This window comes from Cyrtonyx montezumae, unplaced genomic scaffold (assembly GCF_038088225.1).
Source record: "Cyrtonyx montezumae isolate F1298 unplaced genomic scaffold, pur_monq_1.0 scaffold_37, whole genome shotgun sequence".
NCBI lineage: Eukaryota > Metazoa > Chordata > Aves > Galliformes > Odontophoridae > Cyrtonyx > Cyrtonyx montezumae.
In genome coordinates, this window is record NW_027072042.1 from 1,607,896 (window position 1) to 1,743,834 (window position 135,939).

Consider the following 135,939-nt stretch of genomic DNA (forward strand, 5'->3'; position numbering starts at 1 on the left):
CAGTCGGGGGGGGGGGGGGGAAGAGTCCGGGCGCGCTCCCCGCATCCCCGGTACCCGGCGGTCGCCACGGCAACGGTATCCCATCCGAGCATCGCTGCGGAGGGGGGGTTGGGGCTGCCGGAGAGTTCGCGTGGGGCGCGGAGCTCCGACCCGACCGCCCTCGCCCCCATCGCTGTGTGTCGCACCCCACGCCGCTCCCGCTCACCTTCGCGGGGCCATACGGGCGCGGGGAACCCGGACCGGACCGGGAGCGACGGGAAAAGGTCCTACGGAGCCCCTGGGAGCCGCCGCACCGCGGCCCCGGCCCGGAGCTGCCCGCGGCGGAACCGGACGGGCAACATTCCCCGCGCCGTCATCGGCACCGGCACTGCCCCACCGCCACCACGAGGGGACACGAGCGCGGAGAGCCGGGCACGAACCTGCGGGGAACGGAGAGCCGGGGTACCCTGAACGAGGATCGGGGCACCGTGTCCCGCAGCCCTCGCACCCAATGCGGGATGTTACGGCTCAGGGACGGACAGCTGGGTGAGCAGCAATGGGGGGAGGGGGGTGGGCTGGGGACGGCGGCTCAGAGCTGTGCACTGCATGGAGGTGAGTGGCAGCGGAGCACCACGGGGCTCTGCCGTGGGCCCTCTGCTGCTGAGCGTGTGCTCTGTGCGCTCAGGGCACTGCCAGGAGCGAGGGACGGGATCCGAACCCCGTCCGGACACCGCTGCTGCTTTGGGGAAACACAAGCACGGGAAAAACCTCGGCACGCCGTCCCAGGTTCAGGGAGGGCCCTGGGGACGGAGTTCAGGAGCCAGAGCTACCTGAGCACCAGGAAGCACTGCTGCTCCGTGAGGTCAGAGCACGTCCGCGTGCCGCCCAGAGCCTGCAGAGTTTCCCTCCGTGGAGATCTCCCAAAGCTGCCAGGACACGGTGCTGGGCACCCTGCTCTGGGGGTCCCTGCTGGAGCAGCGTTGGGCCCGAAGCCCGGACAGATCCCTGCACCATCTGGGACCCTGGGAGCAGTTGCCCCGTGAGGAGGGAGCTGCAGAGGGACCGGGGCTTGCTCAGCTTTCAGGAGAGCTCTGACCCAGCAGCAACCCACCGGCTCCATGGGGAGGCGACGCAGCCAGAGCCGGGCTCTGCACGGGGGAACCCACAGGCAGAGGTGGAGGGGCGGGGTTCAGGCCCCCTCCAGGGAAAGGCTTTCCCCCACGAACACCGTCTGATCCCACAGCAGGCTGCCCAGAGGCGGAGCAGTCTGCATCTGTACAGGTGTGTTCAAGGAAAATTGGGATGACTGCTGGATAAAGCCTCGCGCAGCCTGGGCTGAGCCCACAGCCGTCCCCACTGTGCATCTCTCGGGTTCCCCGACCCCCCCACATCCCACCCAGGCCCCCCACGCGGCCCCTCCCGTCCCGCTCCCTTCACCTCCGGTGTGGGAGGGAGCAGGGCGACCCCCACAGCCCCCACTCAGTGCACCTTTGTAGGGGCAGAGGGGCGCGGGGGGGTCCGTCCCGTCCCTGCGCGGGGACAACAAAGGGCGCAGTGATGGGTGCACAGCTGTGCTGGGGTGGGGGAGGGGGGGAGAGGGACGCGGAGGGGTTGGGGGGGTCACGGAGCGGCTGCGGGCGGTGTATTTGGGTGGGTCGGGGATGCTGAGAGCGCTGCACATTCCCGCGTCCCGCACGCCTCACCCCGCAGCCTTTGCACCGCAGCCCGCACTGTGCAGCCCACAGCCCGGACAAAGGTCCAAAGCGTTTATTACTGTCACACAGAAACACACGGGAGGATAAAACCCCGCAGCCGCCGGCTCTCAGCTCGGGGGGGCCCCGCGCCCCCCCCCGCCCGTCAGCCGCCGCAGGAAACCGAGCAGCGCGGGGCCGCCCGACGGCGCGGGGTGAGCCCGGCGGGACCCCCACCCCGAGAACAGCGCGGCGAAGCGGGACGGGGTCGCGGGGCCGGGGGGAGCCGGGGCCGAGGGGACCCTGTCTGGCAGCGGGGATCCGGGGTCGCTCCGCACCTCGGGCAGCGCGGGCAGCGCCGGGGCCGTGTTCCGTCGGAGCAGCGCCGGAGCGGCGTCGAGGGGTCGGGCGGATCCGCGGGGCTCCGCGTCCCGCAACGAGCACGTGGCGACGGAGCGGCGTTTGTGCCGCTGCTGCTCGAGCTGCCGCCGCCGGCGCTGCGTCTGCTCCCGGGCGCGGTTCTCCTGCGCGGCGACGGCGTCAGAGCGGAGCGGGGCGGGGCGGGGCGGGGCGGGGCAGGGCGGGGCGGGGCGGGGCGGGGCGGGGCGGGGCGGGGCGGGGCGGGGCGGGGCGGGGCGGGGCGGGCGGTACCTGCACGGCGCTGGCGAAGCGCCCCGCGAAGCCGTGCAGCGCCGCACACAGCTCCCGCAGCGCTCCCGGAGCCGCGTCCTCGCAGTAAAAGTCGAGAGCGGCGGCCGCTGCCCCGCACATCCGCTCCCGCTCCGCCCGCGCCGCGCTCAGCTCCTCCTCCGCCGCCCGCAGGAACGGCCGCAGCCCCGCGCCCGACGCCGCGCCCACGCCACGCGCCTCCGCCACGCGCGCCGACAGCCGCCGCAGCTCCGCCTCCACCTCCGCCTCCTCGATCCTGCGGGACCGCCGCGCTCAGCCCCGGACGGCCCCGCCGGGCCCACGCGTGACCGCGGCGTCACCCTCACCGCGAGGCCAGGCCCACGTGCGGCAGCTTGCTCGGGAAGTCCAGCAGCCGCCGGTCCGTCCGCGCCGCCTCCTGCGGGGAGCGACAGGAGCGCGATAGGAGCGCGATAGGAGCGCGATAGGAGCGCGATAGGGGCACGACGGGAATGACAGCGGGGCAGGACAGGAGTAAGGATGCTGCAGGAACGTGACACGGACGTGCCGGGTTGCCGACGAAGGGGTGTAGCCGGGGGGAGGGAGCCGTGCTCCGTGCGGGGGCTGCGGCGTGGGAGCGACCTTGGGCCGGGCCGGGGGAGGAGCGGCATCCCACGGACGGGCAGCCGGCACAGAGCGTAAGGACGGAGCCGCGGGGGAGCGCTGCGGGGCGCGAGGTCGGCTAGGGGGAGCTGCGGGATCCCCCTTCGCAGCCGGCCCGGAGCGGCCCCGCACGACACACCCCCCCCCCCCCCGCCCCGACGCGTTCCCGCGGGCGCTCACCATGGCCACGAAGTGCAGGAGGTCCACGCCCGGCTCGTTGGCCCTGGTGTCGGGCAATCTCCGCAGCGAGGCCAGGCGAAACCCGGCGGCGCTGCCCGCGTAGCCGCCCTGGGGCAGAACGCGGGGTCACGGCGGCCCGTGGGGCCGCGGGGTGGGGGTCCGGGGCCGCTCACCGCGTTCAGGTGGTTCCCCGCGCTCAGGATGAGATGCAGCACCGCGTGCAGCTCCTCGCACCGCACCACCTCTGCGGGGGGCGGGCGGTGAGCGCGGTCGGGACGCGCCCCTCCTCCCCTCCCGCAGCCGCTCCCGCACCCTCGGCGGCGTCGGTCAGGATGCGGATGGAGGCGCGGAGCGCGCCGAGCCGCGGGGAGAACTCCTCCTGCAGCACCATCAGCTCCAGGCGCTGAGCGTAGCTGCGGGAGACGGGGGGGGTGGGAGTGGTGAGCGGGGCGGCCAACCCCGACCCGACGCGCAGCCCCCCCGGCTCCCACCTGGGCATCTCCGTCAGCAGCAGCATGAAGAGCTCGGGCTCGGGCAGCTGCTGGGGGCAGCCAGAGAAAGCGCGCAGCCGGGACACCTGCGGGAGGGGCGGGGAAGCGGGGAATCAGAGGGGCCCTCCGGGGGCTCCCCCACGCGGGGCTCACCTCCACGGCGCCGGGCAGCATCCGGGACAGCTCGAGCAGCAGTTCCGCGCCGTACGGCGCCCCGACGCCCTCCTCGATGTCCCGCACGATTTGTCGCACCGGGCTGGGACAGCGTGTCAGCACCTCCCGACGGGCACGGAACCCCCCCCCCTCCCCGGGAGCAGGGCCTCCCCTCCAAGGGGTGGGACCCCCGAGGAGCACGGACACTCGCGAAAGGACGGAGCCCCCCCGCCCACGTTCTCGGGCACGGCCCCGTTCCGCGCTCCCGGGGGACGCCGCTGCCCGTCGGGTTCCGGCTGCGTCCGCTGCCCGGGGGGGTCCCGCTCACCGCTTGAGCTGCTTCAGGAGGACGCCGAGGGCGATGCTCCGCTTGGGCTCCAGCAGCGCTGCCTGCGGGTGCGGCGCGGTCAGGGTGCGGGGCGCGGCGGGGGGACACGCGGGGGTCCGTCCGCATCTCACCGCGGGCGGCGGACGCTGCCCCGGGGACGCCCCGCGGGGCTCCCGGAACAGCAGCCGCAGGCGGGGGAGGTCCAGGGGCGGCGGGGGGGCTCGCGGAGCCCACACCGAGCGGCGGCCCCGCACCCGCGCCGCGGGCAGCGGCTCCCAGTGCAGAGCCCGCAACCGCTCGCCCCGCGCGGCCGTCGGGGGGGACGGCAGCGCCGGGGGGGGGGGCGGCGGCGGCGGCGGTGCGGGGCTGCGCTGGGAGTCCATCGCTGCGGGGAAGGGGGGGGGGGGGAAGGGGGAAGGGGGTTAAGGAAGGGGGGATGGGGTGAGCACGGCCGCCCCGCTGCTCTTACGGCCCCGAACGGCCCCGCCTCACCTCGGCTCCGCCCCGGGACGGTCCGCGAACTCCCGCAGGCGTTGGCCCCGGTCCCGGCGGGGCTGGGAGGCTCCGGGGCTCCTCCTCCGTTCTCCCCTCGCGTCGGATGAGAGCAGCAGCGGACCGGGGCGAGAGGGCCGATCCCCGGCAGCGCTCCTGACTGGGCCCACGAAGGACTTCAGCGCAAACGAGACGCCCCGCGCCCTGTCCCGGTCGCAGCCGTCCCATCGTGCCCTCCCGGCCCACGATGTTTCCCCCCTCGCGCTCCTCCCGTCCAGCCTCAGCCGCGCTGGTCGCGTTAGAGCCGCTGCCAGCGCGTTCCTGGCTCTGTGCTGGAGACGGGCAGCACAAACATTTGCTTCCCTGACTTCTGGTCCCCCTTATCCAGTGCTCAGCAGTGAGGCTGGAGGGGGTGGCACTCCCCAGTGCTCACGGGGCTCCATCACAGTACCCGCGGCTGAGGCTGCAAGCCTGGGGGGGGCTGGGGGTGATGGGGAGCCCCGACGCTGTGCCCCACAAACCTCTCGAGTCCCACAGAGGGTGCAGGACTGCAGCAGAACCGCCCACAGCCTTTGGGGACCCCTACACCCCGGCGTGGCTGCGCCGCGCACAGAGGGATCCACACCACAGTATTCTGATCCACACTATTTTATTCTGATCGGTACTGTTTTATACTGATCCATATGGTTTTATTCCGGAGTCTTACAGAAGTGGGGAGGGAAGAGGGGGGTCAGACCTTCACCGGGAAAGGGGGAGGTGTCAGATCCAGACATTAAATTACCAGGAATTAAATTATCAAGAAAAACAAACTTGTCTCAGGAGAAAGTGCCCAAGTGCTGCATGAGGCCAGGGCTAGAAGCAGCACTCAGCTGGAGCAGGATGAGCTCTCCCCACCCCGGGACACCAGCCAGAGCCCCAGCACTGCTGCACGCAGAGGAGCAGCCGCACCGCACGCGGACACACACACTGTCCCCGGGATGCAGCCACCCTTTGGTCCTCGGTTTGAGTCCCCACCACCCCCAAGGGGACCCGTGGGTGCTCGGGGAGCGGGGCTGCCCAGCTGCCTCCACGCAGTGTGGGTTGGGAGCACGGCCCCCTGGGAAAGCAGTCCTCAGCCCAAGGGCCGCGGCCAACCTCTCCTGCATCCGCCCGTGGGAGCTGAACAGCCCCGGCCAGGGGACGGCTGCTGGGCCTGGGAGAGCCAGGCACAACTGGCCTGCAACTAAGGGGAGTGTAGTGTGGGGCTGGGGGAGTGCAAGAGCAGCTGCCTGGGAGCACCAGGGATCAGCCAGAGGGGACAGGGCAGGCCTGGGGCTAGGTGCAGGCAGGAGCCCTGGCCACCAGCTGCAGCAGGGCTGGGACCCCGTCCTCCCCCATCAGGGTCCAGGAGGGAACCCGGGAGTCCCAGTGCTGCTCCTCTGCAGCTTTGTCTTCATTTCAAAATAAACATTTTTGCCAGAGGGTGGTGGCATGTCCTGCCTGGCCCTGCAAAGCCTGGCTCAGGGAAGCAGGGAAAGCAGCTGGGACACGTGGAGCCACGTACCCTCCTGCCCCGTGGGGAGACAGTGGGAGGCTGTGGCACATCCCACCCTATCCCACAAAGGTGCGTGGTGGGGTCTGAGCGTCCCAGCCTGGGGAGGGAGGGGTCTGGCCCTGCAGGGTCCTGGGACGGCATCCACCATCCCACCAAGGGGTCTGCACAGGGGAGGGAGAACAGGGCCGAGCAGGATGGGACTCTGCCCCAGGGGGAGGCGAAGGCTGAGGGAGCCCCGGCCTCCCCAGGCAGGGGGAGTGACCCACTCAGAGCTCCAGCTGCCCCTAACCAGGTCCCTGCCCCATCGGCGTCCCCGGCTGCAGCAGGGCCAAGGCTGCATCCCCAGCTCACCACTCGTGATTGTGGTCTGGCCCTGCGCCGGCGGTCAGAGGTCCGAGTTATGGTCCATGTCTTCCCCGGCTAGAGCACAAGGTGGGGCAGGCTGGGGGGCTCACTGCTCCTCCAGCCAGGAGGGCTTCTCAGCACCGGGGGTCTTCAGCTTGATGTTGAACTGCTTGAGAGTCTGCTCCAACTGCTGCTGGTTCCCAGCGAAGTAGGCAGAGATGGCGTTGTGAAAGAGCAGGAGCTGTTTGTGCATCACCTTGATCTGGGGAGAGCAGGAGTCAGCGCACAGCCACCCCGCCCCACTGCCCAGCACCTAGGGATGGCAGGGATGAGCCAGGACACGGCCTGCCCAGCACAGAGCTGCAGCAGCCAGCTGGGAGCTGGGCACCCGCTGCGGGTGGAAGGCGGGAGGATGGTTGGACTAGATGATCTTGTAGGTCCTTTCCAACCTATGAACCTATGAACCCCGCACAGCTCCCTGAAAACACAGCTTGAACACAGAGCAGCAAGGCTGCACAGCCTGCGAGGCAGGGCCAAGGGAAACGCATGCACAGCAGGGCCCCGTCCCGAGCCCTTCCCCACCTTGTTCTCCTCCAAGAACTTGAGCTTGATGGCCACATCAGCGCGCAGCTTTTCGTACTTGTCCTTGTGGCTCTGGAACTGGCTCTGGGCTGCATCCAGCCTGCACAGGGTGCTGGCATCCCGGGGGCCCATGCTCAGCTCCTCCAGGTCTGTGCGGTACGCGTCATACTCCAGCCTGCACAGGGACACCAGGGGTCAAGAGCTGCAGGGCGGCCCCTCCAGCACCTGCAGCCACCCAGCCAGGCCTGAGGCCCACCCTGCTGTCCTACCTGGCTGTCTCGTACTGCTTAACTGTCATAAGTGTGTCCTCCATAGTCTTATTTACCAGCGTGTTGATACTGGAGACGAAGAAGTTAACAGCTCCCAGGAGTGTTTCACCGTTCTTGCAAAGCAGTTTCTGCGTCTCTGCATTGTAACCAAACTCCTCCTGGGGCAGGGAGGAAGGTGGGTGAGGGTCTGTGGCAGCACAGCCTGCTATGCCCCTGCCCTCCCCCCACCGCCAGACCTCGCCTTGCCCTGGCTGTACCCAGAGAGAGCCGGCACCAAAAGCCCCTGCACCCCTCCCCAGCCCCGTGGCAATCACCAAGTGCATCTGTCCTCATCCTCTTCCTGCTTTCCCTCACGTGCCCGGGGGTGCTGACAGCAGAGTGCTGCCCAGGCTGTACTGCAGACCCCAAAGTCAATCTGCATCTCCTTCCCAGGCACAGCAGGAACAAGGCACACATCAGAGCCCCACCGGTGTACCTGCAGCTCAGGAGACTTCTGGCTGAGGTCTGCAAAGGCATCCCCCAGGGCGTGCTGTGTCTGCACCAGGCTGTAGAAGTGGTTGGTGAGTGCCCTTGCCAGCTGCAGCACGCACTCGTATTTGCGCTTGGTCTCCCGGAGCAGTTCAATCTGTGTCTCCAGCTCCAGGTCCACCGTGCGGGAGCCCCGGCCAAACCTCTCCGAGATCAGCTGCTTGGTACACTGCAGGCAGAGCAGAGGGAGGGGGTGCCAGGGCCCCAGTCCCTGCCCATGCCTGTAGGGCTGCTGCAGAGATGCCCAGAAGCACTGCCCATCCATCACTGCTCTCTCCTGCCCAGCCCAGCCATGCCCACACAGCCAGGGATGCAGCGTACCTTGTACGTGTTGATGCCCCATTTCTTGACAATGTCAAACTTCTCCACAGCAATACCACGGACAACCTCCTCCCCTCCGACCGGTGGGCTGGGATGGGGCTGGTGGAGCCCGGAGCCTGGAGCACAGCACACCACTGAGACTCAGCACAGGGCCTGGACGCAGGCCAGGCTGCCCACCCCCCAGCACAGTGCCCTCAGGGCTGGGGCTGCTCCCCGGGCCACACTGCTGCCTCACAAGCTGCAAGCAAAGCAGGCTCCCGGTGCAGGCACATCCACCCTGGGCAGCCCCGTGTTTTGCAGCTCTCCCCTGCCAGTCAGGCGCTGCTACCAGGCTCAGCAGAGCTCGCAGTGCCGTGTGATTTGTGATGTGCCTACAGGCAGCAGAGTTTGGTCCCCAAAACCCTTCTAGAGATTGATAACCAAGGCCCTGGTGCCGACAGCACTGGCTGCTGCCCACATGGGAGGTGCTGTCCCCCCACCTGCTTACAGAGCTGCTGGCAGGGACTGCCCTGGACAACAGTGGTCCTGGTGCTCCTGTACTGGGCAGCACTCCTTGTGCTCCTGAGCACGGAATGGGTGGAGGAGAGGCCAGGCAGGGACACAGTGCATCCCACAGCCAGGCACAGCTCAGCCTCATTGCCTGGTGCAGCGTGGTTTGGAAGTGCCATGTGTGCCCACAGCACAAGGATTGAGAGAGGACACAGCTGCTGAGGGAGGCATGCGTTGGGTTGTCCTCCACCACGGCAGGGCAAGAAGCTGGCCCTGAGAAACACAGCACACAGCGGCTGCCTAGAGCCTGCAGCAGGAGGACTCCAAGGCTGTGGGGCACCACGGGGTGCTGGGGTGGCTGCAGTACCTGCTGAAGCACCAGCCTGGCTGGCCATCCTGCTGGCAGCAGATGCACTGGGGCAGATGGATGGTCCTCGGGGTGAGTGAGGTTGGACAAGACAGCCTGGAAATGGAGGGGCTAGGCAGGAGGTGAGCAGAGAGGGAAGAGGTGGGGTGGGGTGAAGGACATGAGGGTGGGAACAACCGGGACATGGGATGAGCGTGCAGGAAGGATGGCAGCAGGGGAGCAGATGAAAGAGTGATGTGAAATCAACAGACACAGATGGCCACTGGACAGACAGCATCACACCTGAGGCACCCAGGCTCCTCTCCAGCTTCCTCCCCATCCCCAGCTGGTGTCAACATGCCACCAGGCTGAGAGCTGGGACAGGCCAGGGCTGACAGACACAGGGAAACACTGCACCACGTTCCCCCCGCCACAGCAGGCTGTCAGCAAAAGCCCATCTCCCCTCTGCCTATGCTAATTCACCTGTTCACCTGGCACAGCACAGAAGGGCCCATGGTGAAAACAGCTCTTTGCAGCAGATGGGTCGAACTGGCCAAGAGCTGGGACACAGAGACTTGTGTGAAACAGGAACGGGGTGAGAGTGATGGAAGGGGCAGAGCTGCTCTGGCTGTGCTCACTGTGGCTCCAGGCATGCAGCACCAGCAGCAGCAGCACCCCTCCAGCACTGAGTGCTCTCAGCCAGGTTCAAAAGTGCCTGTGGCTCCCAGGCTGGCAGCAACAGCGAACACGGGACATTAATGCAGAGCCTGGGGCTCAGTACCCCTCCGCTCTGTCCCCCACTGCCTGCAAGGCATCTTTCAGGCACAGCCACCATAGCTGTGCCAATGTTGTGTGCCTCCAGGGCTCTTCCCCGGCACCAGAAGAATGCCCAAAAGCTGAGCCCATGCATCACAGACCAGTGCCACAGGAGGGCAGAGCAGCTCCCACAGCAGGAGCACTGCACCTACAAGAGAGCTGGGCATCTCCACAGCTGCCTGTGAGTGTAGGGCATGTGCAGGGCACAAGTGCAACTGGTTGGAAGTCATGGCCCTGGGATGGGCCCCATACCAGCAGCTGATTGGCAGCTGTGCTGTGCACTGGGCCTGTGAGGAGGCTGTGCTCTGCAGGGCTGTGTGGCTGTGACTCAGAACAGCCTCTGCTGGGGGCAGAGCTGCTGGGAGCAGGGACAGTGAGACTGGTCCTGTCCCAGGGTGCAGCAGGGTGGTCTGTGGAGTGCTCTGCTCCTCACCCCCAGCGCTGTGCCTTTCCCTTTAGACCTTCCATCAGGCCACCCAGCCTCCCAGCTCTGAGGGCCCTGTCCCTGTGGAGGCTGCTGTACCTTTGATGGCGCTGGTGGGGATGATGCCCTCAGCGGTGCCTCCGTAGCCGCCAGACACAATGCTGGTTTCATTGAGGTTGGGCCCTGACACCATCACTTGCTGCAGGTCCTGGGGGAACAGAGCAAAGAGCTGAGGCATGAGGACAGGCACCCACCCCCTGGGAATGACGTGAGCCCCCCCGCCCAGTCCCAGACCTGCTCCAGGCCGTCGTCCTCAGGCAGGCTGCCTGCATCCCCGTTGCTGTTGATGGGGATCTCCATGGTGGCGGCTTTGCTCATGATCCCATCCGACATTGTCAGGGCCTGCAAGGATGCAGAGGCTGTGCACGGGGCCGGGCAGCACCGCGCCTCCTTGTCCCGCCCCGAGGGACTGGCAGCGCACCCTACAGCTGTTGGCGTGGGGCCTGGGGTCGGAGCCAGGAGCCACGTCCGCAGTGCGTGGCAGGGCCGCTGCCGGACCGGTCGGGCCGCATTCCAAGCACCAGCGCACGCCCCGGGCCGGCCCCGAACGCCGTTACCTCGAGCCGGGCCGGCACCCCGGGGCGGGCAAGGGGAAGCTCTGGGCTCCCTCCCGGGGCTCACACCCGCCGCTCGGACCCGAACCGCGCCGCGGCCCCGGGCAGGAGAAACAGGCGGCGGTCGGCGACGACCCGAGCATCCGCGGCTCCCAGCGACCCCACGCCAAGACAGCACCGGAACGGGGCACGGAGCCGCCCCGGGGCCGGGTCTCTCACAGCGCGTCCTCGGCCGGGCCGGCCCCGTTCGGCGGCCCCGGGGCTCCCCCGAGCCGGCGCCTCCCGAGGCCCAGCGACGCCCTCCCGCAGCTCCGGCTCTCACCCCGCCCCTCCCGGCCCGGCCTCGCCCACCTGCACCGCCCCGGCCCCGCTGGGCCCCCCCCGCCCCGGCGGCCCCGATCCGCCTCGGCCCGGACGCACCGGAAACGGCGTCACGCGCCACGCGGGGGGCGCCGGGAGTGCGAACGGGAAGTGACGTCAAATGCGGCGCCCGGGACATGGAACCGGAAGTGACGTCTATGCGGCGCCTCGGGCGGAAGCGCGGCGCGGGGCAGCATGGAGCCGGCGGAGCAGCAGCGGCAGCAGCTCCGCAGCGTGAGCGGGGCGGGGCGGGGCGGGGCGGGCTCCTCGGCTCGGCCCGGCCCGGAGCTGTGGGCGTGCCCTGACCGTGCCGGCCGCTGTCTTGCAGCTGCGGGACTTCCTGCTCGTGTACAACCGCATGACCGAGCTCTGCTTCCGCCGCTGCGTCTCCGACCTCGGCTACCGCCTGCTGTCGCGGCACGAGGTGAGCGGGGCCCGGGCTGGGGGTGGACCGGCGTGCCGGGTTGCTACGCGCTGAGCCGCTGCCGCCCGCAGGAGCAGTGCCTGGACGGCTGCGCCGGGAAATTGGTCCGTGCCAACCACCGCCTGATGGGCGCCTACGTGGCCCTCATGCCCACCATCGTGCAGCGCCGCAACGCCCGCCCCGAGGACGGCGCAGAGCACTCAGCACCGCAGGGCCCGGCGGTGCCCACGGCCGCTGACACATCTCCTGCGGGCACATAGCAGAGCTGGGGGCACGGTGCACCTCCATGGCTGCGAGGACGCTGCAGGACAGCCCGGGCCCATCACGGCTGCTGGCAGCGTGGCAAGGCCCCGCCTGTGGCAGCGCTGTGGAGCAGCAGGTCTGCTCAGCACCGCGGCCGGGACTCGCAGCGCCATGTTCTGCTCTGTGTCTGTGCTGCCAGCGGGGTCTGCCCACCCTGGGGGCATCAGCCACGGGCAGCACTGCAGATACAAAGAAGGGAATCTGTAGCAGCTGCTGTTCTGGCCAGGAGCTCCCAGCTGGACTCTCCATTGCCACAGCTCTAGTGCTGGGCTCTACAGAACCGAGTCTCTTGTATTTGTAGGAGACCATTTCATGGGGCTAATAAAACACTTCTTGAGTGTCACGTTGTTAGGGTGTCGTGGAGGTATGTAGACATTGCTCCGCAAGTACCCCTCTGCGTGTTGCGTCCTGCTGGGCCAAGAGCACCTTCCTCTGAGCAAAGGGTTCACGTTGCTGCACTGCTCCTTCTGGGCACCCTTCCTTAGTCTGTGTCCAGGCTGCAGGCTATATGAGGTTGTGCCTCTGGAGCAGGGGCTGCCCACTGCAGCACAGCGGGGCCCAACCCATGGCCATGGATTGGCATTAGGGGTGGCAGAGCCCTCAGAGCTGCAGAGCAGCACTGGCTCCTGTGCCCCACATGTTGCTGTGAGGCTGAGCATGCACAGTTTGTAACGGGCGCTGCAGATCAGTGCTGCTGCCCATGCAGTGCGTACAGCACGGTGCAGACCTGAGTGGCACAGTCCTCCTGCTCCTGTGTGGCCTATGGGGCTGGTGCAGCACACGCAGGGAGCAGGGCTCTCCTGATGCTGGCCTCATTTCAGTGCTCTGCAGCAGCTGTGTTCCTGCAAGCACGTGCAGGGCTGGGACTCACAGGGTCCCAGGATGGCTGAGGCAGGAAGTTCATCTGTCCCTGTAGGTGTTATAGGTGCTAAGAGAAAGGCACACAGCGATCATTGCCAACAGTGAGGAATGTACTGAGCAAGCAATAAATGAGCAGAACAGCGCTGGGTGCCACGAGTCTCTGCTCCACCAGAGGTGCACAGCGGGGGCCTCCCGTCCCCTCTTTATTCTCTCTTATCTCTGCATTCATGTCTTATCTTCTTCTCTTCCTGGGCTGCGCCGGCTGTTGCCAGGGGGTCGTTCTCTGCCTCCTGGTGGTCGAGGTGATGAAGGCCGTAGTCTTCCTCAGCTCTGATCATGTGCACTCAAGAGGAGATCTCCACATATTTCTCACATTTTCTCAGAAGGTCACTGTTATCTGTTGTCCATTGTACAGGATGTGAGAACTAAGCACTGTGGCTCCAACTTGCACAAACTACAATAGTTTCCAGACAAAACATCCATCCGTGTGTTTCAGGACTTGTACAGAGTTCCCAGAAAAACACTGACATATCTATTTCGAGTCGGTTTGATTAACAAGTACAAAATTAACTTTTACCACACAGGGGTGCTCCTGTAGGGATGCTGGGAGCAGGGATTGCTCCTTCCAAGAACTGCTTTCTGTCCTCCATCGTGGCTCTGTGGCTGCAGCCCGGCCTTTCCCTGTGCTGTTGTTCTCAGCTGTGCAGAGTGCAGCTTCCCCCCACACCAACAACGTGGGGCTGCTGAGTTCACATGGCCCCTGGGTGCAGTGCAGCTGTGTAACTCCTCGCTGTGGAATCAACCCAGTAGGTGCAGAAAGAAGCAAGCAGGGGTCACAATAGAAAAACAGCCCTCCACAGGAGGAGAGAGGAGCAGCTTTATTCAGGTCCCCCGTAGTCCCACAGCTTCTGCCACCACTGCCTCTGTGCAGCTGCTGTTTGTGCACAGCTCCTGCCCTCCTCCTCACAGCGTTGGAGTCTGTGCAAAGCACGTGAGGAGCATGAGGACTTAAACACGCGTGGAGCTGAAATGCGTGCGTGTATTCAGCTGAAACCTACCCTGGGAGGCAACTGCATTCATGGAGAGCACTTACTGCATGTGCCAGGGTGCAAGAGCACAGCAGAGGTGAGCGGGGCAGTCTGATGCTGCTGTCATGGTGATCCTGTCCCTCTGCTCTGCGCTGTGAGACCTGACCTGCAGTACTGCACCCAGGCATGGAGTCCTCAGTACCAGAGAGATGTGGAGCTGCTGGGGAGCATCCAGAGGAGGCCACAAAAGTACTCCCAGGGATGGAACAGCTCCCTGCGAGGACAGGCTGAGAGCTGGGGCTGAGAGCTGGGAGAAGGGAAGGCTGCAAAGAGCTGAGAGCATCCTTCGGTACATAAAGGGCCATGGGAAAGGAGGGGACACACAGGGTCTGTGTGACAGGACAAGGGGTGATGATTTCAAGCTAAAAGAAGAGATTCAGACTGCATATAAGGAAGCAGCTTTTTACAGGAAGGGCGGTGAGACACTGGCACAGGTTGTCCAGAATGGTGGTGGTGCCCCATCCCTGCAGACAGCCAAGGTCAGGGTCGGGGCTGTGAGCACTGATGGAGCTGTGGGTGTCCCTGTGCACTGCAGGAGGGTTGGCTAAATTGCATATGCTCTCCAGCAAGTACAGGGGCAGTGCCGAGCAGGTGGGCTCCTGCTGCACCGCCGTCCTCTCACAGCACAGCCCAACTTCGGGATGTTTCTCCTCTCACAGGAGGTGGCCTCAGTCTGCAGGGAGCCAGGGCCACGCAGCGGGCTGTGTGCTGATAGCAGCCGTGTGGGAGGGCTGGGAGCAGCGTGTGAGCAGTGCCCGTGCTGCGGGCGCTCTGTGCACCCACGGCACCGCAGGTGTCCGGTGCTCATGGGTGGAGAGCTGACAAAACCAAGTTGGGAGCCATAGGCAGGCATGGATGTGAAGGAGCTGGGCTGCGCCAGCTCCACAGGATGGCGGTGCTCTGCTGCCCTCCAGGGGCCCTGGGTGTGCAGGCAGGGATGCTGACCAGCGGTGAGTTGGGGTCGTGGTGTCTGCTGGGGGCAGTGTTACTGTGCTCAGCCCCAGCTATGTGTGACCCTCCACGCGGTGAAAACTCTCAGCCCCAGCTATAGTGTGTGACCCTCCACACGGTGAAAACTTCTCCTTTGGGTCTAGCAGCAATTTCCCGTGTTCAGAGCAGCGAGTGATGGACAGGCACGCCCTGTGTGTGTCAGTGGAGAGCTGTGCCCTCCCACCCTGGCACATGGCACAGTGAAGCCTGACGTGGCACAGCACAGCACTGCACTGGCCGGGCCCCACCCGCAGGGCTGCTTCCTGGTGCTGGCTGAGGCCGCTGTGTCCCGGTGCCCACTCCTCAGGGTCTCTGCTGTCTGTGACTGCCAGCCCCCAGCCCGGCCCACGTCCCAGGGGCGGTCCATATCCAGCCCATACAGCACCAGTTCAGCTGACAGACACTGGGACTGGAAAAAGCATTGCCAGAATGCAGCTGTGTGCCATCTGCTGCGCTCAGTGCTGCTCTGCATCCCTCCCCCTGGACATGATGCAGTGCACTTCAGGCAGGCACAGTGCCTTTGTGTTCAATGGACTCTGCTGCTCTCTTTGCTCATTCATATTCACTTACGGATCTGATTTCTGAACCAGCACCAACTTTCAGTGCTGTACCTGCAGTGAGGTCCCACCCATATCTGCACCCAGCACGAAATCTGTTCTGCCCTCAGCCCGTGGTGATGAGCTCTACCTGCAGCCTTCAGTCCTCGTGCTGAGAGAACAGATATGGGACTCTTCCCCACCCTGTGGCTCTCGGGACCTCTTTGCTCCCCTCCCCCCGCTCAGATGTATCGATGCCGTGTGCCTCTGCCATCTCTGTTCCACTCCTCCACGGAGACCCTACTCCCTTTCCTGGGACGTACCCCGAGCTCTGCTCCTCCCCACGTCTGTGCCGGAGCCGCCGGCGTTACCGCTGGCGGGGTTGAGCTCAGAGCTGTCCCGTAAGCACCGACTGAAAGCCACAGCCCTCAGCTCTGCGTGCTGCCCTCCCCCCGCCGCTGTGCCGGGAGGTGCGCGGTGCGGTGCAGGAGCGGCGCGGGTGGGGGCAGCAGTGGGGTTTGTATGGCCCGCGTGGTTTGCCATGCGTGGAGCTGTGCCTGCAGCGTTGGGAGCACTGAACTGCAGCGTTTTGGTGTCTCTCATTATCGGTGCTCGGGTACAATTCACTGCTGCGCCGCTGCGGGTCTGTGTGCTTTCATTGATCCGTGCTCCGGTCGTGGTTATTCAAAGTGGATTCAAATTGGCTTCAGCTGTTTGCAGAGCATAACTACAGCTGCAACGTGAGCTGCAGTGAAACACAGACACCACCGGTAATGCACACCCTAACTGCAAAACACAGCTCTGCACCTTCTGCTGGGAGGGAAACCACAGCCCAAAGCAGCACCCCTACTGTGTGCCATCATCAGCCCACGTCTGCACGGATCCCAAGTACCCCCCGGGATGGAGGCAGCCTGACCCCATCCGTCCCCGTGCCCAACCACCTCCTCCACCAAGAAACTCCTCCTCGTGGTCGACCGAAGCACCCCCGGCACAGCCTGGGGCTGAGCACCACACGTGGAGATGGGCAGAGTACGTGTGGATGGGGGAATCAAAGCTCTGCTCTTTGTGGAGACTTCAGACAGGTGATGGGTTTCATGGTCTCCCCTGAACCTGAGCTGTGCCCTCTGTGTGCACTGACACAGCACTGCTCGAGGGGCTCATACCTCCTGGAGCTGCTGGGTGCTGTGCTGCAGTGGGTGCAGCGCAGTTTGGTCACGTCCCCTCCTCGTGCACCCGCAGAGCAGCGCTCGCTCCTGCGCTGGTGCTGCGGGAACGCGCTGAGCGCGCTCTGAGGACGGGGCTGAGGTTCCCCGACGGCCGCGCGCTGTGGGAGCCGCTCCGGGGCGGTGCAGCGCTCGGAGCCGGAGAGCACCCGCGGCTCTGAAGGGGAAACCCGCGCTGAGAACGCTCAGCACCGCGGGATGCGCGGTGCGGGTGGGGGGGGCGGGGGGGGGGCGCTTAAATGGGACCCAAATGGGAGCGCTCTGCGAGGGGCCTCACAAAGAGCGCACTGTGCAGCGATGGCTGTGCTGGGAGACCTCGTGGGGGAGCAGGCGCGGCACGGCGCGGCACGGCGCGGCACGGCGCGGCACGGCGCGGCACGGCACGGCACGGCACGGCACGGCACGGCGTGGCACGGCACGGCACGGCGCGGCACGGCACGGCACAGCCCACCAGGACACCTGTGTGGATGGGGGCTGACATAAAACAAATGTGTTTTTTCCTACTGCAGCAAACGTTTGGATGCTGCGGGTGGAGGGTGGAAGCAGTTGAGAAGGAAAACATAAAAATGAAGGAATGTAAACTCTCAGCATTTGACGTCAGCCTCCAGTTCTGGAGAGGACACAGCCAAGTTGGACGTGTTTGTTGATCGCAGTGATGGAGAGTTGGTTTAACTCATTCAGTGCTGCACAGAGTGCACCCCGGCTCTGTGCTGACCCCACCGAGCTGCAGCAGCAGCACTGGTAAAGGGATGTGGTCCTTGTGTTTGTCTGAGATTTAAGGAGCCATAAACACTGCAAGCAGCATTCTGGGCACGGCTTTTGGCTCCAGCACCACTCGCCTCTGTGTTTACTGATACTGCAGACTAATGCAGTAACAAAATATGGACTTAACAGACAGCTCTTCGACAAAGGACAGCACAGGGCCGTGTACTGCCCGCTGCCCTGCGGGTATATGAGCACCGGTGGCTTTCAACACCAGTGAGGAAAGAGGAAGCCCTGAACAGGAACCTGGGAGGGCGTAGACCTGGGGTAGCAATGGAAACTGAACCTGCTCCACCCCACGGGGGCACGGGAGAGCGTGGCAGTGTCTGTCACAGTGAGGTTATGTGGTGCTGTGAGCTAAAAAGCAAGGGGAGGTCAGAAACAAGAAACTGAAGGAGAATAGAGCAGCAGTTGCATTCCTCGGCCTGGGCAGAGGGCATGGCAGGACCATGCAGAGCAGCACTGTGCTGGGCTCCAGCAGCAGGAGCACTCCGGGCAGCACTGTGTTGCCAGGAGAGCAGCACAGGTCCATGCTGGCTCCAGCAGCAGGGCTGTGCTGCCAGGTGGCACTGCACACCGCTGTCCCTTTGGGCTCAGATGTCTCTTGGACCCATCCCCTTCTGCTCCCCAGGGTTAGGGACCGAGTTGAGCCACAGCAGAGGGTTTTCCCACCCCAGGAAGGGAGAGCACCGCAGTGCTGTACTTCCTCTTCAGCACAGGGTTGCCTGGGGTTTACCATCCATCGCAGCCCATGGACTGAGCTCTTACAGACACCAGAAACCATCCCTAGCGGAGCCGCACCGCGGCACAGCATCCCCCGCTCTGCCGCTGCAGCCCTCCCCGCACCGCTCCGCCTCCGGCAGAAATCGGCCACGGGTTGGGGCTGAGCACAGGGCTGGGGACACCGCCTGGGGGAGGTACGCGCAGCACAGCCCCTGCGCGGCACCGCTGCGACTCTGTGCTCTGCAGCACACAGCTCCGAGCACGGAGCATTTCAGCCTGAGCCGCATAGACTGGTTTCCATGTCCCCGCTCCAGGGCTCCCATGAGGTCCAACAAAACCATTTTCTCTCTTTTCCCCTTCCTACCAACACCTCCCGCTCCCCCCCAGTGCCGCTGCCCGCAGATCCCAGCAGCACACAGCGTGGAGGAAGCACACGGCCATTCCTCCCCTCCGGAATGGGGCCGAGAGGAGCGGTGGGGCAGCGGCCCAGAGCGGAGCCCAGCAGGATCCCACTGGCACAGCACGGGACACCGCGTTTCCTCGGCAGCTGCCCCACTGCAAGGCACGCCAGGGAACTCGGCGAGGGAGGGATGTCGGCTTTCTGCTGCTCAGAAAACAGAGCGGGTGCGAGGAGATAAAAGCAGGGGAGAGCACTGCTGCTGCTGCCCCCGCTGAGAGCAGCGCACCCCTCAATCCCACACTGCCCGCAGCTGCAGGGGCAGCACGCACTGCTGCTCCATCTCTGAGCACAGCTCCAACTGAGCCGCGTTGTGCAATGCAAGACACTGAGTTCAAAGAAGAGTCGGATCCTTAACAGCCCTCTGCAGCTCTTCCTCACTTGCCAAGAATCTGAAGTTTCACAATCGTAAAAGCTGAAAAAAAATCTCCCAAGTTTCTTCAGCCTGGAAACGCTCTCCTGTTACATTGACAGCTCCTGCAGCACTGTGCTGCTGCCGAGCCCCGGGCTGCAGCCCAAGGAGGGAGCCCAGAGCCAGCACCACCTGGAAATCAAACCACATTATTGAGGACGATGCCAGCACCCCCGGCTGAGCCCTGCCCTTACAAGCAGCTCTCCTCCTCCACGCGGCAGGAAATGCACTCTCCCTGGCAGAGCCATCATCCAAACCTACCATCCAAATCCAACCATCCAAACCTTTAGGGATCTGATTTAGTAGTTGGGTAGGGATAGTGATAGGAGGATGGTTGGACTAGATGATCTTGTAGGTCCTTTCCAACCTTATGAACCTATGAACCATCAACTCCAGCGGGTGCAGCATCACCACCTGCAGAGCTCCGGGGTGGGCAGTGCACAGAGCTTCCCACACGTGGATAATCAGGGTCTGCAGAAGAGCACTCCTAACCTCTTTCATTTTAAACAAAAAGGATTTGGAGCCACTGCAGAGGTCTATGACAAACTGTAAACCCCAGCGATGAGATGGGTTTTGCCCATACTGCCACCCTGGAGGAGCCCTGCTCCCGACTCAGCTCACGTTCAGGGAGCACAGATTCTTCTCTTGAACTCTGCTCCTTCAGCACTGACCCTCTGCAGCGGTCTCTGAACAGTTTGGATGGCAGCAGTGGTGATTTATGTTATTTGGGCAAAATCATTTACTCCCAAGGGTGAGCAGGGAGCTTTGTTCAGCTGTCACTGCCAAATCACCTTTGGCAATGAGCTGTACGAGGGCAGCGTGTGGCAGTGGCACAGCTCGTGCTCAGCAGCTCGCTCAGGGCTGCAGACCTTCTCAGCCAACTGCTCAGAGCAGCCGGAGCTCAGCAGCAGACACGCACTGCACTCTGGTGCTGATTGCTCAGGTCACTGAACCCGTGATCTGCCCTGTGGTTCCACATCTCACCCCATGCACGGCCCCGCTGCTTTCTTGTCTTTCTGCTGCTCCTTTCTGTCCTCCAGATCACTGATCTCACTCACCCAAGGTTTATAGCTCGATCCCTGCAGCAGGAGCTGCTCACCCCTCTTGCTCTGGATCTCACCACGAGGTCGCTTCCCACACCCGCAGTCTGCAAGGCTCCCAGCACAGAGAGCTCACTCCAGGGGATGCCAGCCACCACCGGAACAGCTCTTCCTGCCTGAGAGCACAAAAAAACCCCACACCGTGTGTGTGGAGCTGAGTGGAAGCCCACCGAGCACAGCATCACCTGCTGCTGGGGCTGCCCATGCCCACAGTGCCAGGCTGTAGCACTGCCATCATTCACAGAGCACTGCTGGAGGACCATGACCTTCCTTGGGTGCATTTTTAAGGCCACTTGCACCACAGACACTTCTGAATGAAGCATTTTGCCTGTGCCCTCACCATGCATTCCCAGGCAGTGCTACTGCTGATGTTAGCAGCAGGCTCTGCAGCCTGCAGGATGCTCCAGCCCCACTCTGCACCATCCACACAGCACTGCTGCACGAGGACCTGCTGACAGCCCACACCCTACAGGGCCCACGTGTCCCTGCTGGATGCGGTGGTGCTGCACCTTCAGCTGGGCTGTCCCTGCCCTTCTGCTCACGAGGTTAACTCCTACCAGAGGTCACATCACGGATGGAGACACAGCAGCACAGAGCCCGGCTCAGCCACGCCTGGACACCACGCTCCAGCTCCAGCCCGATTCCCAGCACCTCCCTGCCCCCTGCACGGCCATCTCCTCAGAACATGCACCCACGTGGAGAAGTCAGGAGATGTGTATTTGGGGAAAGGCCAGGCAAGGAAACAGGCACCTGCCTCACACGGACAGACCTTTGCAGCAGAGAGAGCAAACTCTTTGTCCACTGGAGGAGAGCAGGAGGTGGGGCCATTCTGGCACTACATCACCAGGTGTGCCCAAGGATGGGGTGACACTGGAGGTCCAGGTGTGTATGCAGCAGCCCCCAGCCCCGCTGCCCTCCTCCTGCAGGGCTCGCAGGATGTGCTGCTGGCAGCCATGAGCCACGCTGTGCACCCCCCTCTCCTGTGCTGCCATCACCCCTGGACTCCCACCATCCACGCTCACAGCGAGGGGCCAGCACTGGGACTGGGGCTGCAACAGAGGAGCAGACAGGAGACAGCTCCCACAAAGGACAACACAGGGACCCTACAGTCAGCTCGTGCTCCCTGGCTCTGTGCACCAAGCAGAGGACCCAGCTGCATGCAGCACTGCTCGGAGCAGAGGCAGCCATCTGCCCCAGCCCACCATCCCACTGCAAGGCTGCCTGCCTTGGTCACAGCTGTGCTGCAGCAGCAAGGTCCAAGGAAGCAGCTGGAAACGTGGCAGTCACCGTGCTGCTGCACGCAGCGTGGGAGCTGCAGCAAGACCTCCTGCACCACATCTGCCCTCTGCCTCCCAGCAACCCGCCCCGTGCAGGCCTGCTGTCAGCAGAGCTGGGTCAGCCCCAGCCCAGAGCTCCAGCACGTCTGTTCACACAGCAGCAGTCCCTCTCTGCAGCAGGGACCCATCCTGCCCGCTTCCTTCCTCCGGTCCAGAGCAGTGCTCAAAGAAAGCACCTCATCTGCTCCCAGCACTGCTCTGCCCTGTGCTAAGGCCACATCCCCCAGGACACAGCGAGGTGAGCAGCACACTGTGCAACGCAGCACTGCACAACCTCCCCAGCGCAGTCAGCCACAGAAGGTGAAGTCCACAGACTCTGTGCAGGGGGTGCTCCCCTGGCCAGGAGCACACGCCAGAGGAGAGGCAGCTCACCCCCCACCCCCCATCCTTGAACCCATGGTGGAGAGAGGAGCTCCTGGGAGGGCCCACGGAACAGCAGAGGGGAGAAGCAGGCTCCAGGTACAGAAATAAATTGATATATTAGTGTGTATAAAACATGCTGCTTCCTCTGTACAGTGCCCCAGCTGGGCGCAGCTCCCCACGGGGAGTTCACACATATATAAATAAGGCCCAGACAGCTGCAGACAGTATTTACAGACCGCGGGGAGCTAGCGCCTGCTCCGGGGCCAGCCCCACCAAGACCAGCTGCTACACCCAGCCCGCGGGATCCTCCCCCGGCCTGCATCGGCCGGCTTCACTTCAGGTCCACGTCAAAGTCCAGCACCAGCAGCTTGGTCTCCTCCGTCCCGTTGCGGCTGCCCACCGCACACACCAGCTTGGTGTTGGAGGCACGGATGCGCCACACCACACCCCCACTGCCCCCGCTCTCCAGTGCCACCAGGTTGCGCACGAACTCGCCCGTCTTGAGGTCCCAGAGCTTGACAGTACCATCATCCGAGCTGGTCACCACGAACTTGGAGCTGAACTGCAGGCAGGTCACAGCACTCTGGTGCTTGCTGGGCCCTAGGGGCAGAAGGGACCCGTGAGTCCTCCCGTGCTCCCACCCGAGCCCCAGGATCCCCCGCTGCTGGGCCCCGCTGCCTGGGCAGCCCTGCCCCCGCCGTGCCCGGTGCCCAGGAACGCCACCACCCCGCTCCAGCATCGCTCCCACCCACACTCACCCTGCAGTGTCTGCAGGCACTGGCCCGTCTTGATGTCCCAGATCTTAACTGTGGAGTCAGCGTTGCCGGACACAAGGATGTTGTCACGTAGCTCCATGCCACTCGTGAGGGACTGGTGCCCCATGAGGGTGTGTAAGCAGTTCCCGCTTTCTACATCCCACACTCGAATGGATGTGTCCAGAGAGCCACTCACGATGTGTGTCCCATCGAACTGTCAGAGAGACACGGGTCAGCAGGGCTGCAACAGGAGGTGCTTCCTCACAGAGCACACAATATCCTGAATTGAAGGGACCCACACAGTCATCACGGCAGTCTGCAGTGTGCTCCGGGGCACCCATGGCCCAGCAGGGTGCCTCAGCAGCACCTCGCCTCCAAGAAGCAGGCGTGGGTTGTGCGTCCCTTCAGTACACACGAGAAGGATTCAAGATGGAAGGGCAGAAAGCATCTTACACAGAACACAGGCTGAGGCTGCGTGCCCCTGCAGCACATGCATGCAGCACAGAGACGGCCTCTAAGGGTCTGAACAGGGAAGCTGGTGCCCCTGCAGTGGGCAGGGGAGGGGGCCGGGCTCTCACCTGCAGTGAGTAGACACGGTTCGTGTGTCCCTGCAGCGTGTGAGTGCAGCTCTCACTCTCAGGGTCCCACACTTTCACCGTGTAGTCGTACGCTCCGCTCACCACCTTGTGCCCGTCGTACTGCACGCAGCGCACCGCGGCCACGTGCCCCATCAGCACGTGCAGGCACTGCCCAGTCTCGATGTCCCAGAGGCGCAGAGTGGCATCCCGTGAGCCACTCACAACCCTGGCAGCAAAGCACTCTGTGTCAGCTCCAGACCTCCCCCAGCTCCGCTACACCCAGGCACGCCAGCTCCCCCAGGGGCAGCCCCAGCTCACCCCCCCCCCCCCCCCCCCCCCCAGGCTGCCTCTTTCCACACAGCACCCAGCCCAGGCCCAGAACACCTCTGCACTTTCACCTACCCCAGGTCCCACCCCACAGACTGGCACGGCCCCCACAGCTCCTCACCCCCACCTACCCCACATCCCATGCCCCAAGTACCTTCCACTCCCATACCTGTTCCCATGTAGGTGCATGCAGCGCACTGTGGACGTGTGCCCATACAACGTGTGCACGCATTCGCCTGTGTCCGCGTTCCACACTTTGAGTGTACGGTCCGTAGAGCCACTGATGACAATGCTGTCCCTCATCTGGGAGGACCACACACCCCCTGTGTGGCCAACTAGAGTCTGCACACACTGCAAAGAACAACGAGAGATGAGATTTTCATACAGGAAAGGGTGAACAACATTGCAAGAGGAGACAGCAAAGCACAGGACCTCCCCCAGGCAGAGGGCTGCTAAGGCTCTTCAGGTCAGAGAGCCATCTCCCTACAAACCCCAGTTCCCACCAGAGTTCACCCAGAATGACTGTCTGCTGCAGTAAAACCAGTTTGGGTATCTTGCCCTCATCAGGTCTTCAAAAGAGCAGAACACATTTGCTGACCACCAGTGAAAAAAAAAAATCACACAGCCAGCTCTTGCTCATTTTCACTGCACCAACACTGCCTGCCAGAGGAAGGCAGCTCTGCCCACGGCTCTGCCCACGGCTCCTGCAGTCACGGGATCTGTCAAAACCTCTCCCCGGCTGCACCTTGCCAGACAGGACAAACCCACCCAACCACTGAGATGCCTCTCCCGCCTCCACCCACCCCGCAGCAGGTCGGAGGAGCAGAGCAGCCCCGAGCTCAGGACAGCTGCTCACCTCCCCAGTGACTGCTGACCACACTTTGAGTGTGTTGTCATCTGAGCCGCTGACGATCCGGTTGCCGCAGAACTGCAGGCAGGTGATGACGTGGTCATCGTGTCCCTTCAGCACCTGAACAGAGAAGTGAGCAGGAGGGCGTGCAGTAAGAACAGACGGGTCCTTGAGATGATGGCCATCTCCCTGCAGCACAGCAGCTACAGAGGAGCCAAAGGAGACTCGTGGGGGCTGCTGCCGCGGGATGACGGGCTACGAGGGAATCCCAACACAAGGATCAATCCCTGTGACCATTAGGGGCACAAGCTTTGAACTCACAGCTGATGCTCCGTCCTAGACCTAAAATCAGTGGCCATGAGACTGAGCACATGTAAGACCGCAAGCCTCACCTTTCCTGGTGGGAGACAGTGCACCAACATCTCTGCATCCACTCCCACCTTCCTGAGCAGCAGTGTAGCTGCAGGCAGAGGAAGCAAGCAGTGACTGAGCCCCTCGCAGAGCAGGGCCCCATGCAGCACAAGGCAGAGCTGGCTGAGCACAGTGGGGACGGCTCAGCATGATGGCCACTGTCCCTTGGTGAGGGGACAGTGTAGGACAGGTGTTTTGCTGGCAGGACCCCACACAGCTCTGCTCACAGCAGGCACAGCATTGGGGTGCTAGGAGCTCAGCAAGGGCTGCCTGGTATGTCACTGCAGTACATACAGCTCTGTTGCTTCCTGGGTGCTGTGGGGGCACAGGAAAGGGCCTGGAACACTGGGGGTCCATAGAAAGTCCAGGGAGGGAAAGCAGAGAGGTGGGACTAGCCACAGGGTGACCGAGATCTTGCCCTCCTTGCTTTGGGGATGGAGGCTAGGGGCAGGAAGGGACTTCAGAGAAAGAGGTACAACCAACAGCAAAGTGTTATACAACACTATGGGAAGTACTGGAGACAAGGTCTGGCTGAGCCTCAGAAGGTTTGTATCACTCCCTGGATGCCAAGATTAGCTACAGCCTTGCAGCACACACTCAGAGAAGGGATGAAGAGATGAAAAACTCCTCTGGAATTAAGGGTAACCCTTTTTCCACTGGCAGAGCTGCAGCTCTGCACCATGCATTGCAGTGATCCCTGACACCAGCTGTGCTGTGGGTCTGCTCTCTGCAGACAGGGACAGGATTTGCATGAAGCTACAGAGGAAGTATTTAGATTTAAATACTTACAGGTGAATCCCTCTGACTTATGCCTCCTGAAGGGAAGCCAGACACCTAAATCTTATCCCAAAGCATTTTTCAAATGCTCAGTGCCGATCTCATCCTATTGGTCATGGGTATTTTTCTGCTGCTTCCTTCCTGGTACCAGCTTCCTACCCTCCAGGATCTGCTTAGCAAGCACTGCTGAAGGCACCCACCTTGGGGGCTTTAAGCTCGCCGCTGCGCCAGTTCATATCAATTCTGTGCTGCCGCATGAAGGCAAATTTCCAGGGGCTGTACATGAAGCCGGGGCTCAGCAGGCGCCGCTTACGCAGGTTCAAGGGCTCCTCAATGCCTGTGGGAAGAACAGCAGCCTGATGCAGGCCCCCCTGAAGCACACAGGGGGTTCACATCCCCACCCCAGGAGGAGCAAAGATGATGCGCAGCAGCGGCAGCTGTGAGCTACACCACTGCAGATGGCAGCCGCGGTGTGCCGCGTGATGGAGAGAGAGACCTTTACCTTCTTCACGGCATTTCTCTCTCCAAAGCAGGTTATCTTCAGCTAAGACCCTCCAGTAGCGGCAGGTCTGGGCAGCTCGGAGCAGGTCCCGAGGCTCCAGGAACGAGAGCACATAGAGTGCCAGCTGCAGGACCAGGGGCCGGGTCACAGAGGTCAGCAGGCTCCCACGGCTGGTGAGCAGCACACAGCAGAGGGGCCGGCCTGGCTCCTGCCTTGACTCACCTCCTTGGGCAGCAGTGAAATGAAGTCTCTCTGAAACTGGGGTTCAATGACTTGCATCATGTACTTGATTTGGGAGGGCTCGCAGCGATCGATGAGCTCATCCAGAGCCAGCAGCTTCTCTGGGCCGCTCCACCGCTGAGGACAGGGACATCAGTCACACTGCCTGCGTGCACGGCAGGCCCTCGCAGGCTCCCTGCAGCTGAGCAGTGCCTCCACCCAGCCCAGAGCCAGCTGTGGTACCAGCCAGCATGGCAGCATCTGGGCTGCAGGGGAGCACGGCTTCTGGAGCTGGCCAGGGCCCTGGCACAGAGAGGAGCGCTGAGATGGGGCTGGGAGCTCCACCAGTCACTACAGTCAGCCACGGGTGCTGTGTGGTGATGGGCAAAGCAACGCCACCTCGGGCAAAAGGCACAGTGCCCAGCAGGGAAAGAGATGGACCGTTTCTGTACTCCTTGAGCCAAGGGCCAAAACCTGCTGAAACTCCACCGCAGGACACGGGACCCCTCCCTGTAGCACATCTCACTAGACAGACTCCCCAGGCCTTGGGCCCCCTGCCCTGCAGACCCACAGCTCCTCGGCGCCCTCTGAGGACAGGATCCTACCTGGAAGGTGCGCAGCCAGTCCTGCAGCTCAGGCGGAGGAGCGACGGAGGGGATGCGGCGGCGCCGGGCCTGGGCAGCTTTAGCATTGCGCAGCTCCCCAAAGGTGGTGGTGGGGCTGGGCATGCAAGGACCCAGAGTCCTGGACCACACCCAGAGAGAGACCAAAGCGGGGGTGAGACGGCACAGCACTACTCAACCACACCACACAAACAGCTCCCAGAACACAAGTGCCCACATGACGTAACTCACGAGCCCCCCGCAGGGTAACCCCTTCTCCTCATCACTTCCACATGGACTACAGCCACACACGGCCCCTTTACACCGACCTGCTCCGTGTAATAACAGAACTGCAGACAGGCTGAGACTGGAGACACCTCCAGAGGTCACCTGGTCCACTCCTGCCACTCAGAGCTACCCACCCAGGACCACATCTAGGCAGCTTTTGGAGACCCCCAGGTGGGAGACCCCACCAACTCAGGAGGACTCCTGAATGAAGCCCAGCAGCTGTATGGGACTAGTGAAAGGAGGTCAGCTTGCCACGCAGAGCACTCGTCTTACCTGCTGTACTCGGAGCCCTTGCACAGCTTTTTACCAGGGGACAGTGCTCTGCCATCCAGGCCATTCTCTGACTTCCGCTTCATCTGCAAGACAACAGCAAGGTGAAACAGGGTGGGGCACAGCTGTGTGTGCACGTTCTGGGTCACAGACTTTCCTACCAAGAGCATCAGAAGAACAGACTCAGCCTAGCTTGTCTTCCAAGACCATGCTCGTGCTGAGGACCCGCAGGGGAAGCTGAAGGCCACCTGAACTCTGGGGCAGGCAGAGGAGTTAACCTCTGAGGGTGTTAACAGAACTGGGTCTTTCTTGAGGGGAATATCAGGCTTGTTACAGCAGACAAGGCACACGGGGACAAAAGCAGCAGCTGAAAAAATGCCTGCTGCACCTTCAGGCACAGCCCAGCAGAGCACAGGCAGTGCTGCAGCCAGGCCTGTAGCTCAGCACTCCGTGTTGTGCCTGTCAGCTGCAAGGAAAGCCGTGCAGGGACGTGCAGCAGGCCACACTCCATGGTTACATCACTGGGAATCAGCACTCTTCTAACGCCACACAAGTGGCACAGAATTAACAGTAAGCTACTGAGCATGGGCTACTCAGTGCAACGGACACAAGAAAGCAAGCAAGGGCTACTCCACCCCAGGCAGAAGCAGAGCTCCTTCCCCTCAGCACCTAGTGCAGGCACCATCCACAGCCCTGTGTGCAGGCTGGCCTCCGCCTGGCCCCACAGAACCCTGTCCCCCGAGGACAGCTCTGGCACCACCACAAAGGGATCCAGCACAGAGCAGGGCATGGCAGGGGGGTGCCCGGCAGTGCTTGGATACGCTGGGGCAGTGCCCCTAAAAGGCTGACGGTGTGCCCAGTCCAGCTGCCAGACCCAAGCTGCTCTGCAGCCCCATATTACACCCCAGAGGCTCCCAGGGCAGTGCCAGCCAATCACACCCATACCTGCAGTAGGACCTCAGCACACTGCTGCAGCTTGCAGGCCACTGGTACCAGAGCTGTAGCAAGCAGCAGGATTCAGAGCCACCAGCTGCAGTTAAACCACACGCAGTGCACTCGTGCCAGCTCCTGGGTGACAGCCCTCCCCCACGCAAACCTCTTTTCCCCATCACTTCCACAGGGACCACAGTCACACGCACAGTCCCTTCACCCCAGCCCACAGCACTGTTACCTTGGGACGCACGTGGCGGAGGAAGTTGCTGTCCTCTGTCCGCTGCAGATAGTCAATCCAGCGCTCGCCAATGGTGTAGTAGAAGTAGATGTTGCTGCCATCTTCCCCTTCCTCACTGCAGCAGCTCCCTTCCTCCTCTTCTGTCTCCTCCTCCTCCTCCTCTGGCTCCCTGCAGGCCGTGGAGTTGACTGGCTCCTGCTCCTCCTGCCCCTGGGAGCCATCTGCCTCCAGCCCTGACCCCAGGTTCCTCTTCCCAGCACACTCCAGCTCCCAGGATGCTGACACATCTTCCTCCTCAGCCACCACCTACAGGGCAAGGAGGTGCAGGGTCAGGTCTGCCAGCTGCAGGTGGTCCCTGGGGTCTCAGCAGCAGCACACGGGTCAAGGGGCAGCTGACTAGAACAGGGGCTCGAGAAGGGAGTGGTGAGCAGGGCAGAGATGAAGATATGAAGAGGGGAGCAGATGGCAAAACCAAGGTGCTCTCCGAGGTCACAGGCAACCACAGCCCAGCAAGGCGTGGACACAGGATGCTTCCCAGCCCAAAAGGAGGGCACAGCCACCACGCGACCCGATGACGTGGCCGAGCAGCACACGCAAAAACTGCAGGAGCAGCAAGGCACCAAACACCACTGAAGCCACCTGCACCAGCTCCAACGAGCACAGCCAGCCCCCTCCCACTGCAGCTGGGAGCAGCGTTCTGCATGACGGAGCACAGGGCAGAGCTGCTGCACACCAGGAGCGCCCTGCCCAGCTGGGAAGTCAGGCTGCACTGTCATCAGCCTTCACTGCAGCACGAGCACCACACCAAGGTCGTGGCCTTCCACAAACCCAACCCAGGGCTGAATCTCTGGAAGGATGTGCACTGCATCCCCCGTTACCACCTGCACCTCTTCTGCCCCCAAAAAGAAGCACCAAGATAAACATCACGCACAAAAAGGAAAAGCACAAGCATTCAGTAATCATTTAGAAGATTCAGAACAACATCCTTGTGTCATGGGAGGAGGAAGAACTGCCTTCTGATGCACCAAGAACAGACCTCAGTCAGCAAACCAGGGCTGCCTGCACCAGTCTTAGTCTCAACAGACAGCACAAGCAGATCACTGGGCCACAATGACCATTTTTAAATGAAGCTTAGGATATAGGAGGAATTGCAAAGGTGAGGAGAGAGTGCAAATCGTGACAAAAGTGAAGAAAGCAGAAGACTGAGGCTGTACAGAGCTGGAGGTCTGGCAATAGAGGGGCTGATCCCATTGGTGAAAGATGACAGGGACATGCTTTGCACCAGCTGACCAGGCTTCGAAAACACCATTTCAAATAACATTGATTTTACTCCTTGGAGTGTTACACTGGATTAATAAAAGCAATAGCATAAATTGCGTGGATGAGACGTACCCACAGAGGAGCAGGGAACAGCCTTCTGACCCAGAGCTGGCACAACAGCCTCAGAAGGGCTGTGCAGGGAGATGGGTCGGACCAGGTCTCAGAAGGTACCTGTCACTGGGAAACCTCACTGCCCACTGACAGGCCTCGTGCAGGCCCATGGTGGGGGGAGAACCACAACTCAGTATCTGTTTTACTCATAATAGGGAAGTAAACAATGCTTTTCTGATGATACTTTGAGACTGTCATCTCAGCAGGAAGCAAGGACACTCATCCAGGGATCTGAGTCACTCAGTATGCCAGGCTCCCTCAGACAGAACACCTTCCAGCACTCCCAGAGGCAACATTCCCCATCTGAAGACGAGGAGAGCTGGACCAACAAGGCACCAGGGGCTGCACATCCCAAAAGCAGTGACAAGAACCGAGGGAGACACCCAGCACAAGACAGAGGCTCAAAAATCCAAGCAGCTAAGCGGTGCAAGCAGGAAGGCAACACTACCTCTAAGCTGCTCTACACACCCGAGTTATGCAACATTCAATCCACGTTTTAAAAGAGAATGCTTCAAGCATTAAGGTATTGGTCAACCTTCTCCCAGAAATGGTTTGAAGGTGAAGTAAATACCTCATAGGAAGAGGAGAAAAGGAATGAGATGATGGATTGGTTACAGCACAGAAACATACCTGTGGAAGGAAAACCCCTGGTGCTTTAATAGGCACTGCAGCACTTCGTGCAATTAAGGACTGAGCTCATTCACATAAGGAAACACGGCCCTGGCTCCCCACACCACAGGCAGGTTGCCTACCACCCACAGATGGTGCCCAGAGCAGGCAGAGCCCACCCCAGCCCCACCTGGGTCCACCTCTCCAGGCCACGCTGAGCCCGGGTTTCTCAAGCACTTCCTGCAGTATTCAGAGCTGGAGCTCAGCGTGGGGTGTGGAGACTGCTGCTCGGACAGCATCAGGGTGTCCCAGGCCATCTTCCAGGAGACAAACACCTCCCAGCAGCCCCCCTGCCTCCAGGCAGCATGCCTGAGGGCTCGGCTGGGCGCAGCCTTCCTGCCTCCTGGGAGCTTCCTCAGCCCGCAGGGATCAGCGGCACACAATGTGCTTCCTGAAGTGCCCAGCACCAGGCAGGCAGCACACTGCCCACCCTTACACAGACAAGAACAAGAGGGCAAAGACCTTGGCAAGGGATGGACTCCAGCCTCTGCAGCTGCCAGCCTGGAGGAAGAACTTCTGTCCACACCCAGTTCTGGCCTCTTCCGATGAACAATTAGTGGAACTCAACAACTGTCTGCACGAGGCTGCCAACAGAGAGCTGCTCTGGGGCAGGGGAGGCAGTCATAAGCTACACATCCCCTGGAGTCAGAGCACCACTCCACAGAATCACAAAATCACCAAGGCTGGAAAAGACCTGTAAGGTCATCCAGTCCAACCATTCACCCATCACCAATAGCTCTCACTAAACCACGTCCCTCAACACAACGTCCAAATGTACCTTGAACACCTCCAGGGTTGGTGACTCCACCACCTCCCTGGGCAGCCTGACCACTCTTTCAGAGTAGCAGTATTTCCTAACATCCAGCCTGAATCTCCCCTGGTGCAGCTTGGAGCCATTCCCTCTAGTGCCATCACTAGCCACACGAGAAGAGGTCAACCTACGGGGACCACGGTGCAGATGCACCCAGCAGAGCAGCTCCAGCAAGGTGTGTGCTCAGGGACCACTGTGCACTCCACCAGGACACCAAAGAAGGGGACACAAAGTCCCTGCTGCTGGGACACTCCGCCGCTGCCTCAAAGGGCACTACAGACAGACCACTTGGCAGCTCAGCAGGGAGAAGCCCCCTTGTCACAGCAGCCAAAGCAGCTGGGTCCCCTGACCAGTGAATCCCCGTGTCTGTACCAGCCCCTTTCCAGCTCCTGCACTGCTGCAGGCAGGATCCCCTCCCCCTCACACAGGAAGGTCACTTTCTCTTCCTACCTGAGGCACAGGAGCTTTGCTGTCCCCCAGCAGAGCAGGGCTCACCCTGACAGCTTCCTCACTGCTTGGCCGCCTCCTGCAGGTCATCCGCTGGCTGTTGAGCTCCAAGATGCGGGTGGTGATGCCTTTGACGTGGAGAAGGTCATCGAGAGAGTTGAAGCCCTTCAGTTCCTGCAAGAGAAGTGAGACTGAACTCAGAGCTCAGACACCAGGGATCAGCTCCTAGCCAGAACCAGGCTTGCTGGCACCTTTGTCCTGCCACCTCCTGGCAGGTGATCCCAGACCTTTCTGTTTCACTCAGAGCCACAGCTCCCCTTCTACTTTGGGGCACAGGGGAAGGAGCAGGGATGCTACAATAGAGCAGTACCTCCGTATTTCACGTGCTTACTATCGCATCTGTTAGACGGACAAAATATCTTCTGCCCAAAGATGCTTCTCTCAGTGCTGCTGTTTCCACAAACTCTCCCTGTCCTGAGCAGCAGTGACAATATCACACGGACTCACAAGGAAAGGTAACAACTGTAGAGTTACAGAACTACTAAAGTTGGAAAAGATGCTAAGATCATCTAGTCCAACCATCACCCATCAGCACATCCCCCACTGCCTGGAAAGGACTAACAGAAAGTGCCTTCAGACCTCCCGGGGTGCACTTGGCACGTCACACAGTGGCACTGCCAGGCAGAGGAGGCTATGAGGGAAAGCACTGCATCTTGTCTCCGGGATGGCCCAGCTCCTGACAAACCAGGGCACCTTTCCAGCAACAAAAAGTCTCAACACAAACTTACTTTCCACGTGTGACTGTGAGCTCACTCACTGTGACCTCAGGCTGCTGCAGCACAGCTCTTTGTAGCAGGTGGAAACACAGCCCAAAAGCAAACGACAGCGGCTCAGAATGGGCAATCACATCCTGCAGCTCACTGGTCCATGACCAAAGTGCATTCACTGGCCAATCTCCAACAGCTGGGAACAGCCCCGACCTTCTGCCAGGTGCACACACAGCACCCAGCACCCTGCAGAAGTACTGCCCAGCCCTGCAGCACCACGGCTTCCAGGGATCACCACTGCAGCCTTCACTTCTGTCACACACCAAAGCTGAAGGCTCTAAAACTACCAGGGACAGGAGCAGGACCACAGCAGCTAATGCAGACATCAGGGCCAGGGCAAAGCCCCTGCTGTGCTGTTGTGTGTCATGTGTTCTGACACTGCTTTTCCTCTCTATCCCCAAAAAACAGCATTACCCCAAACTGCCATTCCAACGACAACTGTTGTTTCTACGAATGTGCCTTTGCCTATTCCCGTGCCCGCAGCTCTTCAGTTTGAAGGGCTGTTTCTCTTCCATCCCCGCGCTGTTTACACTCCCGCTGTATTTATAGCTGGTGATCCTGCATTCTCAGCTCTGCTCCAGGCCAAAAAAAGCCAGGCTCCTGCCTCCTCACCCCGTCTCTGCCTCCTCTGCTCGGACAGTCCCCGCAGCGATGCTGCGTTTCGCTGTGACCCCGCGGGCGCTGTCTGCACAACCACCACTCACGTTCCTGTGCCGAGCCCCGCGCTGACGCAGCCCGCGATCGCCGTCCGTTTCCCGCGGCCGTCACGCACACGGCCCACTCACTCCGTGCGTGACTGCCGCTCCCGCTCCGTCATTTCCCAGCGGCGGTCCCGCTTCCACCCCAGAGGCAGCGCCGCGGATTCCCAGCGCTCCGTCCCGGCCCTCCCCACCTCCCGGCCCCGAGCTCAGCCCCGACAGCTCAGCCCGGACCCGGGGCCGCCCCGACGGGAAGGGCCGAGGCGGAGCGCGGCGGAACCGTTCCCCGGAAGGGAGACCCGAGGTCCCCGCGCGCAGCGCAGCGGAACCGGGCCCGGCCCAGGACGGACTCCGAGGGTCCTTCTCCCCCCCCGCCCCGAGCCCTCCCGGCCTCAGGCAGCCCCGGGGCGGCCCCTCCAGGCGCGGCCGAGCCCGGGCCGCGTGGCGGACACCGCGTCCGGCCGAAGGCAGCGGCCGTGCCCGGCACCGGCGCCCCCTCCCCGGCCGCGGCCGCCGCCCCGCCCCGCTCCGCACCTCTCTCTTGCGCACGATGCCGCGGGCGCGGCGCCGCCCGATGCCGCTGAGCGCGCCCTCCAGCTCGGCCACACCGGCGCGGTTGATGTCGAGCTTCCCCCCGCCGGGACCCGGCCCCGGGCCCGGCCCCGACATCCCGGCAGCCGCCGCCGCCGCACAGGCCCGCTCCGACTGCGCAGGCGCGGCCCCGCCCGCCCCGCCCATGCGCGCCACCGACGCGGTGCGAGTGTACGGAAACGGCCGCTTTATTGCCAACTGCGCGTGCGCACGGAGAGCTCCGCGGCGCCGACCCCGCGCCCCGGCTCCGCCCCCCGCGCGGGAGCCCCGCCCCCTTCACCTCCCTCCCCGCCCCCCCCCTCCCCCCCGCTTCACCTTCCCCCCCCCCGCGTGGGTCGCGCCGGAGGTTCCCCCGTGGGCTCCGGCCCTCAGCGCCGCTTGTACAAGCACGGCAGCAGCCGCAGTCCCGCGCACGGCCGGCGTCGCGGCGGCCCCGCCTTGGTGAACTCCAGGAGGTAGAAGAAGGTGCTGGACAGGTCCTGAGGGCCGCGGCGTCAGCACAGCCCACCCCGCGCGTCCCGGCCCCGCGTCCCCCGCGCTCTCCCACCCCTCACCCCGGCCGCCCCCGCCCCATCCCGGCCCCGCAGCCCCGCCCTGCGGCATTCCGCACGCCCCAATCCTATAACCGCGGCCCCGGCTTCCCCAGGCCCGCATCCCGGCGGTGCTCCGCGTGTCCCGGTGCCATGGGTGCCCCCCTGCCCCGTGCCAGCCTCCCATCCCCTGCCCGCTCCGCCTTCCCCCCGGTGCCCCCAGGCCAATGCTGGATTTCCCATGGCATCGCTCTCCCGGATATGCCCTCAAAGACCGACAAAGACTCACCCTGTTAACGCTCTTGAAGCCCAGCTGAGCCATGGCATTCATAAAGACTCGGAGGTCCTCAAAGCGGCTGGCGACCTCAGCCACCATCAGGGTACCGCTGCGGGACAGCGCAGCGTTGAGGGGTGACCCCGTGGGCACCGCCCGGGGCTCCATCACTGCCTGCACCACCAGAGTTCACCCCTCCATCCCACACCATCAGCCCCCACGCAGCCCTGCCTACCCCTGCTTCAGCACGCGGTTGGCTTCCTCGAGGATCTCCTGCAGGTTGGTGCCCATCAGTGCCAAGCAGAAAACTGCAATGTCCACGGACTCGTCTGCCAATGGCACCTGCAGAGCACCAGCAGAGACCAAATGGGGCCGCCCCTCCTCTGGCACTCCCTCCACTCTCAGATTGAGCTGAGCACCTTTCTCAGAGAAGGGGCTGCAAACAGCAGCGCCCCACGTCCACAGCAAACAAGCATGGAATTGTCACTGATTTCCAACAGTGTTCTCCACCATCTTCTTCTGCTCCCCACTCGACACCCAGGCTGCACGCTGCTACCTGGCACGCAGACTCGAGCACGCAGCCACCCCACAGACCTTCAGGAACGACAGAGCCCCAGGGAAGCAGCAGCTGGGAGGGAGCCCTGGAGATCCTGGCAGTTCAACCCCTGCCAACGCAGGTTCTCTGGAGCTGGCTGTGCAGGGAAGCACGCGGGTGCGTTCGAACATCTCCAGAGGAGGAGACCCCAGCACCTCTCTGAGCAGCACGTGTCAGAGCAATGCTGCAATCTCAGTTCTTCCTCGCATTCACACAGAACTCCCTGGGTTACAGTTTTTTTACAGTCCCTGATCCCATTCCCGGGCACCGCTGAACACCCCATACAGGCGCACAACGTGGAGCACCGCGGTGTGGCCCACGCAGCCCTCCAAGGAGCACCCCAAGCTCCTCGGTGCACCACGGCCACAGCGCAGCCCCATACCTCGGCCATGTCGCAGACGGTGACACGCGGGGTGAGCGGCACCAGGTCGAAGCAGTGCACCTTATTCCGGACGCTGTCGGCGATCTTGCAGTCGCCGCACCCAAAATCTGCCACGATCAGCGAGGCCGACCTGCGGGGGCACACAGCTGCGGCCGCTGCCTCCCTCGCACCCCCCGGCTCCGCTGCCCGGTGCTCACCTCTGCCGCAGCCGCTGGATGATGCGGTCCACGGGGTTCTGGGGCCATCGCCCCACCTGCTGCGCGAAGCCGCGGTGGTAGATCTGGAACGCGTCGGGGTCGCTCTTGAACAGCTCTACGGCGTCGCGGCTGCTGCCCGTGTAGAGCCGCTCATTGATGTACCGGAACCGCGCGGCCAGCAGCCGCTCCTCCATGCGCGCCCGCAGCGCCGCCGACCGCCCCGCGGGGACCGCGTCCGGGGCGGAGGGCTCCGGGGCGGAGGGCTCCGGTGCCGCCGGTCCGGCGCAGCCATCTCCGCCCGCGTTCTTCTCCGCTTTCAGCTTCTGCTGCCGCCGTTTGTTCTTCTGTTTGTTCCGCCACTGCTTCCGAGTGAGACGCGGCGCCGCAGCCGACCCCGACGCCGCGGGCTCCGCGGGGACCCCCGGGGGCAGCTCAGCCTCGGTCCCCGCAAGGCGCGGAGCGGCGCCGCCGCCGCCCGGGGTCCGCTGTCCCTCTCGGGGTTCCTCCTCCTCCGCCGCCGCCGCCGTGCGGTCCCTCGCGGTCCGCGCGCGCTTCCCGGGCCGCTTCCGCTCCGGTTCTCCGTCAACCCCCGGAGCCGCCCCCGCCGCCTGCAGCCGCCGCAGAGTGGCCACGAGGCGCTGCCGCCGCTTCCGCTCCACCGCGGCGGGGACCTACGGGCAGCGGAGCGGCGTCACTCCCCCAACGAGGGCCGGCCCGCTCCGGTCCCCCCCGGTCCCCCCCTCCGTTTACCGGCGGCTGCTGGCCCTTGGCGTCGCCGCGAAGCTCCGGCACGGCCCGTGCCAGCGCGAGGCCGTCCGCGCCCTCGTTCCACTCCTCCTCCTCGAACATAACCTCGCCCGGGAGCGGGGATCGCTCCGAAGCGACCCCGCCACCGGCGCCCCCACGTGCACCGGCGGCCAGAGCGGCCGCGGCCGCGCGCGAGAAGAGCGCCCCCTGCAGAGCGGAGGGTGAACGGCACCGCTCGGCCCGCGCCGCCCGCAGCTCCTTCCGCCCCGCCCCGCCCCGCCCGGGTGGCCACGCCCCCCTCCCCGCGTTCCCGCCCGGGCACGCGCAGTTCCCGCGCGCAGCGCTCCGTCCCCCGGAGGCGCCTCAGCCTCGCGCGGAGCGGGGCGGCCGGCAGGGGGCGCTGGCGGCGGCGGCCGGGGCGGAGCCACGCACTGCCCCGCGCCCGCACAGCCACCGCCCTGCGCCGCCGGAGCCGGTAAGGGCGGCCGGGCCGGGCCGGGCCGTGCCGGGGCAGGGCCGGGCGGGCGGAGCTCCGGTCCGGGTCGGGCCGCGCAGAGCGCGGGGTGGCGGCGATGGGCGCGGAGACGAGCGGGGTCCGACGGCGGAGGAGGGGCGCGGGGTCTGCGCCGTGGGGAACGGGGACGGCGCGGCCGCGGGGTCCGTGTGCGGGGCGCGGGGGGACCCTGAGGCCGCGGCCCCTCGCTTGGGGGTCCCGCTGAGCGCAGCCCCGCGCGCTGCACTGCGGCCCTGCGACTGCGCGGCCGCTGCCGTCGGGGGCCGAGGAGCGGGACACTCGGGGCCGGGAGCGGAGGCCGAGGGGCCCTCGGAGCCGCGGGGCGGTGCGGAGTTTCCTCCGGTGCCGTTCCCCATCGCTCCCCCCGCGGGGACGCGGCTCCGAGCGCCGGGGCTGCCGATAACGCTGCGGGCGCCGGATCCGTTCCTGCGGACGGCCGCGGTCCCGGCGCTGCTGGAGGCGGTGCGGCCCCGGACCCCGCGCCCTCACGCAGCGCTCCCCGCAGCCACGGCCGCGATGGATGACATCTTCACGCAGTGCCGGGAGGGCAACGCCGTGGCCGTGCGCCTGTGGTTGGACAACACCGAGAATGACCTCAACCAGGGGTGAGCTGGGGGGGGGGGGGATGCTCGGTCCGCCCGGGGCGCGTTTCCGCTCCGTGTCCGTGGGAGGGGGTGGGATGCGGCTCCTCCCCGCCGGGAGGAAGTTACCGCATCGCTGAGGCATGAGAGCTGCACATCCTCCGTCCGCTTCCTCGGCCGCGGTGTCCGAAGGGGCTAAGCTAGGGGGGCCCCTCCCCACGGCGGCTGCGGTGCACGGTGACCTCATGTGCCCCCTGACCCGCGGGGCACCGCTGCCCGGCCCGCACCACCCCCAGCACTGCTCCCCAGCGGCTCTGAGCGCTGCCCATTGCCCCCGGGCAGAGCCGATGCCTCCTCCTGCCTACGGGGCATGAGCATGAGGCTCAGGGTGGGCACGGCTGCCTATCCCACGGCCTGAAAGTCCTCCCAACCCGCAGCAGCATCTGCTGAGTGCAGAAAAGGCTGCTCGTGGACCACATAATCCCACTCCTCCCACAGAGCTGTCCTGGGCTGGGGTGTACCTGTGGGAGTGGTATCGGTTGCTATGGGGCGTTTGGCTCCAGCCCTGTGCTCAGGACTGCGCTGTGTGCCATGGGGACTGTGCTGAGAGTGCAGGGTGGTCACCGGACGGCTGTGGTCCTGCTGGAGCTGGGGACAGTGGGGCTGCAGCGTCCCCATCCCCGCCTACTGGGCCCTAATCTCCTTTTAAGGCCTAGCTGCCGCCTCCTCCCTTACTTGGCCAGGCACGGCTGCGAGCAGACAGGGAGGGGGGGCTATGGGGCCCGGTCCTCACCAGCGTCCTACTGCTCCAGCCCTGAGGGAGGTGGGACGTGCTCAGGGCCCTCCCAGGGATGGGCAGAGCAGAGGCACCACTTGGGCTGTGTTCCTCACGTGCACCCTGCCCAGAGCAGTGTAGCCCTGGGGCTGTGTGGCTGCTGCCATAAGGGGCTGAGGAGTGGGACGTATCTCCCCACCACACTTGGGGCTGCAGTGTTCCTCAGGCCCAGCTGTGCCCTGCTCAGCCAGGCCAGGAGCGGAGGGCTGAGGGGCACACGGAGTCCCCTCCAGAGCTGTTCCCCACTGCTTCCCCTGAGACACAGCCCCGGGCACTGCCCAGCACAGCCCTCGCTGCTGTCCCCGCAGGGATGACCATGGCTTCAGCCCCCTGCACTGGGCCTGCCGCGAGGGCCGCTCCAACGTGGTGGACATGCTCATCATGCGGGGAGCACGCATCAATGTCATGAACCGCGGTGACGACACCCCGCTGCACCTGGCAGCCAGCCACGGCCACCGGGACATCGTGCAGAAGGTGCGGCCTCCCAGCCCCGGCCCTGCTGCTCCCCACCTCGTGCACTCTGCACCCACCTCTGGGTGCCCCCCCCCGGCCCCCGGCCCCTTCCCAGCAGCAGCCTCAGGGCACGGTGCAGTGGAAGGGACCCACTCTGGGTTCACCAGGACTGTCCTGCCTGCAGCTGATCCAGTTCAAAGCGGACATCAACGCGGTGAATGAGCACGGGAACACCCCTCTGCACTACGCCTGCTTCTGGGGACACGACACGGTGGCAGAGGTGAGCGCAGCACCTGCATACAAGTGAGAGCTGGGAGCACGGGAGGTGGCATGGGGCAGTGAGTGTACAGGGCGGGGCAGGCGGGAGGCTGGGTGTGTGGAAGGGGCCGAGGAAGGGGCAGCAGCTGTGGGTGCTCGCAATTCTCCCTCAGGACCTTGTGGGTAACGGGGCCTTGGTCAGCATTGCCAACAAGTACAGCGAGACACCCATCGACAAAGCCAAGACGCCGCTGCGGGAGATCCTGAAAGGTAGGGGGCTGCTGCCCACACCCAGCCCCTGCCTCTAGCTGCTGCAGCCCTGGTGCTCAGCACCACAGGCTCTGCTCTGCTGCCCAACTCCTCATCTGCCTCCAGAGCGTGCAGAGAAGCTGGGCCAGAACCTGACCAAGATCCCCTACAAGGACACCTTCTGGAAGGGCACAACCCGCACGCGGCCCCGTAAGGACAGAGGCTTCCCTGCAGAGCATGCTGCTTGCTGGGGGCACAAGTCTGTGTGGTAGGGTGGAATTTAGGGGTGAGGGTCAGCAGCTGGCATAGCACGTGGTTCGCTGGGGCGAGGGAGATTCCCCTAGTGCAGTGCCTTTGCATGCACTGTGCTGGTACTGCTCCTGCAGCCCCAGAACAGGAGGAGGGTCCCATGCAGTTCTCTCCTCTTCTTACAGGAAACGGGACCCTCAATAAACTTGCTGGAATAGACTTCAAGCAGCTGAGCTTGAGCCAAAAACTCAATGAGAACCAATCAGGAGAGGTATGGAGGCCGTTTCCTCGCTGGGACAGCAGAGCATGGCCCTCCCTCAGCCCCTGGCTGTACACAGAGCACAACGGGCACAGCTGCTCGAGGGGCATCCAAGCCCCAGCGTGGGGCCAGCTGCAGGCTCACACCTCATCGCGATCACTGCACACCACTGTGGGATCCATGGCCTCCCAGCCCTGCACAAGGGGCTGAGGGGTGCTCGGGGGCTGTGAGCCCCCCTCGCAGTGACCATATCCATCTGTCTCCCTTCAGCTGTGGAAAGGGCGCTGGCAAGGCAATGACATTGTCATCAAAATGCTGAAAATTCGGGACTGGACAACTCGGAAGAGCCGAGACTTCAACGAGGAGTACCCAAAGCTGCGGTGAGTGCCAGCATCCTCTCCCGAAGAGCCAAGGTCACTGAGGGTGGGTGTCCTCCCCGGAGTCGGGGCTGAGATAGGCAGGAGCCCACGTGGTGAGCAGAGGCCTCTGGGGGAAAGCAGCCACGAGAGGAGAGGGCAGGGAAGATGCAGGGCTGTGGGCAGCAGCTCTCTTCTCAGCACGGTCATTTCTCTTGCAGGATCTTCTCTCACCCCAATGTGCTGCCAGTGCTGGGTGCCTGCCAGTCCCCCCCAGCGCCCCACCCCATTGTCATCAGCCACTGGATGCCCTATGGCTCCCTCTACAACGTATTGCACGAGGGGACAAGTGAGTGCTAACAGAGATGACACAGCTGAGGCTGGGGCTGGTCCCAGGCTGCATCTCTGTACACCGGGGGCTGCAGCACGGAGCCCTCCAGCTGCAAGTCCAGGGCGGCCATGAGGAGCTGGGGCTGCAGCCCACGTACCCCCAGTCCGAGCACTGCCATCACTGTCCCCTTCCCACATGAGGCACTGATTCCTCAGTGACCCCCAGTGCCACCTCCCTCTGCAGACTTCGTGGTGGACCAGATGCAGGCGGTGAAATTCGCTTTTGACATTGCGCGGGGCATGGCCTTCCTGCACACGCTGGAGCCCCTCATCCCACGGCACCACCTCAACAGCCGCAGCATCATGGTGAGTACTGGTGCCCGTGCCCTGCAGCCTGGGCTCCCTGGGTGGCTGTGACCGCATCTTACTCCCCAGATTGACGAGGATATGACTGCACGGATCAGCATGGCCGACGTGAAGTTCTCCTTCCAGTGCCCTGGGAGGATGTACGCGCCTGCCTGGGTGGCACCAGAAGGTGAGGATGAGGCAGTCAGGCCCCTCCTGCTGCTTGCCCCCTTCCTCATCCCCTGCCCTTCTCAGCCCCTAAGCTGCACTGGGTTCCCTGCAGCCCTACAGAAGAAGCCAGAGGAAATTAACAGGCGCTCAGCGGACATGTGGAGCTTCGCGGTGCTGCTATGGGAGCTGGTGACCCGTGAGGTGCCATTTGCAGACCTGTCCAACATGGAGATAGGCATGAAGGTGAGGGGGGGAGGGGTCCAAACCAGGTCAGGCTGAGCACAGCTGGGCCAGTGGGGAGCACAAACAGGGCCTCGCAGAGAGCCCAGCAGCGCTCCTTCCCAAGTTCCCTCCGTAGGCAGGGCTGGGTCCGGATGGCTGACCCTGCTCTGCCCTGCCTCGCTACCAGGTGGCACTGGAAGGGCTCCGTCCAACCATCCCACCTGGCATCTCCCCACACATCTGCAAGCTGATGAAGATCTGCATGAACGAGGACCCAGCCAAGCGCCCGAAGTTTGACATGATCGTGCCCATTCTAGAGAAGATGCAGGACAAGTAGAGGGAGGTGCCTCCCCCACGTCTGACGCTGCCATGCTTCCTTCCCCACCGCCTCCAAGTGCCTTCTTTAACCCCAGAGCTATGGGGGAGCAGGGACTGCCCCTCACCCTGAGCCAGCCCATGGACACACGGTACAGATTGTGCTGCCTTCCCTGGAGCCACTCAGCAGGCCTCGGCTCTGTAGCACCGATCTATGGCAGCACCTCCACCCTCCCTGGCAGCTGTGGGCAGACTGAGCAGGACACCTGGATGCAGGCACTGAGCACGGTGGGGCTCTGCTGCCCCAAAGCCGCCTCGTGCTCCCAGGCCCGGGGCAGCTCGCCCACTTGGCGGTCTCATGTTAAGTGTCCAGTCCTGGTGCTCTTCCCTGCTAAGGACAGCAGGGCAGGGATTGCCTGTTAGTGCCCGGCACCACCCCAGCTTCGCGCTTCACTTTTTATCATTTCCATCCAGGCCTTGTGGAAAAGCCGCCAGCATCTGAAATAAATATTTGTTACGAGATCTGGCCCTCGGCCGAAGGCTGCGAACCTGCACAGGCTGTGCGAGGGGCAGTGCCAGCACGAGGCTGCCCCACAGAACACTGAGCCCTGGGGCAAGGCACGGCGGGGGGGTGGGGGGCTGGCAGCACACTGCTGAGGGTGCAGCACACAGAGCCTTCCTCTTAGGAAACAAGACATGTGCTATGGAGAAAAAAGCGAGGAGGACTGGGCACTTCTGTTTGTGTGACGCTTTCTCGTTCTCGGGGCAGGCAGACCCTCCGGGAGCAGAGCAGCAGCAGGTGCCCTGCTGAGCAGCCTCAGCCAGCGGCCATCGGCTGTGGGAGAGCACAACTCCCGTGGGCTGGCTGCAGCCGCTTCTCTGACAGCGGGCACGTGGGCAGGAGACGGGCTGTCTTTCCACCAAAAAAAAAACTACCCAGTGGTTTAATGGTGCAGAAGCAACCCTAAAAAAGTTCCCAGAAACAATCCCTCGGTCTTCACGTGAAGTAATGCGGCTTTTTCACATTGATGCCGTACTCTGCGAGCGCCGGCGTCAGGTCCTCCATGGTCAGCGTGTACTTCTTGTCCTGGGGGACGGGGGGCAGCTGGAGGCCACGGGGCACTCCCCCCGCAGCGCAGAGCCGTGTCTGCTCTCTGCCCTCAGCTGCGGGGCTCTCGGTGCTTTGGTTCCGCTGCCCCTGAACCGCGCGCAGATAACGGCTGCGGGAGCGCCCAGGAGCTGCTCCGTGTGCTTCCTCCCTTCATCTCCCTCCCTCCCAGCAGCAAAGCCCCCGCGGGTCAGCGCTGTCCTTCCCGGGGCGCAGCAGCAGGAGCCCCCGCGCGGCCCTCCCCTCACCTTGCTCTTGTTGCGGGAGCTCCCCGAGGCCGTTCCCTTCATCTTGCAGTGCTGCAGCGCATCGTTGGCGATATCGGAGATGAATTTTTGCGCGGCCAACGAGATCAGGCGGATGCTGCGGGCACAGAGGGGACGGCGTCGGCGGGGGCACCGCGCGGGGCCGGGGGATTTCGGCGGACCCCCCCCGGCCGCCCCTCCCACTCACATGCGCGGGTCGGAGGCCTCGAAGCCCGCTCTGTTCAGGTAATACCCCGTGACGGCGTCCGGGATCTGCGGGGAAGAGAGCAGCGCTCAGTGCCCGCCCGCCCGCGGCCCCCGCCCCGCGCCGCGCGTACCGTGGGGGTGTAGTCCTCCAGCTGCAGCAGGAAGTCCACGAGCGGCGTCCCCGACACCACGGGCTTCACCTCTCCGTTGGCGGCGCCGGGCGGGACGTACACTCCGTTGGACATCGCTCCTTCGGGCGGCGCCGCGGCCGAGACGGGCGCTGCGGGCAGAGACGCTCAGCGGCCCCTCCCCTCCCCATCACCTCCCCCCCCGCTCCGCCGCCCCCCCCCCCGCGCTCACCGGGTCCTCTCCCGGCGGCCGCTCCGCCCTCGGCTCCCCGCGCCGCTCCGCCCGCCGCACTCGGGGGCGCCCCGGGGACGCCGCTGCCGGCAGCGGCCGGGCTGGGCTTGTTGTCGGCGGTGGGCGCGGGGGCGGGGGCGGGCGGCGCGGGGGCGGCCGGGACCGCGGGCGCGGGGTCGGCCTCGGCGCTGCAGCTCATCGCCCACCGCCGCGCGACTCCGGACGCTTCTCCGACGCGCCTGCGCGCGGCGCGCCGCCCGATTGGCCCCGCGGCCCGGCCGGCCCCGCCTCCCGCCGCGCCCCATTGGCCGCCTCGCGGCCCCGCCCCCCTTCCCTCCCTCCCCCCGCCCCGGTCGGTATCGGCACAGTACGGCGGAGGCGCGGGGCCGCGGCCTTTATTGGCGTCACGGCGCCGTCAGCGCGCGCAGCAGCAGCGGGAAGTTGGGCGTCCCCCAGCCCGTCACCGGGTCCCACGCGGGGCCGGCGCAGAAGCCCTGGCCCTGCACCGTGCCGTCCAGGCAGGAGAGGTGGCAGCCCTGCGTCACCTGCGGGACAGCGACGGCGTGGGACCCCCGCACCCCTTGGTGCAAGGAGACCCCACCCCACCCCTCCCCCCCCGCTCACGTCGAAGAGCGCCGCGCCGTGGCCCCGCTCCCGCAGGCGGTACAGCGCGGGGTTGAGGAAGCCGAGCGGCGGCTGTCCCCGCTGCACGCGGCGGTCGTTGATGAGCGCCAGCATCCCCGCCACCACCGGCGTCGACGCCTGGGAGGGGGAAACGCCTCAGCACCGGGCGGAGCGCGGCCCCGCGCCCGAGCCCCGCGGCGCTCCGCTTACCGACGTGCCCGACACCCACGGCAGCGGGAGGCGGTTCGTCACCACCCAGTAGTTGTCCGACAGCGCGGCCACGTCGGGGTACGCGCGGCCGCTGCCGTTGTAGTAGGAGCTGGGGGGCAGCTTCGGGGCGGAGCGCAGGAAGCTCCGCACGGCGTCGGCCTGGGGACGCAGCCCGGCTCAGCCCGCGTCCCGCTCCGCACCGGGGAGCCCCGCCCGCCCCGCCCGCACCTGGTAGTCGGGCATGGGGAAGACGTTGCTGAAGCCGCCGCCGCTGATGTAATCCGTCACTTCTGCCGTCACCAGGAAAGGGTTCTTGAAGGCCGTGCCGCCGACGGTGGTCACGTAGGGGCTGAGGACGGGCAGATGCTGCAGCCCCGGGGCTCACTGCCCCTCACTGCATCCCCCCACCCCCGTTACCTGGAGGCCGGGAAGCTGGGCCGGAAGGTGTGGTTCCCCCCGGGCACCCTCCTGCACCCGGCACCGTCGTCACCTGCGGGCAGGGACGCGTGAGGCGGTACCCACGGTACCCACGCAGCACCGGACAGAGCAGCACTGCCAGCCCAGCAGCACACGCACCCGAAGCGAAGAGCACAGTGAGGCCGCGGGCAGCCGCCTTCATGAACTCCACGTTGACACGCTGCAGGTAGGCCTGGGACAGGCTGTCCTCGTCGTCCCCGTAGCTGACAGAGTGCACCCAGGGCACAGCCGACATGTTGCTGAGCAGCAGCAGCCAGGTCAGAAAGGGCTCCTGGCTCTCGTGCCGCCCTGCGGGCACAAAGGCGCCGTTTCAGGGGGGACAGGCATCGCTGTGCCCCCCAGCAGGGGAAGCCAGGGCTCTGCTTCCTGCCGCCTCTGCCTGAACAGTGCAGAGAGAGCAACTCAGATGGACACTGCCATGAGCTCCCAGCAGCAGAGCAGCATGGCACGAACGGCTCTGCCCACAGCTCTCATGGAAGGGCAGCACCCAGCACACCTCTACCTGCCAAGGCCCCTCCTGCCCCCTTCCCCGCTCTGTGCACTGTAGAGCACAGGGTCCCGGCCTCCCTGCTGCCTCTGTCCCCTTCCTGCACTGCAGGCAGCACAGAAGAGGAGGAAACCTACACACAGCTTTGTGCACCAGCAGACGTCACGCCAGGACAGAGCCAACAGCCCTGGTGCACTCGGCCTCTGTTCCTCTAACGTGGACAAACTGCATGGTTCCACAGCACCAACACATACTGGTGCAGACTGGTTTGCAGCCCGGTTCCCTCAGCTGCCCTTCATCCACCCCCTGGCATTCATGGGCAAGAGCTCAGCTCTCCACAGAGAGGCAGAGGAGTGAGGCAACACGACACAGCCAGGGCAGGGGGTGGAATGCTGCAGGGTGCTGAGGATGGTGCAAGTTCACGCATCCAAAACCAATAGATGACGTCTCCTCTAAGAGCCATCAGAGACCCACAGCAGCTCCAATGCTAGAAGCCCACATAATATGTCCCCAAAGGAGCCATAAAAGCACAGTCCCGTGGCCCCCATGAGGTGTCTGTGAGGCATCAGAGGAGGTACAGCTCGAGCTGCACACAGTCCAGCTGGTCTATCTCACACCCAGCAGAGAGCGAGTGCTTCCCCGAACTGTGGGCTGATGTCCTACTTGATCTAGCACTGACACATGTGGAAGCAGACAGGACAAAGTGGGCCCTGGCAGGGGATCAGTACCTGCATTGCTGAAGACCCACGTGGAGATGTTGGCGCCCGTGCTCATGATGTACTCCACATCCAGGCTGGCCTCCAGCCCAGCCCTGCCCTGGCGCTGGTGCCCAACCACACGGTCAACCTCGGTGCGATGGGCAAAGCTGCTGCCAAAGAGCTTCATGAACACAGCCAGGTCAGCCTGGTGGAAGTACTGCTCCAGGAACTGTGGGGACACAGAGGAACATAGAGTTCTTTCTCCCCACCTGAGAAGTTGGCTCAGTGTGCTCGTGAACAGTGGCTACAGCTCCCAGCAGCTGCTGAACCCTCCCAGAGCACCCTGTGACCATCAGAGCCGCAGTGAAGCAGTGCCCCAGCTCTGGGGTGCAAGCTGCTGTCCCCTCAGCTCCGGGAAGTACCTGGGCACAGGCCTGGCTGTTGTTGGGCAGCACTCCAATGTCTTCCTTCGTCATGTTGTATCGCTTCCGAATGACTGATGGCATCACACCCAGGTGGAAGGCTGCTTTCTGCCCATGGGACTCCGCTCCCTCCTTGGCCCAAGCCCTGCTGACCACACTCCTCTCCGCAGGGAACCGGTGCAGACCCCCCACTGCTCCACAAGCAAGGAGAAGGCCCGGAGAGGGTCCTGTGCTCTGCCAAGATGCAGTCCTCCTCCCCCTCCCCACCCTGGCTGGAAGTAGGGCACGAGGAGCACCCATAGCACACTGCACTCTGGTTCCTCATGGGCTGCCATTACCCCACTGCTGGGCAGCCATCACTGCCCAGCACACCGTGCTCTCCTTGTGCAAATGACTCTGGTGCCAGTTTCCTTATGGGAGGAGCTTTTACCCCTCAGAAGCAGTGGCACAGCCAGCACCGAGCACCCAGTGCCATCACTTGCCTCCTCGGGAGGCACGGGGCAGCAGGGACATGGCCAGAGAACCACTATGCTCTGTGCACTGTGGTAGCCCCATCCTGGCCAGGCAGTGCTCAGCCTCCCACCTGCACCTCTGAGCAGCCCCAGTGCCCCTGCACCATACCGAAGTCGATGTGCTCCGCCAGCTCCTCGGGAACGGCGTAGGGCTGCGGGGAGCGTATCACACTGCGCTGCCCCTTCACGTAGCGGTGGAACTCAGCCCCGGGCAGGAGACGCTCGGCCGTGCTGCAACACAGGGACGGCCTCACGCAGGGACAGCACGGCCCAACCCTGCCTGCAGCTGCGAGGAGCCAGGGACGAGCTTCTTCACAGAATGGCCCGGGTTGGAAGACTTAAGGGTCGTGAATCTGCAACCCCCCTGCCACAGGCAGGGCCACCAACCTCCCCATCTCATACTAGACCAGGCTGCCCAGGGCCCCATCCAATCTGGCACTGAACACATCCATGGACGGAGCATCCAGGACCCTCTCTGGGCAGCCCGTTCCAGCAGCTCACCACTTTCAAAGTAAAGAACTTCCTCCTGACATCCAACCTAAACCTTCCCTCCCTCAACTTAAAACCAGTTCCCCTTGTCCCGCAGTTATTTACGCTTTCAAAGAGTAGAGTCCCTTCCTACCTGCACAGCGTTTGCAAAGCAAAGAGTGCCCTCTATACCTGGGCTGAGCACCATGGAAGTCAACCGGAGCTCACCCCAGCCCTGCCCCAAGCCGTCCTGTGGGGACACTAGCTCCAAGAGGGCACAAGGCGGTGTGGGGCAGCCCAAGCACCTGTCTTATACATGCACCCAGCCCGATGTGCTCAGGGCCAGAGGGCCATGGCTCCCCCAGCACCGGGGCTGCACAGAGCAGCGGGCCACGGAGCTGCATCGCCCAGTGCTGGAGGCAAGCGGCTCTGGCCCTGTGGCTCTGGGCTCACCTCACCGGCATGCGGCACTCCAGGAAGTCGAGAGTGACGACGCTGCGGCAATCCTCGACGCCGTGGCCCCGCAGCCACTTGAGCACGGTCATGAGCGCGGCCGGGGAGGGCTGCACGAGGTCCCGCAGCTGCTCCAAGCTCAGGTATTTGCCTGCGGGCACACGGGGGGGGGGTGTCAGCGCACGGCCCGGAGCGCGGCGGGGCCGGCGGCGGCGGACGCGGTCGTTACCGTATTGCGGGGAGCGCGGCTCGGACACGGCGCGGACGAGGCGGGCGAGGCGAGCGGTGCCGCGCTGCCGGAGCGCCAGGGTCAGCTGCACGCCGTGCTCGGGGCTCACGCGGCCGGAGAGGGCCCAGCCGGGGGGAGGGCTGCGGGCGGACCGTGAGCGGGGGCAGCGCGGGGAGCACCGCACCGCCCGCGGCTCTCAGGACGGCACCTACCGGAACGGCTGGTCCCGCTCCAGCGCCCGACCCGCGGCGCAGCAGCTCCAGGCGGCCGCACACAGCGCCAGCACGGCGGGGAGCGCCCGGCACCTGCGGGGAACAGCGGTCAGCGGGGGGGGACACCGGGCCCCGCCGCAACAGCGCCCGACTGCCGCCCAAACACCCCCCCTCCCCCGGCCCCGTTACCCCCGCGCCATCCCGCCACAGCGCGCGGTCACGTGAGGAAGCGCATGAGTCTCGGTCACGTGAGCGGCCCCGGTCACGTGAAGCGCCCGCGGTCACGTGGCGGGTGGGCCCCGTCGCCGCTGCCCGCGTGGGTCGGTGCGCGGGGCGGGGTCCGCCCCTCCCCGGGTCGCCGCTGTTATGGCTCTGCGGGGCCCCGTGGGGCGGGCCGGCGTGGAGCTTGCCCCGCGGCGGGGCCCGGATGGGGCGGCCGAGGGATCCGTGCGAGGTTAACCCGGCGTGCACCCGGCAGGGGCGGGCAGCGTAGCGCTGCAGGGCCCCATCCAGCGGGACTGCGCCTGCCGGCACCTCGCTGCAGCGGGGGGAGCGGAAAATAAAGGCTGCCCGCGGGGTCTGCCCCTCGCTGCCCGCCCCGGCTGCAGGGCGCGTGTCCAGGCCGCTCTCCGCGGGGCCCCGGTGTCACCCCGAGCGACCGGACGGCGCCTCTGAGCACATCCAATGCTGCCCTTAGCACTGCTGCCACCGCCTGGGGCTGCCCGCGGGGACCCGGGGGGCTGCAGCGTTCTCACAGGGCCGTGGGAGGGGGCAGCAGGAGTCGTAGCCGTGCTGCCAAGCAGTTCATCTTGTCCTGTCCAGCTGGCACTGTCGCTGCAGCTGCTTGGCTCCCAGTACTGCTGAGCAGCAGCTCTCGGTTTCCTGGGCTTGTTCTCTCGGATGTTCCCACACTAGGAGCCGTCCTAATTAGTATCACAAAAGCAGGATCACGATACTTGTGGAGCTTGGGGTTGTGGAAAATTCAAGTACTTATTGCCACTGCTGAAGGAGGCTCAGGAAATGCCACCACGGAGTTTGTCACCCTGCCCGAGAGCCCTCGGGGACTTCCTCAGAGGCAGAGATGAGGTGAGGGTGCTGTGACCCCACCTGCCGCTTTGGCTTGGATCTATGAGCCCTTGTCCCAGCCACAAGTGCAGATGTGCTGCTTGCAGCCACTCCAGGAACTCCTCCTTCCTTTCCTGCTTTTGCAGAGCAGTGTCCAAGCCAGGAAGAGATGGACAATGGGAAAACCACCTGCCTGGGCCGGGCTGCCATCTCTCCCACGCCAGAGCCACAGTGTGTCTGTCCAGAGCAGCAGCTGCTGGGAAGAGGCAGAAGCACTCTCGTGCTTCAGAGCATCACGAGGCACCGCTGGAACAGTGGCTGCTAAGTCTGGGTCAGGAGGAGAGAAGGTCCGTGGCTGCAGTGGTCCCACCCTTCTGCCTCCTGCCCTCAGCCCTGCTGTGCACGCAGTGCTGTGCAGCCGAGGGTGGAGGTGCCACGCACCCACGCAGGCGATGCCTGATGCAGACCTTGGCTCTGCTCCCTTTGGGTGAAGCAAGGCAGCTAGGGGACCAAGTGGGGCTGAAGCACAGTCCTTCCTGTTCACAGAACAGCATTCAGCGTCTCACTGACACACGGAAATCCATCCGCATTCCTCAGCCCCCATTTGGCCTCCGAGGTGCTCCCCCTGCCTCCCAGAAAACCCCTCTCCTGTCCCGTAGGAATCCAATGCTTCGTACCCACTTTGTGCAGGACATCAGCACTCCTCCTTTGGGTGTTGCCCATAGCGTGAGTGTCTGTGCAGAGCCCTCGGGCATTTCTGGTGCCTGCAATTGGAAACACGTGTGGGGCCGCTCAGAGTTTCCATGCAAGCAGCACGGTGTGGTTTGCAGCAGCTGGAGCTGGTTGCCCGCTCAAAGTTGTGCTGTTGCACCCTGTGGGGGGGAAGAGCAGGGGACGGGCGGGACAGGAAGGGGCTGAGGGCGGTGGGTGCAGCTTTGAGGGGACGCGGGACCCATCACAGCGGGGAGGATCGAGGACCCCGCTGAGCCCCACCTCCCGTCCTTGTCCGTGGGAAGAGCTCTGCGCCGTGCTGCAGAAAGGCTCCTGAACCACGTGGGACCGCCGCCCACCTGGGCTGAAAGCGGCTGTCACCGCGTGGAGGGGTCTCCCGGGGGAGGTGGGTGCCCCCCGCATGCCTGGGGCACACAGGGAGGGGCAGGCAGCCCGCGATCCTCGCTCCCAGCCGTACCGCTCCTGGGTGCGCAGCATCATCCGCCCCGCACCTCCTATCCCGGTCCCGGCCCGCCCTTCCCGTCGCCCACGCGTGGCCCGGGGCTGCGCGGCCCCAGCCCACGGCTGCAGCTGCAGGGGACGGCCGATCCACGTTGGCCGAGGGCTGAGGCGCTGCCGAAGTGCTGCAGCCCACCCGGCCGCCCCCCGCGTGCAGCTCGGGGCAGGGCTGGAAGTGGGATGAGGTCTGCGGGAGATTATGGAGCTGTCTGGCCAGCAAAGATTAGGGTGTTCTGGCAGAGCTAATTACTCTAACGAGCATCTGCTCGCAGCGGACTGGGGTGGGAGAGCCCGAGCAGCCAGGGGAGCTGCCAGGATGTCCCAGGTGGGGCCGTGCCCGCCCCCAGCGTGCTGTAGGTGTTGTTCCCACGAGTGAAGCTGGTAAGGATTACCTGTGGTTGGGCAATGCTGGGGAACAGCCAGAGTCACCCACAGTGTCAGCCACAGCCCTGGCACCGCGTTCATAACGTGGGGGAGGTGGAGGTGCTGGGTTATGCGATTAAGGCAGCGCAGAGGAGCAGTGGCAGGCACGGGAACCCCCATGTCCCATACAGAGGGACGTCTGTGCCCAGCTCTGTTCAGGGCTGCGGCAGCGGGGATCGCTCCACAGCTGAAGGCACCCACCAAAACGGGTGCAGGAGTGCTGATAAACAGACAGAAGTACTGCCTAGGATGCAGGGCACACCCTGAGAGGCAGAATGTAGAGCGTTTTTGGGTCACGCAAGGCTTATTATGGGATGTCAGAAAAGAGAGGGAGCAATGCAGTCTGGAGAGGAAAAATAGCTTGAAAACAAGGGAAAGGGGATGAAAGCAGCTGTAAATGGACTGACGGTCAGCACACGTGTTTAGCTCTACCCTGCACTGGGCAGCAGCACAACCTGCCCTGTCTGCTTCTTACACCCTGCTGCAGCGTGTTTTCCTGGGGCTGTATTTTGTGCACGTGTCCGTGGAGGCTGTGTCAGCAGTTCCAGTTGGATCTCGTGTCCCAGGGCCCGTGGTGCGCACCTCTTAGCAGGGATGCAGGCTGTCAGTGCGTGTCCTTCCCGGCAGGCGCAGTGTGGGCGATGGGAGCTGAGCTGTGTGTTGCCTGGGGCTGAGCTGCAGCAGGGAGGGAGCAGGGCAGACCCAACTTGCTGCCAGGGAGCACAGGGTCTGGGGTCAGTTGAGGCCCCCTGAGGTCCCTGTGTGTGACTGTGTGGGAGAGCTGCAGATGAGAGTATTAAAACGCCATTTGGAGTGGGGCTGTGCCCCAAGGGTCTGTATGTTGGGTCCCAGCACCTGAGGGCAGCTGCTGGGCAGTGCGCTGCCTGAGTGGCTGCCAGAGAAACGCAGCTAGTGCATGAGCATCCCCTGGGACAGTTTGTTATCTAGAGGGGGCAGCCAGGTGAGTGCAGCACTGCCGGTGAGGGCTGAGCATCTGCAATGCCCTGTGTGCTCTGCTTCATGTGACTGCACACCTGTGCTGTGCTGGGGACAGGTGCAGCCTCACAGCTGCTCAGCCTGCTGAGCACGAGCACTAGAAACGGAGATAACGTTATGTGAGGTGTCAAAGGAGTCAGTGCTCGGTGCCTTTGAACAGACAGCCCAGAGCCAGGGGGCCTTGAGGAGGACATAGAACAAAATACTTTCTTACCCGGGCAGCTTGGTGAGAAAACTCAAGATCCATACACCCTCAGCTGAACGGCGTTCAATACTGCAAATCACACCCACGGGCAGAAGGCTCCAGCCCAGGTGAAGACCCCTCCCCTGAGCACATGTGATAGTGGAAGTACGGAGTCAGCATTGTTATAATTGCATGTAAATCAACGACCAACCACTCATTGCCAGGAGGATGGACTGGAAAAATTACCAACTCTGTGACTTTTGTGTATAAATAGTGCACAGATAGTTTTGTTTGGTGCGTTGGGTTTGTGGGAAACCACTGCACAGCCAGGCTTGGGCAATCCTGAAATAAACAAACAACGTCTGTTCTCACTGTATGATTACTGACCTTCTGCACACGGAGCAACAAGTCTGCTTTTGGACAACACAACCTGGGTGCACAGAGTGGTGCAGCCTCTCCTGCCCGGCCTGGCAGCCACTAAGAGGGAAAACCTGCAAGGTGCAGCCACTGAGAGGAAACGTGCACGGTGCAGCCACAAGGAGAGAGGTGCACAGTGTGGTGATGCATGCAGATGCAGGCATCTTGGAGAGGGCAGCAGCCAAGACTGCATGCGTGCAGCAATGCAGGGGCAGGTACAGCTGCAGCACACCTTGCTGGAGAAGCTGGGCATCCAGACCAGGCCCACGGTGTGTGTGCAGTGCCTCTGCATCCTCTGTTGTGCTCAAGTCTGGCATTGCTGCATGTCCTGTCTTGGTCAAGGCCAGGAGGCAGGCAGCTGGGCTGGGCAGCAGGACCCTGGAGCTGCCTGGCCCAGGACAGAAAGTGGTACTACGCATCCTTTCCCCCAGCAGTCCCAGCTCTGCCACACGAGCCCAGGGACAAGCCCACTGCAGCTGCTGGGTTCCCCAGCACTGCCTCCCATCCTCCAGCCCTGACAATGCTTCTCCCCAGCACCTGCAGGGCCGTGGTGCCAGCATGGCATGCACTCACAGCAGCGGTGGTGATGCTGATCAAGGAAACCTGACGGAGCTGTGGGTGTCCCTGATCACTGCAGGGGAGTTGGACTAGATGGCCCTTAAAGGTCCCTTCCAACTCTAAGGATTCTACGATTCTCTGATTCTGTGTGGAGTTCTGTACAAACAAGTGTGGTTTATTAAGGCATTTCTTTGAGAAGTTGGCACTTGGGTCCAGGCTGTGCTGGAGCAGCCCAGTGTGCGGGCCGACACGCAGCGCCCAATACATGCAGCTCAGCGAGACACGATACAAAAGTACAAAGTAGAAAACAGGAATCATAGTACAATGTGTAAAAATAAATAACTGGAGGCTTGGCTCCTGGCTGGGCTCAGCAGCACGTGGCTGTAACCCCCAGACCAGAGTGGGGCCGTGTGTCTGACCCTACCCTACACTGCATGCAGGAGTGACCCGTCCCAACATGCAGAGGGGAGTGTCTCAGGGCACCTCTGGGCCATCCCTGTGCCGAGCAAGGCAGAACACATCCTCCCCTCCAAAAGCCACCTCAGCACCCCATGGCCTCCCCAGTGCCGCCCTCTGTTGTGACCCAGGGCACTCCTGGGGCTGCCAGCACTGGGGACTTGTGGGCATCACAGGGACCCGGGGGCAGAGTGGTGCTGGGGTGTGAGGCTGTGCTGGGCCCTGCGGTGTGTGGAGATGGGGCTGCTGGTGCGGGTGGTTCTGAGTGGGATGCACAGAGACAGTGGGCAAAAGTGGTGCTTTGTGGCTGCTGTGATAAACACTTGGGGCTGGGGTGACCAATGAGGGTGCAGCCAATGGTGCACACAGGCTTTGCACTTGAGGCTATGGAGTGGATCTAGGAAAAGTATGATAGGAAGAAAATTCCAAAATACCAAAAGCAGCCCCAGATCCCCTTCTCAGACAGCTGGGAGTCCTCCCAGGCTGTGCATTTGGGGCTGCTGTGGCTCACGCGCCCGGCTCCTGACCCTCACTCTGCACCTGTAACTGCATGTGGGTCACAGCACCCCGAGCAGCCAGGGCTCCCAGGGCCATGCCATGTGCTGTGGGCCGAGGTGAGCGCTGCGCAGGGGCTGACACCAACTGTGAGTTGACACCAGCTGCAAGCAGTGCTGGCGTGAGGATGGGGACCAGCCCCAAGGGTGTGTGGCTCTTCCTATTCCCACAATGTGACATGAAGGAGCAGTGCAGCCAGCACAGGGGCCGGGGACTCCGGCAGCCACCCGTGTTGTGGAGGTGGCCCTGGTGTCCCAGCGCATCCTGGTGAGCACTGCAGGCTCCTGGGAAGCCCTGCTGCCCGCATCCCACACCGTATCAGGACGGCATGCTGGCTGTCACATCAGCCTCGGCCCACACGGCTCCCTGGGGTACTCCCACCCACGCTCCCCTGCAGCTGCAGGCTGGCCACCAGGCCAAGGGCACGCAGGGCGAGAGGAGGTCACAGAGCAGCCGTGCTGGGGCCTTTCCCAGGGCCTGGCCATCCTGGGGTCAGCTAATGCACCTCTGGCACTGCTGCTCCTGCCAGCTGCACTGCCAGCCTGGTACCTGGGCAGTGCCTGTGCCCGATGCCAGCCTGCAGCCCCAGAGGGCAGCCATACAGCCACACCCCAAGGCCCTCAGCCTTGGGAAGGTGAGCCCTTTCGAGGGGCAGATGCAGTGGTGGGAGGTGGAGGGGCCTGTGGGACGCCAACAGCTCTACTTTGCCCCCCACCAGCCAAGCAGATAAAGGGCACTGCTTTCTCCTCCCTGTCCAGTCAGGCCTGGCATGTTTCCTCTGACCAGCGAGCAGGGTCAGCCACCCTGCTTCCCACAGACCTGCAGGCTGCTGCAGTGCACCAGCTGAGCAGTGAGTCCCTGGCCCTGTGAGCTCCCATGGGATGGGGCCAGCGGGGACGGGCTAGCCCCTCACTGCATCTGGGCTGCCGCACGGCGAGCCCTCGGGCAGGTGGCCGGGGCAGAGCAGAGGCTGCAGGTGGCAGTGCCCTGGCCCAGCAGGGCAGGGAGCACCGCTCTGCTCCCAGCCCCTCTCAGAGCACAGAGTACCACGAAGCAGCAGCGTGCCAGGCACTGGTCTGGGACACTGTGAGCAGTACAAGGAACCATGCCTAGGGGTGCTGGCGCTGGGCTCAGCAGTCCACAGGGCATCAGAAGAAGCAGTGAATCTGCCAGACCACAGGGAGTGACAAGAGTCAGCATTCCCAAAGCACATGGGAACCCACAGCATGTGGGGCCCCGGGATGGGCAAGGTGCTGGGAAACCAAACCAGTACCGTGCCGAGCAGCCCTCGGCTTGGCCCCGCTCTTGGCCCTGTGTCCGCAGGGGAGGGCGGGGGAGTCCACGGGCCCAGGCCTAAATCCTGAGCTCGGCCTCCTCAGAGGGCTCCAGTGAGTGCTCGGCGCTGATGGCGGAGGCGGAGGGGCCCTGCGAGATGCCAAAGGGCGAGACCACAGGGGAGCGGGCGGCCAGCGGGGACAGCGAGGGGGAGAAACTGGGTGACATGGCGGAGGACGAGATGGAGCCCTCGTGGCTGATGGGCGAGCGGCGCAGCGTTGATGGGTGCGGGAAGGTCCTGCCCGCTGGCGGCTTGGGGGGCACGGACTTGGCACCCGGGTGGGCTACAGAGGTGATGAGGGGTGGGGGGTCGATGCGGGGCTTGGGCTCTGCCTTGGGCTTGGTCGGGAAGGGCTTGCGCAGGGAGCTCTCATCCTTGAGGCGGGCGATCTCCGTGAAGACGCTGGCCAGCGGCTGGAACTGGGGGCACCAGTTCAGCAGGTAATCCCAGTTGTAGCTGCCACGGAGCTCCTCGTCACTGGCCACGATGGCGGTGAGCGAGCCTTCCACAGAGGGCTTGCCATCCTCTGGGAAGGTGTAGTCCTGGGGCTGCGAGGAGACGCTGAGGCCGCAGCGCACACCGAGGAAGGCACTGCCTCCCCCATCCTCACGGTATAGCTGCGAGGTGGGCCCTGGCAGCAGCAGCCCAGAGCCCTTCTTGCTCTTGAACCACTGGGAGCTCTCCAGGGCGGCCGGCTCGCAGGAGATGTCGGAGAGCTGGTCCGCATCCTGCTGGATGCCGGAGTCGGGGCCGCGGGCTGAAATGTGCTCCTGCATGGATGCTGTGATGCTGGCCACGCGTGGGTACTCGTTGATCATCCGGATCTCGTCGTCCTCGGCCGCCTCAGCAGAGCCTCTGCCACTGGAGTGTGAGGGGTCCAGAGAGCCGCCCCGTGTGTAGGGCCCCGCGGGCTCCCCCCCGTACCCTGGCAGTGCTTGGTGGTAGATGTGTTCGCCCCCGGGGAGTGCGGGCTCCTCATGGCCCAGCTTCTGCAGAGAACTGCTCTGCACGTGGGCCAGTGGCCGGTCCCCCTCCGTCTTCTCGTGGCCTCGGCGGTGGCGGGAGCGGACCAGTGCCAGCACGATGGCCACGGCAGCCAGAACGACCACGACACCCAGCGAGGCGGCCACGGCCACCAGCAGCAGGTTGAGGTCCGGAGCCAGGCCGAAGGAGGTGTGCGTGACGTCGATGGTGACCTGTGCGGAGGCCGAACGGGATGCTGGCAGGGGGCTGCGTGCCTGCACCTCGAGGTTCATCTCACGGGGCTCCCTCTTGGTGCGCCCAGCCCCGGCCTGGGGCTGGCTGTCCACCCGCAGGTAGATGGTGCCTGTGGTTTGGTTGATGGCAAAGTACGGCGAGGGCTTGGCCAGGTTGTACAGCACAACACCGTCAGCTCCCTCGTCCTCATCTGTTGCCAGGACCCGCCCAATGCTCTGCCCTTTGTGGGCACCCTCAGGGACCTCAAAGCTGAAGGAGGGGCTCAGGAAGATGGGATCGTACTCGTCCTCCCCGGTCACCAGCACCCGCACGGTCACTGTAGCAGAGGCGTTGCCGGCATCTGTGGCCCTGACGAGGAGCTGGAAGGCTTTGGCTCGCTCATAGTCGAAGGTGAGCCGGGAACGCAGCTCCCCAGAGCTGCTGTTGATGGCGAAGGCGTCCCGGCCCTCTGCCATGCCAGGCCCCCCCACCGGCTGCTCCAGTACTGCATACTGCAGCTCCCCGAATACCCCGGTGTCTGTGTCGATGGCACGCAGGGTGGTGACAAGTGTGCCTGGAGGCAGGTTCTCCCGCATGCTGGCACTAAGCACCTCCACCGGGAAGTACGGCTTGTTGTCGTTGACGTCCTTCACCTCAATGGCTACAGGCACCAGAGCGAAGTGCCCACCCGGCACATCCATGGCCTGCACCACAAGGGCATGCAGGGCCTGGGTCTCCCGGTCCAGGGGCCGTGCCAGGCACAGGGCACCTGTGCTCTCATGGATCTGGAAGAGCCCGTGCTGGTCACCCGAGCTGATGGTGTAGTGAACGTGGCCACGGGGCCCTGAGTCGGCGTCGTGGGCAGTCACACGGAGCAGCTCTGTGCCAGGCGGTGTGCTCTCGCTCACTGCTGTGCGGTACTCAGCTCGGGTGAACACAGGTGGGTTATCGTTCACATCCTGCACAGTGATGAGCACAGGCACTGTGGTGCTGCGCTGCGGCAGGCCCCGGTCCAGGGCGGCCACGGTGAGATTGTAGGCCGGGATGGCCTCAAAATCCAAGGGCTCCACAAGCACCAATGCACCCTGTGTGCGGAGCTGTCCCCCTGCCCAGGCCACCCGGCTCTCCACCTGGAAGGCGTTGCCACCGTTGCCACTGACAATGGTGTAGTCGAAGCCAGCGTTCTCTCGGGAGAGGTCGGCATCACCTGCATCTAGTGTCAGCACAGTGGTTCCTGGTCGCAGGTCCTCAGGGACGCTGGCATTGTACTGTGGCACCTGGAAGATGGGGCTGTGGTCATTCACATCAAGCACCTGAAGCTGAACCGTGGCCCAGGAGGAGAGGCTGGGGGAGCCATGGTCACGGGCCTCCACCACCAGTTCCAGGGTGGGCTGGCTGGCATCAAATTCCACTGGTCGGATGGTGAACAGGGTCCCTGTGAGGGCACAAAGACAGAGTCAGCATGGGGGGCCAGCAGAGTGCTGGGCAGGGTGTTAGGGTTACTGGCTGGAGGGACAGGCATGCGGGATGCTGCGGTGGTGGGGTGTGATGGCCACACCCCCACGTCTGCCTCCCTGCCCACTCCAGGCCTGGTGAGGGCTGAGCACGAGGGCCCCTTCCTCTGCAGGAGCTGCTGGAGCAGCCCACAGTGTGAGCCCCCCATAGCAGCCAGCAGCAGCCAGCCCCACGCACCATTGCTGGGGTCAATTGCAATGTCAAGACTGGGCACGGCCAGGTGGAAGGTGATGTCCCCGTTGCTGCCTGAGTCCATGTCAGTGGCGCTCATGGTGAGAAGGATGCTCCCTGCAGGTGTGTGTTCCGGCAACGTCACCTGGAAGAGGAGGAAGCTCTGGTCAGCACCGGGTCTTCATGTGGGTACTGTCCCCATTCTCCTGGAGCTGGTCAGCAGGGCTGGGACAAAGCCTGGAGCTGGCTAGGGCAGCCACAGCCAGCATAACCCAGTTCACTGCCAGCTAAGGCCTTCCCCATCTCTGCTCCAAGGCCATGGGTGTCACCTGTAGGCACCTGGCCCACATGCATAGCACACAGCCTTGTCTGGGTGGCATCTGAGCTACTAAAGCACTCAGTTATTGATCTTTTTCTCTGCTGAACCCAGTGCAGCGTGCTTGGTTTCAGCCTTCTGGCCTAACTGCAGTGACAGCAGGAGGGGTGCTGGGACGTGGACGAGGCCCAGAAGGGCAGGGATCAGGAAAGGCTCAAATCCATCCTCAAGGTGATCTCTGTGCCTCATAAGGCCAAGAGAGCCAGGCAGCGCACAGCGGCAGCAGCACAGCTCGTGCAGGTCAAGTACACATGGTACACACGTGCTCATGAGTGCGGGCAGTACCTGGTAGAAGGCCTGGCTGAAGGCTGGTGCGTTGTCATTCATGTCCTCCACGATGACAGTGAGGTTGGCCTCGGTCTCGTGGCGGGTGTCAGAGGCACGCAGTGTCACGGTGTAGTGGCTGCGCTGCTCGTAGTCCAGTGGCCCCGTGAGAGCAATGCGTCCCCCGTACCGCAGCACACTGAATGTACCCACAGCATCACCATCCAGCACGAGGGAGTAGGAGAGTGCGGGGCCCGAGTCCACGTCGTTCCCTGTCAGCTGGGCTATCTGGGTGCCAAGCAGCATGTCTGTGGAGAGGCGAGGTGTGAGCCAGCATCCCCATCCCCTCAGAGGCACTGGCTCACTTGGGGGGAAACTCGAGCACTGGGGACAGCAGGAAGGTGCTGATAGGTGCAGGTCCTGAGAGTCAGGCAGGGGGACAGGGCACAAATGCACAGGGCAGAAAGCTGGCAGGGAAGGGGTGTGCAACCAGAGTCCTCCTGGTTTGGGGCTAGGGAGGACCTGAGTTCAGCTGGTTCCCTCAAGGCACACAGTTGCACAACCCCCTGGAACCAGGATGTCACAGATGGGGCAGTGCTGAAGGGCTCAGTGAAGCTCAGACACAGCACAAGCCAGCCCTTGGCAAGGGAACAGGGACAGGGCTGCTGGGGGCTTCCCTCCCACCCACAGGTGTCCAGCACAGCTCAGCTCCTGCTATTAGCAGTGCACTACCTCAGGGCTGAGAGGCACTTACTTTCTGGGACCCGCACCTCCCAGGGAAATGGAATGGTGGGGCTGTTGTCATTGATGTCCATCACCACTACTGTCAGCGTAGCAGAGCCTACAAGAGGGGGTGTCCCTCTGTCCATCGCTGTTACCACCAAACTGCAGGAAAGCACAAGGGCACAGCACCAGGTTCACATCCGCACGTCAGGAGCAGTGTGTGCACACAGCATCTGCAACACGAGGACACTGCACGTGTGCACAGGTTGGCATGTGTGCATGTAGTAAAACTGTGCACAGAACCTGGAGTGTACGGGGCAATGGATGTGTGCAGAACATCTGGAGTGGGCAATGGATGTGCACCCATCAAGAGCGTAGGATGCACATCTGGGTGTGCGTTTGGAGGGCAGTGGGTTTTTGTCCAGCACCTAGAGCATGTGAGCAGGCCGTGAGTGTGGGCACACGTGTCTGCAGCACCGGGCAGGCCGTGCACTAATGCACACACATGGCACGTACATGAGCACAGCTGGGGGCTTTTGCAAGGGGAGGGCAGTGGATGCACCCATAGTGTTTTCAGTCTGAGAAAGGGGCAGGAGTTTCGGATGTGTATGGGAGAAGATCTGAGCAGAGCAAGAGGGGGGAGCAGGGCCCAGGTGTCAGCATATCTGGGAGCTAGGGAACAGATGGAGCCTCGGTTTGAGCGGAGCAGTGATGAGTACGTGAATGCAATGAATACCTTCCATGCCTCAGAAAAGGGGATGGAGACGTGGAGCAGTGCAGCATGGATATGGAAAAGGGAATGAGGCTGGGGAAGGGTGGTAGAAATTGTTCCTTGTATCTGGGCCATGCTTGTGTATAGAGGTAGGGGAGGATGGAAACCTGTCTTACACAGTTGTGGTTAGACTGACTGGAGGAATAAAGAACCTGTGTATGTGGTGAGGGATCCAGAGGACTTGGACTGAAAGTAGGGGGGCTTAGAAGAGGGCTGAGGCCAATGCATAGCTCCTGGGGGACACGTGGTAGGGCACGAGGGTCAGTGTGTGGGCGTGGGCAGAAACTGAACTAACCTGGATTAAACAGACAGGAAAGGGAAATGGTTGCAACTACTGAAGAGTCTGCTCAGATTTGCACAGGCCAGGCTGAATGGAGCTCAGGCTCACCTCACAGCCAACTGTCATGCCCTCATTTGCTACTCAGGTTACTACTTAGTCCAGGTTCCTTCTGTTTGGCAACAGTTTGGTGTGGCACCAAATAGCCAAGTATCCTCTGCAACCCTGGGGATGCTGCTCCTATGTCCCTTTCTTATCTGTTGGTCTGGCTCTACTCACCGGGTCTGGGACCAGATCTCCCTGTCCAGGATGGCAGCAGTGGTGATCGCACCGGTCTGAGGATCGATGTGGTACAAGCCTGTCATTGGCAGGGACTGGTTGATGGCATAAGTCACCTGCCCATTCATTCCCTGATCCAGATCATCTGCTAGGACCTGCAAAGCAACGGGAGAGATTCAGCAGTGCAGTCCGGAGCCCTGTAAACAATGGCTCTCCAAAGCTAGACACACAGATCCACAGGTGCCAGCCTCAGACCCATGGCACAGCCCCACCTCTGCCTCCTGGCAGAGACAGCCAGGGGAACAGACGTCCCTGTTTTTGCCCCAGTGCTACCTGGATGACCGGGGAGTCATAGCTCTGGGACTCCCAGATGAATGCCACATAGTTCTGCAGCTGGAAGCGTGGCAAGTTGTCATTCACATCTTGCAGGTTGAGGTTTATGGCCATAAAGCTGAAGGAAGCAGTTGTCTCTGCCTGGACCACAAGGCGCAGCCGGGGGCTGGCCTCAAAATCCAGGCTGCTGGAGTCCTGAACTGAGATGGCACCTGGAGAGACAGCAGGGTGGGGGGAGAAGGGGCAAGTCAGCACCCCCAGCCCTCACCTTCTCTTTTGTTCCCTCTTGCTTAGTCCATCCCTCTGTCAATCTGTCCATTCTCGAACAGAAGAAGCACACTGAGTTTCCTTCAAACCAAAAGCCTTCCCACAAACCACAGTGCTCTGCTGACAAATTCCATGCAATGCTCAGGGCAGACACCTTACATTGACATTAAAGCATGCAATAGTCTTCCCAGCAGGGACATCCTCTGGTAGAGAATCACAGAATCCTTAGAGTTGGAAGGGACCTCTGAAGATCATGTATCCAACCCCCCCACAGTGCACAGGGACAGCACAGCTCCATCAGGCTGCCCAGGGCCTGATCCAGCCTCACCTTGAAAGTCTCCAGGGATTGGGCATCCACCACATCTCTGGGGAACCTGTTCAGCCTCACCACCCTCACTGTAGAAGATTTTTTCCTTATATCCAACCTAAATCTGCCCTCCCTGAGCTTGAAACAGCCAGTATGTTAAGTCCTTGAGGCTAAAGTCAACTATCTGCACTGTTTCTCTAGACCGAATCCATACAAAGAGACTGAAGGGCTGAGAACAGTTCCCCTGCAAGGAAGGGGCCTGAAGACACACACCCACATGAGGGTGGGCTCCGGCAATGACATATTGCTGTCCCACCCAGGAAGATCACGGGGCTCCTAAATGATCTACTGAAGTAGGCCTAGGTAATTAGTTGCTTGGGCAATCAGCAATAACGTGAAGTTCAACAAAGGACAATGACAGGTTGTGCACCTGGGATGGAGCACTGCTGGACACACAGGCAGCACAGCAGCGCTGCAGGAAGGAGCCTGGGGGTGCTGCTGACAGCAGGCTCAGTGTGAGCCAGCCGTGTGCCCGGGCAGCCAAGAGGGCAAACTGTATTCTGGGATGCATTAAGCAACGCACAGCCAGATGGTCAACAAAAGTGATTCTCTGCTATACTGGTGTGGCCTCACCTTGACTACTATGTGCAGTTCTGGACTGCACAATATAAAAGTATGCCAAGTTACATGAGGGCATCCAGATGAGGGCAACAAAGCCAATAAGTACTGGGAGGCGAAGGGAGAGGCTGAGGACACTGGTTTAAGGAGTGACCTCACTGCTCTCTGTAACTTCCCGAGGAGGGCAAGTGCACAGAGAGGTGCTGGACTCCTTCCTGCTAACACGGATGGCAGAGTGCATGGGAGCAGCACAGAGCCAGGCATGGGGAGGGTCAGGATGGGCATTAGGAACAATCTCTTTATCACGAGGCTGGTCAGACACTGAATCAGGCTTCATGCAGAGGTGGTCGATGCCACATGCCTGTCGGTGTTCAGGAGGCAGTGGATAATGCCTCAGTAATAAGCCCTAACTTTTATTTATCCCTGAGGTGGTCAGGGAGTTGGATTCAATGGTCTTTGTAGTTCCCTTCTGTTCTGTTCTGTGCTATGCTATGCTGTTCTATACTAATGACTGGCAGCATTCCCAGCGATGCATCCAAACATAACGAGGAGGAACTGGCTCATTGCTGCAGCAGAGCTTAAAGCCAAAGGCACAGTGTGCCACTGCTGGCAGTCAGCGTGGGGCTGGGGAGCCACACTGAGCTGCCCTGTGCCTGCTCCATCCTCACAGTGCTCTGGGTCCTGCATAGTCACAGCGTGCAGCCTCCTGCCCAAGGAGAAAGCAGAGATGTGTTTCCCAGACAGACAGATGAGACTTGAGGAGGGAAAAATCCCGTGTTCTGAACATTTTGCTGGAGGAAATGTTTCCTCACTGAGATGAAGTCATTCTGCCACAGTAACTGAGGCACAGCCAGGGCATGTCCAGGATGTCTGGGGAACTGCTGGCAGACATAACCCAAGCAGAGACAAGCAGGGATGTGACAGGATGGGGATCACAGGGACGCGGCAGGGGGTGTTCTGTGACACCACAGAGCTGGGACTCTTCAGCTTGGAGGAGACTGAGGGGTGACCTCATTCATATTTATAAATATGTGAAGGGGAGTGTCAGGAAGATAGAGCCAGGATGTTGTCAGTGACATCCAATGAAAGCACAAGGGGCAACGGGTGCAAGCTGGAACGTAGCAGGTTCCATATAAATGAGAACAAAACTTCTTCACAGCAAGGGTAATAGAACACTGAACAGACTGCCCAGGGAGGTTATGGGGTCTCCTCCTCTGAAGACATCCACAACCCACCTAGACGTGATCCTGTGTGACCTAATCTGTGTTCATGCACCGGCCGGAGGACTGGACGAGATGATCTCTCGAGGTCCCTTCCAATCCCTGACATTCTGTGACTGCTGGCCTATGAACCAGGACTTTCCCAAGGTGCCACACCCCCAGCCCCTCTTGCACTTCATCAACACAGCAGCACCAGTGCAGCTCCACTTCTCACTTCTGAGTGCAGCATCGGGCAGGCAGACTGCTATGGCAGCAGCCCCTGGGACCGAGCTCACACAGCGGACCAGCCCTGGGTGCAGCTGCTCTCCACAAAGACTGGTGTGAATCGGAGTGCATTTCCTGCATCTGTCTCTTTGGTTTCTGGGTTTCAAGAACTGCACAGTGCCAGCTCCCGAGCTCTGTTTGGGAGTTGGACTCAATAATCTCTAGAAGCCCCTTCCAAGCCCTGCAGTTCTGTGATCCTGTGAGCTGGGCTGACTCTAGGTGCTGGCACGCAGTGTCGCAGTCAGATTGTGCACGCAGGGAGGTGGAACCCAGCACCCTGGGCAGGCAGGGTGCAGGCAGGGTGCAGGCAGGGTGCAGGCAGGGTGCAGGCAGGCCAGGGGGCAGCTCAATGTGGTGTGGCTACAGCAGCAAGTCTGCAGCTGTAGCTCAGCTTCCTCAGGGCTGGAGTTACACACACTGATGTGACTGCTCTTATGAGGTGCTGTGACCTGGTCTGGTCTCTCACACATGCTTCCAGTGTCCAGTGGCACTTCACAGCAGCAGCACAGGGTGGTGAGCGGCTTGCAGTGACAGCAAGGTGACTATACTGTGGCTGAAGGGACACATGATGACACAGACAGTGTGGCTGGCAGTCATTAATAAGGGTGCAAATGGTCAGCATGCCATGCCATACTGCGAGTGGCTCACAGGGAGCTGGACAGTGGCCACGGGCACAAGCACTATGGCCAGAGTGGTCTGAAATCCTGTTCCAACCCCAAACATCCAGCAGGCCACAAGAAAATTGCATTTGCACAAGAAACTTCAGCCTGACCTCTGTGCTCTGTAGACTTTCTCATATGCCAGCCTCTTCTAAACTGCAGGGCAAGCAAGGTCCCCACTCACCACAGACTCAGCTAGGACTTCCCTGATGGTAGGGCAGCCCTTCAAAGGCTGCCCTTTGAAGCGTGTGGTGCAACCAACACTAGCAGGGGCACATCCAGATTATCTTTTGACAATGGTCATGGCCTCTGCTAACTCCTGAGCAGGGCTTGTGAATTTCAGAGGAAAAGTCCAATCAGCAGGAACTGTACTAGCATCCTCTGGACACTAATGGGATGGTGTCTAGACATGAATACTGACACTATTAAATTTACTAGTACAGAGGTATAAGCTGCATTCCTGTGCCTTTGGAGCACTCTGAGTGCTGCGATAGCTGAGCAGGCACTGTCAGAGCACAGCCAACCCTCCCTTGCTGCTTCCATGGGTGGTTCCGGTGCTGTACCTGAACTGGGCTGGATAAGGAAAGCATTCTTCTCGTTGCCACTGATAATGCTGTATGTGATGCGTCCAGAAGAGCCCCCCGTGTGCATAGCCTGGATGCTTGCAACAGCAGTGCCTGGAAGGAAAGGAAGCAGTGTTGAATGGGCAGGAGAGTCAGGGCACGTGGAGGGTCAGGGTGGTTTGTAGGTAACACATGCTATACTACAGGAACACAGTCCTGCCTGACACTGCTGTCAAATTATGTGAGAACCAATGATAAACTCTGGGGGCATTTCTGTGGCCCTTCTGTAGCCTTGGTGTGAACGCTGCAGACACTCCAGCAGCAGCTGGGCACCTGTGACTGCCGACAGCAATCAGAACATCTTGAGGCAAAAGCTCCCAGGATTATCACCCCCAGCACTCAGGGCACCAGTCAGGCCCTGCCATCCCTTGGGTCGACCCAAAGCACAACACAAATTCCCAGGACTCTGCAGTGCTCCCTGGTCTGGATTCCAGCCTCTGGAACGATTCCAGCTTGGCACCCACCTCCCTCCCCATCCCATCCCACTCCCTCTCAGCTGATGCCGAGCGCTCTGCCCAGCGGATACCTGGGGGAGCATTTTCTGGCAGGATCACTTCATTGGTGCTCCGGGGAAAGCGCAGCCCCCGGTAGGGCTCTTCCTGCAAATGGATCACCACTACACCGGTAGAGGAAAGCGCTGGTTGGCCCAGGTCTGTGGCCAGGATGAAGAGTGTCCGCTGGCGCTGGCTGAGCGAGCTCAGGGGCTGCAGCAGCTGGATGTCCCCTGTGTAGGAGTTGATGGAGAAGGCTGAGCTCGGGGTGGCGAGGCGATACAGAATGGAGGCGTTGGCACCTGCATCCCTGTCCTCTGCCCTCATGGTGGCCACAACTTGCTTGAGTGGTGTGTGGCGAGACAAGTTGACGGTGAGTGGGCTGTGCAGGAATGCGGGAGCGTGGTCATTGACGTCCCGCACCGTGACCGTGACACGCACAGCTGCGCTTTTGGGCTCCCATGGTGCTGAGTCCACAGCCTTGGCCACAAAGCTGTAACTTGGCTGCCGTTCCCGGTCCAGCTCCTGGGCACTTCGGATGCGTCCGCTCTGCGGCTCTACCTGGAACATGCCCAGGGACTCATTGCCCAGGTAGTAGGTGACCTGCCCATTGGTGCCCTCATCGGGGTCCTCGGCTTCCAGCTGCAGCACCAGGGATCCAACAGGCAAGTCTTCAGGCACCTCCACCACATAGCTGGCCTGAGCAAAACCAGGAGCATTGTCGTTTAAGTCCAGCACCCGCACATTCACTGACATGGTTGCACTGCGTGGTGGGCTGCCGTGGTCTTGAACCACTACTGTGAGGCTGTAGAAAGCAACTTGCTCTCGGTCAAGGGCACGTGCAGTGGAGAGGACACCAGAGACAGGGTCTAGGATAAAATCCTGCTCGGGGTCTCCATCTAGAAAAAAGGGACAATAGCAAGACAGCATGAACGTAACTTTAAGTTGGCACAGAGAGAGGCCTGGACTATGCTGCCTGGAGAGCACAGCACAGTCCATCCCAGTGCAGTCTGCCAGGGAGGGTAAGGTGAGCTGGTGTCTAAGGCCCCAGCGTGTGTGTGAGTGCATGTGTTGTGCCAGAACAGGCTCCACCAGCTCACAGGCCAGTGCCATGCTGCAATGAGACAGGGCATAACAGCAAAGACTCAGCAATCTGTAAATTCCACGGGCCAGAGCAAGCAAGAGAGGCAAGGAACTAGTCTGAACCTGGGGAAACAGAGTGTGAGTAAGGCAGCCTGTGCACATCGTGGAGTGCTCTTTACTAGAGCAGAGGAATTAGGGTTGTGAGAAGGGAGCAGCTACTCATGATCTGGGGCAGAAGAGGAATGATGTAGAACAGGAATTGCCACAGGTGATGCTTTCCAGAGCTCTTGGCAACCCACAGTGAGCAGCCATTACCCTCCTCCAAGAACAAAGCCATAGAGCTGCCCGTGTCCCCGTGCTCTCACCTGCCACACGGTACTCCAAGCGCCCGTTGTCATCTCCATCGGGGTCGGTGGCACGCAGGGTGTAGAGTGCCACACGGCTCTGGTTCTCAGGTACCTCCACAGAGCAGGACTCACTCTCCAGGTGTGGTGCGTGGTCATTTTCATCCCTGACTGTTATCCGCACAGTTGCCTTGGAGAGGTTGGGGGGCAGGCCGCCATCCCGGGCATAGACTGCAGGTACACAGCAAGAGTGCTGCAGAGGACCCTGCAGATTGGGAGCTACTACCAATGCCATCACATGCAGCTGTCTGCAGTCACAGGGCAGCCAAGAACAGGAGCACTGTCGTTTCTGTATGTTCAAGTCATCCAACAACTCTGTGTGCCCCAGGACACCCATTACTTTCCACGTCCCACCTTCCTTGCAATGCTGCTCAATCCCAGCAGTGCAGAATGTGCATCTGCCTGCGCCATGCTCTCCAGCTCCCCCTCCCCAGTGCCTGCTGCTCCCTCTCATGCACCAGCACAGCCATACCCATCAGGATGTGCTGCTCCTGCTCCTCACGGTCCAAGGGACGTGTGGTGACAATGAGACCGGTCTGTGGGTGGATGGAGAACGGCCCCCCAGAGAGACCTCCATAGGTCACCTGTCCGTTGGCACCTGCAGGAGGAGAATGTTTGAAGGTAACCCCGTAGCAACACCAAGAACCTCTCACTTGGCTCACAGCCCTGTACTCCCTTCCTCCCAGGGGTCACACTGTGCAAGGGGATGATCTCACGCCCTGGCAAGTAAAGGTTTGGGGAGAGATGTGTGGCAGAGGGAACATGTTCAGTTTGTGGAAGATAGCACAAAGAACCTCCAAAGAACGAAGGGCATGGACTTGGGAAGCAGAGGGAATTGCAGTCACTGTTCTCGTTCTGAGCTTCTCCCCGGGTCTGTCCCATCCCTCACTGCCAGGCCAGGTGACAGTCCCTCCCTCCACGGTCAAACATGTTCTCCAAACCAGGCAGGAGGGAGCGCAGCCTGTCCTGTGTGCTGTGCCTCCAGAAGGTCCCCGACTGAACCCTGCATCCTCACCCAGGTCCCGGTCTGTGGCCAGCACCTGCAGAACAGGGCTGCCAGCAGGCAGGTTCTCCGTGACATGCGCCTCGTACTCAGGCTTCTCAAAGGTGGGAGCTTCATCGTTGACATCCAGCACCAGTATGGAGAGCAGCTGTGTGGCCGAGCGGCGTGGGAAGCCATGGTCAGTAGCCACCACAGTCAAGTTGTGTTGCACCACCTCCTCACGGTTCAGAGCCCGCACAACAGAGAGCGCTCCTGCAGACACGGAGAGAGGGGTGAGTTGGGACCACACACCTTTGAGACCAACCACTCCCAGCACGGGGCTGCTGCAAGTCTGCAGGCATGGAGGGGAGCCCGACACAGCCAGCTTTCAAGACAGCAGGGTCACCCTGCACGTCCTTTGTACCTCCAAGAGACCTGAGCTCTCCAGCCCATACTCTCCTGGGCACCGTGCAACGCTCCCCCACGTACCTGCACCCTCCCCAGGCCCCACGCTCCTGGCGTCACCCCGCATCCTCCCAGGCCCTCACCAGTGCTGGGGTTAAGGTGGAAGCGGCCGTCGCTGTTGCCTGCCCGCAGCGAGTAGCTCACTCGCCCGTTCTCTCCCAGATCGTTGTCCTGGGCCACCACGTGCAGAGCCACAAACCCCGTCGGACGGTCCTCCACGACGCTGACAGCGGCAGGTGACAGGAACACAGGGGCATTGTCATTCACGTCAGTCACGAACACTCGGGCCGTCACAGCGGCCGACCGCCGCTGGCTGACGTTGCGGGCCTGGTCCGTGGCCTCCACCACCAGGAGGAAGGAGGCCGCGGCCTCACGGTCGAGGCTGTGGCGCAGGGTCAGCAGCCCCGAGCGGCTGTCGAGCTGGAACGGGGCGCCCGGGGGCTCCTGGCGCAGCATGGCATAGCGCACCTGACTGTTCGGGCCCACCCCGTCCCCATCCACAGCCTGGAAGGTGAAGACAGACGAGCCGGCCTGCGTGTTCTCGGGCACCACAATGGTGATGGGGTCTTCAGGGAAGGTGGGCGCCTGGTCATTGCAGTCCTGCACGTGGATCTGTACCAGCAGCAGCCGGCTGGACGGGTAGCCGTGCTGCATGTCCTCAGCGCTCACCTGCAGCGTGTGCCGTGCTCCGGTCTCATAATCCAGCTCCTGGGCAGCGTAGATCTCCCCTGTCACACTGTCAACAACGAAAGTGCCATCCCCACCACCTCCTACCACCGTGTAGGTCAGCTGTCCTCGTGCAGGGGCATCGGGAGGTGCCACCGAGCCGATCACAGACCCCGGCCTGACCCCCTCCAGAGGCTGCAGCGTCAGCACGGTAGCATCGGGCCTGGGCAGCACGCGGGAGGACGGCAGCACCTGTGAGGAGAGGCAGCAGTCAGGGGTGCGCTCTGGGGGGACACCGGGGAGCCCGTGGAGAGGGGACGTGCAGACTGCAGGTTTAGGGAGGTCAGGTCACAGGTCACAAGGCCGAACAGATGAACAACAACCTGAAAAATACATGGAGAATGAGCACAGGCTTGACAGGGTGAAAGACAAGCTTCATCTGGAGAGCTAGGGCAGGTAAGGACAGAGCTGCTGACTGAGCAGAGAAGGTTCTGGAGGATCGATGTATATAATTATCTGAAGAGAGAGCGCATGGCTCTTTTCTGTGGCACCCAGTGAGAAGACAGGAAGCACCGGGCACAAATGGGAGCACAGCAGATTTCATCAGGAAGTCCTTCAGTACGGGGTGGGTAACAGCACTGGCACAGGCTGCCGAGAGAGGTGGTGGGGTCTCCATCCATGGAGATCTTCGAAAATCACCACGATGTGGTTCTGAGCAAGCAGCTCTGGGTGGCCATGCAGCAGGGAGTGGACCAGACAGACACGGAGGTGCCTACAGCCTCAGCCATGCTGTGATGCTGAGGATGGGTTAGAAACTGTAATGGAAACGGATGCCAGCAAGAACAGTTCTGTAAAACAGAAGCAAGAGTGGGCAAGAAGAGAAATAACACTCAATCACATGAGAGGTACAGAGAAGACAACTTAGTATGATCCAAAGATACATAAATACTACTATTACTCTAATTTAAGATACTGATATTAATTCAGGGATGAAAGTGAAAAGCAATAGTGTCTTCTGATGGGAAAATGTCTCGAAAAACTCAGTGCACTCATGTCAAAGAGCTGGGGAAAAAGAGAATCCAGCAGAACTATCAGCCTAGACGAGCATCAGAGCTAGTGACTGTCGAGCAAACAGCTCCAGCACGGGAATGCAAACAAGCACTTTGGCTTGGTCTCGTTACTTTGAAGGCCACAGGAGAACTTTAAAGACAAAAACAGCTACAGACATGGCATAAAAAGCACATGTTTTTAAAATGTGACGCAGAATGGCTAAAGGCAGATGTGCCAATCTAACAGCACTTCTCTCCTCAAGCACAAAGGAAATACGGCAGGTCTAATTTAATAAAATAATAAAAGAAAGCTGTGTACGTGATGGGCTCGCTGACAGTGTTACAGGGTGCTGCCTGCACAGAGGAGCAGCAGAACATCAAATGAGAACATCAAGTGGTGAGGGGAACTGCAACGACACGACAGGATGTGAAATGGCATACCATGAAAGTGCACTGACTGGAGGGAAACTGCAGTCTGCTGTAAAATTAAGCTCATTACTAACAGAGCTTACGACAGAGAAAGGACTTGGCTATGTGAGCCAACACGCCAGACAGTAAGCACCACAGTTAGGCAGACGTGAAGAAAACCCCACATGTCAGGAGAACTGTTCTCTAAAATGCCAGGAAGAATTAATGTCTTCAGGAAGGAAACTTCTAAGATCTCCACTGCAACAGCATATCAAGGACAGGGCTGGCTGTCCAAGACCGGAGAAGACAAGCGTTTACCACTAATGCTGATGTTGATGACTTTGTGAATGAGGATATGCAGTGGCAGCCAGACCCATCCTTTCCCATCCCAGGTTTTCCACACAGATGGTGGAGCTGGAGCAACAGTTCAGCAAAGGCAGTGGCTGCTCTGGGATGAAGGTGGTGGAGAGTAAGGATGGTAGCGAGGAAAGCTGCCAAGCAGCTACATGGTGTCCTCCAAGAGGTGAGCAAGGGGTGGATGGTGCAGGGATGAGAGCAGTTGGGGTGCTGGATACCTGGATACGAACGATGGCTGAGGTACTGCAGGGCACCATGCCCCGATCACTGGCTGTCACAGTGAAGATGTACTCAGCACGATCGGATCGGCGCAGCACCGTGGCAGTCCGCAGCTCTCCAGTGGCCATGTGCAGTGTGAAACGCTCTGCCCAGGCTCCTGTGGAGAGAAGGTGAAATGCTGCAGGGAGAGGAGGGATGGTAGGGGCACGTGGAGATGGGGGAGAGAACATGCTGTGGCAGAGCATCCATCTGCCTCTGCGGGTCACAGCTGCGCGGCAGGGAGCAGCACCAGACAGCCAGGTTGGCAGCTCATACCTATTAGTGAGTAGGTGATGGTCCCATTCTCACCCTCATCGGGGTCCTTGGCTTGCAGGGAGGCAACAAGAAGTCCTGATGGTTTCTCTTCCAGCACCTGCAGCACAGCCAGGGAGCAGCTGAGCAACACCCTTCACACCACCCCCAAGACCCAGCACAGCACCTTCCTACACCCATCATGCACCTCACCCAGGGCACGGCCCCCCAGCCAAGACCCACAGGCTGTGCCAGAGGCTGGATGACATGGGGAAGTCTGAGGCCAAGCAGGTGAGGGAGGTCCTGCCCCACCAGCTGACCTGTGATGCCACACGGCTTAGTGCAGCTCAACAGCCTTGGTGCACACTGCAAAGGTGAACTACCTGGAGATGCAGGGACACTGCTCATGTTACACCCAAAGCCACTGCAGGGAGGAAAATCCCCCCTTCCCCAGAAGAGCCCTTCAGAAGGAAATGTTTGAGCACTAACTGGACCTGTTTCCTCAGCTCCCATCAGCCACTACAGGGCGGTTCGTGATCCCTGGAAATGCAGCAGGCAGTTCCTTCCTGCATCTGCACACTCTTAGGGATTTTCCCTTCTCTCCTTTGCTCTTAGGTTAGCACTGCTGTCTGCAGGCACTTAAGACCACCATTTTGTGTCGGTGCACCATGTGCTCAGCTAACCCCACACTCCGGGCTTCCTGAGAGAAGCCACACGGAGCAGCATGGAAACTCCTTTCCTGGGCAGTTATCGAAATGGACACGTCCCTGTTACCATCCCTCCCCATCCATCAGCATTTGGGGTACCCTCAACGCCCCACACCTGCTGGCAGCCTGTTCCTTCCCTGGCACAGACACCTTGCACCTCCCCACACCCCACCAGAAGGAGTTCCACTCAGCACAGACTGCAGTCTCTTCCCCACCAGTACAACACTGTCACAGACCAAATGCTCGTCCTGCAGCACAGATCATGCTCGCAGACCCAGCTCTCCGACCTCTGAGTGGTACCACTTCAACACACGCATGGATGCAAAAGACAAGCACAATCCATGCAAGAATCCAAGGGAAGAGGCTGCAGGCCCTCGGGGGGAAGCATGTGTTAACGCTGCTGCACAAGCTGTTGGCACAATGCTGGTGGTGCTGGGGGGGGGGGGGGGGGCAGAGGAGCTGGACTTGTTTATCCAGGCCAAGCAGTGATGTGACTGCACTCTGTAAACACTGGGGAAAGGGGAGGGAAATTCCAAGGAGAGAGAAGAGCTCTCTAAGCAAAAACACAATATTGGCAGAAGAACAAATGAGTATAAAGTGGTCAGAAATTAGTTTAGGCTGGAAATTAAGAGATGGTTTCTAACTACTAGATCAAGGAATCTGGAACAGCATTTTACAGCAGTGATGGAGGCAGAGGACCTTCTAAATATAGCTCAGCTGTTTATGAGAAGGACTATCTGTGTGGACACCTCTCAGCAGAGCTAGGCTTGAGAGGACCCCCCCATGCCCTCCTCTGTAACAGGCTGGGGCACAGCTCGCTCCCCGTTCCTAGTTGCCTTCAACTGAGATACCAAAGGCTCCCATGCTGTGCACAGAGTCGCACTGCTCGTCCACCAGGAATCAAACTCCATTTGAGGAAGGCAGTGACTCAGCGGGGGAGTTAAACAAGCATCATCCACGCAGGCTCCATTAGAAATGCCATCTCAGATGCTCAAACAGAGGAATAAACAATAGAAGTTGTACTGCCTCTGCAGAAACCTACGCTTTAGCACAGTTAGCACGAGGCAGGCTCATCCAGGCCAGATGCCCCCTCTCCACGAAGGCTGCTGCAAATACCAGCCTGGTCCACAGCTCAGAGAACCAGCTCGGTGAGCAGCAGCACCCCGGCCGTGGCAGTGGGGTATATATGGAGAAGATGTGGGAATTAGGGTACGTATGGAACAATCCTCCTGTGAAAGCCTTCCAGCTTCCAGCAGTCTGTGGCTAAGTCACTTCCTGAGCCACACATCATATTTTTGTCCAACAGATTTTGATGGATTTTTTTTCTTTCCATGAATTCATCTAATTTTGAACCCATGCAACTTTTGGCAATGATTTCACATTTTAATTATGTTCTGCATGAAAAAGTACTGTCGTTGTTTATTTTAAACCTGCTGCCCGGTCATTGCCTACAGAGCTGCCTAGGTTTCGTGTTGTGAAAAGAGGAACCTCTACTTTCCATACAACTTTCTCTGTGCCACTCATTGCACACCTCTATACGTGTTCCCACAGTCTCCAACATGCCAAAGAATGCTGAAGTATTTTCTATCTGCATGGAAACCATTATCTACCAGAGATCACATTAACACTCTTTTCTCAGGCTTTTTTTAGCACTACCATTAATTTAGTGGAACGGAGGCAGAGCAGAGGGCACGTGCAGAGTTTGAGATGAGGACAGCGAGGTTTTATTTCCATCTCTGCTCCTTTTCTGATGAAACTCTGCATTTCTGACTGCTGCTAAGACCTGAGCTGACACTTTCAAAAAGCACTTACAGTGCTGCCTCAGTTTTCTCCCTAAGTTCAGCACCCAGTTGGGAGCCCAGCACTGTGCAGTGAAATATATATTGCTTTTTGCTGTGTGTATTAACGCTTTCCAGTCAGCGACAGTGAATGTCATCTTCCATCTTCTTTCCTAACGGAACACTAAAAGAAGATACTTCTGCTGTTCTTCGCCAGGAGACCTCACCTTCATCGCTACGAATAAACCCGTAACACCAGCCAACAACCATCCATCCTGCAGGCTACAAGAAAATGCTGAACAGCAAGGACCAGCCCTGGGCACTCCCCAGTGACACTGCTGTGACCACAGGTATTTACCTCTCTCTGATCTCCCTCCTTTTCCTGGTGACCATCCCTGGCAGGATCAGTTACAGAAGACACAGGATTTGATTCTGCCATCCCTGTGTGAACCCCTCCTGCACCTGACACGTTACCCATGTGCCTGAGGAACAAATGTCACAGACCCACAGGGGGAGAGGCCAATCCAGATCACACTTAAAGCAAGGTGTTGGTACAGAAACCTCCCTCTGCTTTGCTTGATGAACACCAATATGACAAGTTCTCTGAGCACGCCATCGATACATCACCATTGTGCCTATCGTTAAGGTTTTCCTTTTCCCTCCAAGCCTGTCTTATACACCTCAATCACACTTAAGCAACCACTTTCTGTGCTTCACCCTTCTCTTTCAGTGTTTCCTCCCAGGAGAGCTCAAAATCTAAGTGTACAGATAAGAATTTGTTTCAAACTCTCATCACATTTACATGTCCTCCCAATTCTAAGCCCATCTCAGCCATGCTCTGTCTCCTTAAGGACGCATATGCTTTTGTGGTACCTCTGCAAGAAAAGAGACCTCCCACGCTCTAAAACACTGAGCATATCATGGTCCTGGGATATGATGTGACTCAATGCTGGGACTCACTGTAGTGCACATGTATGCTGCAGGAGCCCCAGAACAGAACGCTCAGCAGACTGCAGGCAGTGAGTGCTAGCAGTGCCATCACCACGGTGTTTTAAACCCAGCACTGAGCAAGTGGCTTTCAGCAGGCAGCCTGCTGAGCTTCAAGGTGCAGTTCAAGTGCAGCCTTCCAGCTGCAGACGCTTCCCACTCCATAGAGAGATGAGAGCAGGACTTCCATCATCCTGTTCCGCTGCTGTGTCCTGGCCACACACCACTTCAGAGGGGCCGAGCAGAGCAGTGCTGGGGGACAGGGCCTGCTCCTTTCCCCTTCCCTTCAGCAGCACAGACATAACTCAGAGCAGAGCTCTCAGCCCTGGGTGACCTTGGCCACCGTGCCACACCAAGAGGGAAAGCTGGGGTAGGGACCTCGGCAACCTGAAGAGAACCTCCTTGACCTCCCAGAAACCAAAGTGGCTGCAGTGATGGTTCTGAAACCCAGAACAAAAACAAACCCCATGCCACCCTGTCCGTCAGTGTTCTACTCTTGGCTCCATCAGTTCAGGTTTAGGGCTCCCCCTGACTTCCCCTCTTTGCAGGCAGGTGTGAACCCAGACCTTCTGCCTGCTGTTGGGTCCTGTTTTCCCTAGAGCCCTTTGCAGGCCTCACCCACCCTGTGCACAAGGTTTGTATTTCCCAAGGGCATGGCTTGTCTTATCACATCCTCCCTGAGATTAGCCAGACTGCCCTAACTGTTGCGTGCAAGCAACCTGTGGCTTCTCATCTCCCACCATGAGACTCTGCTCTGCCCACACCCTTTCCCCTGCCTGCTCCCAGACCACAGCCCAGCCCACCAGCTCCTCAGCCTGCTCCACCTACTTGCACGGGCAGCTCCTGGCCACCAGCAACATGAAGAAAAGCAGGAGCATTGTCGTTCTCGTCCAGCACAGTGACGTAGATGGTTCCTGTGGCACTGCGTGGCGGTGCTCCCCCATCCTGCACAATCACCAGCAGCTGGTAGCTGGACTGCAGCTCCCGATCCAGGCTGTGCTTGGTGCTGAGCTCTCCTGCGTGGGAGAAGTGGGGACACAGCTCAGCCCTTCTTTAGACAAGGGCTTGTGCTCGAGTGTGTGAGGGTGAGCCCAGCACCACAGGGGTAGGAAAATGAATCATTGTGGTGGCACTGGCGTGGTCTGCATCATTTCTGACATGCCCTCAGCTTTCACCTCAGTCAGCCTAGGAATCCAGAGGACTCTCACCTGTCTGTGTGTGGATGAGGAAGCTGGAGTCGTGCTGGAGCAGGCGGTAGGTGAGACGGCTGTTCTGCCCAGCATCCCGGTCACTTGCCATCACCCTCCCTACACTGCTGCCAGGAGCCTGGTTCTCAGGAACAGTGAAGAAGTATCGCTCCTCACTCAGCCGGGGGCTGTTGTCGTTCTCGTCAGTGATGCTGATCCGTACGGTGCTGGTTCCTGTTTTCCGGGCCTCCCCCCCTGAGCCACTGCCTCCTGCTGATGCCAGCACTGTGAGAACATACAGGTCTCGTGTCTCCCGGTCCAGGGCACTTTTGACATACAGCCAACCGCTCTCAGACATGATGCCAAAGCTGGCAGCATCCCCATCTGCACGCAAGTGGTAAGTCAGGGTCACAGCTTCTGCATCACGGGCCAGGGCCCGCACCTGCAGGAAGCGAGTGGAGACGGGCACGCCTTCCCGCACCTCCACGCGGTAGGTGAGAGTGTCAAAGATGGGCCCGTTGTCATGCTCAGCTTGCACGTGCACCAGGAGTGTGAAGGTGGAGCTGAGCTGGGGCACGCCGCCGTCTCGGGCCACAATGGCCAACCTGTAGGCTGCACTGGCTTCGTACTGCAGCACCCCGACCAGCCGCACTGCCCCCGAGGAGCGCTCAACGCTGAAGGTGCCATCGCCCCCTGACACCAGCTCAAAATTCACCTGACCGTTGGCACCACTGTCCCGGTCCTCAGCCTGCAAAGTGTACACTGCAGTCCCGGGCTCAGTGGCCTCTGGCAGCAGAATGGAGTCAGAGGGAGATGGGAACACCGGCGCATTGTCATTCACGTCTGACACAGAGATCTTCACGCGGGTGTTGCTATAGGCCGGGGGGGAACCACTTCGGGCCTGGACATCCAGAATGAGGACTGCCTGGGATTCGTGATCCAGAGGCAAGCTGGTGTGCAGCTGTCCAGAGTCAGAGTCAATGGAAAAGTAGCCATGAGGATCCCCCGAGGAGATGGAATAAAAGATGTCATCAGTATGACCTGCAGGCAAGGCAACAAAGACAGGAATTATTTGTGAACCTGGCCTTCAGCCCACGACAGGGAGCACAGGAGTTGGACAGGGCTGACTGGGGCAGAATCTGCGCTGGATGTGTCCAGCAGCCATGTGCACGTGTGTGCATGGGCACAAGTGTGTGTACATGCACGAACATGTGTGGGAGCATGCACTGGAGCTGAGTGACATGGAGTGTACGCTCACGTGTGTGTGTTTCTGCGTGTGCATGGAGCTCCCAGGATGGTGTCACTCCCTGAGGAGATGTAGTGTCGCTACTTTGAGACAATGCAGGGACTGTGAAAGCAGCTGCACAGGAAAGGGCCAAGCCCATACCTGGAGGATTTTGGGCACGGACAGCCCCCACGCTGGTGCCCTGCAGCGTGTCCTCCGGCACCGTGAAGAAGTACTGAGCTTGCTCAAAGACAGGGGGTGAGACCGTGCCCTCCACGATGCTGATGTTCACTCGGGCATTCGGCTGTGCCTGCAGGCCCCCTCCGTCTTCTGCAGAGATCACCAGCTGCACGAGGGTGTTGGCTTTACCGCTCAGGGACCACGAGAGAGAGATGACACCTAGGGAAGAGAGCAGTTCAGAGTGCACTGTGCCCACTCCCCCCACCCTCCCCCCGTCAGCACCAATGGAACAAAAAGACCAAAAGGAGCAGCAAACAATGTGTATCACGGGGCAACTTGCTGTGGAAGAATTGGAATAAAGACGACAAATCTTCCTGGGGAAGGCTCCCCATGTTCTTCCTTCTCAATCTCAAGGAGGGGGAGGGATGGAGTAGGATTTCAGAGGTGTGACACAGGATGACAGCCAGGGAACAGTGTGGACAGGTTGGAGCTGTGCTGTGAGGAGACTCGTGGAAGAAATACAGAGCTGAATGACCCCCCCACATAGGCCCTACAAAGGAGGCTGCCCTGTGTTACAGTGGCCAACAGGCCTGTTTCATCCCAAACACATTCTGGCAATCTGGGGACTAGTGTGGGGGGACCTGATGCCTGTAGTGAGCACAAGGTGCCATCCTGTCCTTCTCAGAGCCCCTAGCATCACACAACCATGCACCCACTTCTCCAGGCAGAAACCGTTCTGGCTTTGGTGGCCAAAGAAGGCAAGCACTGAAAAGTCAGTGAGAAAGGTTAGACTAATAGAGAGATATAAGGGAGGAGAGTTAACTGAGCAGGGGAGAGAAGGGAATTGGGCAGGGAAAAGAAACTAAGCAAGATACAGCTTGATGGGACAAAGCAAGCACTGTGCAGGAGGAAAGGCACAGTGATTTTGGGATGACAGTGAAGGAAAGAAGAGAGCAAGGAGCAGAATAAGGAGTCAGAAAGTGGCACTGAGAAGGGGCAGCCAGAGGATCAGGAAACTGGAACAGAGAAGACATGGCCAGGAGAGGAACAGACGCATTCTGGTAGCATCCGGCACAGCTGAAACAGCCAAGCAGTAACCTTCAGGCTAGTCTTCACATCGCACTGCTCTGCTCGATGCTGCCTGTGGCTGGCCATGAGTTCACTCTCACCTGTGTCCTTGTTGAGGGAGAAGAGAGGGGGGGAGTTCCCCAGCACGATGCGATAGGTCACTTTCCCATGTATCCCCTCGTCCTTGTCGTGGGCAGTAACACGCAGCACAGCTGTGCCTGGCATGCTCTGTGTGCTGATGCTGGCAGCATACTCCAGTGGGTAGAACACCGGCCGATTGTCATTTATGTCCTCCAGGAAAACCTTCACATACACCATGGAGTTCAAGCCACCCTGGGGAAGGACCATAGAATCATAGAATGGCTTGGACTGGAGGGGTTCAAAGGATCAGCAGGTTGCAATCCCCCTGCTGAAGGCAGGGTTGCCAACTGCTAGATCAAGTACTAGACCAGGTTGCCCAGGGCTCCATCCAACCTGGCCTTTAACATCTCCAGGGATAGAGAATCCACAACCTCTTGGGGCAACCTGTTCTAGCACCTCACCACCTGCTCAGTGATCAGAGATGGGGCAAAGAGCAGGGCGAGAACAATTGTATCCTCTGTATGTTGCTAAGACAGCAGCAGTGCATACCCACAGCCTTTGCAGCACTCACCCCATCGACAGCGGTGATGGTGAAATCATAGGCAGATGTGCCCTCGTCACGGTCCAGAGGCTGCACAGTGCACAGATGCCCCGTGTGTTTGTCGATGCTGAACTGCGTTGGGACCACACTACCAATGCCAGAACCAAGAGAGTAGGAAAGGGACCCAAACAAGCCGCTGTCTGCATCGGTGGCTGTCACCTGAGTGGGGGAAGGCATTACATGAGCAAGGCAGCACCCCTGAGACCACCCGCCTGAGCAGATGGACCCAGCCCACCCCCACCACCTCCACAACCACCTCCACAACCCCCTGTTGCCCTCCATTCCATGGCCCACAACCACTGCACAGCTCTCAAAGCTGGCCACAGTGAAGCAGGCTGACCGTTGTGCCTCAGCCCTGCCATTCTTGTGCCAGACAAGATGACTTCCACTGCACCACTCCCTGGAGGACCCATGGGTACCTGGAGCAACGTGCAGGCAGCAGGGCACGCAGGGGTCAGCCTATGCTGGCATGTCCCTGAAAGAAGACACAGGGCTGGGAAGCACAGGTTGTCAGACTCACAAGAGCTGCACCGTGCCTGGTGTCCACAGTGCTGCCACAAGTGTCTGCACACCAGGGGTGGTTTGTTCCAGGTGTAACCTCCGCTCTTGCACCCCCGGGGCAACATCCATGACCCAGATCCACTGACTTTCCTTAGCAAAAGAAAAGGTTGTATGGGAGGGGTGCAGAAAAGCACACATGCCAAAGATCTAGCAGCCAAGCATCCCCACTGCACCCAGCCTGAGCAGCCAGCCAGGGACAACCCATGCTTTTGCAGCTGCTAGACTTGGCCTTCTGCTCGTTCCCTTCTGCAAGGACGCTTAAGACAAGCTGGGAAGGAAACCCTCCTCCCCCATGTTCCAGGCTCCGTCCTGCCCTCAGAGCTCTGCGCCCTGGCTCTGGCAACCAGGCCACCCCAACCTGTGGCACAGGATTCACAGCAGCAGCTACAGACACAGCAGGGGAATTAAAACAGCTCCTGCCTGCAAGGTCCCACTCTGCCTTGGATTCCTTGCAGCTCAGGCTAGCAGAAAACAGCTCCTTCCCCCTGACCGCAGCATCACTGCCCATGGCTCGTCCACCAGCTGGGAGCTCTGAGTGGAGAACAAAGCTGGAGCACGGAGCCAGGAGGGAGGCAGCTGGGCCAGGCCCGGGTGAAGTGGAGTTCAGGCCTCGTCAGCCACAGCTCCTCCCAGCAGCAGCGCTGGGGCCTCGGCTCCCGTGAGCAAGAAGCACAGGAACGTTGCACACGCGCCAAGGAAAGGGCCCAGCTGGGGGCTGCAAACAGCTCCTTCCTACGGGCAGGGCCCCCAACCTGAGCCGCTACCAGATCCTTGGAGATGGAGAACAACCGGAGCGCACAGAGGCTGCCGGGCCAGGGAAGACAAAATGAAGCAGGCAGAGGAAACGTGTGCCCTTCTTGTCCCTGGGAGTAGAAGCAGCACCTGGGGGAGCCCCTCACCCTCTGGCCCAGCACCCACAGCCCCTGGGAGGGGAGTCAGCACCTGCAGCACCCACACCACTCCTGCCTTGAGGACTAGGCTCCTCTTCAAGGGAGAGGGGAGAAGCTGAGAGCACACTGACCATGAACGCCGTGCTCCTCGCAGACGGAATGGATTTGCTCCTCAGCCCTACAGCAGTGCTGGAAGAGGCACCAGGGAACAGGATTCCTCCTCCCTGCTCCAGCTGCAGAGCGCTCAGAGCCTCAGGTGCCATGACAGCAGCCTGTCCAGAGCACACTCTGAGCCACCAGCCCCACTGCCTCCCTCTTCATTCAGCTTTCTCCCTCTCTCCTGTCCCAGCCCCCCCTGATGCAACAGCAGCAGCACTGGCTTAGAGATGCTTGGAGATCCCAGTCCAAGGAAGCTGGAGGTGTTCGAGGCCAAGCTTGATGGGTTTCTGGGCAGTCTGATCTAGTGGTTGGCAGCCCTGCCCATGGTGGGGGGCTTGGAACTAGGATGATCTTTGAGGCCCTCCCAACCCAAGGCATACTGTGATGATTCTACCATGAAGACCATGAAGGTCTGACACAGGGGTTTCAGAGCAAGGCTTGGCTGTCTGCAGGGGGTCATGGGGCAGGCTGGGCTGAAGCCACTGTGTGCATACAGTCACTATGTGCAGCAGAGGCTGAGAATCTGGCTTGCAAGGTCACGGCGAAGTGCAGCATGAGTCCGGATGGGATAACTATAATCACAGAATCACAGAACTGCAGAGGTTGGAAGGGGACTCCAGAGATCATGGAGTCCATCCCCCTGCCAAAGCAGCTCCAGCCCAGGGTGCACAGCTCGGCGTCCAGGAGGTCCTGAACGTCCCCAGAGAAGGAGACCCCACCACCTCTGTGTGCAGCTCCAGTGCTCCATCACTGCACTGCAAAGAAGAGCCTGTGCCATTCAGATCAGAATCCATCTAGAGATCTAAACATCAAGCTGATGGGAGGGAGCAAGAAGAGGGTGTTAAGTCAGAGACCTAGCAGTAGGGACAGATAGCAGCAGCTGGAGTTGCTCATCTCAGAGTACAAATCTGACCTCTCACACTGCTGAAACATTTGAGTTACCTGTACTCTGGCTTCATGCTGAATATCATTACGGGAGAACTGCCCTGTACCACTGCCCTCCAGCTGTGTGCCATGATAGGGTTTAACTGCTAGCATTCACAGCCACTGCAGATGGAAACACACCTGAAATGGTTAAGCTGCTATGATGGCTGGGATAGGCACCGTGTGGCAAATGAGTCACATCTTCCCTTCAAAATGAACTGCTTATTACTCCCAAAGTACTTTAAAATGCACATCAACTGCTTTGAAATACTGTACAATGAGAAGCTCTACAGCACAGTACAGTGTTTCCTGTAGGCTCCTCTAGCCAAGGGTGCTGGTATTTCCAGAGCAGCCCTACCTTCCCTATACTCTGACAATCTCTGTCCTAAGACAGATCCACAAAGAAAGTTATCTGAACTCCAGCTTTCTGCCACAGGAGCTGGGTGGGTTTGTGGGAACAGGAGAGAAAGAGACGTGCTCTCACTACTACACAGCACAATACTATCTCCCTGGATGCTCTCTGGTACCTGGAGCCATCTCCCTGAAAGAGTGCCTCATAGCAGCCTGGCATCAGAGGCAAACCTGGCTGTAGAGCAAGGCATGCTCAGAGGCATTCCCCATTCATGTGTGCCTGGCATTCTGCCTCACCACTGTGCTGTGCTGCCTCAGGAAGCAGTGACTGCCTGTGAACAGGGCTTGAGCACCAGCCCTGTCTGCAGACAGTGTCCAAGAGCAGTCGTACCATTGCTCGTATCACCTCCCTCACCCTGCTGGTCACACTTCTCTTGATGCAGCCCAGGATACAGTTGGCTTTCTGGGCTGCAAGCACACACTGCCGGCTCACACTGAATCTTTCATCCACCGACACTCCCAAATCCTACTCCTCAGGGCTGCTCTCAAGTTACTCTCTGCTCAGCCTGTATTTGTGCTTGGGATTACCCCGACCTATAGGTGCACAACAAGGACAAAATTTTTAACTAAGAGAGAGGAGATTTAGATTAGATATGAGGTGGAAATTCTTTCCCCAGGAGGGCAGTGAGGCCCTGGTACTGCCACCCAAAGAAGTTGTGGACGCCCTATCCCTGGAGGTGTTCGAGGCCAACGATGGTTCAGCTGGGCAGCGTCATCTGGTGGCTGGCACAGCACAGGAGTTGGATCTAGTTGATTTTAAGGTCCCTTTCAACTGAAGCCATTCTTTGATTCTATGATCACCATCGAGAACGAACTCAGCAGATCACCTCCCCTTGTTGGCTCCTCTTGCTTTTAGAAAGTTAGCAACATACTCAAGGAACCTCTCCTGAACTGCTTGTGCCATGCTGGGTTGTTCCTCCAGCAGATACTCAGGTGGTTGAAGTCCCTCATGAGGATCAGGCCCTGCAAAGGTGAGGCTGCTCCTACCTGTCTTTAGAGGGTCTCATCTGCTTGTTTTTCCTAGCTAGGTGATCTGTAGCAGATGCTCACTACAACACCACCTTTCCCAGTCCCCCCTTTCATCTTAACCCAAAAACTCTCAGTTGGCTCTTCGTCCACCCTTAGGCACAGCTCCATGCACTCTATCAGCACTTTCACATGAAGGCTACTGACCTTTTCTCACATTTTCAGCCTGTCCTGCCTAAAGAGTCTGTATCCCTCCACTGCAACACCAAGTCACAGGAGCCATCCCAACACATCTCCATACCAACAATGCAGTAGTCCTGCCACTGTACACACATCGAACTCATCATGTTTTTTCCCCATGCTGAGTGCTCTCAAAGAGAGCTTTCCAGCTTGCAGCTTTCCTGCTTCAGCCTGTGGAACCCCGCTCTTCAAGGATAATCCTTTGCTGAGGAGGTAACAGCATCACAAATGCATCTTGCTATTGTGCATGCAAAGTGCTCCTGACAGCAATCAGCTCCTTCCTCTTGAAGAAAGAGGGAGACTCATCTCTAGCGCAGCATCAAGCCAGGGTGCTCCCATTTGTCTTCAGGCCTTGTTAAGAAGTGCTTGGCTGCAAGCATGGTGTTTCTCTGGAATCTGCTGCAGTTGTGCACTGCACACACAGCATTATGTCTGCTACATTCCCTGTATGCCTTGTTCCCTTGTTCTGCCTACAGCATGCTAGTAGGACAGCCCAGCCTTCAGACAGCCCGCTCAGTCCAGGGGGCACCAGCAGCCCCCAGCACTGCTAGCCATGGTCAGGTCCAATCCGTAACAGGCTGTTACACTCTCCTGTGTCCTGCAGCATACCTCACCCCTATTCACCTCGTGTCCCACACTGCTCCTCCATGTCCTAGGCCCCCATACAGGTGGCCCCCCTGACTGGTACCCTTCTGTTGTCGCCCCACAGCAGTATCTCCTTCAGCTCCCTGTATTGTCAGCTTCCTCCACCATCTCTTATCCAGACATAAAGTAATGCCCCAAAGATCTTCGGGGTTGCACAGAGCTCGCACCTGAGCAGGTGTTGGAGAGCACAGCATGGGCTTGAGACACTCCCAGCACTCCTCATGTCTGCTACCTCCCTTACAGGAGAGCCCACAAGAAGAGCAACGTGACTCTTACCTTAATCTGGTAAACATTTACAAACATCTAAAGGGAGGTGGGAGGTAAATGGATGAGGTCAGGCTCTTCTCAGGGGTGTGCAGCAAAAGGACAAAGACTAATGGCTAAAACTTGTACAAAGGAAGTTCTGTATTAACTCGCAGAACACTTTTACATACAGTAAGGGTGACAGAGCACTGGAAGAGGTTAGAGGTTGTGGAGTCTCCTTCTATGGAGGAATGCCAGACCTATCTGGATGCCCACCTGTGCGACCCCTTGTAGAGTACCAGCTTTGCCAGACACTTGGACTCATCTTCCAACCCCTGCGATTCCATGGCCCCAACCTACTGAGGTATGCTGACAGCACCCTGGATCAGGGCCAGCCAGAGATGGTTGCTTTCCAACAGAGCAACAGAAATGCACCTTGCTCTGGAATTCCTTCATTCTGGGTACTGTGATGTTGAACTGTGTAAGTTAAGAATCCAATTACCCACGTTTACAGTGAAAAATCCACCACAGGACTTAACACACAAGGACACTGATGACAGCCCAGTACGTCCCTGGGCTCGAAGCTGGGACGGCATGCCAAGGAGGCAGCAGAACCTGAGGGAAGCCTCCAGACCACAGAGTCCAGCTCTCACAGAGAACTTCAGTTTCCCAAGCCAACAAGGGGCGACACACAGCTGGATCCGCTGTTCACCGATGAGGAAGAATTGACCAAGGATGTGATGATCTAGTGACCACGAAAGAGTAGTGTTCAGGACACCAAAGGGAGCAAGGAAGGAGAGAACCGGGATACAGACAAAGGACTTGAAGCAAGACCTCAGCTTCTACAGGGACCTGGTAGGTGTAAGGGATCCCATGCACAGAAGCTCTAAAGGCTGGAGAAACTCAAGAAAGCTGGTAAGCCTCCAGGACAGCATCCTCCGAGCACAAGAGCACTCCATCCCAGTGTTTGTGAACACAAGGAGACACATCAGGAGACTGCCTTGGCTATGCAGAGACCTTGGGGCAAAGCTGCAGAAAGGCAGCATATGGGAGGTGGACACAGAGGCAAGCTACAAAAAAAGGATTATAAACATTGCCCAGGAATGTAGTGGTGGTGTCAGGAAAGTCAAAGTTCAAGTGGGGTTGAGACTCACAAAGAAAACTGAGCAGGATAAGAGCTTCTACCACTGCGGTGGTACTGAGAGGCTGAGTAAAGCTTACTGCTGAACAGAGTGGGTGACTTAGTGACAGCAGACACAGATAAGACTGACACTGCGCTTCCTTTACCTCAGCCTCCACCAGAAAGGTCCTCCAAGCTTAATGAAGTGGTTTGGAGAGCTACTAGAAAGACACTAGAATCGAGTCAACATTTTTTAAGTGGACTCAACCAATACGAACCCATGGAGCGCACCCAATGGGCTGCAGCCAAGTGTGATCATAGAAATGGACTTTCAGAACTGCTCTTTCAAATGTGGTAGAGGTGAGGGGAGATCCCTGACAACTGGAGAAAGCACACCTCCTTCAAAAAAAGACCAAAAGGATTAGTGAGGGGGCTAACTTTTAACAGTGCGAAAAAAATCATAGGGAAAATCCTCTCAGAGTGTATGTTTGTCCACATGAGACTGAGAGAGCAACAGCCAGCACAGACTAAGACAAAATCACACCGAGTAGACTGCTTGCTACGATCCAGGGCTCAGATCTGCAGGGAAGGGAGAGCAGGGGATGACAACGGCCTTGCCTTGAATGAGGATCAGGATCGGGGCACCGTGTCCCGCAGCCCTCGCACCCAATGCGGGATGTTACGGCTCAGGGACGGACAGCTGGGTGAGCAGCAATGGGGGGAGGGGGGTGGGCTGGGGACAGCGGCTCAGAGCTGTGCACTGCATGGAGGTGAGTGGCAGCGGAGCACCACGGGGCTCTGCCGTGGGCCCTCTGCCGCTGAGCGTGTGCTCTGTGCGCTCAGGGCACTGCCAGGAGCGAGGGACGGGATCCGAACCCCGTCCGGACACCGCTGCTGCTTTGGGGAAACACAAGCACGGGAAAAACCTCGGCACGCCGTCCCAGGTTCAGGGAGGGCCCTGGGGACGGAGTTCAGGAGCCAGAGCTACCTGAGCACCAGGAAGCACTGCTGCTCCGTGAGGTCAGAGCACGTCCGCGTGCCGCCCAGAGCCTGCAGAGTTTCCCTCCGTGGAGATCTCCCAAAGCTGAGCTCCTGTGGGGATCAGCAGCAGGCACAGATTCCCAGCAGGTTTTCCCAACGGAACCTACATAACCCAGACACATAAGAACGCCCAGTGCCACCAGCACGGATTTTGCTTATTAGATCTCACACAGCCTCCACCCAGCAGCGTCACACAGCAGAATGTTCACACTCCCATGCTCGTTGTTAAAACCCGTAAACACTTGCAGGGTAAACCTCATGTGCTGTGCTGCCTTGGCTTCACCTGGCACCCTGCAATTAGCCTGGACCATCTCTAGCACCTGCTGAAGTCCTCTTTGTGTAGAATTCTGCCTCAGGTGTTTTCACAGTCCAGCATTCCAGGGGGCAGTTTTTCATAGCAGTGTTTCCCCTCCTGGGTTCTGCAAGGATAAAGCCCCCTTACGCTGGCACGTGCTGAGGGCTCCAAGGGGGTGTGCAGCCAAATAGAATAAAAACTCTCTCGAGGAGGGAGAAAGAAGCAGCAACTCCTTTCCCAAGGGCCATAAGAAATCCAATGTATTTGGCTTGGAACAGGTTTACGTTAATCTAAAGATGCAGCACTGGCAGCTTTGCCTATGCATGCCACCAGACCCTGGGGGATTAGTCACTGTCAGACCCAGGCACACCTCTGCCTACAGACAGCACAAGATGGATGCTCTTTAAAGGAAGATGAGACAGGACTTATGTGTAATACAGACAGTACCCTCACTGACAGGCACAGTGCCACACAGACCAAAAATAACAGGCAGAGCCAGGTGCTGCTAACAGGTCCACTGACAGCCCTGGGCAAAGGAAGCGAAGAACCAGGCCCAGGCTCCTTTGACAGAGCAAAGTCAAGGACAAACACAGATAAAGCCAGAAACAGAACAGAGGTTAAGGCTAACAAACACATCCAAGGGGATCCATCCCAGTTGATAAGCTGCCTAAAATGTGGGTGTGGGGTCTATTTAAGAGGCGGGATTAGGAACAGGGCTGAAGATGAATACACTAACTTAACTGTAGCCAGGCTGTGGCTCCAGGCCTGATCCTAACGGAGCCCCTGGAGCCACAGGCAGATGGTGTGGGCTGGGGGTCCCAGGTGAAGCTAATCAGGGCGATTAAAGCCAATTAGTGCTCTCAGGGCCCCATCATTCTCCACCATCTGCCTCTTAGGAAGGTCTTGGTTTGTGCTATGCAATGTCAGTCTCACGTTGCTCTGTAGCATGTACTGCCTAGCCAAGATTGTGCAGCCAAGCTGTAGAAGAGCAATGGTCAGAAGGATTATATTCCCTTCATTAATTGATTACTCAGTCCTGGTTCATACTTGAATTCTGAAAGCATGGGCTGGCAGCTCTAAGGTTATTTGGAAATGCATTTTGTGTTGGTTTTGGTTTTGGTTGGTTTGGTAGTTTTGTTTTGTTTCTTCCCTTTCTGTTTCCTCCATCAGACAAGGGAAATAATACAGTACAATACAAGGCCACTCTCAACAACGCGCCGTGCTGCTGTGCACGCAGCACAGACCGAAAGCCGGACCATAAGGAAAAAGCGATGGAAGGGAATTAACACTTTGCTTCCCGAACAACTGAAGCAAGAGGTGGAGAAAGCAGGGGGAACTGAATGAGGGTGTGGTGTGCCCCTCTGCTGCGATGGACCAGCCTGAACCAGGAGTATCACAGTGCTGCTGAAGGAAGCAGCAGCCTAGAGATTCACCGGGGCCTCGCACAAACAGCATCCTTGAGGGAAAGGCTGCGCTTCGCTGACTCCTTCAGAGTCAAAATGTTCACTATTGGCAGTTGTTAACCAGTGCTGCAGCCATGCTCCAAAGCAGGACAGGAGAGAGAGGACAGACACTCAAATGCTGATAGAGCCTGAGAGGGCAGTAAGCCCTTACAGACAACCCAGCAGGATGGTTAGTGTGTTTGACAGCCCCTCCGTGTCTACTGCGTGTATGTGTGTGACAACTGTAAGAAGGATGAGCATGTTCCTAAACCTGTATGCACACTGAACTGTGAATACTTACTTAAGTGATTGGCCAGATACTGTATAATAAGATCTAGGAATATCACAACAGTCTTGTGAATACTGGTATGTAAAACGCATGTCAGTAGGAGAAATGTGCTAACCGAAAAGCACCAAAAAAAGCAAAATGTTAAAATACATAACATTAAAATAGCTATAATTCGGCACAACTACCATCTTTGTGCCAGGAGGGAAACCGAGGAAGAGAAAGGGTGAAAGGCAGAGGGAAAAAATTAGGATGGCAAAAGTAAAAAGAACTGCATGGTTTGGTGGTAGCATACATGTGCACCTCTCCTTTGAGGAAAGGCTTGTTTGACTTGGAGAAGGCTCTGGGGAGACCTCACTGTGGCCTTCCAGGACCTGAAGGGAGCATAACAACTGGAGGGGGAACGACTGTTTACCTGGGTTGATAGTGACAGGACAAGAGGAATGGTTTTAAACTAAGACAGGGGAGATTGAGGTTGGATGTGAGGAGGAAGCTTTTCACTCAGAGGTTGGTGATGCACTGGAACAGGTTGCCCAGGGAGGCTGTGGATGCCCCATCCCTGGAGGGGCTCAGGGCAGGGCTGGCTGTGGCTCTGGGCAGCCTGCTCTGGTGGAGCCCATGGCAGGGGGTTAAAACTCAATGATCTTTGAGGTCCTTTTCAACCCAGGGCATTCTGTGATTCTGTCATTCTATAAGTATATCGGTGAGATATGCCAGTGTCATCATTGCCTTAAAATGTCAGGTAAAGAAAAGGAACTGGGAGAAAGAGACAAATATAAAATGTACTATTTATTTCCTCGGATGAATGCAATTGAAATAGCATGTGCCCCTGGAGACCCAGAAACATGTTAAGGAACCCAGGGAAGAAACCTGACACTGTGCATTCAAGACTTTTCTTTGATAGAGACTGCTATCAGTGTGGGGCTCATGAAGTACAACTGGGGCATTTTCCAATGAAATCATGAACTGACCACCACAAATACATGAAAGCTTGCTGCCTGCACTCAGCTCTCAGATGGACTGGAACCTGGCCAGGGATCTCAACGACGATATGAAAGACTGCTCCCTGATTCAGGGACCTGATAACACAGAATTAGATGGAAAAGGGCAAGGTACCAAATCCCTTCTTTGCCTCAGTCTTCACCTACAAGTGGATATCATCTTCCTAGACTTCAGGAAGGCTCTTGACACTGTCCCCATAAGATGCTCACATACAAGCTGCTGAAGTATGGACTGAATAAGCGGACAGTGGCAGTGAGGAGGAATGAAAAAAGGCATAATGGCAGAATGGAGAGTAATGACCAGCAATGCAAAGTCTGATCAGAGGCCAGAACGAGCACCCCAGGGGTCAATATTGAGCCCAGTCCTGTGTCACATCTCCATCACTGATCTGCATGATGGGCAGCGTACCCTCATCAAGGCTGCAGGTGACACAGTGCTGAGAGGAGTGGCACATATGCCACTGGCTTCCAGGGGGACTGTGACAAGCTGCAGAAACGGGCTGACAGGCCTCCTGGAGTGGAACAAGGAGCAGTACAAAGTCCTGCCCCTGGGGAGGAGCAGCCCCAGGCATCAGGACGCACTGGGACCACCCATCTGGAAAGCAGCTGCACGGGAAAGGAGCTGGGAGTGCTGGTGGACACGTTGGACATGAACCAGCAGTGTGCCCTCACTGCTGAGATGGGTCTCGCCGCTCTGGGCTGCGTCAGGCACAGCACTGCCTGTAGGTCAAGGAAAGGGATCCTCTGCCTCTGTTCAGCTCTGGCGGGGCCTCACCCGGAGCTCCGGGTTCAGTGCTGGGCCGCCCGGTACCGGGGAGACATGCGCGTCCTGGAAAGACTGCAGCAAAGGATCAATAGATGCTGAAGGGAACGGAGCATCTCTGCTGTAAGGAGAAGCTGAGAGAGTAGGACCTGACCAGACTAGAGAAGAGAAGGTGCGTGGAGGACACCACGAATGCCTATACATATCCAAGTTGTCAGTGCAGAGTTGTCAGAGCCAGGCTCTTTTCTGTGGTGCCCAGTCTCAAGATAAGAGGCAATGGACACGAAGTGGAACACAGGAAACACTTCTTTACTGTGCAGGTGACTGAGTACTAGCACAGGTTGCCCACAGGCATTGTGGAGCTGGGCAGCCCCAGCACAGGTCACTTCCAAACGAAACCTTTTTGTGATTTTGTGATCTGCATCCAACCGCTCTCCTGAGCCTCCCAGCCCTCCATCCTTCTGTGAGAGCTGCTCTGCTCCACCAGCACTGCACACAGCCAGCAGCATCTGCTGCCTGACCCTTCATTCCTGCAGTTTGCCGTGACATTCTGCATGTGGACCCCGTGGCCGCTGGACAGGCACAAGTGGGCAGAAGGGCACCTCAAGGGACTGCTGTGGCTGAAGCAGCAGCAGTGAAGGGCAGAGAGCAGCAAGACATTGCAGGGTTAAGGAAAAAGAAAGCGCAGCACCAATCTCAGGGAGCTACGATAGCTCTGAGGGAAGGAGTGCCTCACCCCACTACTTAGAGAACCGCGGGACAAAGATGGGCACTGAAGAATTTAGGCCTCATTTCACCTACCTCCTCCTAGTCCTCTGGCAAGATGGGATAGAAAGGAGTCAGCATACTACAAAGCTCTTGTGATTCCCTCAGAGGAGAAGGATAGAGGAGTCACACACTGGAGTCCTCAGTTGCACAACTTTGAGTAAAGGCTTCTCCCTCCATCTGATCCATCTGCAGGGCAATACCAGGGCCCCTTGCCCTTCCAGCCTTATTGCTCACCCATGTGCCCCCCCTACACAGTCAGCAGTGCATGAAAGGGATGGAGTCCTTCTCAGCAGCCATTCTCTGGCTATCCTCCCCATCTCCAGTAAGCACTGTCAGCAAGCAGGGAGCTCATCTGGAGCCCTGCCCTGGCTGGATCTCTGCTACGCACATGTTACGCTGTGGCTTTGGCAAACATCTGGCTCTGGGCTCCCGCCCCTCAGAGTGACGGCTCTTGGTGGGAGAGAAGGGGAGGCTGGCGCCAGTGTGGTCAACGATCCCACGCACGGCTCCCATTGCTTGAGTGTGTGCCAGGCATCCTGCCCTCCCCAGCCCTGGCACAGATGCTGACCAGCTAAAAGCAGCCAGGGAGCGGCCACGGCTGCTATTTCAGGAGCAGCCTCTGGCTCCAGGGCTGTGTCTCAGCCTCCAGCATGCTCAGGCCTCAGAGGAATGAACAGGGTCAGGGTTCGGCCCCAGTGATTGCCGAGCACGCGTGGCAGAGGCGAGGGTCAGACCCTGAGGCTGCAGGATGCACCGCATCCGGGGGGACTCCTGCACAGCCGCAGGCACTGCACCCTGCACTGCTGGCTGCCACAGCCACGGGGCACGGCGGGGCTCTGCCGGCAGCCCCGCAGCCGCAGTCCAGGCATGGGAAGACACAGGGCTGCTGCAGCCACACGAAGTATGGAGAACGGGGGAGAAACTGCTCTGAGATGGGGCGAAGCCCTCGGTTTTGAGGGGGGAAGGCAGTTCAATGACAGACACTAGCAGGGAGATAAATCCCAATGGAGAGCAAGGCTGGCCACGCTCCACAGGAACCTGAGGGTGAGAACAACCTTTCTGTGAGTCCCAGTGCCGCAGAGAGCAGGGACAAAGTAAGGAGCAGGACAAGGAGAAGCAGGGCTCACACAAGCATCCGGGTGTCCTCCCTGTTGGAGGAGCAGAGATAAAATGGGAGCTGCAGCAGAGAGCTAAAGGGCACTGGGAACTGCAGCAGAACAGAAGAGCTTGGGCGCTGAGCAGGGGAGAAGCTAGGACTCTGCAGGAGAAGTCTCAAGAGGATTCAAGCAGGGCAGCAGCAATGCAGGGGAGGATGTGAGAGGGTCTGGCCACAACCTACTGGGGGACACTGATGCCAAGAAGGACTTCAAAGTGGGGTGATGGGCTGGGATTTGGCTGCACAGAGCTCAGGCAGTGAGAGTTGGCAGAGCGTGTCTACACAGCAGGACAGGACACAGTCAGGCAAGATGTATGAGTAAGACTGGAGCTTGGTGCATCAACAGCAGAAAGGGATGGGGAGCAGAAGAGGCTGGGGTGCCACAGGGCCATGCCCATGAGGGAGAGCAGTGCCAGTGAGAACTGCCATGGGGGCAAAAACAGCAAGGGTCCCCTGGGGGCAGACATCAGCAGCTGGCAGCAATCAAGGGGTGTGGAGAGAACAGGAGGGAGCAGATTCTGAGGGAAGGGGAGGGGGAGCATGCTGTGGGGCTGGGGCTCTAAGCGGGGAGGAGCAGGGCTGGGCACTTTGGGGGGCAGAGTGCACAGGTGTGGGGCTGCGGGTGGCGTGGAGGAGGAAGGGGAGTTCTAGGGGACCTGGGGCCAAAGCGGAGATGAGGGAAGAGGGGCAGCTGTGAGGGGGCTGGGGATCAGTGCAGAGGAAGGAGGGATCTGTGGAGGGGGTTGGGGGAGGAGCAGAGCATGGGGGGAGAGGAGCACGAGGGGCTGGGGCCTCTCGGCTGCAGTGGAAAAGCTGCTGCAGCTCCAGGGGAAATGCTACTTGAATTAATCATGGCGCTGGCTGCTGTGCCAAGCCCAGGAGGAGGCTGCTGGCAGCGCAAGGAAATAACTTTCACAGGAATTTGGAACAAATGCAGCTCTTCTGGCGGTAACAACAGCACTCACCTCCCCCAAAACCTCCCTATGTACCAGCATCTCCCCCGTGTCCCCTGTCCCTCTGCACCCCCAGACTCATGCACGTGATGGTCCCTTTCCTAGAAGCACGATGCATTCCCTCCCCTCACGCTGATCCCTAGCAAGCTCACAAGCATCTCCTCATTTTGTCTTGGAAAGCTTGTCTTCCTATTTCAGAGGAGGATAAGGCCTGTTCTGTGTTGTGCAAAAATCTGAAAATAGGTTAATGCTAAAGCTCTTGTCCCAAGAAAACGAATGCATATAGCAGCGTCCTCCCTCCACTCTCCTTGGCAGCACAGCCAGCGACCATTAGTCCTCCTGCCGTTCCAGTCCCCATGCTTGGCTGCTCCCTATATTGTCTCACCAATGTTCCTCCTCAGTGCCATAATCGATGCTTCAGGACTGTCCCTCAAGACTGTATTGCCATAGCCTGCTTTAGCCTGTAGTGCTTTGTGCAGGCCACGCCACGGAGTGCACAGCCCCAGAGGCTGTCCAAGTGCTGTGCACACAGCACTGCCCCAAGGGATCACAGCATTGAACTCAAAGTTCATCAGACTCGTCCTCAAAGTTGTCAGAAAAGGATACACACCACGTATGCTGTCGGTCAGCTTTTGATTGCTGATGTTCCTCTTCCCTAATAATTCTGCGTGTGGGTGCAAATGAAATATGTAAACCCTGGTTCCAAAATCATTAATACTGCATCTATACAAGAGACAATAATCTACCATCTAATCTCATGCACATTTCAGTCAAATCAACCACTGCTCACAACATGGGGTTTACACAACTCCTTCTGCTTTATGCAGGCTGCCAGAGGACAGACAATACTTGATTCAGCTTAGAGAGTTAGAAAGCCCCAGAAAGAAAATATCTGACCATGCATGCAGCTTGTTGGTATAATGTCAATCCAACAGAATGTTTAAAACAAATATAAGCCAGCAGAGTGAATTTATACCAGAACAAAGCTCCACATCATGTAAACACAGCACTTGAATATGGTCTGATGAGCCCTAAAGCATCTATGACAACCTCCTGAAGTTCAAAAAGGCCAAGTGCATCTGCATCTGTGTTGAGGCAATCTCAAGCACAACTAATGGCTGAGTGGAGAATGGCTCGATAGCAGCTCTGAGGAGAAGAATTTGGGAGTGCCAGTGGATGAAAGACTCAACGTGAGCTGGCAGTGTGCGATTGCAGCCCAGAGAACCAACCGTATCATGGGCTGCATCAAGAGAAGTGTGGCCAGCAGCTCGAGTGAGGTGATTCTGCCCCTCTACTCCACTCCTGTGAGACCCCACCTGGAGCACTGCATCCCATTCCGGAGCCCCCAGCACAAGAAGGACATGGAGCTGTTGGAGCGGGTCCAGAGGAGGGCCACGAAGATGACCAGAGGCTGGAGCACCTCCCCTACAAGGACAGGCTGAGAGAGCTGGGGCTTGTCAGCCTGGAGAGCAGAAAGCTCTGGGGGGACCTAGTAGCGGCCTGCCAGTGCCTAAAGGGGTCCTACAGGAAAGCTGGGGAAGAACTTTTGTAAGGGCAGTTAGTGAAAGGACGAAGGGAAATGATTTTAAACTGGATGAGAGTAGATTTTGACTAGATTTCAGGAAGAAATTCTTTCCTGTGAGGATGGTGAGACCCTGGCACAGGTTGCCCAGAGAGGCCGTGGATGCCCCCTCCTTGGAAGCACTCAGGGCCAGGCTGGACGTGGCTGCGAGCAACCTGGGCTAGAGGGAGGTGTCCCTGCCTGCGGCAGGGGGTTGGAACTAGGTGATCTTAAGGGCTCCTTCCAACCTAAACTGTTCTATAATTCTATGATCTGTATTACCAACTCAGAGGGAAACAGAGACAACCAATTAGTGACTATCCCCTGCTCTATTGTTCGATGGTGTTGTGTTCATTGGTTACTTGGGCTCCTTCTCTGCTTGTTTTTCTCTCATCTCAGATTTGAGCTGTGGTTTGCTATTTCCTTTTCTTAGGCTCATGCACGGTCTGCTACTATAGGACTTCACAATAAACATAAGTAATTAATAAATGTATTGAGATTCGTTTTCTTTCGCAGGTGCTCAGGCCAGCAACCTGCTCTGCTCAGCCCTGTTTGTACATCAAACACAAAGAACAACCTGGCAGAGAGGATGGGGTATGGCTGGGATGCAGGAGATCTGCAGCTGGTACCCTGGTCAGTTACAAGACTCCCCACTTCCCTACCATTCTGTCCCACCCACAGAGAGCAGATGTCACTGTCCAAAAATAGACCTGGTCCTCCCATGGTTACTCGCTTAGAAGGTGTGATGGAGAACAAAACCCTTGGCAGCTGCCTGTGTCCTGCAGGTCACATCATCAGGGGCTGCCTGTAGCCTGGGTTCTCGTTACCATTGCGAGGGTGTGGACCCTAAGGCAAGATGAGCCAGGATGCCTGGAAGTCACAGAGAGATGTCAAGCAGGGGGAACAGAGGATCTGTGGGGCTGCACAGCTGATGTAGTGACCCTGTGGAGCGTGGCAGCAGCTGCTGGCTGCTGTGGACCCCGAAGAGCCCATGGGAGCCCTCCAGTTCCAGGCGGGGGTGTCCGGGCTGCTCAGCTCAGCTCAGACCGTGGCTCCCTGCCCTGGCTCTGCCAGCTCCCCAGCCTGGCCTGCTCCTGCTGCGGCCTGGTGCTGAGCCGGCAGCCTGGCCAGCCTCCTTTCCCATCCTCTCACATTTCCCGGCTCAGAGGAAGCAGCAGCAGATGTGTGCGCTGTTTGCTTTATGCCGAGGCCACGAGGGAGTTACCTGTGCTCAGCCCAGATGCGCTGTTTCCAAATGAAACACGAGGGCCAAGCCAAGACCATCGAAACCTGTCCAAACCCTCAGCCACTGCCGGCTGCTGGACGAGCACCTCCCCCTGTGCTGCTGGGCCAGGCTGGCTTCTTCGCCGCGCTGACTCTCACTGCGGCGCAGCCCTGCGGCCCAGCCAGCATCTCCACGGCATCCCCACGGTCTCGCACCTTCCCAGCTCCTCCTGACTTCCCCCCTGTCCTGCCTGTCCACACACCTGCAGCCAGAAGCCCAGCCCTCGTGGCCAGCTGTATTTCCACAATGCCTTCCTGCCCTGCAGTGAGCAGCACCGAGCAGGATGGCACTGAGAACGAGAGGGGCCTCCACTGGAGCTGCAGCAGCAGAGTTGTCCCCACGAGCACCTGAGGCCTCTGCATTCTTCAGAGCAACACCACTCTGCCCTGTCCCAGAGCCCATTGCCATCTTTGGCCCCGTCACGGCATCTGCCCCAGCATGGCTCTGGCCCCACCTCTCCCACACAGACCGACCCTGTGCTGCCCTGACAGATGCTGCAGGGTCATGCTGATGGCACAGCTGAGCCCCCAGGAGAGCTAACAGGAGCAGACTGATGCAGCATGTGCTTCTCAGCTCAAATCCCACAGATGCTGCTTCCAAGGCAGTATAACAATACCAGTTATGCATAATTAAGAGTACTGTCCATAACCAGAGGGAAAGTGAAGTTACCAGCCTGGCCACAAGCAGCTTCCTAGATCCCTGACCTTGCTCCTGAGCACCATTGCTGGTACGCCGGCCTGACGAGGACAGCTCCACACTTGTGCAAGCAATGCCTGTCAGAGTAGGCCACAATGTGAGCTGAGATCAACACAGCACTTTGCACAAAGGAATTCCTTGAGATCTGCCTACATCAATGACATCACCCAGTACTTGCATGCAGAAAATGCGTAGCGATGCTCTGCCCCACTTCCTGCTCACGGTGAGGGAAGAGCTCTGTTCTAGCATTCCTACTACCATTAGCGCCTATCAAAGCCATGAAGTCTGCACCAAACATCCTTTAGTGGCACATCTCTCTTCCCCAACCTCTCACAACCTTGGCTGTGCCCTCCCCAAGCCCAGCTCCTGACAGCTGTACCTACCTGTAGGAAGCAGGTACCAACAGCGGTGTTCTCCTTCAGGGACACGTTGTAGAAATTACTCCTGAACACTGGCTCATTGTCATTGACATCCTGCAGGGCCACAAGCACCACAGCTGAAGAAGAGAGGGGCGGGGTTCCCCTGTCCGTGGCCAGCACTGTCAGCTGAGGCTGAGGATCCTTCTCGTAATCCAGTGGGGCAGCAGTGGTGATGATACCTGTGGCAGGGTCAATGGCAAACCAGCTGGAATGGGTGTCGTGGCTATGCATGATACTGTACTGCACCTCCCCGTTGGGACCCTGGTCTTTGTCTCGTGCGGTCACTTGCAGAACAAAGCTGCCCGGGTACACAACCTCAGGGATGCTCTGTTTGTACTCCTGCTGATCAAAGAGTGGAGGGTTGTCATTGATATCTATCACCTGCAGCACAAAGGTTGATTCTGCCCGGAGTGGAGGTGTTCCTGAATCAGTAGCTGTCACTCGCAAATCATAGGAGTCTCTTTCTTCCCGATCCAGGAGCTGGTCCACACAGATAAGGTAGATGATATTGTCCTTTGTAGTGAGGGCAAACTTGCCATCCCCGCCCTCCAGAGTGACATTGACATTGGAGTACTCGCCATAATCTGGGTCAGAAACAGAGATGCGTGCCACATACTGCCCGGGCTGGGCTCCCTCAGAGATCTGAGGGGAGCCATCTTCACTCAGGAAGATGATAGTCATGGTAGGTTGGTTGTCATTGTAGTCACGCACGTGAATAGTAACAAAGGCTGTGGTGACCTCAGGATGGACAGCCTTATCCCGTGCCTGTACCACCAGCTCGTGCACCTTCCTGACTTCGTAGTCCAGGCCCTTGTTGAGTTTGATGACTCCAGTTCGGGAGTCGATGGTGAAGTACTGGTCGGGGTCGCTCTGCCGCCGGTTGATCTCATAAATCACATCCCCATTGTCTCCTTCATCTGCGTCAGATGCGAAGACCTGCAGGATGCTGCTGCCAGGTTTCAGATTCTCTGATATGAGAGTATGATAGCGGCTCTGGTTGAAGGTAGGAGCATTGTCATTGACGTCCTGGATGGACACGTCCAACGTCATCTGGCTGCTCCTCGGAGGAGAGCCCCCGTCGTAGGCTTCCAGCACCAGGGAGTATGACGAACGGTTCTCCCGATCCAAGACGTTGCTGACAACCAGGTCTAAATACAGGACGCCATTGGGTCCTCGCCGTGTTTCCAGACGGAAAGCCTGCCCCGCATTGTCACCCTTAATCACATAGCCTTGGGTATTGAGCAGGCCACTGTCAGCATCAAAGGCTGGATCCAAGGGAAATCTGCTGCCAACGGGTGTGTGCTCTGGGATCTGGAAAGTGCTGTGTTGCTTGGGGAAGGCTGGAGCATGGTCATTGATGTCATTAACTTGGATATTCACTTCTACCGTGATGCCCTCTGGGGTAACAGCTATGAAGCTGTAATGGTCCCGGGTTTCTCGGTCAAGGACACGGGCTGTTTTGATGATGCCCCTGTTCTCATCTATCCACAAATCAGTGGCAACTCCACTGCCCTCCTGTGCTGATATGAAGTACATGTAGGCACTGGTGCCAGGGGGCAGGCCAGCACTAATGTCCCCAATGATAGTGCCAGCTGGCTGCTCCTCATCTATTTGTAGATCCAGGGTGCCCAGGACAGCAGAGCCCTTCTCTGCTCTCAGGCCCCCAAGAATTAGCAGCTCCAACAGAAGCATGGCCGACCCTTTCATCTGCTCCATTACTAGTGACTTGCAGAGCAGAAGGTTGCTTGATCTTCTTTGCAGTGCACTTTAATCCTGCAAGGAATGCAGACCAGAGGAGGCTGGTTAAGAGGGAGCAGCAAATGAAGGACAGAATAAGAACGTGGGGAGTGAAAGCCTGCCAGGTACCTTCTGCTTGATTGCTCTGTATCACTTATCCTTCACGAGTCGAAAATTTGCTAGAGCAAAGGGTGCTCAGAATGAAGGCACAGGTCAGCGTCTAACGTCACCAGGCAGAGCAAACCCAGCCATGCACTGATGTTACCAGCTGGTACTCTCTCACATAGGTTTTTTTTCCTATAAAGCCAAGCATTCTTCCCAACTAGCAGCCTTCCTGGCAACACTGGAGCCAGCTGGTTCCTGTGCCTTTAACAGCTGAACGCTTCCTGCAAAGCTGAGAAACAGTGTCTGCGAGACCACAGAGATTTTTGGACAAGGAGCAGCCTAGCACCTCTCTATCCTGAAAAATATGGTCTTGAAACTGGGAGCAATCCCAATAAGTGACCCTGTCGAACCCCCCTTCCCCAGTAGCTTGCTTTTCATGACCACAGGGATTTAGGTTCAAAAAAAACGTGAAGTGCAAATCGGGTGTCCCTGGTGGGGTGCAGCAGAACTGGAATGGGCTTACATCCAGAGAACAATAAATCAGAACGGCTCCATTGCAAAGGACATACCCACAGCTGGGAATGCCCAGGATAAAACCCGGTCCTCCTATGGCAGACAGGGCCCATTGTTTAGCCAGGAACAGAGATCTGTGGATGCCCCAAGTTGGTACCATGGAGGGTGGTGGTGGTGCAGTAGGAACGCAGCAATTCCCTCTGAACTGCCAGCTGCCCTGGCTCCTTCCCCGTCCCACACTCTTCACTGCTCACTCTCCTCCTTTGTCTCCTTCTCGCTGCTCCTTGTTCGTTCTGGCTCCTTCACTCCATTTCCCCCTGCTGTAGCTTCATTTCACTGCAGCAGTGGGGGAGGGACGAGGGAGGAGCAGCTCCCTGCAGCAACACCACCGCTGGACACCAGGACATATTCACGGTACCCAAAGGCTGCGGGCCCCCCAGGGCTCTGCCCACCCCCCCTGCGAGGAGCCGGAGCACCTCAGCAGTCAGAGTGCTCGTGAGGAACACCAGCCCCAGTGCTGCTTTCAGCCCCCGGTAAACGAGGCTTAGTGGTCTGCAGGGATGGCGGCAGCATGAGCTCACACTTGGACTCTCTTGAAAGCATTTGCTGCTGGTCCCATAACCACACTCAGGAGCAGCTCATGTCAGACGTAGGACGGCAGGAACCTCCCTGTCTTGGGGGACAGAGGTGGCTTGTACTGCCTGGTTGGGGACTGCAAGTGGCAGCCTTCAGCCCGCAGAGCTCGACAGCAGCGCTCACCCTATCTGAGAGATGCAGTGCGATTATTCATTGGCCTTCTTTCCCTCCTCAGGACAACAGTTTAGGTTGATTTTTTTCTTGCAGGGATTCTGGGTTGGTAACAGAAAGAGAAGTCCAAAAAAGTGTTTCCTGCGTATAAAAGAATGAGTGTTTACCTCAGCGGGCTGTAAGAACTAGAAACCTATGCGTACCCCTCTGTGTTCTGTTCTTGCCCCTTTTAAACGTGAGTCCCCGTTCTCTCCCAGGAGCAGAAGTCCGAAGAAGTCACGCTTCCTTGCGGGCTGCCAGCTGACGAGCTGCTCCAATTCAGGGGTCCTAGACAAGCCCATTGCTCTTTCTCTTGGGAGTTAATGAAACTCCCCCAGCTGAAGGCTTAATTACATGCATCTAGAATTGGGAGAACGGGGTCCAAATTTGCTTCTGTGATGCAACTGCCCCATCCTAACTGTAACCCAGCTGCTCAGGTCACAGGAAGGTCGTGGCCAGAGTTCAAGGCCCTGGCAGGTGGGTAAATGAAAACTAAAAAGGAGGGTACAAAAAGAGTGATGCAATGAAGTGATCTCAGTGGCTGAAGATGGGATAAAGCCAAAATGTCTTGGGTAGTGTCTGCCACAGATATGGGGAAGAGAACCTACCCTGGTTTTACTATTGATGTGACTCTTGGAAAGCAGAAGGGAGTGCAGCAAGGCTTTGTGAACTGCTGCTGTGGGAACAGGGAAACTGGAAACGTAAACGGGGAGCGGGAAGAGCAGCTGAGAGCACTGGGGCAACTGAGTAACAGAAAGTCAGGTTTCCGGGGTGACAAAATGCGTGTAAACTTCTCCCCTTCCCTCCTTCCTGCATGCGTGTTCAGAGCTCAGCTCCCTGTTGGGAAAGAGATGTGGCTGCCAGACTGCTAAGTCCAGTATGGGCAGCAGGACGTCCATGGCACTAGCAGCCCTTCATTGCTATGGGACTTGCGGGCTTGGGACAGCAAAGAAGACAGCAGCAACCTCGGTGGATGCAGAGTCACCAAATCCGACCAGCTGCTTCCAATTAGCAGATAGCTCAGCGCGAGGGGCTGACTGGTCCAGGCCCAGCCTGTGTAATGTGAGCCAGACTGCCCTGCTCCCGCTCTGTCCCTCCCACTATCGGGCACTGAGTTTCCTAGTAACAAATGGCAGCGAGAGCCTCTGAAGAAAGCGGGTAGCAGCACAGTCTGTCCGGAGGGGAGGCTGAGGTCCGCAGCCAGAGTAGGGGGGCTGGAAGGAAGGGTGCTGCAATATGCAGAGGCATTTCCAGGCCTGGGGCTGATACGCCAAGGCATCAGGAGGTGAGACTACACTCAGGAGATAAGCCATGTTTACAAAAAAAACCCGTAAGGAATTACAGAAGGACCAATGCGTGAATCCCTGCCTGCATGCCTGCCAGTGGCACTGCATCTCATGTCAGCCATGGGGAGGGAAAACAGGCCCACCCCAGCACTAGCAGGAGCTAGAAAGACGGCACCCACCCTGCATGCCACAAACAGATGTCAGAGTGCTTGCTGTGCCAAAGCTCCATCAAAGCTTCACATGCTGCTGATGCCATACCCAGAGCTTCGCATGAGGGGCCGTGACTCATGCACTGATGTTTTTAAGACTCCAGATCAGGAAGGATGTAGAATCCCATTTCACCTTTGCTGAGCACCACTCGCGGTGCTGAATACGCTCTTCTGTACTACATTCATGCAGGTCTCTCAGGACTTCCAGATTTTCTGCCCTAAAAGCCAAGCACAGTCCAGCCCTGCTTGGACTGCAGCCCTAATCTAGAAACTCTCTTTCAACCTCTACTGTCTGTTATGACCTACAGTCGTCTCCACGCCTCCCGGCCCTACCTCCTTACACCTGGATCTGCAACACAAGCATCTCTATCGCTCACTCCCAACAGTGGCCACACAGCCTTATCTCCTTCTAATACTAAACCCAAGCAGTGACCAGCAGTGGTAGCCATTCTCTAAGGATGCAGTCAAGCTCCACCTCATCCCCGTGGATTCAATTTCTGTGCCACACTAGGACTTCCTTCAGGCTATCCTGTCTCTGAAAACACGATCCCTACAAAGGAAGCTCTAATAAAAGCTCCTCACACACCAGCCAGTTCCCACAGTCTCGGCCCACGACATCTCCGACCGCCTGGGCCCCGGCCGTACTGCACGCCCACCGCAGAGGTGGCCCGGGGCCTCGCGGCTCTCTGCCCGTCGGGCTGCCCGGTCCCCGGCACTCCCCGGCTGTCGGGGCTCTCCATCTCTCGGGGCTCCTGGGCCGCCTCCCCCAGCGGCTGCCGGGGCTCTCTGCCCCTCGGAGCCGCCCATCCACCGGGTGTCCGCGCCTCCCGGTGCCCGCGTACAGCCCCGTCCCGGGGCGCTCCCGGGACGCCCCGCACGGCGCGGTCTCCGTTCCAGAACAACGCCCGCCCCTGCCCCCGCTCCGCTCGGGCCCGCAGCCCCCGCCCGGCGCCTCCGCCTCGACCGCCGAGCGCCCGCCCCACGGCTCTGCCCCACGGCTCTGCCCCACGGCTCTGTCCCCGGCGCCGCTCCCGCGCCCGCCCCGTCCCGCTCTCCCGCTGCCGGCGTTGGCCCCGCTGCCGTCGCGCAGCGGGCGAGGCTGAAGCAGCCGCGGATCCGCGGTGCTGCGCCGCCGCGGGCGCACTCCTCCCCCCCCCACCCCCCCAACCATTGTCTGCGCGGCGGAGGCAGAACAAAGCGCCCGGTTCGGTCCGGCCCGGCGCGCGCTGACGCGGACGTGCGGCACATCGGGCGAAGGCGGGGAGGCAGCGGGAGCGGATCGGTCCGGCGCCGGCACTTACACCTCGCGTCCCGCGCTGGCAGAGCTCGCATCCCGCACGATCCGGTCCCGGAGAGGCGTCCCGCAGCCGCACCGGTCCCCCGGTGCTCCGGTACCGCCGACCGCTCCGGTACCTTCAGTGCGTCCCGGTGCCCTACGGTGTCGTGCCCCCAGCCCGTCCTCGCGCTGCTCCGGCCTCCCGGTGCCGCGGCCGCCCCGCGCGGAGCTCGGCTGCAGGCGGCGGGGTCGGCTCGGCGCGGCGGCTCCTGCTGAAACCCGACCCAGCGCCGCCCTCAGCCCCTGTCCCCCCCCGCCGCCCCCATCCCCGCCCCGCCACCCGAGCGCGCCGGCGGAGCGCGGCCCCGGGCCGGGGTCCGTGGAGGTGGGTCGGCGCGGTGGGGCGCGGGACGCGGGGCGCGAAGGGGCCGCGGAGCGGAGGCGAGGAGGGGGTCCGCGCGGAGCGGGGGGAGAGGCTGCGGCTGGGAGGGATAAAGAGGGATGGGTTGGAAGCGACGGGCGCCGGGAGCTCGGGGAAGTGAGAAGAGGTAGGAAAGAGCGAGGGGCGAGGACGGAGGAGGGATGGGACGGGGAGAGGAGAGGGCTGGGCAAAAAGAGATGGAAGGAGACGGTAGCTGGTATTGGAGGGATGTGGGGACACGGTCACGCAGGCACAGCCCGTTTTCTAGTCTACCGCAGTTCCTTCCTTAAACGCAAGCACAGTGCACGTGTTTCTGTAACCTGAACACGTTGTGTTGAGGCTTCTAATGCCCGGGAAGGACAACAGTCGTCCGTAGTGCCCGCCACTCAAGTGACTGGGGCCCCACCAGCCTATCCTGAGGGTAAATGCTGGACAGGAGTGGGCGAGTGTCCAGGCTGCGCCATGAGTGGCTGGCTCCCTTGACTTGAAGTGTCCACCTACACTTGTTTTCTCTGCTGCAGACTGGCCAGGTCTCAGCAGGGCTGGCGCGTCTGCTGGGAGCCGCTCTGCCTCGGGACACTAATCACTAGTAGGCATTCTTTTATTTCTCCGTAGAGGAACAGACACTGTGTTGTGACACTCCATTGCTATACAGTACTGTGCTGTAAAGGGCACTGTTCACTCTACATCATCAGGAAGATGTCTTCGTTATTCCATCGGTGAGAATCGATGTTTCCTAAATAGCATGAAGGCTGAGATGGACTCAGAAATAAAAGGTAACTGCATTACTTTTACTGATGTAAAGGTACTCTAAAAATAAAGGCCTTTTGACCACGAACATCTCAGAATTCTCCTGACGTCGCCAAGCAGTGTCATATTCCGTCTCTTTCCTTTTACATCTTCTTCTGTAAGGTTGCAGGAAAGCAGGAGGAAGCTTAGGAGAGGCAGCAGGGATGGGTTCCTATCACCTTCAGTGTAGGGAGCAACTTAGTCTCCGTTCTGGAAAGGAGACAGATGAGAGGGACGTGAAAGAAGAGTGGAATCATGAGTGCTCTGTGCAGAGCTAGCTCAGCTCTGTGGGGCTGATTTTGATCATATACTGCTTCTTCCAATATCAAAGAAGCATGAAATGTGTCTAACAGATGATCAGAAGAAAGAAGGTGATACTTCCCAGGAGGGCCCATGGACCTGGGGAGCTCTCTGCCATACGATGCTATGGATGCTCCGGGGGTGCCTGGATTAGTTCACAGAAGGGAAATGCTTTGAGGGCTCCTGAGCAGGAAAAACCACCTCCCCATCATCAGCTCTGTGAGTTACAAAGAGTTGGGTCTGAGAGTGCAGTGAGGTGAAATGTAGCACGTTTCTCCTATTTCTCCACACCTTCCTGTGCGTCTGTTGGAAGCTGCTGTTGGAGACAGGTCTGGAGCTAGGAGGAGTCTTGAGCTGACTCCCAGTGGGAGTCATTTCTGTCCTTCAGCTGTTCCAAGCGTGGCAGAATCACTCCAGCCTCGATTTAGCCATCACGTGTTTACTTCTCTTTATTGTTGTCTACAGTTGGTTTTTTTTGTTTGTTTTCTGCATTCATCACATTTATGTAGGGCTGATGGTACCTTTAGGAGCATGTTGATGTTACTGCAAAGCTGGCGTCTATTATATATGAAAAGAAGTGGTTTTGGAGAGATTCTTGGTGACTGGAAATAAGCTAACATTACACTCCCTTTTAAGAAAGGCATGGAGGAAATCAGGGAACCATCAGTGTGTCAGTGTTATCTCTGTACATGCACAACTCAAGGACCATATCATCTTGGAATCCATTTCTGAACACGTGGAGAGCAAGGAAGCAATCAGGAACAGTAGATTTATAAAGCACAACTCATGCTAGACCAGCCTGATTGCCCTCAATGACAGAACTGTATGGCTGGGAGGGACCTCCAGAGATCATGGAGTCCATCCCCCTGCCAAAGCAGCTCCAGCCCAGGGTGCACAGCTCCGTGTCCACGAGGTCCTGAACGTCTGCAGAGAAGGAGACCCCACCACCTCTGTGTGCAGCTCCAGTGCTCCAGGTCATCAGATGTTGAGCAAGACTGGACCCAGTACTGACCCCTGGGGAACACTGCGAGTTACAGGACTCCAGGCAGACACTCCCTGAGCTCTGATCAGGCTCTCAGGTCTCTGATCAGGCAGACATTCCCTGACAGTCAACCAGTTCTCAATCCATGAGTAGGCTTAGGGGCTTTCTAAGGGCATACTACTGCTATCCGAAGATCAGATAAAAACACTGAACCCAAATGCTTCTTCATAGTGGCAATAGAATAAGAAAAAATACCATAACTACAGCTTGAGAGATCCAGTGAACTTTAGGAAAAATTTCTCCATCAGGAGAGTGGTACAACTGTCGGGTAAATAACTCCCAAGGATGGTACTCCACAAAGAGATAGTATAGGGGATGGTATATTTTAAATAGTTCTATACTAACAGTATACAAATAATACAAAAGAGAAGATGGCTCACCTTTATGATGACAAGGCTCACAGGGAACTCCACGCAGGAGGGATCTCCAAGAAGAGATCCTTCCCCGGTGGTGGTCAGCCCTTAAATGGGGTTTGGGAGAGGTGGAGCCAGGCTCCACCCCTTCCACTCACACAGGTATATCACCTTCACCTGTGGCCCCATGGCTGACTCTGTGCTCACCTCAGGTGACCAATCAGTGGTTCAGGCCGTGATTCAACAGTTCCCATACATACAACACTACTCACATAGGCTGAGTTTCCACCTTGCAAGGTTTCTATGCAGATCTGACCCTGTGTTAATGATATTCCTGATTCAAATGAGTGGTTGGACTGTGGGCAGATGGACATAGGATGGGATAAATCTACTATGAATCTACAAGTTTCATTCCATTGCTAGTATTCCTAACCTTAGTAGCACCTTTTCTTTTATAATATATTGGTCACTGTTTATATTACAAGGCCTCTTTGTTTCACTGTTCAACCTTATCAGTATAACTTCTTTTTTCTTTTCTTTCTGTCTGAGATCTTCACTGAAAAAATGTTAAATAGATGAGTTCCAAAACTGCAACTGGAAAAGACAGTGCATTCCCTCAAGCCTACAGTTTCTGATTTACTAATAATCCCTGGTGGTTTTTTTAGGTTGTTGTCTAATGTGCTATCTGACAAACCTGCTGCATTTTATCACATGCCATTTATTGTCATGTTTTCAGAAATCTGTTGAAACCCATTCTAAAAGTGCAACCTAGGGGCTGGTGCAATATGGCACACAGGAGTTGGTGGTTACTTAAGCACAGCTGGAAGGCAGCACAGCAAACGTGCTCTGCATTCATTGTGTTTCCCTAGCTCTACAGAGAAATAGATGGGATACCACACTACCTCCCACGCTGCTGTTCTGCCACCACAGTGACCTTGATTCAGAATTGACTTTGTATGTCCCCACTCTCTTCAACAGCAGGTGGGGAGCGGGCTGGCAGCATAGCACCTTCCTGCTAGATGGCATTTTGCTTCTGAACTGGATAGGAGCAAGCTGGCCAATAGCCCAGGACTGACTAAATTGCTCAGAGGCTTCCACTCTCACATGTTGAAGGCTGGCTCAGAAATTCCAAACAGGAAATCTTTCTAGGATGTGCTTAGGCTCTGATTCCCGGATGCTCGCAGCAAGCAAAGGCTTCCTACATTCAGCATGGAAGTTAAAAATAAAAGAAGTCAGGCACCTGCTAGGGGCATACATGGCTAGGAGGTGTAGTGGGTGGAGTTCAAGAGGACAGCTCCCTCCAAGACTGATGTAAGCAGGTTTGGTTGACATCACAAGAGAAGACTTTGAACTCTTCAAGTAAAAGCCCTGGAAAGAAGAGGGGCCCAAGAAAGCTGGTTGATATTCAAGGACCATCTCCTCCAAGCCTAGAAGCAGTGCATCCTGAGAAAAAGGAAGGCAGGCAAGAATGACAGGAGACCTCCGTGGATCAATGTGGAGCTCCTGGACTTACTTAAGCTCAGAAAGAAAGTCTATAGGGAGTGGAAGTAGGAACAGGTTACCTGGGAGGGCTACAAAGAAGTTGTTTGAGCAGCTGGAGGTCAGGTTAGGAAAGTTAAAGCCAGGAGATAATTAAATATAGCCAGGGACATAAAGGGAAACAAGAAAAAGTTCTGTGGGTATATCAGCAATAAAAGGAATGTCAGGGAAGTTGTGGGCCCACTCTGGAAGGAAACTGGAGACCTGGTCAGGAGTGATACAGAGTTAAGATGAGGTGCTCAACAACTTCACCAGCAAGGGCTCTAGCCACACCACCCAAGTTCCAGAAAGCATTGGTAAGAACTTGGAGAAGGTAGATCTGCCTGCTGTAAGTGAATGTCAGGTTCAAGAATATCCAAAGAACTCGAAGGTGCAGAAGTCCCTGGGGCCCAATGAGATCCATCCAATGGTTTTGAGGGACCTGGCAGATGAAGATGCTGAGCTGCTATGTGTCATATTTGAAAGGTCGTGGCAGTCTGGTGAAGTGCCCACTGATTAGAAAAGGGGAAACATAACCCACATTTTCAAGAAGGGAAAAAAAGAAGATCCAGGGAACTACATGTGAGTCTCACCTGTGTGCCTGGCAAGGTCATGGAGCAGATCTTCCTGAAGGCCCTACTAAGGCACACGGAAAACAAAGACAAGGTGATTGGTGGTAACCAACATCACTTCACAAGGACATGTCCTGCCTGACCAACTTGGTGACCTTTTATGACAGCATCAGTGGATAAAGGAAGAGCAACTGACATCATCTACCTGGACTTGTGCAAAGCATTTGACAATGTCCCACGTGACATCCTGGGCGCCAAATTAGAGAAAAATGGATTTCGTGGATGGACCACTCACTGGATTAGCAATTGGCTGGATGGATGCTCTGAGAGAGTTGAGGCAAACAGCTCAATGTCCAAGTGGAGACAGGTGATGAGTGGCATTCCTCAGGGATCAGTGTTGGGACTGGTGTCATTTAATATCTTTATAGGTGACATGGACAGGAGGATTGAGTGTACCCTCACCAAGTTTGCAGATGACACCACGCTGAGTAGTGCAGCTGGCATGATAGAGGGAAGGGATGCTATCCAAAGGGACCTGGACAGGCTTGAGAGGTGGGCCCATGCCAACCTCATGAAGTATAGCAAGGCCAAGTGCAAGGTCTTACATCTGCTCTGAGGCAATCTCAAGCACGGTTACAGGTTGGGCAGAGAATGGCTTGAGAGCAGCCCTTAGTAGAAGGATTTGGCAGTGTCAGTGGATGAAAGACTCAACACGAGCTGGCATTGTGTGCTTTCAGCCCAGAGGGCCAACTGTATCCTGGGTTGCATCAAGAGAAGTGTGACTAGCAGCTTGAAGGAGGTGATTCTGCCCCTCTACTCTGCTCTCATGAGACCCCACCTGGAGCACTGTGTCCAGTTCCAGAGCCCCCAGCACAAGAAGGACGTGGAGCTGCCCAGCTCTCCAGTCTGTCCAGGTCTTGCTGAATGGCAGCACAGCCTTCAGGTGTGTCAGCCACTCCTCCCAGCTTTGTATCATCAGCACACTTGCTGAGGGTGGACACTATCCCCTCATCAGTGTTGTTGATGAAGATACTGGACAAGCCTGGACCCAGCACCAACCTCTGGGGAACACCACTAATCAAAGGTCTCCAGCTGGACTCTGTGCCAGCTGACCACCATCCTCTGAGCTTGGCCAGTTGGCCAGTTCTCAACCCACCTTACAGTACACTCTTCTATCCCACACTCAGCTTCGTTATCAGGATGTCATAGGCAACAGACTCAAAGGACTTGCTGAAAATACATATCAGTTCTTTAGGTTATAGGACAGCTGGATAGATTGTTTCATAAATTATTACTAATCCAGAGGCATGCATGTAAGGATGCTTTAAGGCAAACTACTTTTTGGTTACATCTTGATCATTTGGACTGGAAAGTCAAATGCAGCTCAATATAATGCTGCCAAAACACACTGGAATACCACTGACCAGTGAGACAGAGAGGCTTTGGTTACTTGAAACAATAACAAACAAACAAAAAAAGGTCAACTTATTAATATTTCCAATGTCTGTTCAATTTATTTGATAAATGTATATGTAGATATAACACCTCTTTAAGGTGTTGGACCTAGATCTTTATGACACACACATAAAAGCACGATTCAACACTATATTCATGTTCCATATTATATCAAGTGATTAACTGCAGATGAGAAATCCTCCTCCAGCAGTTTTTCTAATGAGGTCTTGCACAGATCTCTCTGTAGTCCAATGCTGTTCAGTATGTTGACTAATAATCCACAAGGAAGTATCAACTGCCTAAGCAGAAGCACATGGAACAGTAGGAAAGTTATTTTACTGCAGTTTTAGTACTACGTTTAGTGTTCAATATTTATAAATACTGTAGAAAACTTAAAGTGGGCAGAGTCAGGAGTCAGGATCCAGAGAACAATTTTCAACATGGGTAGCTTTAGAGAGATAAGAAAATGTAATGAGTTCTAGGGATCTGTAGGAGCACGTGCTGCTTGCTCCATTTAAACGCTCCTGAAGTGGAGCTTGAATTCTGTCAAACCATGGAATGATTTTTATGATGAGAAAAGGGAATGAGAAAATGATGAGAGAGAAACCATCTAGCACATTTTAGTCTGTGAGCCAAGACAGAACTGAAATCAACATTTCCAGAGAGGGAAGTTGACTGAGCCGAGCCCTGTGCTACTGACTGCTCTACTTCCTGTCCTGGCTTCTTCTGTTCTGGAATCTCTTCATCCACGTTTCTGCAGCGGGGTGACCTCATTTGGCAGCAGCCTCTGTGAGCTTACACTGACTAAAGCAACGCGCCTCATTCTCATAGGTGCCTCTTAGAAAGTTGCTCAGTAAGACCTGAACTTCCTCCCCAGTAGCAAACAAGTCTCCTTCTGTTCCACTGAAAATCAGCTGGGAGGAAGTGAGATGGGGAGGTGGTTTCCGAAATCCTGTGGATTGTGATTACAGACGTACACTCAAAATCCATGAGATGGGGGTGGGGAGCACACGACCTGCATGGGCAATCCAAATTATTTTGGTGTGAGCTGAACATGTGCCTTTGATAACACTGTTCAAAGGCTTATACAAGCGTGACAGCAAAGGGCTTGCTGTTGCTTTGAAAAAGGAAGAAAACAGTTTGAGGGATATCCCTTTCCAAATAATAAGGCTTTTGCTTTGGAGGAGCTGGTGCTTTCTATATATAGTGAGGTGATTATTTCAGAATGGAAAATGTTTGTTCAGGAAGGAAAGGCTCTGAGATCAGCAGAGTCAAGTCTCACCCACAGGCTGTTGACTCCACTGGACTCTTCTGCTAGCAGCAAAGAACTGCGAGGAAGACTCTGGAAGGACAAATTGGCTGCCCAGGAATCACCCACATATATCTGAGCTCTTGATCAAGACCCTGGGTTCTGATGTGACTCAGGGGGGCAGCAAGAAGTAAGATCTGATGCTTCTTTTAGTAAAAAGAAAACTGAAGAGTGTCAAACATCCATTTTTAGTTTGGTAAGTGAATGTTATCATCCACGACCGATACACAGCGGCTATGCACTAAATATACCTTCCACAAGTGGACACAGGAAGCTGCGTTTCCTAATCTAGACAGGATGACATACAAACACACATTTCTGCAACACACATTTCTTCACACACGCCCATTCGTGTACGCACGAACTGGTGTGATGCTGCTCCATCTAGTGGAAATGTGTGTACGATACAGTCTTAATCTCATTAAGAATATTGCCTTTTTTGTATTGTAGCATTATGAGTCTTACATGCAAAGCAAGAAAACTATGTGCATCACTTATCATGTTTAAATTTTTTTTAAAGTGGGCAAAAAATCATAAGCTTGGATTTCAGACTGGATGTTAGGAAATACTTCTCTGAAAGAGTGGTCAGGCTCTGGAATGGGCTGCCAGGGAAGAGGTGGAGTCACTGACCCTGGAGATGTTCAAGGAACGTTTGGAAATTGTGTTGAGGGACCTGGTTTGGTGAGAACTGTTGGTGCTAGGTGGACGGTTGGACTGGATGATCCTGTAGGTCATTTCCAACCTTGGTGATTCTATGATTTTCCTGGGTTGCATCAAGAGAAGTGTGGCCAGCAGCTCGAGTGAGGTGATTCTGCCCCTCTACTCCACTCCTGTGAGACCCCACCTGGAGCACTGCGTCCCGTTCCGGAGCCCCCAGCACAAGAAGGACATGGAGCTGTTGGAGCGGGTCCAGAGGAGGGCCACGAAGATGACCAGAGGGCTGGAGCACCTCCCCTACAAGGACAGGCTGAGAGAGCTGGGGCTTGTCAGCCTGGAGAGCAGAAAGCTCTGGGGGGACCTAGTAGCGGCCTGCCAGTGCCTGAAGGGGTCCTACAGGAAAGCTGGGGAAGAACTTTTGTAAGGGCAGTTAGTGACAGGACGAAGGGAAATGATTTTAAACTGGATGAGAGTAGATTTAGACTAGATATCAGGAAGAAATTCTTTCCTGGGAGGATGGTGAGACTCTGGCACAGGTTGCCCAGAGAGGCCGTGGATGCCCCCTCCTTGGAAGCACTCAAGGCCAGGCTGGACGTGGCTGCGAGCAACCTGGGCTAGAGGGAGGTGTCCCTGCCTGTGGCAGGGGGTTGGAACTAGGTGATCTTAAGGGCTCCTTCCAACCTAAGCCATTCTACCATTCTATCTGCTAAGATGAATTTGATGTGACAAAGACGTCCAGCTTAATGTTGGATGCATTAAAAAGAGCGTGGCCAGCAGGTTGAGGGAAGCGATCCTCCCCCTCTGCTCTGCCCTGGTGAGGCCTCACCTGGAGCACTGCGTCCAGTTCTGGGCTCCCAAGTACAAAAAAGACAGGAATCATCTAGAGAGAGTCCAATCCTATCTGTATGCATACCTGCGTGATCTACTGTTGGAAACCTGCCTTAGCGGGGGGGTTGGACTCAATGGTCTCTTGAGCCCCCTTCCAACCCTTGCAATTCTGTGATTCTGGGATGTCCAGGTGACATTTAAAGATCTTTAAGGGAGACTACAAATTGTCAGATCATTCCACAAAGGTTGGCAGTGCAGATTTGTGAGCTCTCTACTGGGACTTTTGTTTTTAGCATATCTGTGCTCAGGCTGCAAAACAGAGTAAGCAGTAAGGCAGTATTTGTGGCTGATCCTAAGTGTTCAGAGAGGCGTGGATCAGAGGCTGCTGACAGAGAACAGATTGGCCTGAGGAGACTGAGCTACTTCACGATAAAAGTGGCAGATAAAATTCAGTAGAGAGAAGTCTAAAGTGGAGCCTAAGGGAAAACAATCCCTGATTCACATGTCAAATTATGGCACCTGAGATGATTACCATAGAGAATGAGAGCTTCAGCCTAAAAGAATCTTGTGAAAATGTCAGCTTAGTACTTGGCAGTCAAAAGAGCATATGAAGTATTAAGAATAATTAGGGTTATTTGGTTCATATTCTTCAATCCTTCAGCAACTCTCCTGACAAAATTAACACTACAGCAGGATGTAGATTTCCAGTAATTTCTTCCATCTTGATGCATCCAAAGATATCTTTAGCTCTGTTTGCTGCAGCACTGTTTTTTAGCGTGTCTACAACCTCTATAAAGCACTTCAGCCTTATTTTTCTGGGCAGACACATAATCATGAGAATACTTTGCAGTTTACCATTTAATTTTTTATTACTTTTCTGTTCACACTTCTGCTTGTATTAGTATCAACTGCAATCTGTATCAGAGGTGACTTTTTATTTACGTTCAAATCACCAGAAATATTGAAGGAACACTTTAAGCTTCAAATATTCCTTCTGACAACTGTTCCCTCTGAGACATCTTACTATATGAACATATGTTTAAACAGATGCAGTAGTTTTATTAAATAAAAATGGCATGGAGTATAACAGAGCATGTTATAATTTGAACTAGGTTACTGTTTTGTGTAGAGGAACTGACACGCTTCGAGTACAGGCCTACCCTTACTGTAGTTGACTTTAGTCAAGTTCAGGGTCTCAGCCCCCAACACAAGAAAGATGTGGAGCTGCTGGAGCATGTTCAGGGAAGCCCGTGAAGATGCTGAGGGGGCTGGAGCACCTCTCCTATGGAGACAGGCTGAGGGGGCTGTGCTTGTTCACCCTGAAGAAGAGAACACTCAGGGGAGAGCTCATTCTGTCCTTCCAGTACTATAAGGAGCTTTGAATGAGGATGGAGACTGACTTTTTACGCCATCTGATAGTGATAGAATCATAAAGTCATAGAATCATTAAAGTTGGAAAAGACCTCTAAGATCATCTAAGTACTACACCTACCCTTCCCTCAAACACCTCCAGGGATGGTGACCCCACCACCTCCCTCGTCAGCCTGTTCCAACGCCTGACCACTTCTTTCTGAGAAGAAATTCTTCCTAATATCCAACCTGAACCTCTCCTGGTGCAACTTGAGGCCATTTCTTCTTGTCCTGGTGTCAGCTGGTGGATTTAATTCCAGCCCAGAAAGTGGTGGTGAACGGAGTTAAAGCCGTTGCTTTACCCACCCTGTCCAAGCCATGGGCTGCCAGCTTCTCCAGGAAAACACTGTGTGAGACAGTGTAAAAAGCTTTGCTGAAGACTAGGCAGGCTACATTAACAGCCCTTCCCTCATCCACAAGGCAGGTCTCTTGGTTATCAAAGGAGATGAGGTTGCTCAGGCAGGACCTGCCTTTCCAATCTCATTTCTTTCTATGACTAGGAGCACAAAGGAGGACAGTTTTAAACTAAAAGAAGGCAGATTTAGATTAGATGCTAGGGGGAACTTTTTCACTCAGTAGGTGGTGAGATGCTGGAACAGGCTGCACAGAGAGGTTGTGGATATCTCATCCCTGGAGATGTTCAAGGCTAGGTTGGATGGAACCCTGGGTAACTTGATCCAGAGCCTGATTTAGTGGTTGGCAACTCTGCCCATGACAGAAGAGTTGGAACTAGATGATCATTAAGGTCTCTTCCAAATATCCAAAGATATCAATATCTTCCAAAGATATTCTATGATTCTATGATATGAAGTAAATGTCCACTACTTAACCTTGCTTCAATCACTATTCGTCATCATGTTCCACTGTACTCTGAAGCTCAATGTAGTTAAGCAGTCTGGTCCCAAAAATGCATTCCATTTAAAAACAAATGCCCTGTTCCTGGATCAAGGATTTCTGTGTTACAGTTCCACTGTGGATAGCTGATGGAAAAAATAAAAAGGAAAAACGTAAGCAGTGGAAGCAGGGATGGGTTGCCTGGAAAGAATATAGGGATGCTGTCTGGATATGCAGGGATAGGATCAGGAAAGCCAAGGTGAACATGGAATTAAAACTTGGTGAGGGATGTGAAAAACAACAAGGGTTTCTTTAGATACACTGGGCAGAACAGACAGGCAAAGGAGAGTGCACCCCTCCTGATAAATGAAAAGGGAGAGCTGGTCTCCTCAGACATGGAGAAGGTTGAGTGCTTAACAAGTTCTTAGCCTCTGTCTTCATGGCCATTCAGGCTTCCCACATCTCTCATGTCCCTGAACTTCTGAGCAGGGGTGGGATGAGCAAAATCCCTGCCAGTGTAAGAGCAGAGCTGAGTATGTGCAAGTCTATGGAGCTGGACAGTATGAACCGTAGTGTTCTAAGGTGCTGGCTGGTGTAGTTGCCAAGCCTCACTCCATCGTATTTGAAAAGTCATGGCTGTCAGGTGAAGTCCCTGGTGACTGGAAAAAGGAAAGCATCATTCCCATTTTTAAGAAAGGGAAAAAAAGGAAGACACGGGAAACTACAGGCTGGTGAGCCTCACCTATGTGTCTGGGAAGATCATGGAACAGATCCTCCTGGAAGCTATGTTAAGGCACATGCAAGATGAGGAGGTGATCTGAGAGCCAACTCAGCTTCACCAATGACAGATCATGCCTGACCAATCTGGTAGCCTTCTAAGATGAAATGATGGCACCAGCAGACAAAGGAAGGGCAACTAATGTGGTCCACCTGGAATAGTGCAAGGCTTTTGACATGTTCCCACACCACATCCTTATCTGAAAATTGGAGAGAGCTGGATTATTAGATGGATAAAGAATTGGTTGGTCGTAGCCAGACAGTTTCTGTCAATGGATCTATGTCTAGGAGGAAGCCAATCACAAGTGGTGCCCCCCAGTGCTCTTCGACATCTTTATCAATGACATAGACAGTGGGACTGAGTGCACCTTCAGCAAGTTTGCTATGACACCAAGCTGAGTGGTAGGTCTTGGGGGATGTGGTGGACAAAAAGCCAGACACGAGCCAGTGGTGTATGCATGCAGTCCAGAAGGCCAACAGCATCCTCTGCTGTGTCAACACAGGGGTGGCAAGGAGGGAGAGGAAGGTGATTGTCCCTCTCTACTCTACCTTGGAGTTCTGCATTTAGGCCTTGGGCTTCCTTCCTTCCTACTTCTCTCCCTCCTTTGCTCCCTCCCTTCATTGATTCTTCCCTCCCTCATTAAGACAAACATTTTCCATGTGCTTGCAAAATTCCCTGCTACCTGGAGGGGCAATGAGGAGAAGTGTGCTGCTGGACCTTGTTCTTACTAACAAAGGGCTGTTTGGGAATCTGAAGGTTGGGGGCAGCTTGAGATGCAGTGATCATGAGATGGTGGAGTTCAGGATCTTATGTGGAAGAAGCAAAGCAGTAATCAGGATTGCCAACTCTGACCTCTTCAAGGACATACTTGGAGATATCCCATGGGCTAGGGCGTTGGAAAGCAAGGAGGCCTGAGGGAGATGGTTAGCACGTAAACACCACTTCTTCCAAGCTCAAGATTGGTGCACAGCTAAGAGTAAGGAACTGAGGAAAAAAGGCTCACATGGTGAGCAAGAAGCACATGGATAAATCCAAAGGCAAGAAGAAAATCTATGAAATGTGTAAAAAGGGTCTGTCCAGTTAGGAGGAATACAATAATGCTGTTAGGGCCTGTAGGGATGCAATGAGGCCAAGGCCCACTTGCAATTAAATCTGGGAAAGGAAGTGAAGGATAACAAGCAAGGTGTCTTCAAGTACGTGAGTAGTAAAAGGAAGACTAAGGAAAATGTGTCTGCTATTCAGTGAAGTAGATGTCCTGGCAACAAGGGACACTAGGAAGGTGAAGATACAGAATGCCTTCTTTGCTTCTATCTTTATCAGACTGCCCCCTCAGGAATCTCAGACCCTGGAGATAAGAGAGAGAGTCTGGGGAATTTAAGACTTCCCATTGGTTGAGGAAGATATGATTAGAGAGTGTCTAGACAAAATCAACTCACACATATCCTGATGGGATGCATCCACATGTGCTGAGGGAGCAGGCAGAAGTGATTGCTGAGCCACTCTCTTATCATCTTTCAGAGGTCTTGGAGAACAGGAGAGGTGCCTGAAGACTGGAGGATAGTCAGTGTCACACTAGACTTCAAAAAAGGCAAGGAGGATCTGGGAAACCACAGGCCAGTCAGCCTCACTTCTGTCCCTGGAAAGGTGATGGAACAGCTTGTGCTGGATGCCATCTCCAGACAATTGGAAGAAAAGAGTAGATGTGGGGAGAGCAGTAGATGTTGTGTATCTTGACTTCAGCAAGGCATGTAACACCATCCCCAACAACATCCTTCTAATGAAACCTAGGAAGTGGACAGTGAGATGCATTGAGCACTGGCTGACTGGCAGAGCTTGGAGGGTTCACATCAGAGGTGCACAGTCTGGCTGGAGTCCTGTAACGAGTGCAGCTCCCAAGGGGTCAGTACTGGGTCTGTCTTGTTCAACATCTTCATCAATGACCTGATGAAGAGATAGAGTCCCCTCTCAGCATGCTTACTGATGGTACAAAGCTGAGAGGAGTGGCTGACAGCACAGAAAGCTGTGCTGCCATTCAACAAGATGTGGACAGACTGCAGAACAGAGCAGAGAGGAACCTCGTGAGGTTTAACAAGAGGAAGTGTAGAGTCTTGTGCCTGGGGAGGAATAACCACACGCATCAGTACAGGTTAGGGGATGACCTGCTGGAGAGAAACACTGAAGAGAAAGACCAAGGTATCCTGGTGGACAACAGGTTGGCCATGAGCCAGATGTGTGTCCCTCTGGCGAAGAAAGCCATTGAGTCCTGGGATGCATTAAAAAGAGTGTGGATAGCAAGTTGAAGGAGATGATCATTCCCCTGTACTCTGTCCTAGTGAGACCACACCTGGAATACTGTGTCCAGTTCTGGGCTCCCCAGTTCCAAAAAGACAAGGATCATCTAGAGAGAGTCCAATGGAAAGCCACAAAGGTGATGAGAATCTGTAGCATCCCCATTATGAGGAAAGACTGAGAGACTTCGGACTCTTCACTGTGGAGAAAAGAAGGCTGAGAGGTGATCTCATAGCTGATTGTAAGTATCTGAAGTGTGAGAATCAAGTTGATAGGGGTGGACACTTTTCAGTGGTGAGCAGCAAGAGAACAAGGGGCAACAGGCAGAAACTAGAACACAGGGAGCTCCACACTAACACACAGATGAACTTCTTCACTGTGAGAGTGACAGAGCACTGGCACAGGTTGCCCAAAGATGTCGTAAAGTCTCCTTCTCTGGAGATATTCAAGATCCATCTGAATGCCTTCCTTTGTGACCTATCTTAGGCAACCTGCTTTAGCAGGCAGGTTGGACTCAATGATCTCTAGAAGTGCCCCCCAAACCCCTCCAATTCTGATTCTGTTATATAGCAGTAGTCCACGCTATACATTAGTCCTTAGGATGGGTTAGAAGGACAAGACTAGAGTGCCATTTGTCATAGTATAATGTCACCTCAGTTGAGTTGAGAGATGGGAGAAAGGTGAGAAAAGTCTGTTGTGCTTCATCTTCCATTTCTAATTGGTGTTTTGTTCACTCTACTGCTCCAAGCCCAAGAAAAGGAGCCCTTTCCTCCTGGGAGCAGGTCTGTACTGGATCTTACTAAGAACTGGTCTCATCCTCCAAGAAAGATTCCCTTCGAGTGAGAACATTCTTGCAGCCTCTGGACCGGGACTGCACTGTTCATCAACTCTTGCAATTGTACTGCAGCCTGGCTTCCCTGAAATGAGAGATAATTAAAACCTTCCCTGGTACTGCTTTCTCCACTCAGAATAGAAAGTGCCTCTCTCTCCATTATGAAAACCATTCCCAGCCCAGAAGAAAGGCCAGAAGTTTCTGGTAAGTAGAGATCTCACCACAAGAAAGCAGGGCCAGCATAATTTATGTTGCTTCCTCCTTGCCTTCTATGTGTGGGGCCCCAGTGTGATGACATCCTGGCTCAGATGCTATAAACAAGGCCATATTAATGGATCATAAACTCCTTGGAAGCTGGCTAGATGTCTGTATTAGGTTATGAGTTCCTGGAAGCAGAGGTAATAGCAAAGGTGAATCTGAGTATGGAAAGCTGAAGAAATGGGGGGTTAAGACACTGGAGAGGAGCTTTTCCTTTGCTACTCCCATTCATCTTAGTCTCTTAGAAAGAAGTTGGTGAACGTGATTCTGATTTTAGCATCACATGGATGAGAAGATGTAATTTGGGGAAAGCAGCACCATGTGCAAATACACCAATGTAGTACTGCTGCTCCTTGAAACATCAGGCAATGTAAGAAACAGTCACCTATGAGAGGAACACAGAAAGCATAATGCATCTAGGACTGTGAGAAATTATGCTTAGAGTCCAAATCCAGATTGGAATTCGTTTTCTGAAAGCCCTTTTGTAGATTCATTCTGGATAACTTTACAACCATATTAAAACTGAAGAGAATGTTTGCATTCATTCTCTGATTATAGGGGACACCTCGAACCAGAACTCCTTACTACTTACAATCAGAATGGGGTTAAGTGCTTATCCTGGTACGCTGCCATTAGGCCAGTAATCATTATACTAATGAAATATACATATGTAGCACCAATCCTTTTTTTTGTATACAATATCACCCTTTTTATACCCTCTTCAAAATAGATTTTAGTCTAACTATGTAATAAAACTGAGAACTCATATTTATTGGTCATCTAATGTAATCAATAAATCCTTTAATTTCTGCTTTCCAGGACACAGCCACTAGTCAGCAAACATGAACAGCTCCATGGGACTCCCATAGAAACAACCTTACTGGACGACAATTATCCACTGTTGTATACAGCAACAGATTTTAAACCAAAAGTTTGAATTACTGCTCAGTGTTCATGCAGCTCTTCAAGCACTACTGACAAATGCTTTATAAGAATCCCTTATCTGTCTCTGAGGTGCCCAAATCCTTTCCTTCACACAGTCTCTACCTTGAAGATATAAAATTTGATCTTTTCACCGCTCTACTGATGGAGAATTGAGACACACATTTGAGTAAGAAACAGTTTAACAGTCCAATTTTTGAAGGTCTTTAAGTCACTGAAGAAACTATGAAACAGACCACATTTAATTTTTCCATTTGGAGAGAAGCACGGGGCAGAGTCCTTCTATCTAGAGTACAGAGGGAGCTTGGAGCTGCGTAAGTCTGTAGATTAAAGTGGCTAGAGGAACAGAATCCCCATAATCAGGACCTTAAAGAAAGGCAGAAAGGTTACTTTTGAAATTTCCCTAATTGTAAGTTACAGAATCCAATACTACTCATTTGTCTTTGAAAAACCCAACACTAGACAATAAATGAGTTTCAGCTGTTTAGAGGGAGAAAGCAAACTGATAAGGTGTGATAAGGTCTTCAAATAACACCAACCTAAGTGGAATGCAGCATAAAATGACATAATTAGTGTATCAGAGTATCATGGGTGCTTTGCCACAATCCATGCTTATTTGTAAAAATGTCAAGTGAATCAGGGAACGTAAATGGAACGTATGTGTTTGGTATTATATACATAATAATAATGTATTACTTAAAATGAGGAAAGCAGCAGGTAGTACAGGAACTCTGCTTCCCACCGAGAAGATGAAAGCCAGAGTAAGGGTCAGTGTCATTGATTTGAAGTAAAAACGCATCCTCCTGTCAGGACAGGACTTCATCAATGGCATTTTTCAGACAGCTCAGGTGTTTTTAAAGAAAGATGTGACTACAGCTCTGCCTGAGATCAAGCTTTTGTCTTTCAACATAGAACTGATGATATAACTTAAAAAAGTTGTAATCTATAAGCAAGGAGATTTTGAAAGACCACAGCACTGCAAGGAGTAAAACAGGAAAGCAAACCTCATAATATGACATCATATCTCCACTGGTAAACACTTATTATTGTCTTTCTCAGAAATGTACAGTGCTTGTATAGTTAGTGACAATCATCACTCCCTCTCAGAGTGCAACAACAACCCTTCCACCATTCTGCCTAGGCCTGATCCTGTATTAAGTGTCCAACAATTTAATAAAACACACCACTTCCATTCTATAAATATCAGCATGTAAGTATTTCTCCATCATCCAAGATCTCTGCAAAACAAAACCAGAAGGAAAACAAAACCCCGTCTCAACATTATTTTCCCTCACATCTCCTCAGCCTGTTCTTTCCACCTTCCTCGATTCATAAATCTAAACCCACTACAATGCTGCTGCAAATATTCTTTCTCCAATTTGGTATTTTAGCTATATAAAATAGCTAAAGCTATTTTATATATAGACAATTATATATTATATATATATATTATATATATATTATATATATATATAATATATATATTATATATATTATATATATTAATATTAATATATTATATATATATTATATATAATATATATTATATATATATTTATATATAGACAATTATATATTATATATATAAACAAAGCACCCATGATACTCTGATACACCTTCTCTCTACTGCACAGTTTCTGTAAGGCAACAAAGCTCACCACATTTTTACCTTTTAAAATCCCTTGAAACTCTTTCCTGTCCTTTTGTTACAAACTACAGGGTAACTATCGACTTCTTCTCTTCCATCACTGATGCCATTAATATCTGTTGGTATCTTCTAAACTTCTTTCTGTCACTGTTTTTGCAAAAGAGAAGAAAAGATTGCACTGAGCATTGAAGAGATGCTGGAACAGGTTGCCCAGAGGTTGCCTCCTTCTTGGAGGCATTCAAGGCCAGGCTGGATGGGGATTTGACAACCTGGTCTTGTGGAAGGTATTCCTGTTATCTTAAAGGTCTCTTTAAACCCAAACCATTCTCTGATTCCTTGACATGGATTATTTTGGATTACAATATATTGGATCATTGCTTTTTGAGGTTCTTAAAAACGACTAGGAGTTGATCCCTCTGACTGCAACATGTTTTGTTAATCACTGCCTTTGATGACATAACTGTCTTTTGTAAAGTATTTAAGATATACATTCAAGAGTTGCATGTGTGTAGAGGACTTAGAAGTTATCTTGCTTACCTCTAAATTTTGCCATATTGGCCTTAGCTGGACAAAGCCTTGCCTTGTCACTGAGGCCTCTGTGGTATAATATTATAACAGGATCGAGATCTGAGATTCATACTAGATTAGCAGATGAGGCCAGCCCTCCCCTCTTGCAGTATTTGTGACCAACAAGACACATATAGGTAATGAAAGAAACAAGTATCAGTATCATTAATGTACAGTCCTACTGCTCAGCACAGCACAGATGTGTAACCTGTGTACCATTCCTAGAGCTTCTAACCAGATGCAAGCTGATACAGCAACTGTGATGCAACGGATAACCTGCAGCATGCATCCAAGTGATTAGAACAGCAAAACAGATATGGGAAAATGCTTAGCTGTTCCACCCATGTAAGGGCCCCGACATCTTTGGCCCACCTTGAATTGTAGCCAGACCCTGACAATGGATACAGTGCACCTTTCTCTGGGAGGAGACCACCACTCACTGGAACTTTTCCCTCAGGGATGCTGATGTCCCACACCTTCCATGCCAAGCAGCCTGGCTTCTCTCTATGGAGCACTCCCTGTTTCTCATCAGGGGTACTCTGACATCATCTCTGAGGTCAGGAAGCAAGGGCCACGCCTGCCTCTTGCCTGCTCCTAAACAAAAGACTATAGATAGCTGTGGCAGCAAATGCTTCTCATTATGTACTCCTCTCCCCTCAGACCTCCTGCCCAGTTGGGGGTGGGAGCAGCATGGGGCCCTGAGATGCCTGTGCTGCTCTGCTGTGTGTTTTCTGTTATGTGGGGTAAGGAGTGCATTCCTCACAGGCTTTGAATGTCTGCAAAGCCCCAGAGGAATCCTCAGAGGAGTGGGAGGAGAGATCAGGCAGGGAAAAGTTACCCGTGCACATCAGGATAAGGCATCCCTCCCCGGCATCAGCCTGCAAAGATGTCCAAACCTGATGAAAAAGCAACTGCTATGGCAGCACACCCTCTCGGTAGTGCATTTAAAAGCCTTACACTTCCCACCAACACAGCTCGTTAGCTAGGCTTAAACTTGGCAAAGCACAGGTCAAGCAGTGATAAATCTGTCTGCTTGTGCACTTTTAGTCAGTGCAAGATATGTAAAATAACCACTTTAGGTTAAGACTGATTGTGAACCAAGAACAGATGGACATAAAGTGGTTATTATTACATGCAACAGGAATTCGGGAGACCTCTAGCTATTACAGTAACCAGGCTCTAAAACATCTTTTCAAAGTAAGAAAGGCATAGGAGCAAAAATTCCAAAGCTTGATAAAATTATGACTGATTACAGGGTTTCATACCTATGGCAGCTAGGGCTTGGACATGGGGGCCCAAGAATGACTACATACCACATTCTTTTCCTTCATCACAGAAATCCAATATAGAGCCTCTCCTCACGGAGTATGCATGCAGTGCCTTGTACCAAGGACAGCAAACTAACCTTCCAGTCCCACTCTCAGCATTGTGAGTCTGATGCCAAGTTCATGTTTCAGAGCTTGCACAGAAGACTGGTATGGATATAGAAACATAGGACTGGAAAAAAACTTCCTGGGACAGCTGTTTGCAGAGTTCAGTGGTCACTCCCCAACTTGCTGCCAAGCATTTTTTTCCATCATCATTCCCAGGATGCTTGTAGAATTGGGAACACTGCAGGACCTGAAGTATCACCAGGATGGGCTAGCACTCTCTGCAAGTCGTAGCTGCAATTAAATCAAAACATCATCTCCAAAGTGTAGAGATGTGATGAACAACAAAATAACGAACAGCTAGTAAAAAAGAACCCTAGAGGGAAGTCTTGACCCATGGAGAAAGTGCATTCATCCAGAATATAAACAGAAACATGGGAACTACTGGACTGCATCCTGCACTATGATCACAGAAGCCAGGATGAGCTACTTCAAATACGCTGGGAATAGCCTAAAGGGCAGCACTACGAGTACACCTCTGAATTAAAAATGCATTTGGTTACTGACAAAGAGCCAGCAGTAGGTTGAGGACTGAGCTGCACGGGTCCCAGCTAGAAATATGCGTACTGACCGCTCCCTGTAGAAGTGACGTTGTGATTCTAACTCATTCGATGCACAATATACTACTGCGTGGACCACAAGATATGCAGACACTGGGCAGAGATGCAGACATCGTCCTGGTGACACCTCGTTATGGTCAGGCTAGCACAGCTCTTCTTACAACTCCCAGCGCAAACCCTACACAGCAATAGCGAACAGCCACCTCCCGCGCCATGGGCGCTCCCGCGGCCCTGCTTGATCCTCGTGCAGCCCGCGAGCACTCATGAAGCGGTGTCCCAGCACAGGCAGCTCCCGCGTCCGTTCTGCTCTCCGACCCGCGCCCTCCAGCAGCTCCGCAGCTCCGCTGGGGACCTCAGCACCGCACAGAGCTCCGCGCTGCGCTCCCACGTCCCCGCACCGCCGGGGACCTCCGCGTCCTCCGGAGCGCTCCACGCGCGGCGCGGCGCGGCGCACGGCGGCTTCGGGCAGCTCCGCTCGGAGCACCGCACTCCGCTGACGACGCTCCTCCCGCGCCCCTCCGCTTACCGCCAAGAGGCGGCCACGGCCGCGCGCCTTCGGCCCTCCCTCGCCACAGGGCTCAGGTACGGGAGCGCGCTCCCGGATCCGCCGAGCGCCGCGGCAGCAGCGAGGGGAGCGGGACGGCCCCGCCGGAGCCCCGGGGACGGGGACGCCGCGGGTCGGGCGCTCCGCGCGGCTCTCCCCGCGGAGGGGCGGGCCGGGCCGGGACGCGGCGGCCGTCAGGGGGCGCTCTCCGCTCTCCGCTCGCAGCGCCGCGCGTCACTGCGCGACACCCACAGATAACGGCGCCGCGCGCTTTCCGGCGCGGGCAGCATGGGCCGAGGGCGGCCGGGCGCCGCGCGGAACGCTGCCGTGAGTGGGCACCGTCTGCGGCGCGTCTGCTCACGGGGGCCCGGTCGGGCTGTGGGGGCGGTGGGGAGAGGCGGACCAGGGCGGGAGAGACCGGGCCGCGCCGGCGGGAGCTGCGCGTCCCGCCGTCCGTCGGGTCCGGCCGCGCTCGCGGGCTCGGTTTGCTCGGCGGCGTCACGCGGTGTTCGTGTCCCGGCAGGTGCGGGGCACCGGCGGCAGCAGCGCCGTCAGCAAGTGCTCGGCCGCGGAGCGGGGCTACTTCCGCGACCGGTTCCTGCGGCTCCTGCTGGGGCGGCCGCGGCGGAGGGCGCCGCTCGTTCACCGGTGAGGAGCGGCCTCGGGGCGGGATGGGGTCCGTTCGGAGCGGCGGCGTCCGGCTGAGTGCGGGTCTCCGCCGTGTGTCGGCGGGACGCGAGCGTCGGTGCTTTCCGTGTGTACGCGCGATGAACTTGAATGAATATGAGAGTTCTGGTGGTGAAAACGGCTACAAATTGCCGAAGGGGGTTCATTTAGATAAAATAAGCATCGGAAGCTTGCAGGCCTGTGAAGACCAATGTTGCTTCTCAGGCCTGAAAGCGGATCCTGTGTTGAGGTGCCTCATGGCATTGGTGTGTCACACCGAGTTCATGCTAAGAGTTACACGTTGCAGTTGTTGACACTGTCATCCTGAATTCTTGGGATTCTTAGAAACGTATCTGAGAGGCACGGGGATGGTGATGGAGTTGGTAGGAAGCGGTACGGCTGACAGAACGTGGTGGGACTCACTGAAAGAGCACCAAGGAAAACGAGCCCCCGTCCCAAGCAGACTGCGCGGATGTGGACGCTTTCCAGGAACTTGTTTTTCTTGTTTTCCTTCACACAGGAAAAAATAATAAAACCAACACAAAGAGATTCCTTTAGGTTTTCGTTTTTGCTCCCGGTTACTGCTCTTGCACACACAACCATTTGTTTTGTTATACCCAATAGGTGCTTCTTTAGCACGTCACCTTGTGCATAAAGGAGTTAATTTCATATTGTCACGCCATCTGATTTGGGGCAGGAAGTGAGATGTTGGCCACCTCCTTGCACAGAAGCATTCTAAGTGCCAGAGTCATCCTTTTTCATCCACTGAATATTTACGTTTGTAAACTGGTATGGTTAGGGTATTTCCACGCTCTCTCAGTTATCTATAGACTTAATGGTTAGGCACTTACTAAATACAGTGTCTAGGTATGACAAAACCTTCAGATGTCTCCAAATGTGAGTGTATAAATGTGATTATTGGGTAGAACCTGACAGAGCAAAGGGTTTTTTTGAAATGGACAGTGTCACTGTTGGAGAAATAGGGTTTCTGGACAGCGTTACTGTTGAATTTCATTCCACAGAGGTTATTATGTCCGTGCCCGTGCTGTAGATCACTGTGTTCAAGATTTCTTGCTGAAGACCCAGAGTCATCCTAGGACGCAGGTACGTTGTCTGGCTGTGCTAGGAGTTCCTGCTGTATTTGTGTATGAAACATTTTTAGCACCTTGGCAGTCTTGGCTTGTTAGTGCATCTGTGGTGATCTTTTCCCAGACAGTGCAGAGAATCTAACTGGCAGTACTGGTTCTGCTTTTGCCACTCTGACAGAAATATGTGGGAGGGGATAATACTTGCATAAGTTTTTCAGCCTCTTTTGGGGGGTTGCCTGATTTTGTTACTCTGCAGATTGTGTGCTTGAATGTTCTTTGCAGGTACAAGCTCAGGATGCTGCTGGAGTTGAGCGTAACTTTTTTCCTGACAATTTCTCTGTAGATCCTGTCTTTAGGTGCTGGCTTTGACTCCTTATACTTCCGTTTGAAAGACATGGGTCTTCTACATCACACTGTGGTATATGAGGTGGATTTCCCTGACGTGGTGTGCCAAAAAGCTGCTCTGATCAGAAGAACAGAAGAGTTGTCAGCACTGGTGGAAGATGCTGGAGCAGAAGGAATAGGTATGATATTTGTGGAACATGTTCTGGATGCTGCATGTAGGAAAAAGTAAACAAAGTTTCAGTCTTTATACAGTAAGGTGTATTGGAGGAACTAGGATTTTGTACATGAAGTTCATGTTTATTTCTGGAAAAAAAAATTTGGAGCCATTTGTAAGCATTGGAAACATCAAGGTGCATAACTGCCAGAAAGTTTTTGTGGAGCAGATTATATCAAACAAAACCCAGTTCCTTTTTGTGACAACTTGTTAAGTACTGTGTCTAGCTTTGCACTTATCAGTATGAGGACAGTGGCACGCTGCAGAGTGCTTTGGTAGGTCAGGAGAGTGACAAAGGGATGAAGCACATAATGTAGGTGGTAAAGCTGTGAGAACTGGCTTTCCTCAACCTTAAGAGAAGGGTGAGCAGGTGGGGTGCAGTCTTACTGCAGTCTTTAAATACCCAATGGAAAATTACAGAGAAGGTGGAACCAGTACAGTAGATCTTACCTGTTACAGGTGACCTTTGAAGGCTTCTTTCCTCCTAAATGATTCTGTGAATTATGGGCTTTATGGGTAAGGGAAAAGCTAATATTTTTAGGTGCCTATCTTGACTGTAATAAAATATTAGTTATTGTGTTACTTGACTTTTTTTTAATCTCCAGGGCAGGGGAAAAATGAGCCTTGTGAAACTACTGTAGAATATAAGCACAGCTGAAAGGCTTGCTTTGCCAATTCAGTACTGAGTGGCAGTTCATTTGCAGAGTGGAGGGATGTAAGGTATGGGGTTCGATAGATATTTCTCCATCCAATCCTCTTCAAGGTTTACATTAATGTTCTAGTTGATAGGCTGTGGAAGGTGGAAATGTCATAATGCATCAGGAAATGGAGCAAGTTGCAATGTGGTAGATGGAATTAGGGTTTTGACAAAGTACAGGAGTATCTTGTAATATGTGGGATGAAATACAACAGGGACATATTCAAGTTGCTTCATTTTGACTGTAATTGTTAGTTTAAATACAAGTGGAGAATAACCACAGAGTTAGACAGAAGTTGTGGCCTCCCATGAGCAACTGAACGTAGCTTAGTGTCTAGCTCTTCCGTTAGCTGGTTTGGTTTCCTCTTGAGTCTGTCCACCTTTTGTATATCTACACCATCCTGTGGAAAAGAATTATGTCCATACCAATAACCTTCCAAGTACTTGAAGTGAAAGGTAGTTGTCAGAGGAGATGAGAATATCCTGTTCTCTGTGTCCTGAAGAAGTGATGATGTAGGCAAGTTAGGCGTTAGAAGAAGATACCAGGGAACACCAGGATGGGCTCTGATGCAGGCCTTTCAGTTTTTGGTGATGGATGCCTTTGAGAAGTGTGTAGATTAACAGATCTCAGGATGGTTGTTGGATTGCACTGGCGTAGAGGCACAGAGCTGCTGACATCTAAAGTTACTTTACTACCTGGTTATTTACAGTCTGATCTTGGCAGAAAAGAGTGAACCAGCATGTAATTGATGATAGTCACAAGAAGTATCCCTGTATAGTGCTTGCAAATCATAAGCTGGGACCTATTTCTGAGGGCAGTGCTCTGTAAGACTAGGCCTAGTGTTTGCAGAAAGTTAGCATGCCCTGGTTCAGACCCAGTGCCATGTTGCAGAATAAATCTTTTTTTGAGATTAAAAAAACCACAACCCAACCCCCCCCCAAACCCACAACCAAACTTGATGATAGTGTTGTAGTTGTGCAAGAAACTATTTTGTCAAAGGAATGGTATTTTCTTAGCTTAAATTGAAATGTCTGTAAATGAGAGGAGTGCTATTGTTGAAGTGTGATAAAGTTTTGTTTGTACAGTAACTATAACTGCTGGAAATCAGTAGTTGAAATTTGTACTAGGAGTAATAGAATTCTGAGTTTATTGGGTCTTTTACTGATGCTTCTGGATGCCATCCTTTTATAGTTCATTCAGTTAACGGGATTTTCTTGTTTATTTCACAGAGAAATTGAGTTGGGTGTGGTCTTGTGAATGATTGCTGGTGGTACTGATTTTCCTGGTTTTCCTTTTTGGTCTCAGTACTGCATAAGCAGTGTAGTGATTTAGTATTGTTTTTGTCCCACAGGAGTCGCTACTGCCTTTTCTGGAAAGGATTATAGATTATTGGGAGTGGATTTATCAGAGCTGCCAAAGCTGAGTATAGCTCTAGAGGAAGCAGGACTGGACAGTGAAGTCCCCACCCTTATCATAGCAGAGGTGGTGCTCACCTACATGGAAAACAGCAGGTCAGTTGAGCTATCCTTTGTTAGCTAGGTTGTAAAATGAGAAGCAGAGACTTGGTTGTAAGTCATGGGAGACTCTCTGTGGTAACTAGAGCCTCATGAATCCTGCAGAAGTTGGGAACAGCTCCTTACATTGTAGCTATGGTGGTGTAGCTGATTGCCCTGACATCAAAACAAGAGGCAGTGTGCACAACTGGAACATCAAAACAAGAGGCAGTGTGCACAACTGGAACATGGAACTTCTGTCTGAAAGTGCTTCTTTACTGTGAAGGTGATGGAGCACTGGCACAGCTTGCACTGCCCTGCTGGGGAGGCTCCTCCTTGGAGGTCTTTAAAAGCAGTTTGGCCATGGTCCTGAGTAGGCAGCTTGGGGTGGTTCTGCTGGAGTAGGAGGTTGGACCAGATGACTTGCAGAGGTTTCTCCTGTCTCATCTATACTGTGAACCTAAAAGGGAGGTTAAAAAAAGGAACCTTAAATAATGTGGGTTTTTTTTTTTTTTTTTTATATTTTAATTTTGGGGTCTCCCCTCCCTGACTCTCTGTATGAATGGAGGAGGCTTTTGCAGATTCCCAGTACAGGTTTCTCTTCTGTATATTATCTGTCAGGATGCCTTAATAACATGCTTTATGGTGTTGCATCTGTCCTGTAATAAGTGGTCCCACAACTATTTAATTATTCTTATGTACATCTGTCTGACAGCTCAGATGCCTTGATTCAGTGGGCAGCAGAGCATTTCTCTCACGTGTGCTTTCTGCTCTATGAGCAGATGCACCCAGAGGACCCCTTTGGACGTGTCATGCAGCAGCATTTTAGTCAGCTGAACTCTGCACTTCGTTCTTTGTCTCAGTACCCTGACTGTGAAGCACAGCGGAAGCGTTTTTCTGAAAAAGTAAGTACCTGCAGCCCTAAGAGCCATGTGAAAGCTGGAGAAGAGTGTAGCTTTAAATAATTTTACAAGTCATCAACAGGACTGGCTGGGTTGAAGCAGAAAGGGCCAAGGCAGAGAGCTGCTGCCTGCTCTGGTAATGTGGTTAGTCATTTGAAGGCCCCTCACCAACAAGCAGCCTGTTTTCTGGTATGGGATTAAGGCTGTGTATGTGTTCCTCTTAGGCTTTTAATGTTAGATATTCTTTAGAAATATCTAAAATATTTAGAATTATCTGTCCTCATCCGAATTTGAGCTGCTGTTGCTGTTACAGCTAGCCAGTTTTTAAGATTTGTGCAGATGCTTCGTTTAGGGTCTTTGTTTGCTTGTGGGAAGTGAGTCTTCTCCTCCATGAGTAGTAATTTTTAGGGATTTCTATTTTAGGGCTGGACTGAGTGCAGTGTCATGGATATGAATGAGTTTTACACCTGTTGTATTCCAGAAGATGAGCAACGAAGAGTTCAGGCTCTGGAGCCTTTTGATGAATATGAGGTAATCCTTTTCCACACGGGGAGAAAACTCTTCTGTGTTGGAGAAGATTGTTGTTCTTTTCTCAGTGAGAGCTGTCTTAGGGAGACAGACGATCTTAGCATTACAAAGAAGGCAGTATTACAGAGGATAGTGCTGTCGTTTTCGAGTGCTCAATCTGCAATTCTTTCAATGAAAAATATCATTGAGGATTACTTGAATGCATTAAAAACATGCCCGGTGTGAGGTTCCTGACCTGCAAATGTCTGGGAGCATTTCTGGAGGGAGCCTATGCTGCTCTTGTGTTTCCCTAGGCTGGTAGTGTTTTGTCATTGTTGAATATGGTTTATTAGCTATATTCAAGAGACACCTTGTTCTGTTTTTTATGTAGCCATTCTTAAAACAATGACTGAATTTTAGCAATGATTATATTCTGTGCCATTTTTTAATGTTAACTGCTGGCAAATTTGCAACTGTCAGAAATCTGGGAGAGAAGATAAATCAGGGACAGTGAATAACTTTGAGGTAAGCATTGTGTGAGTTAATTACTAGATGTTTCTTATTCTGCCTTGCTGTTCTCTATTTATAATTCTAGAAATGTAATAGTCTGCAGTATGAAAACAGTTTGATATGGTTGTGTTTATTTTGCCGCCATGCATCGGGGACAAAATGGCTAACTGAAATTCTGGAAGATTTGCATAGTGGTGTAGCAGTGTTTACAGTAATTACTGTAGCTGAAGGAAATTTCTCTTGAAGTGAGTATTGAAGTAGACTTGATACTGTTTTGTTACAAAGGCAGACGACAAGTCCATGTTGGAAAATGTGCGTAGGAGTAAAATAATTGGTATCAGAGAGCTCAATAATTGGCTTTTCAGGTAAAGACAGGGTGAGATCTAGGTCGTACTGGAAACAAGCTTAACAGAATTGGATTAGAAACACAAAATATGTACTTACTGCTGAGGGTGACTAATTTTTAGAGTAGTTTTTGTAGAGACAAATAGTGAACTCTTAAGTTTTCATCTTTACATTATTTTTTTACACCATTTTTCAAAAGTCTCATCTTTACCCAAGATGAAATTTGGATTCATGATGTTAATGTTGTTATTCCTTTGCACTTTAAAATTCTTGTTTATGCCACCTTGTCCTACAGTTGGGTGAATATAGTCAGTTCCCTGGCAGTGAACACACTCAATTCCTTTCTGTCCACAGAAGCCAGGGTGAACTCTAGTATTGCTACTGACTCCTTGTACAGGACTCAGCTTGTGCTTTTTTTGCCTCTGAGTGATTCCACAGTGAAACTGGAAATCATATTTAGGTATTGTCAAATAGCAGAGGCCAGGCCATACCTTTTAAACATTTATGATTTCTTTAGGGTTGCTTATATTTCATGACCATTGAGAAATCTTAATCCCTCTGGTATACTGCCTTCAGTCTTTTTTATGGTCACACCTGGGAAGCATAAAGGGAAGCTGGTTCCAAGGAACATCATTCATCATGCAACTCACAGTAGAGCTGTGGAACTCATTGCTACAGAATGTTATGGATGAAGGAAGTTTATGTGAGTTTAAAGTGCATCTGGATGGTTCTTGAATGAGAAATCCACCAAGAGTTGTTTGATAAAGCAGAAAATCCCAGGGCTGTGAATTTTTCAGGGTTAGAAGGGGAAAAGGTGTTACTGTACAGTCTTGGTCTTTCTCAGATTCAATTTTAGACTTCTTATTTTGGCTGTTGCTGGAAATGCTGTTAAGCAGGTTTGATCTATGACTTGTTTGCTCTGGCCATTCGTTACTACATTTTGGTGTGAGATTTAAAGAGCACATACTTGTTTCTGTTACTTTCTTTTGGCTTGCTACAGGAATGGCATCTGAAATGTTCTCATTACTTTGTCTTGACTGCATCAAAGGAGATGGAACCTTCCTGGACTCCATTGTTACCCAACATGACAGGTACATACTGACTAGTTTTTGTACTATTCTTTATCTCACACAGGTGCCTCTGATAGATTTTAGGAAGCAGTGAAAACCCTGAAGGAACACACGAGATGGTAATATCCAGTTGGCTTTCTCCGTTCTCACTCACTAAGGACTGCTCATTCCCAAGTCCTTAGTGAAGCCAGAACTGTATCCTCACTGATGGTTCTGAGCAATTTCATTCTATCAACTTATTGAAACTTCTAACAGCTCTTCCTTCTGTTTGTGGATCACTGCAATGCCAGGCTACCTTGGTCCTTTCCCTGTTTTTGGGCTCCTTCAGACTCTCTTCAGTTTGTTCCCACTAATCTCCATATATGGCTCTCTGAGCCATTCTGTTCTTTTAGGGTTGATTATTATGTTTTACGTACTGCACTATCAAAGCAGTCCAGCAGAGAACTCAGGATCACGTCATGCCATTTGTTCCTTGCTTCCTTATCCCTCAAGGGTGGAATTGTATATGCTGCATTTCTATTTCTGAAATGTTTTCTTTAGGTTGGTTTTGTTTTTGTTTTGTTTTGTTTTTTAATGGGAGAGAAGTGGTACAGCTGGGGAGTAGCCAAGACCAAGGCTGTGTTTCCATGATAAAAAAAGACTTGGAATCAGTAGCAGCCCAAGAAATTGCTACGTTTGTCTGCTTATTTCCTTAGGAGTAGAGGGAGTGGTAAGCAGAATCTGAAAGTTGGTAAGGGGTAGTTTAAACTGGTACAGATGGATTTCTAGGGCACGTCAGATTGTCAGTTGGCTGCATCAACTTGCTTTGCAATTTTTAAATTATTTTTAGAGCAAAATAGGTTTGCTTAATGTGTAAGCATTGGTTCTGGTTTGTTTGAAATGTATGTTGTTTTGTCCTCTTTGGCTTACAGTTCCTCATCATCGTGGCCCTCTCAGGTTGGCTGGGAGTATCAGTGCATTGGCATGTGCAGTTCAGTCTGAAGTTTCTGGCTTGAGACGTTATGGTCACCACTCTGCTCTTATAAAACCCAATGTGATTCTGACCACTGGAGGCTTTGGGGAGGAGAATGGACATCACTGTCGTATGAGAAATGTTCATGTTCTTATTAAGTGTGCAGGCTACTGGAAAGCCAGATGTGTGAAAAAGGAAAAACCTGATAGAAGATGGGGTGAGTGTTGCAAGTGGGGTACTGATGGCAAGTACAAGGGAGATGTGTTTGTGCTAGCAGTGAACTGTCTAGCAGAAGGTGATGTCACAGCAGATTACACTGATAGTCAAAGAGATGTGATGGTCCTGAATTTCATAGGAGAAAGAATAGTGTGAACTATGGTATCTTCTATTTCTACAGATGAGCGATTGCACCATACTGTGTCATGTCTCTCAGACAGCCTCGCCCTGGTGGTAGGAGGACGAACATCGCCATCAAATGCAGCTTTGGGAATGTTGTGGCTAAGGTTCCCCAAAGTCTGTGGTGGCTCAGACCCGAGTGATGTTACCATGGAGCCTGTAAGTCTGCAGCCTGCTGCTGAATCAGCTGCTTCACGTTGGAGACACAGCACAACTGAAGTAATATTCAAAGGTAAAAAGTCTGAAAGAGTGAAAATGCCTGGGGGGGGTGTGGAGATGCATTCTGATATTTCTGTATGGACTGGTCTTGTAGCCAGTTCTTCCCGTGGCCTTGCCCTAGGGAGAACACAGAAAAACATGCACACTCCAGTTCCTGCCTTTTTGCTGTTCCCACTGTTGACTTTCTCTATGTGCTGTACTGTTTCTCCCTCCTCTAGAGAAATTACTAGTGGATAGAGAGGCTGTGAATGAGAGGTGATGTAACTAGACTTGGATTCTTCTAACTGGAGGAGAGCTGAAGGGGCAGACTGTGAATAAAAAAACCAAACATTTAAGCAGCATGCTCTGAAGGAAAAACAAACAAACAAAAAAACAGAACAGGAAGGAGCACCAGATGAATCTGCTGAACAATTTCAAGTAAAACTAAAAATCTTTCCCATAAAGTACTGCAGTTATCCCGTGAAGCTGCTTGTTGCAATATGCTGTGTACCCAAAGTTAACCTCAACTTAAGAAGCAGAGTGGGTAGATTGACGGAACAAAAATGTTTTCAGGGCTTCTAAATTCAAAGACAAAACATCTGAGTGACTTAAATACCTGCTTTTGGCTACTAATGAAGATGGAGTGTAGAACTAGGTGGTCTGAGCTGTTGCTGTACTTGCTTCAACTATTACTTAATGAGTACTCTCTGAGGTAGAAAACAAAACGCTCTCCTTGAAGCTCTTACTTCTTGTAGTATGATCATTTCTTATTTCATATGCCACATTATCTCCAGTGGTTGAGCAGAAGTGAAACCTAGGGATGTAATATGTTCTTGAAGACTAATTCTTTGAGATCATATATGACTAATGTGTTTCATGTTTGATCTCCCCAGAAAGAAGATATAGAACTTCCTCTCCAAAGGGTAATGTTTTAGCATTGTGGAGCAGGATACCTAGCTCTTTTTCCAGAAGTGTCGCAGAAAAAAAATGATGTATTTCTTGTAGCAGTTGGTGACTGTTCATTAGTTCTGAGGTCTGGAATCAGGATCAGCAGTGACGTGCTGCAGGCTTATCTAGTAAAAGATATTCACTGGAAGGGGCAAAAACTTTATCAAGTTATTATATTATTAGCAAGCCAGTGGTGAGGTTTGACAGCAAAACTGAGGAGGTGAAAGTTGTCCTTAAGCTGTTTAATCAGTAGGGGTTACTGCAGGGGAGCACCATAGGGATTACACAGTAGTAATTTAGTCCGTAGCATACTTTGAGTTTGTGAGGCAATGTTTAATTAAGACCATAATGCAATTCAGAGTTCAACTTTCTGGGCTAAATTTTATATAGAAAAGTAAATGCTAAACGGATGAATAGCATGTTACAAATAGTAAACTATTTTTCATCTCTGTTAGACTGTAGTGCATCATTTTTGCCATGATTGTGCTTTGTAGAATAGAAAGTCAACGTTCTGTTACGTGCACAGTCCGTTATGCGGATGTGACTCACATCCTTGATGTCTATCCAGAGCACTTCTACCTTTTGTACTCCTTTTTGAGGCTTGTTCAGGT

The 135,939-nt window shown here is 56.5% G+C and overlaps 9 protein-coding genes across 13 annotated transcripts in view; 3 read left to right on the forward strand and 6 right to left on the reverse strand.

Moving 5' to 3' along the window:
- Positions 1-1,741: 1,741 nt before the first annotated feature.
- LOC136054434 (FH2 domain-containing protein 1-like) lies at positions 1,742-4,495 on the reverse strand. Its single transcript, XM_065745702.1, has 10 exons — positions 4,244-4,495; positions 4,113-4,174; positions 3,785-3,887; positions 3,632-3,717; positions 3,453-3,553; positions 3,314-3,384; positions 3,141-3,248; positions 2,666-2,736; positions 2,322-2,595; positions 1,742-2,194 (listed from the first exon to the last, which is right to left on the reverse strand). Exons 1-10 carry the CDS (start codon positions 4,493-4,495, stop codon positions 1,802-1,804), a joined length of 1,521 nt encoding a protein of 506 aa, XP_065601774.1. The 3' UTR covers positions 1,742-1,801.
- Positions 4,496-5,852: 1,357 nt separating this feature from the next.
- Positions 5,853-10,971, reverse strand: ARFIP2 (ADP ribosylation factor interacting protein 2). Of its 3 annotated transcripts, none has more exons than XM_065745772.1 (8): positions 10,553-10,971; positions 10,358-10,466; positions 9,040-9,135; positions 8,184-8,299; positions 7,810-8,031; positions 7,335-7,492; positions 7,066-7,240; positions 5,853-6,745 (listed from the first exon to the last, which is right to left on the reverse strand). In XM_065745772.1, the coding sequence occupies exons 1-8, from the start codon at positions 10,649-10,651 to the stop codon at positions 6,590-6,592; spliced, it is 1,131 nt and encodes a 376-aa protein (XP_065601844.1). In that variant the 5' UTR covers positions 10,652-10,971; the 3' UTR covers positions 5,853-6,589. The 3 variants fall into 3 exon arrangements, with proteins under 3 accessions (XP_065601844.1, XP_065601843.1, XP_065601845.1); XM_065745771.1 differs by having other exon boundaries at positions 9,040-9,150; XM_065745773.1 differs by lacking the exon at positions 9,040-9,135 and having other exon boundaries at positions 10,553-10,968.
- A 412-nt stretch (positions 10,972-11,383) lies between these two features.
- TIMM10B (translocase of inner mitochondrial membrane 10B) lies at positions 11,384-11,916 on the forward strand. Its single transcript, XM_065745716.1, has 3 exons — positions 11,384-11,466; positions 11,561-11,656; positions 11,728-11,916. Exons 1-3 carry the CDS (start codon positions 11,428-11,430, stop codon positions 11,914-11,916), a joined length of 324 nt encoding a protein of 107 aa, XP_065601788.1. The 5' UTR covers positions 11,384-11,427.
- A 3,875-nt stretch (positions 11,917-15,791) lies between these two features.
- On the forward strand, positions 15,792-42,417 carry ILK (integrin linked kinase). 2 transcript variants are annotated; one of them, XM_065745765.1, is made up of 13 exons: positions 15,792-15,798; positions 37,783-37,879; positions 38,999-39,164; positions 39,328-39,423; positions 39,575-39,671; positions 39,777-39,860; positions 40,085-40,170; positions 40,429-40,538; positions 40,736-40,863; positions 41,089-41,210; positions 41,280-41,379; positions 41,473-41,603; positions 41,770-42,417. In XM_065745765.1, the coding sequence occupies exons 2-13, from the start codon at positions 37,791-37,793 to the stop codon at positions 41,917-41,919; spliced, it is 1,359 nt and encodes a 452-aa protein (XP_065601837.1). In that variant the 5' UTR covers positions 15,792-15,798; positions 37,783-37,790; the 3' UTR covers positions 41,920-42,417. The 2 variants fall into 2 exon arrangements, with proteins under 2 accessions (XP_065601837.1, XP_065601836.1); XM_065745764.1 differs by lacking the exon at positions 15,792-15,798 and adding an exon at positions 37,158-37,235 and having other exon boundaries at positions 37,780-37,879.
- Positions 21,905-36,935, reverse strand: RRP8 (ribosomal RNA processing 8). Of its 2 annotated transcripts, XM_065745722.1 has the most exons (17): positions 36,764-36,935; positions 36,014-36,684; positions 35,817-35,946; positions 35,075-35,181; positions 34,855-34,951; positions 31,923-32,093; positions 28,562-28,867; positions 27,394-27,476; positions 26,836-26,974; positions 26,234-26,368; positions 26,012-26,135; positions 25,710-25,846; positions 24,328-24,441; positions 23,641-23,822; positions 23,145-23,370; positions 22,570-22,780; positions 21,905-22,411 (listed from the first exon to the last, which is right to left on the reverse strand). In XM_065745722.1, exons 1-17 carry the CDS (start codon positions 36,860-36,862, stop codon positions 22,143-22,145), a joined length of 3,201 nt encoding a protein of 1,066 aa, XP_065601794.1. In that variant the 5' UTR covers positions 36,863-36,935; the 3' UTR covers positions 21,905-22,142. The 2 variants fall into 2 exon arrangements, with proteins under 2 accessions (XP_065601794.1, XP_065601795.1); XM_065745723.1 differs by lacking the exons at positions 34,855-34,951; positions 35,075-35,181; positions 35,817-35,946; positions 36,014-36,684; positions 36,764-36,935 and adding an exon at positions 33,979-34,182.
- A 394-nt stretch (positions 42,418-42,811) lies between the features above and the next one.
- On the reverse strand, positions 42,812-44,031 carry TAF10 (TATA-box binding protein associated factor 10). Its single transcript, XM_065745814.1, has 5 exons — positions 43,818-44,031; positions 43,589-43,737; positions 43,459-43,523; positions 43,254-43,368; positions 42,812-42,984 (listed from the first exon to the last, which is right to left on the reverse strand). The coding sequence occupies exons 1-5, from the start codon at positions 44,014-44,016 to the stop codon at positions 42,895-42,897; spliced, it is 618 nt and encodes a 205-aa protein (XP_065601886.1). The 5' UTR covers positions 44,017-44,031; the 3' UTR covers positions 42,812-42,894.
- Positions 44,032-44,195: 164 nt separating this feature from the next.
- Positions 44,196-48,814, reverse strand: TPP1 (tripeptidyl peptidase 1). The gene is made up of 13 exons (XM_065745756.1): positions 48,799-48,814; positions 48,610-48,702; positions 48,398-48,537; positions 48,169-48,319; positions 47,357-47,478; positions 46,736-46,926; positions 46,344-46,542; positions 45,228-45,416; positions 45,069-45,141; positions 44,880-45,000; positions 44,652-44,810; positions 44,442-44,579; positions 44,196-44,362 (listed from the first exon to the last, which is right to left on the reverse strand). The coding sequence occupies exons 1-13, from the start codon at positions 48,807-48,809 to the stop codon at positions 44,222-44,224; spliced, it is 1,728 nt and encodes a 575-aa protein (XP_065601828.1). The 5' UTR covers positions 48,810-48,814; the 3' UTR covers positions 44,196-44,221.
- A 6,657-nt stretch (positions 48,815-55,471) lies between these two features.
- DCHS1 (dachsous cadherin-related 1) lies at positions 55,472-99,635 on the reverse strand. The gene is made up of 20 exons (XM_065745808.1): positions 97,713-99,635; positions 79,894-80,082; positions 79,343-79,574; positions 78,156-78,392; positions 76,790-77,809; positions 76,410-76,597; positions 72,134-72,230; positions 71,818-71,975; positions 69,203-70,037; positions 68,688-68,927; positions 68,145-68,270; positions 67,634-67,843; positions 66,221-67,084; positions 65,635-65,748; positions 61,737-61,948; positions 61,404-61,558; positions 60,107-60,237; positions 59,374-59,660; positions 58,719-58,857; positions 55,472-58,461 (listed from the first exon to the last, which is right to left on the reverse strand). The coding sequence occupies exons 1-20, from the start codon at positions 99,462-99,464 to the stop codon at positions 55,847-55,849; spliced, it is 9,801 nt and encodes a 3,266-aa protein (XP_065601880.1). The 5' UTR covers positions 99,465-99,635; the 3' UTR covers positions 55,472-55,846.
- Positions 99,636-125,248: 25,613 nt separating this feature from the next.
- Positions 125,249-135,939, forward strand: part of LCMT2 (leucine carboxyl methyltransferase 2) — a 16,659-nt gene continuing 5,968 nt past the window's right edge. The window contains exons 1-10 of the mRNA XM_065745743.1: positions 125,249-125,323; positions 125,520-125,644; positions 126,685-126,766; positions 127,094-127,274; positions 129,359-129,518; positions 130,216-130,405; positions 130,826-130,933; positions 132,765-132,855; positions 133,746-134,003; positions 134,184-134,414. Coding sequence (XP_065601815.1) covers positions 125,285-125,323; positions 125,520-125,644; positions 126,685-126,766; positions 127,094-127,274; positions 129,359-129,518; positions 130,216-130,405; positions 130,826-130,933; positions 132,765-132,855; positions 133,746-134,003; positions 134,184-134,414 — 1,465 coding nt within the window. The 5' untranslated portion in view covers positions 125,249-125,284. The remainder of the gene's footprint in view (positions 125,324-125,519; positions 125,645-126,684; positions 126,767-127,093; positions 127,275-129,358; positions 129,519-130,215; positions 130,406-130,825; positions 130,934-132,764; positions 132,856-133,745; positions 134,004-134,183; positions 134,415-135,939) is intronic.

What these genes read in the sequence shown, in the direction of transcription:
- RRP8 (XM_065745722.1), bottom strand. Translation starts at nt 36,862, where the DNA reads ATGTTCGAGGAGGAGGAGTGGAACGAGGGCGCGGACGGCCTCGCGCTG. An exon ending in GCAAAGCTCCTGTGCCTCAG is followed by an intron (nt 28,868 to 31,922) that starts GTAGGAAGAGAA and finishes CTTGCCCTGTAG; the next exon opens with GTGGTGGCTGAGGAGGAAGA. An exon ending in TCCGCCACGTGCGTCCCAAG is followed by an intron (nt 27,477 to 28,561) that starts GTAACAGTGCTG and finishes GTTGTCTTGCAG; the next exon opens with ATGAAGCGGAAGTCAGAGAA.
- DCHS1 (XM_065745808.1), bottom strand. Translation starts at nt 99,464, where the DNA reads ATGGAGCAGATGAAAGGGTCGGCCATGCTTCTGTTGGAGCTGCTAATT. An exon ending in CCACCTTAACCCCAGCACTG is followed by an intron (nt 68,928 to 69,202) that starts GTGAGGGCCTGG and finishes CCGTGTCTGCAG; the next exon opens with GAGCGCTCTCTGTTGTGCGG. An exon ending in GCCAGAAAATGCTCCCCCAG is followed by an intron (nt 65,749 to 66,220) that starts GTATCCGCTGGG and finishes CTTTCCTTCCAG; the next exon opens with GCACTGCTGTTGCAAGCATC.
- ARFIP2 (XM_065745771.1), bottom strand. Translation starts at nt 10,651, where the DNA reads ATGTCGGATGGGATCATGAGCAAAGCCGCCACCATGGAGATCCCCATC. An exon ending in AGGACGACGGCCTGGAGCAG is followed by an intron (nt 10,467 to 10,552) that starts GTCTGGGACTGG and finishes CTGTTCCCCCAG; the next exon opens with GACCTGCAGCAAGTGATGGT. An exon ending in GGGGCATCAACACGTACAAG is followed by an intron (nt 8,032 to 8,183) that starts GTACGCTGCATC and finishes CTCTGCCTGCAG; the next exon opens with TGTACCAAGCAGCTGATCTC.
- TAF10 (XM_065745814.1), bottom strand. Translation starts at nt 44,016, where the DNA reads ATGAGCTGCAGCGCCGAGGCCGACCCCGCGCCCGCGGTCCCGGCCGCC. An exon ending in GGCCGCCGGGAGAGGACCCG is followed by an intron (nt 43,738 to 43,817) that starts GTGAGCGCGGGG and finishes CTCTGCCCGCAG; the next exon opens with CGCCCGTCTCGGCCGCGGCG. An exon ending in TGGAGGACTACACCCCCACG is followed by an intron (nt 43,524 to 43,588) that starts GTACGCGCGGCG and finishes TCTTCCCCGCAG; the next exon opens with ATCCCGGACGCCGTCACGGG.
- TPP1 (XM_065745756.1), bottom strand. An exon ending in CACTGTGCTCTTCGCTTCGG is followed by an intron (nt 45,142 to 45,227) that starts GTGCGTGTGCTG and finishes CCCTGCCCGCAG; the next exon opens with GTGACGACGGTGCCGGGTGC. An exon ending in TCCCCATGCCCGACTACCAG is followed by an intron (nt 44,811 to 44,879) that starts GTGCGGGCGGGG and finishes CTGCGTCCCCAG; the next exon opens with GCCGACGCCGTGCGGAGCTT.
- TIMM10B (XM_065745716.1), top strand. Translation starts at nt 11,428, where the DNA reads ATGGAGCCGGCGGAGCAGCAGCGGCAGCAGCTCCGCAGC. An exon ending in AGCGGCAGCAGCTCCGCAGC is followed by an intron (nt 11,467 to 11,560) that starts GTGAGCGGGGCG and finishes GCTGTCTTGCAG; the next exon opens with CTGCGGGACTTCCTGCTCGT. An exon ending in GCCTGCTGTCGCGGCACGAG is followed by an intron (nt 11,657 to 11,727) that starts GTGAGCGGGGCC and finishes TGCCGCCCGCAG; the next exon opens with GAGCAGTGCCTGGACGGCTG.
- LOC136054434 (XM_065745702.1), bottom strand. Translation starts at nt 4,495, where the DNA reads ATGGACTCCCAGCGCAGCCCCGCACCGCCGCCGCCGCCGCCCCCCCCC. An exon ending in TCCTGCACTTCGTGGCCATG is followed by an intron (nt 2,737 to 3,140) that starts GTGAGCGCCCGC and finishes CGCTCCCCGCAG; the next exon opens with GAGGCGGCGCGGACGGACCG. An exon ending in CACGTGGGCCTGGCCTCGCG is followed by an intron (nt 2,596 to 2,665) that starts GTGAGGGTGACG and finishes GCGGTCCCGCAG; the next exon opens with GATCGAGGAGGCGGAGGTGG.
- ILK (XM_065745765.1), top strand. Translation starts at nt 37,791, where the DNA reads ATGGATGACATCTTCACGCAGTGCCGGGAGGGCAACGCCGTGGCCGTG. An exon ending in CACAACCCGCACGCGGCCCC is followed by an intron (nt 39,861 to 40,084) that starts GTAAGGACAGAG and finishes CTCTTCTTACAG; the next exon opens with GAAACGGGACCCTCAATAAA. An exon ending in TCAACAGCCGCAGCATCATG is followed by an intron (nt 41,211 to 41,279) that starts GTGAGTACTGGT and finishes CTTACTCCCCAG; the next exon opens with ATTGACGAGGATATGACTGC.